Below are 144179 nucleotides of genomic sequence, written 5' to 3'. Positions count from 1 at the left end.
AAATGCTTCTGTGAGTAGCATTTTTAACTCACGCATATTTTATGGTATCTCATTACATCACAATGCCTTATGAGTCCACCTGCTCATGAGCCATAATTATTCTCCATTTAGCTTTTAGCTACTATACAGTGAGTTGGGTAAAAATGTGTGTACATGTCTTTATTTGCTTATGTGTTTTTTTGAGATTTGTTTAGCTAAGGCTAGCATCAAACTTCTAATCTTCATGGCTCACAAGGACTGGGATTCTGGGCCCCACACCTGGGTCTGAATACAAGTCTTTTACCAGACATAGGGCTTTACTCCCTGCAGCGGGTGAAAGCCTAGATCATGTGTCTAGATCAAATTGGTAGATATACACTTATCTTTGGAAGCATGTATTTCGTTACAAAGTGACTGGATCTTTTTCCACTCTAATCAGATATGAATGCCCTCCCCCTCCCACCAGAGCTCAGGTGAACCTTTATAGAGTTAGCCACATAATAGATATGCAGATGTATTATATAAATTTCTTTAATGAATAATGTTATGAGTCATTTTTCATGTGGATATACTTTATCCAACAATCCTATGGCTGCATATCAGCTATAGCTTTAGTGTACAGTGTACAGAATTGATGATTGTTTTATTATTTTGCATTCTGGGAGTTTTTTATATGTTCTAAATCAGAATTCATAAGCTAGACCCTTTTAGAATATTTTCATTGAGTTCAGATTTATATTTCAATTCCCTTAAAGCCAACTCTTAATGAACACGAGTTCTTTAGTTAATTGTCGATTTTGTAATTATTTTTCACAGAAGCACAGCTTATCAATTTATTCTTGTTAATTAAGATCATGACATTTTCTTACTATGCAGCTCTGATAGGCCAAGAACCCCGTATATAGACTATGATAGCCTCAAACTAACAGAGATCCATGTGCCATTGCCTCTTAAGTGCTAGGATTTAAAACTTCCAGCTAGTTTGCCCAGATAAGAATCATGAGTTTTGTGAGGCATGTGAAAAATGTGCACAGTACAATATACTCATTGTTGAATTTGCTTATGAGTTAGATGCAGTACAGCACACTCCTGGATGTAGCATTCATACACCGTGGTCCTTTTGGTTTCATCAGTCTCAGCATCAATTCTGCATACACCTGCTACTTACATAATTCACTACTGCATTTCGGATTTACCTTTCTAATTGGCTTCAAGGTTTCAAGTCTAGATTAAATAAATCATTCAAGTGCCCAAACCAACAATCATACAGATTACTGGGTGTGAGTAACAGTGATCAGGAGACAGCAGATACAGATGAGTGAAGTAGGGAAGATTGACTAGCTCTATAGAAGACAAATCACAATGCAGTTGTGCTAGCTTGTTTTGAGAATGCTGAGGCCCGCACTTACTCAGGTGTTCTCCATTCGCCACGTTAAACACCAATCAGAAAGTTGCCTTCTACTTTTCAAATTTGTATTCCCTTTTAACTTTCTCTTCGTATATTGCTATTCTGTACAAAGGCCTCTCTCAAAATGATATAGTTTATAAAATAATATTTTGATAATTGAGATAAGGGATAAAGTGCTTTATCCAATCTGTTTATCCTTTCACTTACCATGTGTTCACATGTAAAGCATGCGTAGAGGTGCAGATCATGTGTATGAACATAACGTGAAGGACAGAAGTCAACCTGAGGTGTTATCGCTCGTGAGATACTCAAATTATTTTGGGAAGACAAGTTTCTCACTGGGACCTGAGGCATGATGGATTGGCTACCATCGGCTGACCACCAAGCGACAGGAACATGCCTGTGCTATTTCACCGTCGGGAAGATTGGGAGTGTGTACAACCACACTCTGCATTTATCTGTGTGTGCCTGGAAATGGGCCTTTTACTAAATGAGATGCCTTCCCATCCTGATCTCATGTGTCTTTAAAAGCAGCTTCTCTGATAAGTGTCTATAAGGCACAGTGTTAACAACCATATTTATTACTGGGTGACTGGCATTTTACATCTTAGAAATTATTTCTTCTACTTGACATTTCTCTCCTTCTTTCCTGCAGTACATGCAAAAAAAAGATTGAAACAAAGTCTTAAGTATTTTGCAAGAGAAGGAGAATAGTGTGACAGTTGGAAAGATAAAAATTAACAAGTAGAAGGCAGGAAATGATCACCCAAAAACTTGAGGTGGAAACTAGGAGATAATTTCACCAATTTAAAATATTGTAGCTAAGTACCAAATTTAACTAAGTCAAATAAAATAATGAATTTCGAATAGCTCCTCTAGTTTGGCGTCAATAATGAAGTATTTGTAGGAAATTGCCACTAAAGTCCTGTTAAACACGCTTTCTATAATTGCTTGATACCCATTGCAACATTTCTGGTGGCTACTGTCCCCTGGCATCACTGGAGAACCAGGCCAGGACTCAGAATTCTATAGCCACCCCTGGGAACATGCTTTGAGTCTGGCAGGAACATTAGCTGATCATGCTACTTCAGCCTGACAGCTTCAGATTTTTAACAGAGGGAAAAGGGAGACCTAATGGACGAGAATAAGCTTAAAAGCACGGGGCTTATCAACTGCTGTAAACAGCTGAATCCAGAGAGCTAATAGAGGTACTTCTGAAAAATGTAAAAAGCCAATAGCTACTTTTTCAGATAACTAATAATTTCAATCTGCACTTCCTCATTTGTCTCTTCTGTAGCCCCTGGCCTCTCTACCTTTTCCTTTTACTCTTTTGTTTCTTCTGAAAAATATATTCTCATCGCCATTAACAGGAAAATATTCTCCTTACATAAAGCATTCCTCCTTGTCAAAAGAAGTAACACATTATCTAATTATGTAAAAAATATAACTCAAAAAGATGAATGAAGAAAATAAATTATTAATGTAACTTTAATATTTCTTATTGTTCTCTTATTCTCTAGCCTAAACACACATGACATTGTCATTGGTATATTACTGAACGATGAGTAGAACTATTTATCTTTCTATTAAACCTCGGGCATATAACAGTTTACATGTACATTTCAAAGACCTTGAAAATATGATTATCTGTTTGGGCTAACAAATATTTCTAAGTATTCTACTATTGTATAGAAGGTTCTAACAAAGCATTTTGTAAAACAAATTTGCTTTTGCAGTCACAATAGTTAAGTAGCACAGCAAAGTCTTGTTTACGTTTATCAGAGGATGGAAAATATATTTAGTTATATTATCTTCCTTCTAAAAAGATGAGGATGGGGAGGAAAAAAAACTGTGAGACTACTGTGAGGAAAATATCTTCAATACAGAACCCGATGGTGCAGAGTTGTTTGAAATGCATGATGGTCGTCTCTCACACTGAGAAGCTACATTCTCTCAACATGGTTTATCTGATCTTCGTGGGAGTTAAGGCATCAGGATTAATTTTCTCCTTCGAAAGATGCACAACATCATTTACTAGGGTAATGAGACATTTAACACACTGTCATGCTCCAGTGATCTAGCTGTCCACTAGGGAACTCTGTGTGACAGTTCACACTGCTGCATAGGGTAACTGAGCCCAGAATAGTGGGCAGGACTCACAAGCTGGTGTGGCAATTTGATGAGTACGGAAAGATTTTGGTGAATGGTAATCTCTGTGTATGTTTATATAAATATAATATAATAAATGTGTAAAATAAAGAAATGTATTATACATATATGTGTATTATAAATATAATATATATGTATATATGGAGAAAGTAGGTAAATACAAAATCTCAGTGTTTTGCTCACTATATGTGTAGCCCTGGTTTCAGTGTCTCATATATAGAAATAAAAAAGAATATTTTCATTTAGAGATAGTAATGTGCACATAAACATATTTTAGGCTAAACAGTATAAAGTCTGAATTCATGTGTATGATTCTAAAGCCCATTCCAATTTTTCTATGGCACAGAAAAATTCACTCATCCCTAAAGTTTTCATTTCACTAACCGAAGAATGAACTTCAACAATTAAATTTTCTTTTCTCAAAATACCCTGTAATCACACTGGGCTGTAAATTGGTCTATGGAGCACATTCTGTTAGAATATACGCAATGATTTTTTTTTGGAAATTAATGTTAAATAACTGTAATTTAAAAATCAGCTTTACTTCAAGACAATTAAGAAAAATTTTCTAGTATGAATGCCAAAGAAATATACAAGTTTAATGCTTTTGTGTATGTTAGACTTGTCTACTGTAAGCACCATTAATTCAGAGCAATCTCTATGATTCTTACACATCTTTTGCTCTGTGTAGTGGATCTAGTTTAGACTTACATTAAATTTAGCTAGAATTTCCTGGTTGTGGGTGAGCCCTAAAATTTGCTTCCCTTTCAAAAACTTGTGCTAATTAATGTTTAGCACAATATCGTAACCAGTCTATGTTTGGGTAGTTATTTTTCCTGGATTATAAAATTATAAAAATCTAAAGTCTTTATCCATACACTCTGAGGTTATATCAGCATATTATCACATTAATAACTGGTTCACAAAAAAACAGTAGACATCCCAGCAAATACCACCTGTCAATGTGGCACAGAGCGGGGATTGTTTTACCACCTTCAGAAATAGGATTCAGAATATGTTTACAATGTTACAGTTACGGGGCTTCAGACTTTCTGCAAAGCTACATCCACATAAACAGTGATGGACGACTCACACACACAACAACTCTTCAACTTCTGGGTAAAATGCCTTTTCCCTACATGCAGGCGACGTGGCTTGCCTGATGGGTTACATTAGGCAAGAACTGTCCAACTGGGACAACATTTCATTGAAGGTTTTATGTGGCTAGTAGTAATGTTGGAACAGTTCAGAACTGAGTGGGGTTGAGTTGCTGGAGGCCCCTTCTGGCATTAATGATGATGTGCATCAACAGACAACAAAAAGACTTCTTTGCGGCCATTAGGGGTCTATCTCTGCCAGAACAGAACCGTCCCCAGAGGCAGATCACTCCCAGGCAACTCTCAGTGTAACACTCGCATGCTTGAAAGGATGTTGAAAGACCTTGTGCCAAGGATATTGAGTGTGTGGTATTTTCAGGCACCGGATTAAGGAAAACCTGATATTGGACTCTAAATCAATAAATCACCGAATTCTCCCTTTGGCATGGTTATAATTCATGACTGTAATATGATTGAATGTTGAAAGAAACTGATGCAGCGTTTTTCTCCAAACCAAATGCTTTTCCTTCTGGGAACTATGGAACCGTAGCTGGGCTGGACACCCATTGAACAGTGAAGTACACTTAGAATTTGACTAAGAACAGCATTGGGAGATAAGCCCTCAAATTAAATTCTCAGCCCTTGCAGTTCAGGGGATTATAAATATAGTTAATGAAATAAAATCAGGGGCTAGTCTAAAATAGATGATCAATATTCATGCCATTCCTGAGAATGACCAGAGATTTTTCTGGAAATTGGGCACCCTCATGTGTGTGTGTGTGTGTGTGTGTGTGTGTGTGTGTGTGTGTGTGTGTGTGTAATTGTTACCATGCCAACTGTCAACTGCTATGTCAATGTGGGAAATAGCATTCAGCAAAAAGGTGCGATTAAAATGAGGTCAGTGAGGTCAAAGTTTGCCAGTTATCACTCTGGCAGCAGTCATTGGTCTAACAAGAAGCAACAAGCCAACTTGAAAATGTACTGTAGCTACATTGACATTCTGACCTCGGAGTTAAAGACAGGTAAAGGGGATCAAAATGGCAATTAACCAGATAGTTCTCAGATAACAGAATGATAAAAGCATAAGTCGCTACCAGAATTTTAAATTGAGGTGAAGTGATATGGCAAAAGATGCAAGATGTTAATTTATCTTAAATAGGACAGAATCTTTACCCCACCTTTGTCTTATACCTATTATCTGGTACCTCGAACATTTCATCTCTGTTAATACTACCGATCGAACCTTTCCCACCTTTACAATTTCTAGTTATTTTGGGGGAAAATGCTACTTTTTGTTTGTTTGTTTGCTTGTTTTAAATGAGGAAATTTATGTACCAAGTGTATATCCATATGGAGATGATATTTTCCATGTATCTATATATTTAGTGTACTTTTATATGGGGGCATGAGTTGTTCAAATGTGCAGAGGACACAGGAAATCTGTAGAAGTCATGCAAATTGGAGTCACTTCTTTCCTTCTACTTCATGGGTCCTAGAGATAAAATTCAAGTCTCAGGCTCATTGGCAGCCACCAATCTCACTGAGCCATAGAACATTGTTTTTATGTGCCCATCTGTCTTTTCTTATTGGGAAATATGTGCATTTGTGTTTGTATGTGGGTGTGTTTGAAAATATCCTGTGCCAGATGCAATATGCAGTGTGCTTATGTGTGTGTGTGTGTGTGTGTGTGTGTGTGTGTGTGTATGCTTGTGTGGTCAGTATGATGCAAGTTTTGAATAAATGATTTTCTATGACATTTCTGTCTCTCCTTTGTGAAGTTTCTTCAGTTTGGAGTGGCTCTAACTAAAGTTTCCTTCAAAGAAAACAATAGAAGAGAAGGATTTATATTCTTGGTATAAAATGATGCCTTCTACTTCACTGGGATCAGCTTACCATAGAAATCTCTGACTCCTCTGAAAGCCATGTTGCAAACAGTAACATGTATTTTTATGTGGATATCACTGAGACACCAAGTCACATAGTCTATTTAAGTATTATGTAAAATGATAAGAATAAATTCACATGCTGATTATCTAAAACTCAGTGAGCTATAGGTGAAAATTACATGTTGAATCTATAAAAATAACTTGCTGGGATCAACTTCTAATTCTATTATATGCTGTGTCTAAATCTATTCTATTTTTTATTGTCTAACCTTGACTAACTTTTGCTCTGCCTGTAGTTCATAGAAACCCCTGTGGAATTTGTATACAATACATGCTCAGAGCAATGCTCTTGGCCGATCATGCCTCAAGGGCTGTGTGTCACCATCAGTCTAGAGAGACTCTCTTCACAGCCAAATAGATCATTACATTGTCATCCAAATAGATTACAGAACAGCGTACTGGAAAGGTTTAGCCATCAAGTTTTAAGATCCTTGTTTGTTTCTTGGCTTTGAAACCAGATGTCCAAAGCAACTATTCCACTAAAATAGGCATATGTCAAACATTGTCACATGAAGTAGGACTTAATAAAACTTCATCTAAGCACTTTCTCATTGGCTAGCAAATGGTGATATAGGGGTTATTCGATGGTTAAAATTCTGAGTTGTAAATGGGTAGCTGTGTAAATATTCTCTGTGAACCATAGCCAAGACTTACATGGTTTCTTTTGATTCCTTTTATTTTCCTCTCCCAAGAATATTTGCCTGAAATTGAAATAATAGTGATAATTACCAAGTTCTAAGTAATAAAATCTGTTTATAATTTTCAGAAGTATTTTTCTTTCTTCATAATTTATTTTTTCACATTATATCCCAATAGCAGCCACCCTCCCTCTGCTCCTCCTAGTCCCCCCATTACTACCTCCCCTTCTCAGAGAAGGGAGATTCCCACCCCTACCTTGGATAACACCCAACCTGAGACATCTAGTCACAGCCAGGCTAAGTACGTCCTCTCCCACTGAGCCACAAACAGGCATTCCAGGTAGGGAAAGAGGATTCTAAGGCAAGCAATAGAGTCAGAGACAGTCCCCACCCCAATTCTCAAGGGTCCCAAATGAAGACCAAGCTACATGTCTGCTACAAAAATGGGTAGACATCACCCTACCCACAAAACCTTCAATGCAAAATTTCTCCAGCATGCAAGGTTCTCAGGGATGAAGATAGAGCAGAGATGAGGGAACTGCCAACCAGTGACTGACCCCACTTGAGGAGCCTTCCTGTGAGAGAGAGCCAACTCTTGACACTAATAATGATACTCTGCTATGCCTGCAGACGGGAGCCTAGCATAACTGTCTGCTGAGTAGCTTCATCCAGCAACAGATGGAAATAGATGTGGAGAACCACAGCCAAACATCATCCAAAGCTAGGGAAGTCTTGTGGGGAAGACAGGATTGAGCAGGACTGGGGATCAAGGACACTACAGGAAGACCTACAAAGTCAACTGATCTGGGCCTAGTGGAGGCTCACAGAGACTAAACCAGTAACCAAAGAGCTTGCAGGGATCTAAGCCCCAACACACATACAAACTCTTTTCAGGCAAAAAAGCCCTAATATGAGAAAAGTAAATTATGGCAGAATCATAATATTGAAATGATATCTATCTTAATATAGGTAAATATTAATACACTTTAAAAATTAGACTTTGTTTTTTGTCCTCAAACCGTATGTACTTATATATTGGAAATATGAATACACACAGGATTTCCAAATGTCTATATGTATTTTATTTAAATAAACAAACAAATATGTGTATAAGTATTTCTAATTTTATATAACTCAGAATTACAGATGCACATAGATCCTAGTCACTGTTGATAATTTATTAAAATTTAGATTAACTCATATGTTACAATACTATATGTTTTATATAAACTCTGAAGTTTAGATTTACATAAGATATAATGAATTATTTTAGTAAAAACAGTTATTAACAGAAATATTTTCTAAAATTAGCAGGGTAATGTATTTTGGTAGCATCAAGAAAATACATTTTAATTAATCCTATTATGTAATGTAATAACTTTTGAGGTTTAAGAATATTTCAGTCATTATCGATGCATATTTTTATTAAAGAATAAAATATAATCTATTTTTTAAGTTAAACCTTAGGGTATCACTTTTTAGTTATTTTTGAGAAATGAGTTATCACTATCTTTATTCTAATTATTTTAGTAATTATATTTGACCTAATCTTTCTGCTTTTATAAACAATTCAGCACATGCAAGTTTAATTTCTACAAAGTTTTGTATTTAGATTGACCATAGTTTGACAATAAAAAAGCAAGTCCTGTCTGTTCAGTGTTATTAATTACAAAGACACCCAAGGAACAATGACAATCCAGAGGACAGTAAGCACCCCACATGGAGCTATTAGCTGTCAATCAACATTCTCAGAAAAAAAGAGGAGACACTAAAGCATTGTCCTACCATTTGCTGGAGTGCAATTTCATTTACAGAGCATTTTGTGTTTGAGACATGTTTTCATTATAACATTCACCATTTAAGACTTTTACAAGGAAAACCCATCACTCTCAAATATATTCCATTGTTATTATTTTATCTAGTTTTCAGAGAGAGAGCAGGCTGTTTTGACTCAGAATCACATAAATAAACATTTTCAAAATGGACTAACCATTCAAAAATGATGTAAAAAAATCTAGCAAATCCATGAATTATATTCCTTACCCTAGATATGTGATGACCCATTCCCACTATGGTGAGTATTTCCAGTACAGACCAAATTTCATTGGAATGAAGGTATATTTCATCTCTGCCTATATATTATATCCACAGACAAATACACATCTTGCTTCTAAAGAACATAGTGTGCTTCACAGATGCAATAAGCGAGGATAAAAGAAAAATATCAAAGCCATGTTATGTAGGAAATGAACCACAGTCATTCTTGTTGTTACATTTTCGACTAGCTATCAAACCTTTTCAGGACGACAATTTACTCAGTTATTAAATAGGGATAGTAAAATTACTAATCTGATAAGGTTTGAGATCAGCTAAATATCCCCCCCCAAAATGCTTAGGGGCCAGCCCAGCCCATAGAAAGATCTGAATAAATATTAGCGACTGTGACAGACTGCTGTATGCTATGTATTACGAGTTAAGAGGCACTATGCTTAATAGATTTGTTATGCTACTTTCCATTGTGCTTAGAAGGCTGAGCTGTCCTGTGTAAAGATTTATAGAAATGTAAACCAGGTGTCTCACACTTATTCAGCCTTCGGGGGTGGGTCATGCTTCCCTTTAATGCCTAAATACCAATAGCTCTTGTCTCTTTGTATGTTATGGCAGAAAATCTAGCCTTTTATGGGGTTTCTCTCCTCTACTATTTCTAAGAATCCCTGAAAAAAATGTTTATATACACCACAACTTTGTATATAACAGCCTCTGCCTGCTGTTCAGACAGACAACTAGCATCTAAGCCTATAGCTCCTTTCTACATTCAGCCTTTGCTTCCTTTGTCATGGTTTTCTGGAGAGGATGAATGTGCTGCAAACTTCCTAGCATAGTATCCTTACTAGGCTGTTTGTATCCCAAATATGTCTTTGTCTCCTGTAAACAGAGATGGAATTAGGCTATTTCTAGGCATGCCCTTATTAGATGTTGGCAAAACACTGATCAGAAACCTTGGCTAAACATGTCTGTAAAGATTTGAATACAATGAATGGCTTCATAAGTACCTAAAAACACAGGCTTGCAGGAAGAAATAGTCTACAAAGTCCTTTCTTGGCCACCTGAGTCAAAGCCATAAGTCTGTTGGGACAGGCTGATGTGATTCCAGGTTATGGGTTATGTCTGTGTAGTCAAGCTGACTTGTCTCCTCATGGTGTGAACAAGGGCCTGCAAGGTTCCTTTCCTGATATGTAGTAGAAGCACAAAAGCTCAAGACCCTTCTATTTAAATCCCAACAGCAAGTCAGTAAACAAGACAGGATCCAATGCCCAAGGAATGCTCAGTGGGCTGGCCTCACAGCAAGGAGGATGCACAACCCTATTCAGGCAGACATGAAGGGCTTCAAGAGAGGTCAACTTTCCTGTTACTTGGGACTTCTACATATTGGGGGAGCAGGGTTTATGCAGAGTACCCATTAATGTGATATATTTCTCAACAGATGTTATAATGGCAGAGGACAGTAAATGACTTTCTACAAGCAACAGTCCTAAAGTAGGGACTGCTAAGAGTGAAGATCATATTTTATATCAAAAAACCAAGAATGTCTGTTCATTCCTGAAATTCTCAAACTACTCTTGCTCTCATTCATATGTGTGTTTGATATATGGTATTATTATATGTTAAATGTTAACAATAATAAATGATAGTGATATATCTCAAAACTATCCACTCCCCTGTCTGAAAGCAAAGGAACTATAGTGTTCTACTGGTGAATTGTTAAGCAGCCTCTGAGAAAAAATAATCTTATTACTGATGGTCAATATCAGTCCTTTTATGCCTACAGACATCAGCTAAGGGATAACCTCACCATCCCTTACTCTACTGTTACAAAATGTTTTAAGACAAAGAGGTCTGGGTTCTAAGTAAGCTACAGAGGACTTGACCTTCTGGGTAGGTGGAGTAACTTTGCTCATGTGAACATTGCAGGTCATAGTTAGTAAGTGCTCTGAATTCTGAGTCACATCCTCAGTGTAATGCAATGCAATATATACAAATCGATATACTATGCAGAAGAAATGAAAATTGTAAAAGATTAAAAATTCAAAGTTGTGGTACATTGAAGGAGTTTCAGTTACATTTTGCTAAATACGAGTAGAAGATTTTCTGTTGGTTGATATATAAACATGTGAATGCATTCATGAACACATGGACACATATATGCATGTATATACACATCTATGCAGATATATTAATATATTCAGGGAAAATAATATAAATTATGGCTTCTATTTAAAAATCATTTAAATGGAAAAATGCACTATTAAAGTTCATTATTATATATTACATTATTTTGATTAAGAATATTTTAAATAACATTTCAATTTTATCACCCATACATATGTTTGTTTTCTCACAAGATACAAAGAAAAGCAAACACAAAAATCCTGAAATCATTCACTGTGAGTAAATTCAGAATAATTTTCCCCTGATTTTTATTTATCTCCTGGAAAAATAAGAAAATCAATACTGCTGGCCCCAAACAGAGACCTTGTAGTGTATTTGCTCAGAAGATCTCCATGTGGTGTGTGGTTTGGGCTTGCTAGAATTTTGTTCTCTAAATCCTGGCTATGCTGAGGAAGTTGAAAGCTGCCCAGGAGGAGTAAAGCTGGTCAGAAGGTCTCTCTGTGCAATAGTAAGAGGAGGAAATGAGGAAATAAATAACATGTGCTTTTATTTTGCAAAGATAGTCCAGACTGCAACAAGAGAAAAATAAAGTAGAAGGAAAATGAAGTCTTAAAGTAAGACTAAAAAAGGAGAGAATCTGAGATAAACCCAAAAGTCAGGAAGTCAGAGAAAAAAATCATTTTTGTTCTATTTTCTTCACAGACATATGTTCTTCAAAACTAAAATTCAGTTATATAATATACCAGATTTTATCTTTGGCTATAAGAGTGGGATCTTGCCATGCCTGCTAAGAGACATTGATGCAAGAGAACAGAGGCTATGCAGTTAGATAGTTCCTACTCAATGTTGAGAGAATCCAAGGCTTGGAGGGATGGAGGCTCCAGTAGCTGCTCATTGATGGCAGTGGCCTTTATGGAAATCACCAGGTAATTGTTCTTTGTCAAGTTAAAGATCTAATTGCTCAGATAGAAAAAGATGTGTGCTGGAGAGTTGGGTCCATGTTTCAGAGCACTTAGTGCTCTTGCAGAGGAGTGGCATTTGTATCTCAGCACCCCCATGTCACCTCATAAACCCCTGTAAACATCAGACTCACTCATCTAGACTCTGACAGCTCCCATAGCACATGTACACACATAAACTCATACAGGTACTCAAAGAGATACACATTAAATCTTTAAAAAAAATAGAAAAAGTGCACAAAACATGAACTATAGATTATAGAAGCTAAAAGTCTGATATTTTTTCATAAATATCCCAGAGAAACACCTGAGGAGTATTTACAAAAGATGTTATCCTCAACCCAGAGTCTAGGAGACTGAACAGACTTTTCCGGTGAGTGCAGAATTCATCCTCTTCTAGAGGCAGCACTTATGATGCCTGTCTTCACACACATGTGTATATGACAATGATGCCTGCCTTTACACATGTGTGTGTGTGTGACTATGGCATTGTGATTGCTGAGAACAACCTGAGCTCTTGTCTTACACAGTCTCCAGGAAACTATGGTTTACATTTTGAATGGTCTCATGCCCTTGTTCATATACCCATGCATTGTATTCACGATCATCTTTATTCCTTTCTCTACACAACTGCCTGTATTTGTCTAATCCTTTTGCTTCTATCTTTTACCCATCTTTCACCTTCTCTCTCTCCCTCAAGTATAAATTATAGTCTCCTGAATAGATTTGAAGCTTAAAGTTTTCCAGAATAGTTTTCCATCCACATATACATAATTTCATAATTTCACATTGAATTTCATTCTAATGTATATATATATATATATATATAATGATTATATTGACTCTTGACATCATTTATCATACACTCGCTTTCCCAGGTGAGTGCCCATCTCAGTTTTCCTCATTACAATAAGTTACCTTTTCAATTTTTCTGTAGAAAAGTTTACTTTGACTCCTACTTACAGACTCACACATAGTTTCTCCAATTGCTTTTGTGGCTATAATAAGGTTGTGCCATAAGAGGAGCATGAAAAGGAAATCTACTCTCCTAGTAAGAACTGGGAAGCAGAGAGAGAGAGAGAGAGAGAGAGAGAGAGAGAGAGAGAGAGAGAGAGTCACATACACAGAGAGAGAGCGAGAGAGAGGGGGGGAGACAGAGAGAGAGTCACATACACACAGGGAGAGAGAGCAAGAGAGAGAGCAAGAGAGAGAAAGAGTCACATACACACACACATACACACACACAGAGAGAGAGAGAGAGAGAGAGAGAGAGACAGAGACAGAGACAGAGACAGAGACAGAGAGAATCATAGTCCTAATATTTTCAAAGGAACCCTGATGATCAAACTTCTAAAGAAGATCTACCTCAAAATGTTCCTTCCCCTCAAAACTAGAGCCACAATGTTTCCTTGCCTTTAACATACAAGATCCCTGGCTGTGTGAAACAAAGATTCCTTCAGTGCCACTACAGTGATATTCCAAGACATAAGTATGACTAGAATGTTTATTAAAAATCAATAGTATAATTTTTGTACTATATAAAATACCATCAGTGTAGGTTATTATCATGATTTGTCTTGTATATATAGGAGTAACAATGTAGCACAACTTTCTGCATAGTGATTCTCAAATCTCTTCAATGAAACCTCCACAGAAAATATTCTCTACAGAGGTCAGCAGTTCCGAGGACATGCTGCAGTGTGCCAACAGACACTCTCCACAGTGTGTACGCACACTTCCACAGTTCATACAATTTCTTTTTAGCATTGTGTTTCAAATCTTTTCTCACTTAAATGTCAGAATTAAAATTCATATATAATCATATGTAATTGGAGAAAGTGTGCCGATTCACTACAAAAATTGAAATTTGTCCTTAGTGAGTTTGTGTATTTGTGAGTATGCATGTGTATGTGCGTGTGTCTATGTTTGAGACTCTATATTTGTGTGAGTTTGAGGTTCTTCTTTCTGTCTTTTTCTCTCAGTCTCTGTCTGTATCTCTGTCTCTCTCTCTCATTGTGTATGTATGTGTGTCTGTCTGTCTGTCTGTCTCTCTCTCTCTCTCTCTCTGTGTGTGTGTGTGTGTGTGTGTGTGTGTGTGTGTGTGTGATTCTCTGTGCCATCACCTCTTATCTCTGCATTCCAATTATTTTACTGGAAAAACAATGGGAGAAAAACAAATCCATAGAATATATTGAGATTTGTTTGCATGAATAGACATCTTTCTTTGTGAATAGTCCTAACATATAATATGAAACATTTAATATAGTTTTTCAAAATGAGGACTTATCCCACTTAAAGAACATCAAAGATAGATTAAATTGCATTTGATCTGTGAAAAATAGCAATTCTTGCTTTAATATCTTGACTATTGCAAGCTAAAACTTGTTATCTAAGGATCTCACCTGGGTTTTAAAAGGGTCTATAATAGAGTTTCCTATCTCTTGTGTAATCCTGTATGCACTGCATTTTGTTACACTTATTATACAAATTGAAATGAATAATAATTGGCAGTTTTACATCCCATGAATATTTTTTAGCCTTCTCCAATAGTAGTTAATATGCTAACCAACTTTACTGAAAGGCATACAGATGTGGAAGAGATCTATCTGGGGACTTTAATTATCACCTTGTCAAATTCAAATTATTATCTTGTGACTTCATTTCCATAAAGTATCCCCTTTGCTGTTTCATGATTTAGCATGTGTCTATTTTTTTCTTACCTTATTTGTATCTATTTGGAGTCTTCAAGCCTTTCAAAGGAGGCATATCACTGTCAGATCTTATATTTACCATAAAGGATGTGATCAAATTCATGTTTATAAACACCTTATTTTGATAGATCAGAGTTGAGTACAGTGTATCAAATACTCTTAACCTCTAAAATGATTCACAATTGGGATTGAAATCTAATTCAACATGAACCCAGCAGACACGGTAAGAGGGAGAAAGCAACAATGAAATCAGCAGCTTTAATCTGAATGTTCAGTGGTCCCACTGCCTTGGATATAGATTTGGGTTTCCTTGACTCAATATGTTGAAAATTAGTACTATTAGTGATGATATGAAAGACACTATAAGACATTTATGAGATGGGGTCCAGTGAGAAGACAGCCTTTGGGAAAATGTCTTATGAAGGGGTTAATGTTAGATCTTGTACCACTGTTAAGTCTGGTGTCTGTCCACACTCCAGCATCCTCTGTTGCCTTGGGATAATTCTCTTACAGAATATGCAATGACCATGAAGTCTCCATCACTTCCACCTGAACCTCTAGGGCTTTAAACTTCATAAACTCATCTAATCTTTAGATTACTAGCTCCTTGTTTATTGTTACATTAACAGAAGGTAAATTTACAGAGTAGCGTATTTCATGATCTGAAAAGCTGGACACCTCCCAACCCCAAGATATTTGATAACTTATTCTAACAACTTCTTATGGAAAATGGAGCCAGTAGGAGATTATATAACCAGGAAGTTTCGTTAGGACATTTCACCAAAGATTGGCACTGTCAGAGGAGGAAAGATGCTAATCCCACTGAGAAAGCATGATGTCCATAATTGTTAATAAAAGTATAAAACTCGGTAAAGAGACACTGAGTTAATTACCTCTCAAAATAAAAAGTCCATCTTCGAAATCACAACACAGCTTTTGCAAACATTAGATGAATAACTAATACTTTGTTTTGATTTCTGCATGATTTCGAAGGCTTCCACTTAGGAGATTTGCTGTTATTCAAAAGTACCCTCAACAATCATTAAAATGTGTTAACATGCATATTCAAGTGTATCTACCAGCACTAGAGCTAATAACTTTTATTATCACCTGTCACATGCCACACCCCCAAAATATACAAATTAGGGATTAAAACATTAGCTAATGAGGTGGTGGCACTGACTTAGTGTCTGAGCTAATGGTACAGTTCTATGTCCCCGTGTAGAAACATAACCCCATCAAGAGGCTGTCACAGTCACTGATCTCCTTAGATAAAGAAACATAGCGAGGACAGAGTTACATATAATTTATTAAGAGTAAGAATTTGTAAGGTAAAATCTCCTTATTTAGGAAAATAAAATATCCTTTCTCAGAAACCCTTACATTAAGTAGAAGACAAGGAAAAGTAAGCTAAGAAAAACCATAGTTGCCAAAGGCACCACTGCAGACCTAATGCTGCTACCTGAAGATCTATCTAGAATGGCCTTAGCTCATAGTACTCCCATTCTCATGGAGCACCAAGTCAGAAAGTCAGAGTGTTGGATGAATGGCAGCATCAGGAATGTCTTTATACCCAAGATAACAAAACGAAAGTTACATGACTTATTTCTGTTAAACTCTAATGTTGGTGCTTTATGTTTTCTAATGGAAAACATGTATATCTCTACATTTAGACTTCATGGTTGCTGAATTAAATTTCTGTCTCCTATATTGCTGAACAGTTTAGGTGACTTTCTCACCCATTTTTGCCCAACTTATTATGTAGTTTTCCTCACTAAATGCTTGTATTCATGAAGCTACGTGAATAGCTACATGAAGATACACGAAGCTACAAATAGCATCAGAGAAGCCAACAGTTGCAAAGGACACCCTGTGACTGATAACCAGCCTACTGTTTTCCTGTAAAGCATACTGCATCTTATTTTAAATCTTATTATAAAATCACTTGATTTTCTTTTTAAAGCAAATCAGCTCTGTCAAACCTCTGCAAGCAGACTTTTTCTTTCTACAAAGAAACTTCAAGGTGAATCTTGGAGGTACAGACCATAATACAAAGTGTAAACTTCTACCTATGTGGAGAATGAGTCAAAGAATGAAAGAGGAAAAAAAGAAAGAAACTCTTGTTATTGTATCTTGTTGATCTATTCCCGCATTTTATTGTATATTTCTTAAACCTTTCGATGTATCAAGCTTTTTCTAATTTCTTCAATGATCAGTGGTAAAGCCACTGCATCTTGTTTTAACCTATCAGATACAATGTAAACGCCAAGAGTTAAAGGACAAACAAAAAAAGCTTAAAATTAGTCACTCAGAAACAAAAAGATTTCAAAGATTCCCTGCCAAATATCTTCAACAGATGATTCAAAAATTCTCTCTGCAAACACAAAAGGTTCTTAAATGTTTTTTGTGCATATATGAAAAACATTAAGCTCGCTTTCAGTGTGTTAAGTATAGAATGGAAACGATTGGTAGCCTACTGGAAAACAATAATATTAGAAGCTATGACCTTTTGCAATGCACTTCTGATGCTATGAAATGAGGCTCAAACTTGTAAGTTGTGGCAATTTCCTGCAGGAAGCAGGGCCAAAGGGGGTGAGGTTGAAAGTGTGATTTTCTTAATTTAATTTAGCCTCTGTAGGCATTGGAAATATTTATCTTTAATGGCATCAGAAACTAATAATTACAACAAATGTGTGCACATGCAGCTGAGATAAATAAAAACAGCTGTGGATGCAACTGAATGTGCAAAAATAATAGAGCTGTCACCTGTGTCTATTTTAAATTAAAGCTTTGCTGAATGTGGTCCTTTGTATATCCGAGCCAAGTGCTACTTTGAGGGCACATGCTGCAGAGACAGCACTGGAGTGTTTAGCCCACATTCTGTGCTGTGATAGCTCCAGTTTGCCTGTGTCCTCTGCTCTTCTGTGGACCTATTGATTTCTGCCAAGTGACAAGCAACCAAGCATACAAAACTTGTAGCAGACACACCATGGAGTCATTCCTGCTAATTCTTCCCCCAGGGGTTCTGTCGGTAAGGAAACCATTGAATTTGACTTGCTTAGGTGGATTTTCAACAGTGATGGCTTTAAAGGAGAGTTTACATCCTAGGCTGGAGGAAAAGAAACCAAAATTCAATTGAATGAAAGTAAGTGGAACAAATCAAACTTCTCAAGTTTTCCAGGCAAAAATGTTGCCCTGGGTTTGTTTGGTTTAAAGCAGTTTAGGGCCAGTGAAGGACAGAAAAAGGTACAAAGTGCCCATATATCAGATGCACGAACTAAGAATGACTATATGTTAAGTGAATGATGAGAAATGTCTAGAAAATGTATATGGTGATGGTTTTCTATTAAGTACTCGATGGTGATAACAGACAATTAATGCAACTAGTTACATTTTGAGATGTACATATAATCCAAAGGATAAAATCATGAGAAAGTGTTTTTGATGTCTTCAATATCTATGAGTCTGGGGAAGCACTAAGACGACATAAAATCTAAAAAAAAAAAAAAAAAAAAAAAAAAAAAAAACAAGACGCTGGTGAAAACGTAAAGGTTGAGATAAAAAAATAATAGCTGGAAAATATATTTCATATGCCTGTGTAAGGCTCTAAGATAAATAAATTTTCCAAAATTTATTTAAGGGGTTGTGATTGTTTTAGTTGTCTTAGTTCCCAGTTCTCTTTACCATACCTAAAAAGCCAAAAGCATGCTCGAGGAAAGCTCTAAGGTACGCAGGAAAAGGCTTGTTTGTCTCAAAACAGGAGCAGCAGGTCATCCACGTGTAAGAAGGAACTGCTGGCTAAAATATGACAAAACTTGATAGATTAGCTTCTTACCTATGAAATAATATAAATGTTTTTATCAAGAGGCACGTTTACTGAATGAACATTGTGTGGCGTGCGTTCTCTCTTTTTCAATACACAAAGCAAATGAGTTACATAGAAATCATCTACCTTCTTCAACAAAACCCAGCTATGAAGTAGGAACGCTTAGCTTTAAAAGCCCCGGCCAGTGACATCTTTGTTAGGGAATATGAGCAGGAGAAATGCAGTGCTGAGCTTGCAGCCTAAGCAGCAGGGACAGTTTCTCATGGGAACCTGAAGAAGCGGACATTCTGGAACAACCTAAACTCCAAAGTTATAGTCTCTAAGGATGTAGCTTAGAATGTTCTTAGTGATTCTAATGCACTCACTAGAATAGAAACCACCCTGGAAATCATGGCTGCCAATCACCATCGACGATCGCTGGTTGTATCAAATGTGTTTTCTGAACAAATTTGAATAGCTTCCCTCAAAATGAAGTATAAAGGAGATTGAACCTGTCTGCTACTGGATGTTATTCTTAATCTATTGAGCTGATCAGCACTGTAGTTTTGCAGGGTGGAAAAAAGGTTTACTAAACCTTCAGAGAATTCTAATAGCTAATAAATTTTAAAGTTATAAATACTTACAAATTCAGTGTTTTTCTAAGTTTCCATTATATTTGTTTTATCAGCTAAATGCCCTCTGTATTCATTGCTCCCAGATCCCTGAGCTCTCCCCTCCTCATACTCCTTCCCCTCCCCTGATTTATTTGCTTGCTTGCTTGTGCTTGATTTCCCCACTCTTGTATAGTTCAGATCATTTTCCTAGGGAATGGTGCCACCAACATTGGGCTGGATTTTCCCACATCAATTAGCTTGATTTAGACAATGAACAAAAGACATGTTCAGGAGTCAACCCAGAGTAGGCAATCTCTTATCAAGGCTGTCTTCATCAATGATTATGTCAACGTGGCAATTAAAGCTAGCCATCGCAATCATAAAATCAAAAGAAAACAATGGATCAGTATAGGTATGCCAAGTTCTTTACAAGTAATCCCTTAAATTCTCCCAACTACTCAGCTGCTGTATAACATTTCCCTAAATTATTAGGCAAAGGCAAAGTACTCAGTAAGATTTATCAATCTGATCAAGGCTTAACAGTAGTGAACTGGGATGAGATTAGCACCCACATATTCTAAGCTTCACATTGTTTGTGGCTGTACATTTACAGGGTGGGCCTAACACCAGAGCGTGTTCAAAGCCAACCTCTGATTGGCAGGAGGCTAACTTGGCTTGTGAAGTAGTTTTCCCTGCTGGCATGACTAAGTGGAATGCATTTGAAGTAAAGTCTATGTTCTAATGATGGCCAAGTTACTCTTCTAATTAACCTCTCTAATTTGGTTCACGTGAGAAACTGGACTTACAGCAATTAGTCATTAGATATGTCTTAAAATATACAAATGGTTATTCAAAGGTGGTACTGAATGGAAACACAATGGGTAGAGTTGGGTTTTAGGTAACCTATAATGATTTATAAGAAAGATGTGAATAGCAAAATGATCTTTGAGAATAATTTTCTTAAGATGGGGTTATATGAGGAAAAGTACAATCTAAATTTTTTTTTAAAAATCAAAAGCATGCATTGGGCTTTTTATTTTGTTTTATACATTTTGGAAACCCATACCATTATAAACTAGTCAGTGGTATTTATCCTGTTTCCAGAGATAATTTTTAGAATGTAACTAACATTAATTTCTTGTCTTCTGGGAAGTCAGATTAGAAAGGCATAGACTTTAAACATAATCCACAGCATAAACATTTGGAAGTGTATATAGGATGGAGGCTCCCTGATTCTTGGGATAGCTTCCCTAGTAATGTCTATATTGTGTGGGAGTATAGTCAAGGTAATCCAGTGCTGCCTCACACAACATTCCCAAAAAACACACAAGACAAGTGATGGGCATATTAGTTCATGAGTCTCATATCTAGTTTCCCTCAAATTCAGGTGAAATGTCTATGGATAAAATAATAGCATCAGCATACTTTGGTTTACCTCTCAGATATGTTTTCCTACTAGATTCTCTTAAGAATTTGTTATATAATATGCCCCAAGAGCAAAACTATAAAAACATACTGCCTGACCTTTGATATGCATAAGGCTCTGTCAGAAAAGGGAGTAGAAGCCATGTTGTCACTTACACAGCCCTGTGTTTGCTTGTTGTTGTTTGTTGAGTTTGCTTTATCATAGGCATGCAGGTGATGTTCATACCATTGTGTAGAATCCTTACCTGTGAGTCTAATATCAGGAATTAGACAGAAAAGAAAAACCAGCATGTGACGACCTTTCTTTTCCATGTTCTGTTTTGTTCACTCTAGAACTCTAGCCTATTGGGTACAACAGCACCCGTTCAGATGGCTCTTCCCCACTCAGTCAATCCTCACTGAATAGGCCCTCACTTATACCCCCAAGTGTGCTTCCTTGATGCAGTTGGTATTTTCATCCAATTAAGTTGATGAACAACGTTAACCACTATACTCTATCATCCACATAGGAACTTTTCTGTTCTGGTCTTGATACCATCTAGCTCTACTATAAAGAGAAGTGCGAGAAACCATGGTTTTGTTATTTTTAAATACACCATGGCTAAGAAGGTGTCTAGTTTGTGGTATTTGTTTATTCAATGTTCATTGGCACAGGTTGAAAACCAGTGTCCTTAAGGTGGAGGCTCAATCATCCTTTTTTTTTTTTTCTTTAATGATTCTAAGGCTGAGAATGTCTACCGGAAATCAATGACATCAGGTTTCAGCATAACGAAATCATAAAGAAAGGGAGAAATTTGCAGTCCTTTAGGGATCTTATACATGGCATAACTGGAAACCTTGAGAATAGAAGTCTGTAGAGTACATCCTTATATTTGCCACAGAGCCTTTCTGACAAAAAGAGGATTTATGTAGTTGTGATATATTCCATGAAGTTCCAGAGTTCCAAGTGCAATAGCAGTTCTCAGGGATGACTAGTAATCTTAAAACATCACAGAAGACCTTAGAATCAGAGGTTTCTGACAGTGTTTTATTTTTCACTGTGAGCGATATATCCAAAAACAAATTACGTAATTTGCTCAGTTCTCACTTGTTTCACATATATAATGAAAGCAAAACTGTCTCCCTTGCCTAATTCATAGGAATGGTGTAAAGAAAAAGTGACTATATAAAGCTTTAAAATTAGTGTGCACAAAATAAATAATTGCCACTGGTTTTTTTTGTAGTATTCATATTTCAACAGAATGTAATCAGTGTGCTAGGTAAATTGATTTCTTTTTGTTACTAAATATATTGCTAGGATTTTTCTGCATCTATACTACCATTACCAAATGCAAATCAAGATTCTATCCTAATTGTACAACCATATACTTAAACCTCAAATTTGTATTATCATGATGAAAACTCCCTGTTGACAGGCTAAGCAAAGCTGATAATACCTGAGTGTTCAGGTGTATCAAACCTAGTATAAAAACATTTTTTTCTGTTTAAAATGGGGATGAATAGACTTGCATTATACATTTTGTGAGGGAAAAAATTCAGTGAATTTCTAAATGAATTTGAAGGGGACTGAAAAGACTTTATCTTACAATACTTGCCTGAACCAGATGAATTCCTACTTCCACCACAAGTGTAAAGCTTTTATATCTTCAAGTAACTTCTTATGTTAATAAACCCATCAAAGTTGAGATACCTTGGCCAAAAGGCAAACATGTTTTCACTGTTTTCCTTAAATCCCTCTTTTCTTCAGCACATCTTAATTAAATGTTTCTATAACTATAGTCCAAATCATAGACACCTATAGACACCAAACCTTCAATACACCATGTTAAAGAGATTTTTAGCTGTATGGCTTTTATCAATGGAAGCAGAGATGCCCCCCCCCCCAAGTTTTTAAAAGGATATTTTCCCCAAATCAGTCTCTATTTTTTACAAGCTTGATTCCACTTCACTCAGTAAATGTCCTTAGGGCTCATTCTTACTCTTGTTGGGCTCGAAGATGTGAATAAAATATGGGTTGGCTGTTCCACCAGTCGACAGGTTCGGTCATATAAGACAGAGGTTCTGGAGATCTCTTGTGTCACATAGCACACCAACATAACCTACTTCTAAAAGTGCAGGAGGCACTCTCATGCTGTGTTCCTCTCCCAATGATCATAAGAAATAAAATTCATCCCCTGAACGTCCTCAGTTTATTTCAGTAAAATCATACTCAAAGACCATGGAAAAGTAAACATAAGCAATGATTCTCAGATGCTTCTGGAGAAGCCATGAACACCATGGAAAAACTGTGAACAATGCCCCATGTCCTCATCATGAGATTCAGCATGGAAACAAGACACCATGAAAATAAGCTGGGAAGATGGCTAGCCACTTCCTTCCCTGAGAAGTCATCTCCTTTGCATGGGGATTAAAGGACTTTCCCTACATTCAGCTGTGACATTTCCGGCTTTCACTGGAAGCCATGAGCACATTTGTTCTGTCGATTAAGTAAATCCAAGATTTCCCCCTCACCATTCCACTGACAGAAAGAATATAAATATAGTAATCCCCTGTATCAGAGCATACTGCCTACCCACAAAGATGCCCACTTACGCTCGCCACGGATGTGCCTGGGGCTGTCATCTAACTGCTCTTTCTAAGGCAGTACAGGAAGGGAAACAGTGGGCACATCGGTGTGGGTGTCAGCATTAGAAGTACAACCTTTACCTTTCTCCTCTTTGGCTGTTACCTGATCATTCTTTCTTTCCTCCCTTTTTCCCTCCTCCTCCACCTCTCCTCCTCCTCCTCCTCCTCCTTCATCACTTTCTCCTTCTCCTTCTTCTTTCTTTTACTTTTACCTTTTCTTCATTCTCCTTATTCTTGAGAATTCCATACAATGTATTTTAACCATATTCATTCCCACCCATGTACTCCTCGCAAATCTATGTTTGTCTGCACATACTCGATTTTGTGTCTTTTTATAAATATTTTTTTGGACTGTATTTGTTAGGGCTTTTACTGCTGTAAGCAATTTGGTGGGGGTTGGGGGGATTATTTGGCTTTTATCTCCTGAATCAGAGTCTACTGACCCATTGATGTCAGTCAAATCAGGAATTCTAACTGCGAGGGAACCTGAAGGCAAGAGACCATGCAGAGGCCATGGAGGAGTCGTGTTTACTGCCTTGCTCCTTATGGATTTCTCAGTCTGCTTTCTTCTACCACTGAGGACCATAAGCCCAGGGGTGGCAGCACCCACTATAGGATGGGCTTTTCATTAATCACTAAGAAAATGTCTTATAGGCTTGCCTACAGTCAAATTTTATGGAGGCAATTTTTATTGCATATTTTCTTCATTTAGATTTCAAATGTTATCATCTTTCCCAGTTGGTTTCCCCTATAGAAACACCCCATCCCATCCCCCCACATCCTGCATCCATTAGGGTGCTCACCGACCCACCAGCCCATTCCCTCCCACCTCCCTGCCATGGCATTCTCCTACACTGGGGCATCAAGCCCTCACAGGACCAAGGGACTCTCCTCCCATTGATAACTGACAAGACCTTCCTCCGCTACATATGCAGCTGGAGCCATGGATCTTTCAATGTGTACTCTTTGGTTGGTTGTTATTCCCTGAGAGCTATAGGGTGTCTGCTTGGTTGATATTGTTTATCTTCCTATGGGGTTTCAAACCCCATCAGTTACCTCAGTCCTTTCTCTAACTCTTCCATTGGGGACCCGGTTATAAGTTCAAAGGTTGGCTGCAAGTATCCATCTCTGTATTTATCACGCTCTGGCAAAGTCTTTCAGGAGACAGCTATATCAACCTCCTGTCAGCATGCACTTATTGGCATCAGAAATATTGTCAGGATTTGGAGGCTGAATGTATATGGGCTGGATCCTCAGGTGGAGCAGGGTCTAAATGACCTTATCTTCAGATTCTGCTCTAAACTTTGTCTCATATTTCCTCCTCTGAATATTTTTGTTTCCCTTTCCAAGAATGACTGAAGCATCCTTACTTTGTTGGTCCTTCTTGAGCTTCAGGTGGACAGTGGATTGTACCTTGGGTAATCAGAGCTTTTGGGCTAATACCCACTTATTAGTGAGTGCATACCATATGTATTTCTTGTGACTGGGTTACCTCATTCAGGATGACATTTTCCAGTTCCATCCATTTGTTTATGAATTTCATGAATCATTGTTTTGATAGCTTAGTAGTACTCCTTTGTGAAAATGTACCACATTTTCTGTATCCATTCCTTTGTTGAAGGATATCTGGGTTCTTTCCAGCTTCTGACTATTTATTATAAATTAGGCTGCTATGAGCAGAGTGGAGTGTGTGGAGAATATTTTGGGTATATGCCCAGGAGTAACATAGCTGGGTCCTCAGGTAGTACTATGTCTGATTTTGTGAGGAACCTCCAGACTGATTTGCAAAGTGGTTATATCAGCTTGCATTCCCACTAACAGTTGGGGAGTGTTCCCCTTTATCTACAGCCTTGCCAGCATCTGTTGTCACCTGAGTTTTTGATCTTAGTGATTCTGACTGATGTGAGGTAGAATCTCAGGGTTATTTTGATTTGCCTTTCCCTGATGACTAAGGATGTTCAACATTTCTTTAGGTACTTCTCAGCCATTTGATACTCCTCAGCTGAAAATTCTTTGTTTAGCTCTGCACCCTGTTTTTAATAGGGTTATTTGAGTCTCTGTAGTCTAACTTTTGAGTTTCTGTATATTTTGGATATTAGCCCCCTATCAGATATACGATTAGTAAAGATCAATCTGTTGGTTGCCATTTGTCCTAATGACAGTGTCTTTTGCCTTACAGAAGCTTTGTAGTTTTATGAGATCCCATTTGTCGATTCTTGATCTTAGAGCTTAAGCCATTGGTGTTTTGTTCAGGAAAGTTTAGCCAGTGCCCATGTGATGGAGACTCTTCCCTAATTTTTCTTCTGTTAGTTTGAGTGTATCTAGTTTGATGTGGAGGTCCTTGATCCACTTGGACTTAAGTTTTTTACAAGGCAATAACAATGGATTGATTTGAATTCTTCTTCATGCTGACCACCAGTTGAACCAGCACCATTTGTTGAAAATGCTATCTTTTTTTCCATTGGATGGTTTTAGCTCCTTTGTCAAAGATCAAGTGACCATAGGTGTGTGAGTTCATTTCCAGGTCTTCAATTCTATTCCATTGATCTACCTGCCTGTCTCTGTACCAATACCATACAGTTTTATGACTATTGCTCTGCAAAGCTGCTTTAGGTCAGCGATGGTGATTCCCCCAGAAGTTCTTTCATTATTGAGGATAGTTTTCACTATCTTGGGTTTTTTGTTATTCCAAATGAATTTGCAAATTGCTCTTTCTAACTCTATGAAGAACTCAGTTGGAATTTTGATGGGGATTACTTGAATCTTCAGATTGCTTTTGTCAAAATGGCCACTTTTACTATATTAATCCTGCCAATACAAAAACATGGAAGGTCTTTCCATCTTCTGAGACCTTCTTCAATTTCTTTCTTCAGAGACTTGAAGTTCTTGTCATACAGATCTTTCACTTGCTTGGTTAGAGTCACACCGAGGTATTTTATATTATTTGGAACTATTGCAAAGGGTGTCATTTCTGTAATTTCTTTCTCAGCCTGTTTATTAGTTGAGTAGAGAAAGTCTACTGATTTGTTTGAGTTAATTTTATACATAGCCACTTTGCTGAAGTTGTTTATCAGGCTTAGTAGTTCTTTGTTAGAACTTTTGGGGTCACTTAAGTATACTATCATATCATCTACAAATAGTGATAATTTAAATTCTTCCTTTCCATTTTGTATCCCTTTAACCTCCTTTTGTTGTCTAATTGTTCTGGCTAGGACTTTGAGTAATATTGAATAAGTAGGGAGAGAGTGGGCAGCCTTGTGTAGTCCCTGATTTTAGTGGGATTACTTCAAGTTTCTCTCCAGTTAGTTTAATGTTTCTTGATCTTTTCAGGACTTTTATCATGAAGGGGTGTTGAATTTCATCAAATGCTTTCTCAGCATCTAATGAAATGATCATGTGTTTTTTTCCTTCGAGTTTGTTTATATAGTGGATTACATTGATGGATTTCCATATATTGAACCATCCCTGCATCCCTGGAGTGAAGCCTACTTAATCATGATGGATGTTTTAATGTGTTCTTGGATTTAGTTTGCAAGAATTATATTGAGTATTTTTGCATCAATATTCATAAGGAAAATTGGCCTGAATTCCTCTTTCTTTATTGGGTGTTTCTGTGGCTTCGGTATAAGCATAATTGTGGCTTCATAGAAGGACCTGGGTAGTGTTCTTTCTCTTTCTATTTTGTGCAATAGTTTGGACAGTATTGGTATGGTGTTTTCTATAAGGGTCTGATAGAATTCTGCACTAAATCCATCTGGTACTGTGCTTTAATCAGTTGGGAGACTTTTAATGACTGCTTCTATTTCTTTAGGGGTGACGGGACAGTTTAGATGGTTTATCTGATCTTATTTAACTTTGGTACCTGGTATCTGTCTAAAAATTCTTCATTTCCTCCTAATTTTCCAGTTTAGTTGAGTATAGGCTTTTGTAGTAGGTTCTGATGATTTTTTTGAATTTCCTCAGTTTCTGTTGTTATGGCTCCCTTTTCATTTCTGGCTTTGTTAATTTGTAACTCTTTCTGTGCCCTCTGGTTAATCTGGCTAAGGGTTTATCCATCTTTTTATTTTTCTCAAAGAACCATCTCCTGGTTTTGTTCATTCTTTGTATAGGTCTTTTTATTTCTACTTGGTTGAATTCAGCCCTGAGTTTTTATTCCTGCTGACTACTCCTCTTTCAGGTATGCTGTTATGTTGTGCCTTTGATTTCATTAAATTCTAAGAAGCCTTTAATTTATTTCTTTAGTTCTTCCTTGACCAAGTTATCATTGAGTAGAGGGTTGTTCAGATTCCATGTGTATGGGGACTTTCTGTTGTTTTTGTTGTTATTGAAGACTAGCCTTATATTGTGGTGACCTGATGGGATTCAAGGGATTATTTCATTCTTCCTGCATCTGTTGATGCCTGTTTTGTGACCAATAATATGGTCAATTTTGAAGAAAGTACCATGAGGTGCTGAGAAGAAAGTATTTGTTTCTTTTGTTTTAGTATTAAATACTCTATAAATATCTTTTAAATCCATTTGGAACATACTTCTGTTATTTTCACTATGTATCTGTTTAATTTGTGTTTCCATGATCTGTCCACTGATGCGAGTAGGGTATTGAAGTGTCCCACTATTATTGTGTGAGGTGCTATGTCTGTGCTTTGAACTGCTAAAGTATTTTGTTTTTCTTTTTGTTTTGTTTTTGCATTTTGAGCATGAATGTTCAGAATTGAAAGTTTATCTTGGTAGGTTTTACCTTTGACATCGTGAGATGTGATTTTAAATCCAAGTCTTGCTTTTCAGGTGTTCTGTGGTATCCAGCACTTGCTAAAGTGGGAGAATTTGCGTTCTGATGATGGCAATTAGTCTTGGTTTCTGTTGCTTATGTTTTGAGCTTGCCCCTCAACATCTGGTTATTTCTAGTTTTGCCTGCCCTTGATGTCTCTGACTGCAGCTTCTCCCTCCTGTGATCCTGTTTGTGTCAGAACTCCTCAGAGTCAAGTTGTCTCTGTGATCCTATTATTCCGGGATCCTGTGATACTGAGATCCTGTTTGTGTCTGATCTCCTGGGAGTCGAGATTCCTCTGTGATCCTGTTATCCTGTGATCCTAGATTTCAGAGCACCTCTGATCCTGAGTAGTTAGTGCATCTGGGCGTCTGGCTTCCTCTGGATGTTGTGGTACTTGGTATGGAGCCAGCACCCAAGGTCTGCTCAGGGCACTGTTACAGACCAGAGGAATCCCATACCCCTTGCTGGATGGGGGTTCCTCTGTCCCTAGACCCCGAGGGTCCCAGTTACTCCTAGTATTGCCCTCCTCACCTCTTAGATGCAATTTCTAAATTGATGCTCATACCCCTCAGATATCTCTACTTGACATAAATCTATCCAAAATATGAACCAATTTATGCTACCCAAATATTTTTAGATGTGTTCAGACATTTTTTGTATGTTTGGTCTCCCACTGGAGTATGGTTGATTTGACCATGGCTCCACTCAAAGAAAACTTTGCTTCCATTTCTTAGCAACTAAAACTTGCAAATAATTAATTGTATAAGAAACAGATTAAGTGCCTAACTCCTCCTCTTTGTGCTGATATTTGCTATAATTTCTCTAACTTGTATTTGTTGGCTTCCTTGAAATTTCTCAACTTCCTTATATTCTTTCAATAAAATTACCTTCTAGTAAAATTACCCATGATCATTGTACTGTTTGGAATTAAGAATTTGTTTAAACAGAACTATGCTTGTTCCTCAACAACTTGCATTGGAAGTGACTTTTCTTGCATCCTTGAGTAGAGATATAGGTGCAAAATTCTAATGAAAGCATTTCCTCACACAGTGTGGGAGGAAGGAACTTTCTGCATGTTCACCAAAGACTGGTTCCTGCTCATATGCTGTGTCTTACTGCGTAGTTGGCATGTACTAATTGTTTATTAAATGTTAGCTAGGATTATTTTCAAATTGTATGCAATTTTGCCGATGTACACCTGCAATAATACCTTCTAGTTAATGGCATAAACCCAGAAACTAATTACACCCCAGATTTTTGTTTGTTTCCCAAGCTAATCGCCCACAGTTTCCAATCTTGCATGTTTGGTAAAGACTTGAATTTACATCTCTAATGTCAGTTTATATGATTTTCCTTCAACTGTAATCCAATGCCTAAAGACCTAAAATGTTCAGCTGTGCTATCTAGTTAAATGAATGAAATCTCACAGTAAAAATCAAGCATTTACTTTATTCCCAGCACAAAAAATAAATATTTTCAATTATAAGGAAGGATATTTACTACAGGGAATAAGATAAAGCACTCTAACCAAGGCAAATTATAGAAAGAAAAGTTCATTTGTTGTGGTTCTATATGGATAAGAAACCATCGTGGTGGGGAAGTAGCAGGCAAGAAGACTGTAGCATGATGTAGAAGACTGTTATCTTAAGCTGAATCATGAACCCCAAAAACAAACTAGAAATCCTTTGAATTTTTTCTTAAACTCTCAAAGCAGGCCCCAGTGATAAACTTACTCTCTCAAGCTACAGCTTCTGAACAAATCCAAAGTATTGCTTCCAACCAGAAATCAGGTATTCAACGATCCAGGACTATAAGAACACTTATCATTTAAACCTCTAGAGAGGGCTATGATAATAACCTAAAATAAGGAAGAATGTTGATTTATTCTGTATTAGGATGGGTGACATAATAAGCCATTAAACACTTTCAAATATACAGTACAAGAAATATTTTAAATAATCATGATAATTTCACTCACATTGTTTATATTTTAGAGGCAAAACATTATCTTTGCTTCAATATTTCAAGTTTTTCTGTAGATTTTTTAAAAAATATAAACCACCTTAATAACATGCAGGAAATTTCTTCCTAGCATTTCAGATTTTTCTTACCCAGAACTAAATTACAAGCAAGTGAAATTTCAATGTGCAAACTTACTTTATTACAATTTTCCTAATATCTTGGACTTCCTGTAAAAGCTAACCAGGAAGGTGGTAACCTTCAAAGAGATTGACAAAGAAAGACTCTAGTTTCTTTGAAGTTCCCCAGTTAGAAGTTTCCCTGGTGGTCAAAGAGATAAGTGCTCTCTCTGAAGCAATGTTGCAGGAGTAGAGAGCTGGGGCAAAGGCTACCCAGATCCCAGCGCTGCTACAGCACATGAAAGAGAAAAATGTTGGCCCAGTGAGCTGAATTGTGTCACTGCCTGTGTTCTCCACGCCTATTCAACCCCATACAGCTGATAGAAAATAAAAACAGTGTTATTTGTTAATGATTCACATTAGATTTATCCACTGGTGCTACCGTCTGAAGTGTTTTTGCCTTCCTAACTTTACAGCTCATTTATTTAGCTTAATGTCCTCATTCAGTGGTAAAGGGAGAGATGTATATTTATTCACCGAGGAGACTAAAGTCAAAGCTTAAATTAAAATGCAATTTTTGATAGCTATCCCATTGTTAAAAATACTTCAGTGTTCATTTGTGTGTACTTATAATTATGTATAGCACTACCCTCTCTATAGACATTCTGTAGTCTCAATTAAGTATTATAACTACTTAATGAATGGCAACAGGGATTTTTGAAGATGGTAATTATAGTCATAACCTGGAATAGAAACTCTCAGTTCACTCTCAGCCTGCTTAATAAGTTAGAAAACTAAATGGTTGTGGCCACTTTGCCTCTCAAAGAACTTTTCACAACAGAAGAACCATTTTTTTTTAATCACTAGATTTGTTTTGGTGGGAACATGTGTGATTTTCGTCTTTTCTCTCTTGCCTTGTTGCTGTAAAGTGTTGAGGTTTTACAATTGTCACCTGTTCATGTTTTGTTATTATTGTGTGAAAAAATAAAAGCACCCCTACTCAATGATCTTTTAAGGTTTAAGAATCAATGGAACAATTATTAACCAGATTACGTTCTTCATAGAAATACTTAAATAATTAAATTAAGCCTAAATTCAGGATTAAAGCTCTTTGAAATTAGGAGGAAATCAATGAGATTTTATCTTTTGTTTTTCTCATTATGAAAATAAGGCTTAAGCATAACACACTGTTACTTCGTGAAAGAAAAAAAAAAAAAGCTCTTTAGGATTTCAATAGCAGCCTCATCAAAATGAAGTTGCTTAGAAAGTATCCTACCATGCCAGGTTGGAAGCAAACTAAAAATATATATTAGCCATTTCAGAACCCATGGCTAATGCTCTTAAAATTCAAACAGAGACAATTGATTCATAAAGTGTCTGTATATGTAAAGGTAATTCAATGTGAATAGTAGTAGTCTTGACGGAAAATTCCTCCAATATCAAATCACTTGTGTAATTGACAAGACCCTTAAACTATTCATGTCTCTTCCTCATAGCCAGGCTTCTCACATTGGAATACAATTTCTGAACTCCTTGTGAACCTCTGCCATCTTGAAAACTGAGAAAAAGTGAAATGTTTTTTCAAACATTTAGTCAAATGCATCTATGCCAAGAGAATTGAGTCATCAAACTTAATTTCCTATGCCTGCTGCATGAGAAGCTGATGGGAGTGTTTGTATTTCTTTTCATTTACCACTCCAACCACATTAAGACAGTCTCTTATCCTATATTACCTGGAACTCCCTTTATGTCTGGATATGATCTTCCATGGCCTTGACATCATGATCTTTATATCTAAGCCGTAAGATTGTTACAAAGTATATTTTCCTTCATTTTCAAGTTCTTTAGAAGGACACCCATTGCATGACTTTTACACTTCTGATGGTCTCAGACTATACCTCTCTTCACTCTGTCTACTGCCTCTAACCTTTTATTTTCCCTCTTCTTTTATGTGTTATGAACTTGTTGGATTTTATTAAGATTTTCCCACCAAATGAGTTAGTATTCATTTGCTAGGGTCACTTAACAGCATAGTAGCAGTTCTGATGGTTATGCTATGAGTCAAGTAGTTATTTAAAGGAAAGAGTAAAGCAAATGAAATAAAAATATATGACACTAGATAAGATAGCAGTTAAGTCGATCGGCAAGATGTGGTGACCATATCCTTTCTTTGGGTATCAGGGAGCTCCTAAATGTACAAACAGTGCAAACAAGCCCAATGTTCTGGAGAAATGTAGTCAGAGGACTGGTATTTCCAAGAAGATACTGAGTAGCCCTCTTGCCCGGTGATTAATTTGAATGTTCTCAGAGGTAATGTTTTAGAGCTGGCATCAAGAAAGTTAGGGTGATTTGGGACAAATCCTCAGGCAACATGGACCTCTCTTTCCAACCCTGATGCCACAGTTCTTAGATTACATCAGTTAAGGCAAAAGTCCAGGACTCTCATTGTTACATATGAGAATAGTGGGATAAAGTTCTCTTATAAACTGTAGACATAGAAAATATCATAGAATAAAGAATAAATGCTTAACAATGAAGTCTATGCCTTTAACCTGTCAGTAGTTTAAAAGAAATCTGGGATGCTTGACCCTAAGCCAAAGACAGCTATTTCCTTCAAGCTTTAGGTGGATGTGTATGCATTCCAGATTAAATGGTTTATGAAACAAGGAGAATAAACTTCATGCCAAACTTCATTGGCAGTCAAATTTCAAAAGAACAAACTTGTCTGGAGTGGGTGGGACACATCTAAAATTTTAGTAAGAGACTTGTCGCAGTGACGGTAACTAACCATTCATAAGAGAAGCAAAAGATTGCTTTCAGTATCCAAAGAGAAAATATGACAATAATTTAAAAAAATATTTAGTATGCCCCTTATAAGAACTTAAAAGTAAAGTCAAGGGCAAAGAAAAGCAGCATAGCAAATGTAGAAAGGGGAATAGAATATCCCACAAATGAAATAAACATGGAAGATGAATGAAAGAGTTCTGCAAAAGGAGACAAGACAATAGGGGCCCTGTCCTGTTTCCAGGCAAGAAAATTACCTGGTCTAATAGGATTTGCCATACCTCAGTGAGATGCCCTGGCCTTTCATTTTCCCACTTCCTGTCTCTCCCCACCTCCTCCGTACAGAATGTGCTCTGTCAGTGAAAGTGGTTAGAAGTCAACGATTTTTACTGAGATCTCGTTGTTTTCAATGGGTTATTACATAGGCAAGTTAGAATGCTTTTAATTTAATAAATTAATATTTAAAACTCTACTCCAAACTGTCAACTGGTTCTTTCATAGCATCAGCACATCCAGACACCACTTTGACTCCTAAACTAATTCGACGGTCTTCTATTTGTGTAACCTGTAAAGTGAGTAAGTATGCAGTACGAAATGCATCCCTCCATAACCTCCTCTGAGAAGAGCCACCTTATGGTTAATTTTACACCCAGTGTGCCTCTTCACTACCACGTAACAAAAAGAGCCGTGGAGACACAAAATTACATATAAAATTTACTTATCATTATGATGTATGCATTATGGTTCCACATACCAGAAAAAAATCCAAATAACAACTTCTGCTTTAAAGTCCCTTCACAAGTTTCCTCCCTACAGTGAGCAAGAAGCCTGTGGTAGGATGGTTTTTTATGACTTCCACCCCTCTGTGACCCACATCTATGGAAAGAATGGAGGAGGTATCATAGGGAATAGTATTTATATTATCTTACTTCTGTATTTTGAATTATCACCCACAAGATGACCTCATGAGTCACATGTCACATGTCAATTCCATACATGTGACCGTGTTCGAAAATGGGGATTTTCTATATATGATCAAATGAAGTTGAGGTCTCTTTAATTTTGGCAGGGTTCATTTGATTGTACCCTCTTACGAATAGGTCGACCTTGAACACAGAAGGAAGTCCAGGGGTGGACAGAAGCTGGAGCTGACTGAGGAGTCTACAAGCCAATCTGCTAGTAAGCCAGAAATGAGGAAGCAGTTCTCAACAAACTCTTTAGAAAGAACCCATCCCATGAAGCCTTGATGTCTCACTTCAGACTCTGTAATGGTCAGAGAGTGATTTCCTATTGTGTAAGCCACACCATTGGTGCAAATTTATGATGATTGTGGAAGTGTGAATTAGGATGACCCCAATAGTGTAAATATGCTGGAATTCTTAGTCCTCTGTTAATGGAACTTTTTAAGAATTGGAGGGTATGGCCTTGCTGGCATACATGTGGTCTTGTTGCAGGAGGTTTATCATTGAGGTTGTGGTTTTGAGCCTTCAAAAGCTCATGCCATGCCTCCAGTTTATGTCTGCCTCCCCCCAATCCCTGTGTGATAATAGCCAAGGCAAGTTATAAAGGAAAGCATTTAATTGTGCTTAGGGTTTCAGAGAATTAGCATCCATGATAATGAAGGGAAGGAATGGAGACAGAAACAGCTAAGAGCTTGTATCTAAACATAAAAGCAGGTGGGGGTGGGAGAGAGGAAGAAACAGGGGACCCACAATCTTTAGGAATCTCAAAGCCTACTCCCCAGTGACAGGCATTCTCCAATAAGGCCACATTTCTTTTAATCAATCATTCCATTCATCTACATCTCAAATGATATCCCACTTCCCAATTACCCTTCCACTGAACCCCCATCCTACATCTGCCCTCACCCTCCCCTTTGCCTGTATGAGTGTTCCCCCACCCACTGACACTCACCTGAACCATGAACCAGCATCCCCTTCAGCTGGGACAACAAACCTTACTGGGACCAGGGCCTTCCCACCCTTTGCTGTCAGGCAAGGCCATTCTCTGCTACATATGTACCTGGAGCCTTGGATTCCCCCAAGAAGCACCTCTTGACCATGACAACAGTGTTGGTTTTGGTGTCTGCAGACATGATGGATCCCCAGGTGGGGCAGTCGTTGGTTGGTCCTTCCTTCAGTATATGTTCCATCTTTGCCCCTGTTCTTCCTTTGGACAGGAACATTTCTGGGTTAAAAACTTTGAGATTGTTGGGTAGTCCCATCTCTCAAACAGGACCCATGCCTATTAAAGGTGGTCTCAACAGGTTCTGCCTCCCCCTTCTCTGCAAATTTCTGCTAAAGTTCAAAAGTGTCCTGCGAGCCTCATGTTTCCCTGGTGTCTGGAACCCTCCAGTGGCTATCCCTAGTTCCCCATCCCCTCTGCTACATATTTTTGTTCGATTTCCCTGTATTTCTTTCATATCTCCTGCAGTTCCTGATACTGCCACCCTTATTTCCTCTTCCTTTTTTCTCTCTCCCAGGTTCCCATCTCCTGCCACCTCCTACAATCCTCTTGTTCCCCCCCCAATGCAGGACTGAAGCATCCACACTCTTGTCTTCCATCTATGCTCCATATGGTCTGTGTGTTGTATCATGGGCATTTCGAGCTTCTGGGCTAATAATATCCACTTATCAGTGAGTGCATACCATGTGTGTTCTTCCGTGTCTGGATTACCTCACTCAGGATAATATTTTCTAGTTCCATCCATTTGCCTATGAATTTCATTAAGTCATTGTTTTTAATCACTGCATACTACACTATTGTGTATATGTACCACATTTTCTGTATCCATTTTCTTCTGTTGAGGGACATGTGGGTTGTTCCCTGTTTCTGGCTATTATAAATAAAGCTGCTATGAGCATTGTGGAGCATGTGTCCTTGTTATACGTTAGAGCATCTTTTGGGTATATGCCCAGGATTGGTATAGCTGGGTCCTCAGGTAGACTATTTCCAATTTTCTCAGGCACTGCCAGACTCATTTCCAGAATGGTTTTACCTGCTTGCAATCCCGCCAGCAATAGAGGAGGAGAAGTGTTCTCTTTCTCCACATCCTCCCCAACATCTGCTGTCACCTGTACTTTTGATCTTAGTCATTCTGACTAAGGTATGAGGTGGAATCTCAGGGTCCTTTTTATCCCCTGATGACTAAGGAGATTGACCATTTCTTTAAGTGCTTAATCCTTTCCCAGTAATTCCACCAACTTGTCACCAAGTACTCAAGTTCAAGACTTTATAAGAGCCATTCTAATTCAAATCACTAAAGTGACCTTCAGGAAAGTAAGGAGGAATGAGAATGAGTAAATGAGAATAAATTTAGATGTTTCACAGAAATTCAGTAGAAAGGAAAAGCATTAGGGCTATTTCCATTTACCTAGTAAAAATTGAAAGTAAAACAGTTCCAAATAATTTTCACAGTAAATTTAAAAACAATGAGAACAAGAGATTTAGTATAGAATTCCCCTAGATTTTTATCTGCCTGTTTCTGCATCTATGACCTTATGTTTTATGCTGTCTGTTTCTACAGTTTTATCAAGGACATGGGTGTCATTATACCAGATTCTGAATTGATGAATGGTATCCACTTTCACTTATTGTTTAACATTCTGTGTGGGATCTCCTAGGTGTCTTCTTTCTCTCTGATCCTAAAGCACAGGATCACATATACCTTTTGATCTGCTCTCAGCTTCCCCCTCTATATCTAGCATCTCCATCATAAATTTGCCTTTGTCCAGTCTCAGTTCACATTTGTAGAACATAGTCGCCCTCTGTAATTCCTCGGCAACTGTAAAAAGAGACTGTTAAAATCCTTTCCTATCTATTTTTAATAATTTGGATGACTTTGTTAGTTTTCGACACTGTTATTTTGTAAAAGAATTCTCCGTTCTTTTTTTGCGCGTACTCTAGATAATTTGTTCAGTCCTGTTTCCTGAGGCTCTCAGCTTCCACTTCAGTTTACCTGCAGCTGAGCCAATTGTATTCATTCTTTTACATCTGAAATTGTTAGGTATTCATGTTTTCTTTTTTCATTATCACATCATGAACATTTTCTCATTAAACATATGTGTAATATAATATATAACATTATATATTTATGTAGTTGTATGTGTCTATATTTCACTCTGAGTTAGTTCATGATTCCTTAAATGATTTTTATCTCTGATGGTTTTCTTTCTTTCTTTCTTTCTTTCTTTTTTTTTTTGTAACTTCTTCCGTATTGCTTATGTTTCTCTTTTTAATTCTTCACAGTGTCAATTTTCATTGCAAAATTCTCTAGAGGGATTCTTTTATTTCTTTAACGCTTGTAAAAATTCCCCTAAGAGGATCCAGAGTATTTTTTCACATTAAATTATCTTTAAACGTTGCTTTGGTCTTTGGTCTGCTATAGATTTATGCATTTTTCTCATGCATTGTGTTTGAATGTATTAGACACCAGGCAGTCTCATAGTTCTGAATGCTTGGTTATCTGTGGGTGGCATTTTTTTCATAGGTTGTGGAAGCTTATAGGAGCAGAGATTCCAGCCTTCGGCACTGCCAACTATGAGGCTTACACTTTAGGACATTGCAGTGAAGTTATGAAAGAATAAAAATAAAGTCATGATTTTAAAAGAGGTTCGTGAGTTTTGTTTTCTATCACATTCATAGCTGTTACCTGCGGCACTCGGCCTATGAGCTGCAGGTTAGATGCGCCTGCAAATGAGGAGTCATTACCTAACTAGAAGGGGGATCTTTGTTCAACGATTTTTTTTTTATTAACTTGAATATTTCTTATATACATTTGAAAGTGTTATTCCCTTTCCCCGGTTTCGGGCAACATCCCCTCCCCCTCCCTTCCTTATGGGTGTTCCCTCCCCACCCTCCCCCATTGCGCCCTCCCCCCCAACAGTCTAGTTCACTGGGGTTCAGTCTTAGGGACCCAGGGCTTCCCCCTTCACTGGTGCTCTTACTAGGATATTCATTGCTACCTATGAGGTCAGAGTCCAGGGTCAGTCCATGTATAGTCTTTAGGTAGTGGCTTAGTCCCTGGAAGCTCTGGTTGCTTGGCATTGTTGTACATATGGGGTCTCGAGCCCTTCAAGCTCTTCCAGTTCTTTCTCTGATTCCTTCAACGGGGGTCCTATTCTCAGTTAGGTGGTTTGCTGCTGGCATTCGCCTCTGTATTTGCTGTATTCTGGCTGTGTCTCCAGGAGCGATCTACATCCGGCTCCTGTCGGTCTGCACTTCTTTGCTTCATCCATCTTGTCTAATTGGGTGGTGTTCAACGATTTTTAAAGGTTCTGTCCATCCCTAGTTCAAGGCTTTACCTGTCCTTATGGGTAGGTCTAAACAGATGTGAGGAAGAAGCTTCACCCTCCTGCTGCTACTTCTAGGAGCCATCAATTCCTCTGCATACCAGGCTTACCCCATTCTGATCGACTATGCTTCCTGAACTGTGACCTGGAATAAATCCTATAAATATGCTATGGCATTTATTCTGTTACAATACACGGGAAGAAACTAATGTGGCACATAAAGACTAATGTGGCTTTTTAATAGTTTCTTCTTAAAAGGCTGATGGAAGACCTCATGTTTACTTTCCATCAGGGTCATGTTTACCAATAATTTGGCTTGCATTTCCTGAAAAGATAGGCTAGTTTTGATTCCAGCCCATAATTATACTGAGATGTAGCTTTTGGATGGTTCCTACACTCCGCAAATGCTTCTTAACAGTGCCCATTTCATAGGACCTGAAATGATGTGCCTGAATTCCATAAACCAAATTGAAATTCAACATTTTTAAATAATATTCTCTTAGTAAACTAGATTTGAAAATCTACTCCATTCTCTGGGTTTCTTTCTATACTTGTTTTCACTGAAAATACTTGGTTTTATGATTTATTTTTATTCATATTGATTTATATGCATGTGTGCCTACATGTCTAATGTGTTACAGGGAAGCAGGAGAGAGCATCAGATCCCTCAGAGCTAGAGTCACTGGTGGTTGTTTTTTTTCTTTATGTGTATGCTGGAAACCAAACTCAGCGCCTCTAGAAGAGCAATGAGTTCTGTGAATCAAAGAGCCATCTCTCCAGTTTATACTGTCCTTTCTTGTCAATGCATTGATACTGTACAAAGCATATTTTACAAGACTTTTGAACTCTCTCACCCCTACTATCACCTCTCATTTTACACCATGAAAAGGTAGACTTTTTGACTAGACCATAAATATTGTCAAAGAGAGAAATTACATGGATCTACGAGACTTTGAATTTATGCATATTTACAAACTCTTGCCCATTGAGAAATGCATAAACATGTAGACCATCTATTTAATGTTCCTGGCCTGCTTTAATTTTTCTATTAAAATATGTCACTAATGAAACTCAAGACGGATGATCAAAATGTGAATGCTTCCTCCTTCTTTAAAGGGAACAAGAATACCCTTGAGGGGAATAGGCGGCAAAGATTAAAACAGACACAGAAGGAACACCCATTCAGAGCCTGCCCACATGTGGCCCATGCCATATACAGCCATCCAATTAGACAAGATGGATGAAGCAAAGAAGTGCAGGGACAGGGCGGATGTAGATCTCTCCGGGGGAGACACAGCCAGAATACAGCAAACACAGAGGTGAATGCCAGCAGCAAACCACTGAACTGAGAACAGGACCTCCGTTGAAGGAATCAGAGAAAGAACTGGAAGAGCTTGAAGGGGTTGAGACCCCATATGAACAACAGTGTAACCAACCAGAGCTTCCAGGGACTAAGCCACTACCCAAAGACTATACATGGACTGACCCTGGACTCTGACCTCATAGGTAGCAATGAATATCCTAGTAAGGGCACCAGTGGAAGGGGAAGCCCTGGGTCCTGCTAAGACTGAACCCCCAGTGAACTAGATTGTTGGGGGGAGGGCGGCAAGGGGGGGAGGATGGGGAGGGGATCACCCATAAAGAAGAGGAGGGGGGAGTTGGATGTTTGCCCGGAAACCGGGAAGGGGAATAACACTCGAAATGTATGTAAGAAATACTCAAGTTAATAAAAAATAATAATAATAATAAAATATGTCACTTATTTCAATTCTGTAATCTATTTTTCCAAACTGTAATCATATAACACATATTCAGGAAGAATTTATATATTTACAAATATATAAATTCTGTGGAATGAGAAGGAGAAATTCATAGGAAGTGAGCACATGATAGAAAGTGTAGTCAACACAGCCCTGGGGAGTAGACTTCACAGCCGTGGGGAACACACTCCGAAGCTCATCCTCATGCTACTTCACTCCTAGAGTGACCACGGCTTGCCCACATTTATTATGTGTCTAGTGGGAACTAAGTATTGTTTTCTGGGATGATTATGGTTTGTTCATATTATTCTAAAGTTAAAATGATTAACATCATATTTAATGTACTAATAACCAGTTTGTGCAATAAACTAAGTTGACACTTAGTGATATACTGTGGGCTACTGCTCTGTTTTCTACTTGGCTGCTTTCTAGAGATCCGCAGCTTATTTTATAACTGATTTCTACTATGCTCAGTGTTTTCCACAATGTCTCTCAGAATATTCCACTTTCATTGCTTGATTTCACTTATCAATTCATCTCATCCTGTGTATCATGGCATAATATTCCACCATTCTTGGTAAATTTTCTGAGCTTTTTTTTTTCTGTTGTATTATTCTCTGATAGCAGTCAAAGCTTTGTTTCTTTCTTTCCTTCCCTCTGTCTTTTCTTACCTCTTCTTTCCTGTCTTTTTTACTAGTCCATAATTGCTTAAACCTAGAGATTTTATCCTATTATCGCTGATATTGACACATTCCAAAAGCAGCAGAGAATATCTAGTGTAATCGGGCTAAGGTGTTGAGAATTCCTTTCAGAAATCAAATCCAAACTCATAACTAAACACTGACATGACTAGAACGCCACAGGCACAGGATATCAGTCACTGGGATAAACTCAGTTCCTGAGAGACCCAGGCACATGAAACAGGAAGTGGAGCTTTCCTACTGGTTCTGAAGCTGATGAATGTTATGTGTAGAATTTTCCTGAAGAATTTTAGGTTCCTCCTTTCAGACTAGATTGAGACTAATTTTATCATGCTCTGAAACAAGTTGAATGTGTATTACCATTTTGACAGACTTTGTGTTTTCTTTCTTTGAGGGAGACCTTCTGTTTTCACTACTTGGTAACCTGCAAAAGTTGCAGAGAGAGTGGAGAGGAACAAATCATAAGTGAAGTAGCATAGTCATTTCTTTCTCTGCCCTCTTTCTTTGTATGCCAAGAGACCCTGGGTTAGGTTCTTTCTCAAAACATCTCAGGAAGCTAATGGGGGAATATGCAGACCGTGCGGTGTCTGCTGTAAACTGTCAGCTGCTGTAAGTGTGGTGCATTGATGATATGGGTATAACTGTGTGGATGAAGCAAATGGGAATTGTAGGTGGCAGTATCAAAATTGCTATACCTGCAAATTTGCTGCTAAATTTGTGCATTCTATAGGTTGGTGTTTCTATGCAAGGTGGCTCCTAAGCCACATTTTCTAAAACTCAGCAAAATGAATCAAAGGCTTTCCTGCGGAGGAAAGCATTTCTACACTCTATATTATTCTAAGGGGGGAAAATTGTGATTTGCAAATGCAGTTGACTAGGTGTGCATTTCTAAATGAGACTGATTAGATAAGGTTCTGAGTAGAAAATTGTGTTTGATGTATGTGGAATTGTCCTTTGTCCTCTTCTTTATTTTTCCCCTAAGAATCTTTGATTCAATAGCACTTTTAGTGAACCTCTGTACACTAATGGGATCTATATCCCTTTGCAATGCAAGAGCATTTTTGAACTATATGGGCAATGGTTTGCTTTGTAGTTAAATTAATTCTTTTGGGGAAGCTGGTTTTAAAAGGTATTCTAGTTTCATTCTGTTGCTGTGATAAAAAACGCTTACTAAAATCTCCTTAGGGAGGTAAGGGTATTTCAGCTTAGGAGCTGCAATCTATTCTTAAGGAAAGTCAAGGCAAGAAGAAGCTCAAGCAGGCACATAAAGAGGGATGGTCTTTTCTGACTCATGGAAAGAATTGTGCATAGATAGGTTTCTTATACAGAGTTCACAGCAATCTGCCTAGGGATGACACTGCCCACAGTGGGCTTCTCACTCTGCATTTCAATCAATGATAAAGCCAATTGCCCCACATGCTGATAGGCCAATCAGATCTAGCATGTGTGTGTGTGTGTGTGTGTGTGTGTGTTTGTTTGTTTTGTAAAATTACAAAAGAACTGTAGTTTGTTTGTGTAACTAGTAGGCAAGTTTCCCAGGCTATGTAGAATCTAATTTTCCATATATTTCAAATTGCTCTAAACAGAAAGACAAGGAGAGAACACATGCACACATATATTTGTGTATATAGTGAGCCTGCATACTACACACATGTGAGATACACACACACACACACACACACACACACACACACACACACACACACAATTACCACTACCCCACCACAAGGAAAATCATTCTTGGTAGGCCTTCCTCTGAGTTTGGAAATGACAATATTGAATGACAGCAGCAGCAAAAATAATATAGAATGAATACCTGGAACTGAACCCTGGTGGGTGTAATATCAGAGATAGACTCTTCTGGAGCACACTGTGTAGTCCCAATCTCACCAGTGGGGTACTGTGTTAAGCGCTGGTGAGAAGAAGCAATGAGAACTAACTATAGAATCTACCATTTGAGAACCACTTCAACCTGATAGCTGCTAATAGCAATTCTGCCATTCTCCCCCAGCATCAAATTTATCTGTGGACCCCAGAGTCAAATATATTTTGACATGCCAGAGGTCAGTTTTTTTCTTACATGGCAGACAAGCTACTCTTGAAGCTCATATGATGGCTAATATTCTATATAAGACTGCTAATCAGGGCATCTCCCTGTGTCTTTTCCCATACTGTAATGTAATGTTCATTAACAGAATCTTGGTGATCACTAGAAAGTACTCTAGTAAAGCTGGAGAGACACTGCAATGATTCAAATGGGGTCCAGTCCTGGCTGTCCACAAACATCATTTACCCAGTATGCTATGAGACAAGATCTTACTTAGACAACCCCAGTTGAGAGGATTTAGATATCAAACTTCAGGGGGAAGAGCAGAAAGAGAACTTATATCAATGTCCAACTTAGTAAAGATAAAATATTTTATCAATTTGTGATTAAATAGATCACATGTTAGCTACAGCAAAACAATTGCTCTAAAACTAATCTTCCTTCTATAAACAATTATTATAATAAAATAATATATAGCAATAGTAACCCATAACAATAATAAACAATGATATAATAATAATAGCTATTATTATTATAAATACAGTGCATCTATAATCTACCTGATTATAGACATGCTCTTATGTAGATGGAATGGGATATTTAGCTCTTTGATTATTGGTACAAAATAATTCAAAGGTGAAAGATAACTCCAGTGCACAAATGAAAGAACAGGAAAAGGATAAGTTCTTTAGTAAGAAATAGAAGAATGCAAGAATGCTCTAGACCCTTGTGAATAACTCCAAATCAGTGACTACACAGATGATTCTAGATCCTACTGACTAACTCCAAATCAGTGACAATACAGATGACTCTAGATCCTACTGAATACCTCCAAATCAGTGACCACACTGATGGCTTTGGTTAATCCCAGTGGGCCACAAAATAAGACAAAAGTTGTATATCTTTAAATAAGAATTACAGGTGAACAAATTGATAGTAATGAAAGATAGGTTTGAAATAATGGGAGGAGAAAGTAATTATAATGGATTATCTATTAAATAGTCAAAGAATTCTTAATTAATAAGAAATGAAAAACTCTTTCTATAGGCATGATTTCCTAGGGCAGAAAAACTAAGCATAAATTGAAATGATCATTAAGATCCTCTATTTTCAAAGATTCCAAAGCAGAGTGAGAATGATAAACTGGAAAAAGGTTACAATATGCATGACTATTCATACAATAAATAAAAACCACTGGAATGGAAGAGGACAAAAGTAGCTATTCAATAAATTCTGAAAACATATATACAATAACATTATTTGGACTCAACAGGTCACACACACACACACACACACACACACACACACACACACTCACACATACTTGCAATAACAGGGAAAAAGAGGCCATGAATTTAAAATAGAACATGGAAAAATATATGGGAGGGATTGAACACAGAAAAGAAAAGGGAAAATGATTAAGTTGTAATTTCAAAAACAACAAAAAAATTCATGAGCATACACATTGCAAACAAAACAAAACAACAACAACAACAACAAAACACAGAAGATGAGAAGTAAGATAAAAGACTTGTTTTCATTATGCATTGAGAACTTTAAAAGTAGGGCCAGCATATCAGAATGGTTGACATTAAGGCTTTCTGTTTTCTGTTTTTTTTTTTTTTTTCCAAACAAGCGATAGGAGTACAAATTATGAGCTGTGGAAATTAGTCTTTTCTGAGTATTTCCTGCTTCAAGGTACTTCTGGTTTTTCCATGTGTGCAAGTCTCTTGACCTCCTTCTGGACTATTTCCCAGGGTGATATTACTGACTAGCATCCCTGAGGTGGGAGGAAATACTTTCATTAAAAACGTGCTTACCATGTACACTAAAATAGGATCCTGAGAACCAGGTACTATTTATAATGTTCAACATCCCCTAGGCCTCTGCTTTCCTTTTGGACTCTAGCAACATCATAAAACAGCACAAGCATAGAGGTCATGCAGCTTCCTCTACTGAAATGATAAAATCATTTCCCCTGAACTAGGAATCCCAGGCCTTCTTCCTGCAGCCATAAAACATTAATAGACAAATTTATTAGCTTCTAAGTAGGTTAAAATTCCAAACACTGACAACTGCTTTGAGACATTTTAACCTTTTCCAACGTAGTTGAATTTATACACGTCTCATGAAGAAATCCCGTTGCTACACATCTATATAAGAGTAATGAAAACATAAATCCACAAAGCTGTATGAGAATTTGATAAGGCTTTACATATTATAGCCAACATTTGGCTTATTTAAACAATGAATTACTGCTTATCAGTTTAAGAAGTCAAAGCATTGATACCATGTAGACAAATCTCACAAATATGCTGGAAGAGAGACACCAGACACAAACACAGAGCCTTCTCTTCCTCCTCTTTGAAGATGAGATTGGACTCACAATAACACATTTTTTTTTTAATTTGTGGGGAAGGAATTTATGTGATTTGCCCTAAGGATGTTACATTTCAAGTGTATCTCGAAACTTCAAGTGGATGCAATAAATATTCAGTTACTTAAATATTAATTTGTGAAGGAGCAATATTTAAGCAGAGTGATTGGGAATGGGCCTAAGAGGAAACAAATGATCGGTGATGTCAACACATGCCATAAACTTTCTTTATTTCTTAAACTTTTATTCTTCTCTCATACATTACACCCACCTACCTTCCCTCTCCTTAGATCTGTCTTCTATTTCCCTTCAAAAAATAAAACAATAAGAAGCAGGCCTCCCACTACCTAACACGGCTTATACAAGATACAGTAACACTGGGCACAAACCCTCAAAGCGAGACTGGACAACGCAGCCCAGTAAGAGGGAAAGGGTCCCAAGCACAGGCAATTTTAAATATGGAGGCTACCTGCAACAGGTCCTACAGTTAGGTAGAAACATAAACTGTGAATGCTAACTGTGCAAACATGTATATCAATAATTGCATGAAAGAGTGTGTAGGTGCATTGTTTTGGTGACAACATAACACAAAGAAGGATTGAGCCTTAAGATCATTAATATACACATCAGCCACACTAAAGAGAATCATCAACTTTACACATTCACATATATGTAAAACAACAATCAAAGACTAAAAGGCCATCAATGTGAGAAGTAGAGTAGAGGTGATACAGGACAATTTGAAGGGCAAGGACATGGGAGGGAGTGGATGGAGAAAAGGGAAGGGAGAGAAATGATATAATTATATTTTAATTAAAAGTTTTAACAAAAAAGAAAAGAAATGCAAAATCAAAAAGGTTTAAGGGTCACTAAGGCTAAAGAAGTGAAAATGGGAAAGAGAACACTTTGTAAAGTTCATTATAAACAGTCGGTAGGCAACAGAGACATAGATCACATGGTTAAGTGCAATTTAGAGTGGTTTTAATGTTTATTATTTTCTTAACTATGTATTTGCTGAAACTGATGGGAATCCTGAAGTAAAAAACAAAAATCAAGCTTATCTTTCTTCTACACCTAAGTAGAGGTAGGAACATTTTTCCTCCCTTAGTAATCCTTCTTCAATCTCTCCCTTCCTTTCTCAAGCCCTTCCTTCCTCTCCCTCCTCCTCCTCTATCCTTTCTTCCCCCTGCCTCCATTCCTTTTAATTTTCTGTGGAAAGAAACTAACCCTATCTAGTAATAAGTATTGGATGCAAGCTGAAATACCAGTTGGACACTGCATTCGAGTCTGCAAATATGATTACCTGTTTGTGTCAACTTTTCCTGTTTTTTTTTTTCCTGCACTGTTGAATATCCCCCAAATCTCAATGGATCCAGACAATAATGTATTTTTCACTCCTGCGGCCTTGCAGCTGGGAGTTGGCTGGGGTTTCTCCTTATGCCTTTTCTCTCTGGCATCCAGATCGGACGTGCATTTTCTATTTGAAACATGTGGTTTTCTGGCAAAATGGAAAATTGTGGTAGCCAAACCCTGCAGGGGCCCTTCAAGCTCTTATTCAGACATGCAGAAGTCTTCTGGTTTGGAAGGTGAAAATTCTGTAAGAAATCCACTAATATTAGAGGCTTATACCCAGAGGAAAACAATGCAATGCTCAAAGTACAAATTGAGTATCTTCTTTAGAAAAGAAAATACTGGCAACATGTACAGATGTGGGATGGAGGAAGATAGCAGCAAAGGTTTGACTCTAAGGAGCCATCCTCTGTACAAGTGATATTAAGCAGCAGCAGTTGTTAAGCAGGCACAGCTGTAGGAGACACTGCTCCATTAATGCATAGAGAAGAGGGCTGATGAAGAGGTGGGTGTTGAGATGAGAAATCTTCCATCTCCTCTACAGATAAAAAAGATATGCAAATATTTCACAAGAGGAATCAGTGGAAAAAGTGAATGTGGGTAGACACTTGTGCCATGGTGGCCAGGGACAGGGAATTTTGGATTCTATGTGGGATTGCACAACATACCCACTGTGAAGACCAGGCAGGACTTTAACTGGAAACACCCTGTAAACGATGGTAAAAAGCTTAAATTGGTCCATGGAAGGTAGGAAGGTGATGAGTAATTTGAAAAATGGACATCATGATGGTAGCTTCACTGGAGAAAAGGGAAATCTCCAGAATAGAAAAAAGTAGGTGGGAAATATTAAAACATGCCAATTATAGTAATGTCTTAGAACAATGGCAGACATAGCCTTAAATAATAGGGTAGTCACAATAAAGTAGAATACTTGAATGAGGGGACTGCATCAACAGGAATTAGCAAGTGTCTATGGCTTACAATTGTGAGTGCCTATGAAGCAGATGATGTCTGTGTAATTTCGTTTTTTTTTTTTTTTTTTTTTTTTTTTTTTTATAACTAGAGGACAAAAGATTAAGCAAACTAGAGAAAGAGGGTTGAAGCAAGACTTTGAGGCTCTCCGAAGGGTACAGTTTTGATTCTGAAATATGAACCAATTGCTGGATATCAAGTAAGTATGAGGCTAAAAGTAGAGACAGATTTAAGTCTTGAGGACTCAGAGAATGGCCTAGGCTGCCTGACAATATGACAAGGCACTGAAAGGCTTGACACTGGGAAGTGACTTTTACTTTAGAAAGATTATTTCAGATAGTCGTGCTAATAAGACACAAGACAAATGGATGAGAGATGGTTTCTCAGTAGACAAAGTGAGAAGTGGCCTGATTAGACCCCTGCAGTGTGACCCTGAGAATGACAATGGTGGGAAATTATTTAACAGCCTCAAGGAAAATCTGGGGATTTCTACAAGGGAGTCTTCATTGTTTAGGGGACAGGAGTTAACAGAGAAGAAAGCTTGTCTTCTCAGTGCAGTGGTTACATAGAGTCACAATCAGAATAAGATAGGCTAGAAGGCTGTGGCTAGCCCAGCCATCAGTTCTAGTGGGAGAACCTACTGCCACTACTGTGCTGAATGGACATGGGATTAAACTGACTCCTAATGACTTATCATTGTACAGAACTGCTTGCAATAAATGATGCAGTCAATCCTCAGCTATGCAAACACTCCTGACCTCCCGACACGAACAAGGAATAATTAATTATATTTATGCACTAAGGATTGATTTAAAATCTGACAACAAAGTTAAGATTACCTTAATACTTCCAAAGGAGAAATTTAATGTATTTTACTCCTTAGAGTCTCTATATGAAAAAGAAACTAAAGTTGTTCTGCCTGGATTCTTGATAGTGACATTATTTGCATGTGTGGTGTTTTTTTCTTTTCTCTAGTTGGGCAACTATGCTTAATTTTAGACACAAGGTGTATAAACAACCTAAGGACATAAAGTTAGTTAAAATCAATTTATTTTGACAAATATTAGACGCTACACAAATTATCCAATCTTCAAAAATTTGTTCTACAACAACTTACAAAGATGGCAATTGTCCCAACAAAGCATCACTTGATGAGTAGAGAGGCAGAAGAAAGAAATAATTCACAGAGGTATTTCAAAGTTCCTGGTTGAATGACCAAGAATAAGATTCTTGGATTGCCAAAAAGATGAATACAATATACTTTGTAAGAGACATAAACAATTTATAAGTAGATCTCTGTTTAATAATGTCAGCTACTAGCAGCTATATTTGACTTAAATTTAAAATTCTAGACTGAATCTTCAAACTCCTAAGAAGTAGGTGATACAAAATCATGCATATCAGTCATTGACAATTATAATATTTTTAAACTGTTTTATGAGCATATAAATTATGTTATGCAAAACTGAGGTTAAGTTATATGAAGTAGCCAAAGTGTAGATGTGATATAATAAGTGTTTAACAATGTTATAAGGTATTCACACAAGCTGATAAACTCTGCTTGCCTACTTCTTTGAGTAGGCAAATGAAATGGCAAGTCTTCTTACTTTGAGAATAATTTATAAAATATTCCTATCTGCTATTAAAAGAGTAGGTCGTAACTTAAAACTAATGAAGTTTTATTTTGATTCATGCAATCTTTTTAAACAAAGAAGAGACTTCAGAAAAATCAGAAAGTGCATGATATTCCAATTCCTTGTAAAACAACCCCATCTATGTTTGCCTTTATAGAATTCCGTTTTATTAAGTGATACTGTTCATCTGGGGATTAATGTCATCAGGCCTGTGGTACTCAGTAAGATTAAAACTAAAATCATTTGAATGAGCTTTGTTTTTCTTGTTTGTTCTCTTCCTTTGTGCCTTTCCTTGGAAGGAAAACTCATGTACCTACTACACAAGATTAAGACAACTTTTACGACCTCATGCCAAATCTAAGTCTCTTTTGAACTCCAGGTGGCTAGTACTAGACCATCATTTGTTTCCCTTGAATCAATTCTCAAGTATATGTCTGGTTTATCAGTGACTGCAAAGGTCACTTCCATATTCATAGTTTAGGGACACTGCAATCATGATTTCTGTGGAGAAGAAATTTTAAATATCTTTAAAATTCTTACCTATAATAACATTTGTTTTAGAACACAAACAATCATTGTTCTCATAAACTAGAAATATAAGAGCCAAATTTTAACATGTCTGCTTTCTGACTCACCCTTCAGAAGATCTTCTCTTTGGTGACCCTGTTTCCATTACAGTCTAATGCATTCCATTGTGATGTAATTGCTTCATATCTTGAAACGTTATAAAAGGATTTCTACCTTGGCTGAATTTGGCTTATTTTCCAAAGGCCTTCCTTTACCTATTTTCTTCTAGGATAAATTTTTATTTTTGAGTTGCAAAAGAAATGACCTCTTACATTTTTCTATTTTCTGCTTCCAGAATCTATAAGTAGAGCACATTTGTGCATACATTCTATATCCTTCCCTCTTATTGGAGTCATCCCTGTCTATGGATCTTCATATAATCATTTGCATAGGAAGGGTTATATTTTTCTCTTTGCTCTATATTGTGTCAATATTAAGGCCATAATAATGTATATCATAATTATCTGAGATCTGCCAAACATTAGTTCTTTGATTCCAGCAAAACTGTAATGATTTAATATGTTTTACATGCTTTAATTATAAATTTACTGTCCTAGAACATTTAAGATGTTGAGCTTAGAATCCACAACTAGATTGTCCTTACTTGAATCAATGAAATATCTGAGAAACACTAATACAAATGCCTATCAATTTAGTAACTACGTATCCACCCTGACCTTTACTCGGTGAGTGATAATCATTAGTCAGTGAATGGAAGAGATAATTTGGAAGAAAAACAGTTGCTATGCGGCCAAGAGATTTATCAAAGGCACTGTTTACAGAAAAGAAAAGAAGAGTAGCCTGCTAGAGTGTAAGTTCTTTAGACACATAGGAAAAAGTGTAATTACTGCCCAGCTAGGTGGATGAAGCAGTAGAAGAAGATTAAATGGATTGACATCAGACAGAAGAGGGCTAGAAAATTAAAGGAAGAATGTATAAGCTGTTTTAATGATAGGCAAAATGGTAGTGTGTATGAACAGACATTTTAGTCCTGCCTGAGTGTCACTATCTCTGTGAAGTAACAGGTAAGAGATGTACTCCAGGCAAATTTTAAAATTAAGGAAAGCTTTACAAGTACTAGCCAAAAATAGAAAAGTATGTTCTTTCCAGGACTTAGGAATCTAGAATGGAGTAGTTGGCAAAATTCAGAATTAGAACCAGTTTGTACTATATAGAGAACAAGACATCACAAAGTTGATATTGACAGAATAGGTTCAAGGTTCTGTAAAAGTGAAAGACCAAAGATGATGGCAAGTGTTGTGTTGATAAGAGAGAAATGGCTGGTATTTGTAGCCAAGACTGAGGAGAAAAGTCAGGGTTGACCAAAGAACTGATATCTCATGTGAGCTAAAGAGTTACAGAAATAGAGGACATGACAGATACAGAAGTATGTATGTGGTGTTACAGGGAAGTGAAGGTTATAGCTTCTGTTTAGATGATAATCATTAAAGATTCTAGATATAAAATATGTCAAATGCAATGGAATTTCAGTCTTGATACCCTTGCCAGTCAGCTGAACAAACTTGGAAATAAATTCTGACTTGTTTTGTACCTCAAATTGTCATCTGAGAAGAGGACAAAACTCGAGTACCACTCTAGACATCTCACATGAAATACTGTATGATTTAAGTGTTAATAACTCATTCTTGAAAAGGAGACAGTCATTACTTAAGAATGTCTCTTTTTAAGTGTTTCCAAATATGGATTGTCTCTCTAGAATGTCTGCCTGCCCAAGAATCCTTCTAGCAAGGACAATGGTGCTAATAGCTGTGTCTGTCATTGCATTCTGTAATTTTTGCTCTTTTCAAAGTCACCCCAGTCAAGCTTACTGTTTATTCTCTGGTTCTTAGACTGTTTTCATACCATGAATCCCACGTTATACACTAATACATATGTCTTCTCTCAGCTTACTTCTTACACACACTTTCTTCCCTGGATGACCCTTCACACTGTTTTTCCTGCAGCATTTTCTTATCACCTTAGTGCAGACATTTCACCATAGATTTCCATAGAGATGAACATCAACAGATTACATGGTCTTTTAAGCCACACCATTCCAATGTTCAAATGTCTCACAGGACAAACATCAGATAGTCCTTCTAGTAGAAGAAAAAGTACTAGTTCACATCAAGGAAGAATTTTCTAAATCATGTAACATTCTCCTCCTTTACCTTATTGCCCTCTGCAAAAATTTCTAAAGTTAATTCTTTCCCACAGTCTTTCAGAGTCATTAAAGACCACATGTACATACTTCCAATTATCAAAATGCATTTATTCCTCATTATTTTGGACATTATTATTAGCTTGAACCACAAAACATCATCCTCACGACCCCACGGGAGGTCATGCTATTCCCAGGGAATATCATATGCCTTCTTAAGAATATACCCTTGTGTACAGAATGTTCTACATCTATAAAACATACATAGCAATTTCATGGCTTCTCCACTCATGATGAAATATGTCTCCAATTTTTAGTTTGCAAAAATGAAGCTATTCAAGATGTAATGTTTATGGACTCTTGCCACTGTTCATCCAACATGTGAGATTAAGGGGTTGTATTTATAATCATGTTAGAACTGACATCCAGTCTTCTTTGTAGTCTATCTTCTAATATATACATGGATGTTCATCCTCCATCCTTCAAAAGCTACTGCTGTTATGAAACACTTTATGGGAACAACATTCTACCAGTTACTGAAACCCATTATTACCTGGTTTATATTAGATTTTCAAAAGGAAATCAATGGCGATGGAGTGTATGGAAACAAAAGTAAGGCCTGTCATTAAGACACAGCTAGAACATTAGCTAATTATGCCAATGGATTTTATCAAGATAAATGTGCTTGTTGAGTCACATCTGATATACCAGATTCTCTGACACAGACAAAACAAACACACAACAAAAATGCATAATAAAAACATCTAGGGTTAAGCAGTGTAGGCTTACACCTTTCATGTTCATTATTTCTCACTTTGTGTATCTCAGATTTTTCTTTCTTTGTGCTTTCGGGTTTTTTGTTTTGTTTTTTTAAAAAAACAACATTGGCTAATTTTTCCCAAGATAGTCAAATCAGCTCTTTCTTACTTAAAACTTTTTGCTCTAGCAGAAAGTTTATTCAATTACAGGGTCTAAAAGGTTATAATGAACCAACTAATATATTGCTTTTTCCTACCCACGATAATTTTCTTTGAAAATATGCATGTGACCTAAATTATCCAATCAGAAATTTCTTAAGAAAAAAAAAGATATGCCTCCTTTCATCATAAAAGAAACAAAATGTTCTTTGATTTCCTGGTGGAAGCAGAATACCCTAGGACAATAAACTCTGAAGCAAAGCTTCAATTAAAGAAAGAAGTGTGTAGCTGTACATAAGCTATATGAAACCACGTAGGTACACACAGGATGCCATTTGAATGACGTATGGTGTCAGCATAAATGTCTGCTTTGTCTGTCTGTATGGCTTATTTTGCCATCACAAATGCAACGGTCATTTTAGTGGTTTTACCTGTTAGAACATAGCATGCAAACATCATATATACTTCCAATACCAGATATTCAAAATTTATTCACTCATACCCCAAGGGTTTTTGAAGATCAGATTCTAGCTCAAGCCTGCACATCACAGAAGAACAGTACAACCTATGTCAAGTTCTCCTGACTAGCCCATCTTGAGATACAGGCTTTTAGTTTATAACACAGGCTTCTTCATTCTCTTTTATTCTGGAATGAAGAAAAACCCTTTATAATTTAAAGGATTATGCATAACTTAGGACAATCAATTTTTTCTCATCTCAATGGAACATATTTTCATATTGATATCGAAGAGAAACAGCAGTAAAAAAATAACTCTTACTGATGAAGTAATATCACTTTGTCACATAGTTACATTTTTCTCTGGCACTTTCACTCATACATACTTTCTAAGGAGTTAGCAGATATTGCCTGGGCCAAATTCTCCTGTTGTTATTAGTGCTTTTTCATTTATTTACTTTCTGTGATGGTGTGCTGTTAGGTTCTGATAGTGCATTGTGAACAAGCAAATATATTTACTGTTTGCTTTATTTCATGAGCCATTGTTGCTACATAAATTTCTCCTATAAAACATTTGCAAGTTTGCTTTATATAAATTTCCATTCCTGCCATGAGCTACATTCCTTTCTCATATTTACCATTGCTTCCTATAAATATTATTGTAGAATGTCTCCTAGTTCTTCTTACTTAATAAGACTGTCACTAGGAAGTTTTGTTTCAGGCAATTGAAGGATGCTAGTGAGGACAGTCCTCATTTAAATGAGAGGCTGAACTCAACTGCCTTGAAAACCCATTTCTTCATCTAAAATTCATCTTCACAATGTTATAAACTATGCTGGATAAATGAGTGACCCAATTTGTTAGTGACTTGAACTTCAAATTTAATCTCATAACTACTGTAATTGTTATGGCTGAGTCATTTTTGTAGACCAGTTTTTGGAGCACCTGAAATGTATAAATGCAGGTTCAGCTTCCCTGACAAGTAGTTAGATACCATAATCTAGCATTTAAAGATAGCTCAGGAGTTGGAAATTAAATAAAAAAAAATTCAATTAACCAATGTTATGAAATATATTCCAATGGATATGAAAATGACAACATTGAATACAGATTATAATTGTATGTTCCATGTAATTTAAATCCACCAATTATCATTGTGGAAAATGCTAACTCATGTCAAGTTGGCAGTTCAGTTCAATGGTGGAATACATATTCAATAAGTTCAAATTTCTGGGTTCGGTTTTCTGCAACACACACACACACACACACACGAGGTTATTTTTGCAAAAATGTCTCATAATTTTGCTCAGAAATAAATATTTGTCTAAATATTTTATAACTCTTTGTATTCATGGTATTAATGATTGGTATTTTTTTCTGACAGATTCAAATGCGTTGTCCATGCCAAGAGTGAGCAATCTGTTTGTCAGCCAATCAGAGAACAAGAATAATGCAAGAAAATGAAACGTGAAATAAATATAGCAGCTACAAACAACTGAAACACATATTTTTAACTCAAACTATGTATAGTTTCCTAAGTAAACTAACAAAAATTTAATGAAAATTATTGACTACTTATTGTATCTAAGAAAAAAATTATCCTCTAAAGTATTAATTTAAAGCTGTCAATAGAGCCTAATGAAGGCAGGTAAGTGTATCAATCAGATCCAAACAAGAGTAAAGAATAACAGTAAAAGCCACTTTCATATCAATCACAATTAATTCTGAACATTTGCCTTTGTGATACTAGTTCTTTGTCACAAGCTACAGTAAGAGCAGCCAGACCAAAATCACCTTTTATTCTAAATATCTGTCATTTTCTGCTAGCCGGTGTTCTCTGCCCTTGCAAACAAGTCCATCTTGTTTATAATAATGGCTACTTCCCTGAAAACCAATTTTCTTTTCAATTATAACATACTTTCCACAAAAATTCATGTGTGTTAGGAAAAAAATAGCTTTTTGAGTAGATACATATTATACTCTCTTCCAAGTATTCCTCAGTATTAAATAATTTCATGTAAATGTCTACTAGTTTCACATACTTTGTGGGAGACTGAGCTATGGCTTCTATTCTGCCGTAGGTTAGGCTGTACACCAGTTTTGTTTCATTTTGTTTTCCAGCAGGCTACCCATATGGTTGGTGTTCTACTTCCTGTCTTCTCTCTATGTACCAAGTGTAATCATACAGAAGGACTGGTTATCAACGACCTAACTACATCCAAAGCGAATGCCACAGGTTTGCTTGTCCCTAACATTTCAGGCTGTGTCTGGGGTGAATCCGATTTTTTTTCGTGTGTGTTGCTCTGCGAGAAACAGATCACAACAAATGATCACTGTTCTAAACTATGAGCGTTTTAGATGGATTGTGGTACTGCAATCCTGTGATGATGTTTGATAGAACAATTTAGAGTCTCCTCACATTCTTTCTCCCTGTCTTAAGTTGCCTCCCTTCCCTGTGCTGTTCTCATCTAAGTTGGGCATACCCTCAGTTTTGACTCAGTCTGTAAGAGCTTGCTCTGATTCATGACTTTGTCTACCCTTCAATTAGGTCATTTTCAAACATGGCGGCTTTCTTCTACAAACTAACTTTACCTACACTGTTTTGTATTATAGGTGTAATCTACTAAGGGTGTGTCTGTATTCTAGTCAGTGAAATTAAAAGTATATGATATGTCTGCACTCCAGCCAGATCACACAGACCCAGGTCTTTGGATGTGATACCCTGCCAGAGCAGCCATGTTCTTGGAATAAAATTCCTCTACACATTGGGTCACAGTTGATTAGTGCTTCTGTTAATTATAACCAAAGAACATTCCAACAGTTTTAGTTATATTTCTACTGCTATAATAAAATTCCATGCCCAAAACAATTTAGAGAAGACAGGGTTTATTTCAGTTTAAAAGTTCTGATCCCAATCTGTCAGGGAGAAAAGTAGGTCAATAACTCAAGGTAGGACCCTGGAAGAAGGAACTGAAGCAGAAACCACAGAGGAGTGCTACATGCTAGCTTTCTACATACAGCTTGTCCAATATTTTTTTCTTATACTACTCAGGACCACCAGCCAAATGAGTAGCCAAGCAATGTTCACAATGAAGTAGATCCTCTTCCAGCAGTCAAGAAAATTCCCAATAGGCTTTCCCACAGGCCATTCTGGTAGGAGCATTTTCTGAAGTGAGGTTTCCTTTTTCCAAACCACTCTAGATTGTGTAGAGCTGTCATCAAACCAGCCAACCAAATTTACCCATTGACAACTTGACACACAAACATATCACTTTGTAACTAGAACCTTTCTTTCCTGTTTGTCCATAAGATGTCATATTAATATCAATATAACAATACAAAGCATTCTAACTTTTTTTATTAACTTGAATATTTCTTATATACATTTGAAAAGTGCTATTCCTTTCCGGTTTCCGGCAAACATCCCCTCCCCTTCCTTATGGGTGTTCCCCTCCCCACCCCCCCCTATTGCCGCCCTCCCCAACTGTCTACTTCACTGGGGGTTCAGTCTTAGCAGGACCCAGGGCTTCCCCTTCCACTGGTGCTCTTACTAGGATATTCATTGCTACCTATGAGGTCAGAGTCCACATTTTAACAGCTCCACAGTCTATAGAAGTCAAGAATACTTTGAAACATCCAATCAGTTTATTTCCTATTACAACACTGAAGTGATACTCCATCACTGACAGATGTCAGCACAGAAACTCAAGCTGGAAACCTGGAAGCAGGAGGTGTAAAGGAAGTCTTGGGGTAACATTACTGGTGGGCTTGCTCCATAAAGTTTGTTCAAGCCCATCAGTCCAGAGATAATGAGCCCACGATGAGATGAGCCTCTTCACATCAATTATCAATCAAGAAAATGTCCCTAAACATTGCCAGTTGGCCAGTGCGAGCATGTTCTCAGTTGAGGTTACAGCTTCCAAACTGACTTTAGGTTGCGTTAAGCAGATAAAAGTCAGCAACACTAACTGCTGTAGACATCAAGCCCAGAAGCAATGTTATTTCCCGTATGTTTGTACCTTCAGTGAGCTGCGGCCATACTGAAACTCTTGTATCTCATACTTTCAAATGTTTAATACACCATTATGTTTCCTCTTCCACAGCTGAGTATAAATTCTCAAGGGCTATTAGGAAAAGATCAGCTCACCTGGAACTCTGATTTACTCAAATTCCATTCAAGCCTGTGAATTTCGTCAGGGCTAGATTTTCTTTCAAAGAAGTCTGTAAGCTTTTTTTCCCCCAAACCTAATAAATGCGTATTATATATTTATATATTATGTATTAAATATATTAAGTATTAAAAATAAATATTAAATACATATGTTAAGTAATATATAAAATACATAATAAATAATATACTATTTTTATTATTTATAGATTATCTATATATATCATCTATTTATGTATATAAATATATATCATTTATATATATGATATACATGTCACATATATATGATATACATATCACATACATATGATATATATATATATCATATATATATATATGGGGATTATGGTATACATGTGTTGACACTGGTAGAAACTGACCTTTGTAGACATCTCGGTCAGGTGTCTTATTTTTTTAATTACAAGTTTATTCTTAAAAAAGGTAGTTAGGCAAACAATCTCATTTCTTTATATTTTTCCTTTACTCCTCTTCCATTTCCGTCCTTTCCCCTTCAATCAGACCTCAGTGCCTTGTATGCCAAACCGAGACACCTCTCTACACTCAGCCACACTCCAAAACACTCAGTTCTTAATTATAAATTATTTATTTTATATGTTACTGGATAATTTTTATTTACATTTCAAATGTTATTCCCTTTTCTGGGTCCCCTCTCTTCCATCCCCCTGCTTCTATGAGGATACTCTCCCTCCCACACCCACTTCCACCTCAACACCTTGGTATTCCCCTACTCTGGGGAAAGGAGCCTTCAATGGATCAAGGACTTATCCTCCTATTGATGCCAGTCAATGCCATCCTCTGCTACATATGTGGCTGGAGCTATGGGTCCTTCCATCTGGACTCCTTGGTTGGTGGTTTAGTCCCTGGGAGCTCTGGGGGTTTGGGGTGGTCTGGTTGGTTAACGTTGTTTTACCTATGGGGTTGCAAATCCCTTCAGCTCTTTCAGTTCTTTCTCTAATTCCTCCATCGGGGTCCCCATGCTTAGTCTGATGGTTAGCTGCAAGCATCCTCATCTGTATCAGTAAGGCTCTGGTACAGCCTCTCAGGAGACATCCATATTAAGCTCCTGTCAGCAAGCACTTCTTGACACCAGCAATAGTGACTCAGTTTGGTGACTGCATATGGGATGAATCCAAGGTAGGGCAGTCTCTGGACGGCCTTTCCTTCAGTCTCTGCTCTACTCTTTGTCCCTGTGTTTCCTCCCATGGTTATTTTGTTCATCCTTCTAAGAAGGACTGAAAAATCCACATTTTGGTCTTCCTTCTTCTTGAGGATCATATAATCTGTGAATTGTATCTCGTGCTAATATCCACCAACCAGTGAGTGCATACCATGTGTGTTCTTTTGTGACTGCACTACCTCACTCAGGATGATATTTTCTAGTTCCATGTTTAATTTGCTTTCTGGATTCAGCAATAGGAAGGAAGTCTGACTCATTATATAACCTAATTTTGGCTTAACTTTTGATCAGGAAAACTTGAAGAACTAAGATTTCTTTAACCCCAGTAACAAAAATTTAGCATTATGGACATCCAAAAAGATATAGGATATAAAAAATAATAATAATAAATTATTATTATTATTATTATTATTATTATTATTATTATTATTCTCTACCTAATTTGAGGAAACACTTCCAAAGTCCTTTAACCTATAATCAAGACAAGACAGTTTACAATTAAAGATTAAGTTTAGGGAGGTGGTTTTATCTTATATGGTTGAATGATGACATGGAGATCCTTTCCACGTAGAGATTTTATGTCTAGAACCTAGAAAATCTTGAATATAGACATTCTGGTCAGCATGACACTCTATGGGTGACTGCTTTTTTGGCTATTTTTCTTTTAAAAGAAGAAGAAGAAGAGCTGTGGGGAGAGAATAAATCCGTAACTGGTTAATGTTATCGTGCAATGTAAAACAAAGAAATTTTAATATTATTCTTCTATATAGGCTACAGATGTCAGGATCATGTTGAGAGGGGCTCTGAGGATAGATTCTCTACAACTATGGTTATATATAAAAAAAAAACCTTACATCTGGAGAAAAGCTTAGCAAATTTCTTAAGATGAGTCTGGCAGTGTCACCATTTGCTAGCTGCTAAAGGTAGCTTTTCAATTTTATATTCAGTTGTGGGAAAGGAGAAAATGATAAAGGGTCAGCAGGGACCCAACACCTAACAAGAGTTCCAGGACCCCCCGCACCAGAAGCACATTCATATTTAATACATTACATTAAGGGCTCCCAAAGTAATATTTTCCATCCCCCACAATGGTTCTATTTCCCATATGTAGACAAATTAATGAAGGTAGATTCTGGAACTGTACATAAATATTCAACTAGTGTCTGTATTTATGCCCCAGCTTGCCAATAACTAATGGTCAGCTGAGCTGAAATAACCATATAACTTAGACATGTAAAGGATAGCGGATCCTGTTTATTATACCACCTGTGAGCCTCCTAGGGGAATGGCAGCCTAGTGAAATATTTTGGTGTGCTGACACAATTTTGTACTTGTTTATGAGGCTGTGCCAGCCTATCACTAATTTCCTGTTATAATTCTTTGCTTCAAAGGCCAAGTCCACACATGGGAAAACTATTTTCTGCAAACAATCTTCTCTAAGCTCTACCCGTCTCTGTCTCTTCAATTGCCTCTCTGGATATTGTCTTCACCTTTCCACTTGCTTTTAACCATCATAAGGGATTAAAATTAGCATTCAGGGAAAGCAAATCCATGAGCTGTGTGAGTTTTTAAATTGCTATGTCGATTACCTGCCTCAGACTCTTCTCAGATACATGGAAGAAAAACACTCCTTTCTGATTCATGAGCTACAAGGACAATGGAAAGAGCTTTTCCTCCAGTGCATCTCACAAAAAGGTCAAATGATATAACTTTGAGCTCAGGACTGCTGCATGTTTCTATGCTAAAGTATTGATGTACTGTAGACAGCCTGGAGATAGCCATACCCTATCTGTAGAGAACATTGATAGCACCCTCTCCTAGGATGGTGGTTATTGCACTTTCTAAAGTGTTATTAAAATGTGTAAATCCCAACAGAGAAGCTCAAAATTGCAAAAAATAAAATATATAGTAGAAAATGAAGTCATTCCTGCCATCATATTTATCGAAGCACAGTAGCAATTTGCACTGTTAGGATTTTCAGCTTTAATTTTTTTTTCTTTGCAGCATACAGTTTTAGCACTGATTGGTAGTATGTGCTGATTTAGCAAAAATACTTATGGCTTGGGATTTTGAATTGTGGAAACATTTACTTCAAGTTAAGATTTGATACTTGTTCCGAACAATGTGCAGGTTCGACTGTGGATGCTTATGTTTTAAACGGCTGGATGGAATATGCTGCATTAATAAAACCCACTGATAAAGCAGAGTGAAATGTGTAATGATGAGAGAGGTGCTGTCTCCCGTAACAATATCAGACAGCAATGTAGAAAACTGATAACTGGTACTTGCTTGAATTGGAGCAGAAGAGCACATTCAGTAACATCTGGAAGTTTTCACTCAAAATAATTTCCAGAGCTTCTTACCTGCCTAAGAATGGAGGGGTGTTATTCTATTATACAATCACAAGTCTCTCTGGACACTGATGATTTTTCCACTCCTCCCGTCAAATGAATTCTAGCATCTTAGAGAATTATATGGAACCTAGATTGTGGTCCATGGCTTCAAAAGAACTCGAAGAAGAAAATGAACGTGCAAATAAAAATTACAATTAGAGTCTAAAGGATGTGTTTCTGAACTCATAATTTTTTTTTTTGTGTTTGAATATTCCAGAGGTTACTGATATGTATATAAGTTGGGCCATATGGGATCCCGATGTGCTTATCCCAAATAATTTCTATTGCTCCTGCTTTTCAACCAAACTTGCGTGTGTGTGTGTGTGTGTGTGTGTGTGTGTGTGTGTGTGTGTGTGTGTTACCACACTAAACTGTCAGTACGGACTAACTGGATTGACTTTTTATTATGTAACATGTAAGTTTACATGTGTGTTGGCATCCCTAAAGTACAAGTTCCAAGGCACGCCTAACAGAACCGAACTTTTTGTTTTATTATCTAATAAAATAATACAAGAGGCTTGTTAAATGCAAATGAGAAAGAGGGAAAAGGTGTTGCTAGAATGTAATTAGCGAGATACAAAGATACCAATTAACACCTATAGCAAAGAAAAAACAACTTTTTCCCCCATGGGGCAGCATCAAAAGTAAAACCACAGCTGGTTACACACTGAGAGTGGAGTGAAGATGGGTTTTAGCTCTCATTACTGAAGCCTGGATATGAAGTAGGAAGGGAGAAGGGAAAGTAGAAAGGAGTGTCTGTATGCTGGCCACTAAAGGAGAAGGGATTGTCAGTCTAAATGCATTCTGCTCTCCCGCTTGGGATACTATACAGCTGAGGCATACGTCTCATGCTATTGGTGTTTTCTGTTTTCAATCTTCCTCATGTTCATTTCCTCCAAACGACACTGTACCATTCACAATGTCACTTCTTGTCAGTTTCATCAAACGGCATCTTCTTAAATCAAGCAGTGTGACCAAATAGATTTCACGTATCTCACAAACCTTTGTAACATTTTCACTATAAAGAGCCATGAACCCAAGGACTGTTTCATTTAACTTTTCAGAAGCAATGGTCAAGCCAGCCACATGAGTATGAATTGATCATACACATTTCATTTTAAAGGAAACTACAGAGTACCTGAAATTTTCTTCATCAAGTGTTCGTTCGACAACTGGGGATGGAGAGGTGGCTCTGTGGGTAACAGGCCTTGTTCTATAAGCATGAGGCCTGAGTTTAGATCACAATGTCCATATAAAAGCCTTCTGTGACTGTAACTCCAGCTCAAGGGACTGGAGACAGGTAGATAACAGGAGCATGCTAGAAATCCAGCCTTGGTAAAACTATGAGAGGCAATCTCATAAGAATAAAGCTGAGAGTGATGGTTCAGTACACTAGGTAACTTCCTCTGCCTTCATACATACACAAAGACCCTGCCAGATGCAAGACGTGGCAGTGCACACACACACACACACACACACACACACACACACAGAGAGAGAGAGAGAGACAGACAGACAGACAGACAGACACACACAGAGACAGAATAATTTCTAGAAAAGTTGTTAAGACCTAGCCCTAACATTTACACCTCCAAGTCTATAATGAAGGCAGAGATAATGAGCTTCACATGTGAAATCTTGGTGCTCTAGTTGCTCTCAAAACAAAGCCATTGAGTGTTAGCCTAGAATAATATTACACCATTCTTCTCAGGGATAGTAGTTCTAACATTCAATTTGGATGTAAGTATAAGCTTATAGAGAAATCACAAGAATGGTACATGTAACCCCCTCAAGACCTTCCCCAGTGTGTTGACAGATGCAGCATTGCCACATTTCTTCGTGTGAATGTGCACCCAAAATATATCCTCTGAGAGCAAGTGGTTCCTCTGACTCCTTTCTCCCTCAGCCCTTCAGTACACATACCTTAAAAACTAGGGCATTTTCTTTCTTCACCACAGTATAATTGCCATTTTGGGAAATGTACCATTAATAGACAACTACATATCCAATGTATTACAAGTATCACAGTTTTGTACATTGATCCAGTGATGCCTTTTATAGCATGGATTCCATCTCCTATTGTATTTTGTTGTGATATCCCATCAGCTTCTTTTAAAACTGTATCTTTTTAAATGGATCATTCTATTTTGTCTTTTATAGCAGTAACCTTGCTGAAGAAAATTTAACAATAAAATGTTCCTCGCGTGGCTTGTGTGATGCTGCCTAATGGTCTGGTTCAAGCTGTGAACCTGGAGATGTGTTACCTTCTCAGATATCATAACAAATCCTCAATAATATTCACCTGTCCATCAGTGAATATGTTATCTTTATATTAAGCTTGTCTAATTTTGTCACTGTTGTTTATGGCATCAATTAATAGTAGTTGTAATTTAGCTAACTTTGGGCTAACTTTAAAAATAAACTAAAGGCTAAATGTTAGCATGGGTCAGGTTGTGTCTTTTGCATGTGGCAGATCTTTCTATTTTTAGTTTCCATATGCTGTGTAGCAATTTCCTCTGAAATGAAACATTCCATCTGGCAGGGCAGTTCACCAAGTGCAAGATCCCATAAAGGGCAGTCAAATAGTCCATCCTGCTGAGAAACTCTTCAAAAATCAGTAGAGAGCTCTTTAAAACTCAGGAACTCCAAACCTTCAGGATATCCCTGAAACTGAGCAGATTCACTCAGTTCCTCTCTCTGCAGGCTGATATTAGCACTATTAAGAGAAACACTCGGATCTAGCAAGTCAAATTGCCTTCAAGAGACTCAGACTAGCCAAGCTACCTGAAAGAAATGGAGAACAGATGAGCTACCTGGACAAAGACCAGGCTTTGCTTGGAGGAAGCAGAACCAACTGAACTACATAGAAAGGACGCTCTCCAACTTGTGGAACTGCCTGCGTGTTGCACAGTGCACTGTAGGTTTCTAGCTCTCATGAGATGTTCTCCATGCTCATGTGGACTTCTTGTCAAAGAGCCGTCCTTGAGTTGTTTCTGTTCTCATTAGTAACCTCTCAGCCACATTCCTGAAATAAGTCCAATAAAGGCCATTGGCTCACCAAGCTGCAAGCCAGGAATAATGCTATTTTGATTGCTCCTTTCTTCTCTATTTGTAGTTGAGTAGATATTTGATCATGTGTGTTTCCAGGAATAGGATTATGCAGTACCATCGGGGGAAAACCAAACCAACCAACAAACAAAAAGATGAACAACCAAACTTGCATTCAAGTAAATAAACTTATAAAATGTATGGCCATGAGAAAGATGTCATCAAAGTCTACAGTTTTAAGAATGTGGATAATCTTTTGTCTTCATTCACTCCACGTAAACTGTAAGAAATTAAGTTGTGTATAAAGTTTGTCTTGTTTTGTTTTGTCTTGTTTTTATAAAATAGTGTCTCCTTTCCTCCCTTGTGTACATGTGGGAGTGGTTTCTATCTTTCAATATCCAGTGACCATATATCTGCATTATCAATAAAGGCTTTATTTAACATTAATTTAGAAACTTTAAGACTGTCTACTTGAGAAGGTGTAGCACTTTCATCTATGCTGGAATACAACATGAAAGTAAATTTGGGACCAAAACAGAAGCATCGATGACTTGCCTTTCTTCAGCCAAGCTATTACTAAATTTCTAAAGCTTTGATCAAAATCAAGTGACACGATTGCCCTCTGTGTCACACCACATTTTACATGACTTACTTCATACACTCACTGCAATCTATCACCACTGTTGTAATCAGAAACAAATGACTTCTAAACCAGCCAAAAATGACAATCTCTAGCTTCTATTGGATTTGAGACAATGATTCTTAAGTTCTTTGTCTCTTCTCTTGTGTTAATGTTGATGTTGTTTTAATAAGCTGTTTCTCTGAAAACTATTTATACAAAAAGTTAAAGATTAGGCGTACTTATTCCTTGCAAATCTAAAACTCCTGTGTCTTATTTTTAATGAAGAATGAAATTTAGTGAAAAACAAAACTATTATATTTGGTGAGAAATTATTGTCTCCAAGTTGTTGGCAGGCACAACTCCTCTGTTATGTAGAGCATAGGAATGCTACGACCATCTCATACTAGTTGGCCCCACTTGGGGTTGTTATGTGGAAAAACAAAAGAGTGTTAATCACACTGCAACAAGATTAAGCCATCTCTCTTTGCTTATTTTAAAGTTTTATACATAAATATGTGTGTGTGTATATGTGTATGAGTATGTTCACCAGTGTGCAGAATCTGACAGATGCAGATCTGTCACCCCTTGGTGATAAAAATAATAGGAAGTTGTAAGCTATCAAAATGCGTACTGAAAGTCATATTCTAGTCCTCTGGAAAAATCGCATGTGCTTTTAACTGCAGGACCATCTCTCCAGATACCCACATTTATTCTTAAAATCATCACAAATCTAAATTGCAATGAAATTAGGTACCCAGAGTCTGTAAGGTAAAAGATTGCCTCCTCACTTCCAAAACATTGAAGAAGCAGCAGCTTCCATTGCCTTTCCCACAAAACAAGCAGGCAAGTGCTGTGTCACTGATCAACAGGCAGAGGATCTTCTGACCATTTCTCTTCCTTTATCTCAAGACAATGGTGACTTCAGGCTGGTGGTTCCGTGGGATAATGTATGGGCTGATGTGCCTACATGCCAACATGACCTGAGTCTAGTCCCTGAGACATATATATCTCAGGGAGATAACACACTCTCAATTGTTCTCTGATCTCAGACATATACAGCATTTTTTTTAAATGATTTTTTTAAAAAATGGCTACTTGTACATTCAGTTTGGTTCTGAAATGCCACTCTAATGCATTGCCAGACTCAATAATGCATCTTTACTGGAGTGCAGAAGTGAAATCATTAGGGGAAAGGACTTAGTTTGAGGAAATGTCTTTGTGAGGGTCCCTTGTATAGGTATTTTGGAATTCAATCTGAAATGGGTCTTGAGATATACTCTAGTATTGCAGTAATCAGGAGCACATATAATTGAAAGACTATCAGGGATTTTTCTATCCCAATATATAAATGCACTGACAAAATGAACCACATATATTTATCTCTGATGAAGACTGATATGTAGCTTAAGCAACAGTCATTGAAATTATTTTAAATAAGAAAACATTACCATTTAAGACCTCAGAATTGCCAAAGCTATTACATACAGACTTATACCATTGAGAAAATTCATTGTAATAGAATGCTTACAAGCCTGGATTCTTTGTGATGTGGTCCAACACTCAATTCTGAAATAGCTTGGGATCCAAACGCTGACTCGATAATTTCAGTACAATTATCTGGCCATACATTTAGCTGACTTCTGTCCTTAGACTATTTTGTCCTCTAGCTGGAGTAAATATTGTTATGCCATGTGCAATTAGGGGATATAAAAGGCAGAGAGCCAGGACTTCATTAAGCTCAGTACAATTGATTCTGTCCCTGCTTCATAGTACATGACTGCATGTCCAGCAGAATTATGTCTGGGTCTACAGGGAAAGAGACCTTTAATTCTCCTGTGTCCCTACAAACAGAAGGCTAACAATATTAGTAAAATTTACTTACTCATTGTGAATGACGAAAATGAGGTTATACCGGTTTACATCTGGAGCAAACTGACAAATTGCACCTGTCTTGTATCAACCAATAATTCTTGATCTATACCTCTGTAAGTTGTCTGTGGTCCTTTCTCAGATGGTACCCTTGACTTTTAGTTCTGCAGCTTGTGACTTCACCATGCCTTGTGTTTTTATTTGTACATGCTTGATGGGTCTGCACAGTCAGCCATCTTGAATTCATATTCACACTGGGCATATGCAAGAATGTTCAGTTTCTGATAATCATTCTCTCCGCACATAACTCACCAGTGACTATACATTTACTATGCTCCAAATTTCTAAGCTTACTACACTGAACCTTGGAATTTCTTGCATAATGAGCAGCAGTTTTTTCAGACTTAAATATGAAATTAATATCACTAGGTTCTAGAGGAAGCCACTACACCCCAATCTTTGAAAGGGATGTTAAATTGGACATTCAAAGGAAAAAACCTTATTTGACTGGTAAAAGAATGAAGAGGGGAATTGTGAGTATATCTTCTAAAGAAGTATATGTTTAGTTCTAGGAAAAAACTTTTGAATAAGGTTAAAAATTAGATGTATGAAAGAAGATTATAGACAAAAGTTTACAAGGGTGAGAATTGAAACCCTGCTAGGGAGCTTGAACTTTATTCTTATTTATAGATGACACAAAAGAGACCAATTTATCTCCATGTGTAGTGTGCCTTTTGAGATATTTGTCATAGCCTGTATCTACTAAATTTCTGTTATTCATTTCTATTTTACATCTTGGATCTAGGGACCCTGAAGGTATGTAGCATTATGGTCAATAAATTTACATTCAGACGATAAGCAAAGGGAACCCTTGACAGAAGATACTGTGACATTTTGAGAAATGTGTCCAACTTGTGTACCTATCTGAACAGAATACAGAAAAAATAAATTTGATGTTGAATTGAAGCTACTGGGGCATTAAACTGAAACTTGACAAATGATATCATGTAAAGATTTTCAGGCTTTAAGATGTAGAAAACCTGGGTGTTAACAAGGCTTCAATTCAGACCACAAAACTGGATGAAAGAGAACATGAAATGGAAAGTTCTTGAGAAATAAGACTTATACTATCAGGTTAGAAGCTGTAACAGATGTCAGAATTGAACTAGGATAGGTTTTGTTGGATCTGTTTCTTGACACACTGACGACACTAGGGCTTCAGTAGAACAGTAAGTGAAAATGTATATGGCCTATGTATGGAAGAACAGAGGAGCAAAGAGAATGATCCAATGTAGAGGTGGAGGGGTATGAGATACTCTACCAATATAACATGTATTAAATTATCAAAGGCAAATACCTCACATTGGAGTGAGAAATGACAGAAAAAACACAGTGGGATATTGAAGTTTCGTGACAATCTATAGGAACTCTGACACTAGGGCAAGAATTGTGACAATGGAGAAGGTGGACAGCAGTTGAGTGTGTATTGTCAGTGTGGGCCAGATGTGCCTTTGGTTACACAGGAAGGAAGAACATCAGGGTGACTTGAGTTGCATAAACTGAGCAAGAGTGGTGTGTGCACGCATCTCATATTTGCTTGTGTATCATTTACAGGCAAATACACCTTATATAGAGCCTCTCTGTCTTTTCCCATGAATATAAAAATAAGGAAAACATGGAAACTGCAGTGGCTGTTGGTCAGTGGCCCAGGTCTTGTGGGAAAGCACTTTGATCTTCATTAATCTACTCTGCATGACTCTCAGGTCCAAAACAGTAAAGAGTATGATTAGAAACTTAACATCCCTACCACACACAAAAGAGCAGTTTATCCCAGAAACTCAGAAGCCAATTTTCAGAATCATTCAGTAAACATCTTTTTGTAGGGTTCCCAGACAAAAAGGATAATCAGTACAGAAAGGCAGAAGGTAAGAATAGTACACTTGCCCTTAGATGTTGACATCACCAAGCCTAATGAAGACTCATTTTCTGCTGGTAACCTTCCTGTCATGTATAGGGTTTCCAGGGAAGACAGTGAATGGAAACAGTGTTGGTGATTGGAGTCTTGCTGATAGCAGATGGGGCTATATGACAGCAATAGGCCATTTAAGGCTTTAATACTACTGACCGAACAAAACTTAATTATCTGGAGCTAGCAAGAACACCCAGCAAGAAACTCTGAACTCTTAACTCTTAAGTGTACACACATACAGACATGCACATTTGTAAGTAAATTTCTGCTGACAGCAGCAGGGGATTAGGTAAAGGATTAATTGTTAGAGTTCCTTTCTCTTTTGTCCAGGAGACTCTTACTGGTTGGGCAAGTGTCTTGGACTTTTAAATTTGCATGAAGCAGAAAGAAAAAGAAAGAAAAAATTTTAAATCTTTTATACAGGCAATATGAACAGACACACATACACTCATACATATACATTCTGGTCATACCAGACATTCTGTCTCATCTATTTACAAATGGTATATATGTATACCATATATATATATATATATATATATATATATATATATATATAATTTGTATTTTGTGGATTAGGGTGACCCTTAAATTTCATACACATACATTTGGATGGATGGATGGATGGATGGATGGATGGATGGATGGGGAAGCAAGCCAGCGCTTTGATTATTTTTCTCTGACCTTTTATAGACACAAACTCTTAGGAAATTACCTCATAGATAAAATGTTACACAAAAGGATGTTGATACTAAGTTCAAAGCAGTGTTTCATTCTATAAGCTCATTATAAGTTTAAAACAACAGTTTCACCTGGCCTCATTTTGTTACAGTGCCCACCTGTGGGCTTCATCCTTGGATTGGAGTGTGTTTTTTTTTTCCTTGATTGCAAATTTCCTCAAGTCTATTTCTCTTTTTATTGTAATTGTGAAAGCTCATTATATTCCTCATTATGCGGCCATTACTTGCCATTTTATGAGGAATGGGCACATTCTATACTTGATTTTAACTTTATTATATCTTTTTGGAAAAAACAGTAAAAACATGATCAATATAGATGCAGAGGCTTGCATCCAACCATCGGACTGAGCACAGGATCCCAATGGAGGAGTTAGAGGAAGGACTGAAAGAACTGAAGAAGTTTGCAACCCCATAGGAAGAATAACAATATCAAACAACCAGACCCCCCCCCCAGAGCTCCCAAGGACTAAACCACAAAGCAAAGAGTACACATGGAGGGCTCCAGGTGCATATGTAGCAGAGGATGGCCTTATTTGGCATCAATGGGATGGGAAGCCTTTGGTCCTGTGAAGGCTCGATGGCCCAGTTTGGGGGAATGCTAGGATGGTGAGGCAAGAGAGGGTCGGTGGATGGGGGAGCATCATAGAAGCAAGGGGAGAGGGATGAGGTAGAGGAGTTGTGGAGGGAAAACTGGAAAGGGGGATAACATTTAAAGTGTAGATGAATAAAATAACCAATAAAAATGTAAAAGGAACCAATTTTCGTATTTGAATCAAATCAGAATTTTATAAAATCATTAATTCACCTAAACAATATTAATTTATGAAAGTTCATCTTTATGTTGTTCTACAGGAAGTCTGCTCAATAGGGTGTTCTAATGCCCAGAAGTCATTATACTGTGTAATAATGATAGGAAAAGGCATATCAGTTGCAAGACGCAATCCTGAATGAAATTTCTGAAGGCCCTGCAATTCAGGTTTTACCCATGCAGCCGTGCAAAAACAGTGGGCCATCTCCAGGAAAGTTTCCTGCATGCCTTTAGTCTATCTTAGATGTCTCCTGATGTTTTTTTTCCTGTGAAAATTGAGTACAACAAATGTATCAACCTTAGAAGAGACTGTGACATCTGGGATAAAGTCTATCTCATCACTCTGAACCAGTGCTGTCTGTTTGTAACTACTATAATAGTATATAATAGGAGTATAATACTAAGACAAACTGTCTTCAGCTCTGCCATCTTGCTGCACTAATATTTAAATGTTTTATTTATTCTTCATTTATGTATTCATTGCATTCCATATTCAGTGCACTGTATTGGAGTGAGTGAGCCATACAAGTAGCCATATAAGTAGAAGGTCAAAGGACAACTTTCCACAATTAATTTTTTTGTCTCTATCATGTGAGGCCCAAGGATCAAACTCAGCTTGTGTGTCTTGACAGCAAGTACCTTTGTTCATTGAACCATGCCACGCCCCATGCTTATAGTTAAGTAAAATAATTCAAAGTATTTCAACAGTCTAAGACTTCCCTGGTTATAGTAGCTTTACAAGCTTCATAACAAGCTCTATGTGATGCTTTGAATATACTGTAATGTAGAAGATATTTGTGATACATCCTGAACTACACAAATGAGTTATTAGGATGCCAAGAAGTTGATAGGTTAAAACTAATTAAACTTTGTCTAAGTCACTTATAGAGTCCTCACAATCAATAGAATTAACTGGCTAATAATCAGAGAAAAGCTCTGAATTTCCCTTACATCAGGAAAAAGAACATCCAAATTCTGTGATCATATAACACTCATTCCTCTTTGGCAATATTCATTTGAATAATGTAAAGCTGTTGTTATAAAATTGAAATCACATGAAAATAAGCTTAATGACAAAAGTTTGTTTATGTCTTGATGAATAAATTTTAGTTGAAAATTCTTAGATTAAAATAACTTCTTCCTGCCCCAGAGGTGTTGCAGGTGTAGCTATTGTGACACGTGTGTCCGGAGGTGGCAGAGAGGAGAAAAGCTATGTCTATGTTCGGTCTTCTGACCTGTAAATATCTGGTTAGTATCCTAACATTCCCTGAAAAAACGTGAACCTGGTGCAAATGGGTCCAGGCAGGGAGCTATCCTGAGACAACATCTGACAGTCTAGGACCTGGTAGACCCAGTTGGGCTCTGAGGACAAGGAGCAAGCCTGAGACAAGATGAATCCTACTTGGCCAAGGTGAGTCCTTTCCTGGGGCCATAATGCATAAGTGGGGCATAGCACTCCTGGGATGACTCCCAATATTCAATGACGTCCATTTGCCAGGGTTGGGGGATACCCAAGGCAGCCTCCACCCTCTCAGAGGAAAAACAGAGGGGATACAGAAGAAGGGACTGAGGGAGAGAAGGGGGTGAATGAAGAAAGAAAAGAAAGGGAGGAAGGAAGAAAGAAAGAAAGAAAGAAAGAAAGAAAGAAAGAAAGAAAGAAAGAAGGAAAGAAAGAAGGAAAGAAAGAAAGAAAAATGTGTACACAATGAAGAGATGCAAAACTGGATACTCGTAGATACTAGGGAACAAGCAGACTGGTAATGACTCCTAGAACAATGGCCAGTGCTGCCTCTAGGGACCACTTCTGGGTCTGTGGTCCTGCAGCAGCAGATGATCTATTATCACCAAAAGCCTTGTCTGGGCTGCGGCCCTGAGATATTGATGTCTCAGAGCTGTAAAGAACTAGCTTCACACCTCACCTGGGATTCATGGGAGAGCAGGCCTTGGGAAGATAAGAGCAGGAAAGGTGGCCCTAGGAACATGTTTAAGCATGGGAGAGCTGTCCCTAACATTTGTTTCCCAATAAAGATGGCCTCCTCCCTCCTTCTCCTCAGCTACCTGCGGCAAGAAGAAGAACTGTTACTAGGATCACCAGAGTTAAAGAGCTGCCCCTGTCCCTGACCTGATACAGTACTTGGGAAAGTAGACAGACCCAGTACTTTACCCGGGCAGCACAGTAGAGCTGGCTCAATATTTGAAGGTGCTGGTGAGCTGAGGATGTGAGCATGGGAGAGCTGGCCCTGCAACTTGTCTGCCTTATTGCAGCATGGGTAAGTCAGAGATGCCCTCCTCCATGTTCATCTCTTGACACCTATAGCAAGCAGGAGGGCTATCTCTTGGGTCATTAAAGTAGGAGAGCTCTCCCTGCCCCACTCAGGAGTTAGTTCTGGTCCTGGTTTTGTGGGTTGCAAGTGAGCTGGCACTGAGAGCATGAGCACAGAAGAGTGGACACTTCTTGTTTGCTGGGCAATGCTGAGGATGACGAAGAAATGCCTTCCTTCCATCCCTTTCTGCTGCCACCTATGCAAGACAGGTGGCTTGGCATAGGTCATGAGAGTGGGAGAACTAGCCATGTTTCTCACTAGATACAACAGTTTGTAGCAGGAAGGCTTGGCATAGGTCATGAGAGTGGGAGAACTAGCCATGTTTCTCACTAGATACAACAGTTTGTAGCAGAGGCCTGCACCTAACCTGTGAGGCAGGATAGAGCTAGTCCTGGTTGCAGAGCCAGCCCCAAGGATGTGAAAGCAGGAGAGCTGTCAGGCTAGCCATGTCAGATACTCTCAAGCATAGATCCAGGGCTTTCAATTAGTCCATGCTAACATTGACCCCATGGACGAACTATGGGAGCACATAAAGGGGCTTGTTCTACAGATCCAAAATTACAGGATCTCTATGACATAGGGCAGCAACAGGATATGTAAGAAATATGTAGACATGAAAAACACCTAACTTCTAACTATGGAACAGATAAGATTACTGGCATAAGTGTTGATATACACATAAGGAATATTGGTGGCATGGGCGCTGGAGTGATGTCTCAGTGGTGATGAAAACTGATTGCTTTTCCAGAGGGCCTGGGTTTAGTTTCTAGCACTCACTGGTTACAATGCCTGTAACTCCAGTATCCATCTATCTATGGCTTTCTTCAGCACTGCATATTTGTGGTGCATATAAATTCACAAAACAGATCCTAACATATGTAAAGTAAATCTCATAAAGCAAAATGGATAGTGGTGATGGCTGTGGTCCTTTTCCATGAGGTCATGGAGAACTCCACCATCTTGTCTCCCTGGTATGGTATCCTACAGAAGAATAACAGGCACAATGTCCTCTGCGGGGATATATTTCTGGAGAAGATCAATAATTTCACAGGAGAAGAGTTGAACAGAGTACATTTATATAAATAGATCAAATCATCATCTTTCCACTTAAAGATCTAATTTATCCTACAACTTGTCTCTACCCCATTTTTTTCTCATTATCTTTAACAATCTCTCTCCAGGTATTCAACTACACAAGCAAACTTTTCTAATGATGCCAGTGAAGCCACATTGATAGTGAACTTATTAACAAAGGAACATCCGGTTGCTATATTTCACCTCCATGTCTCAACCGTTTATGTGGCTGTATCAAAAAATAGTACAGACTCTGGCTTGAGGCAATAGAAATTTCTTTCCTACATATCTTAAGTCTAGAAAGTCTAAAATCAAAGTGTCCTAGTTGGGGATGTTTGGGAGGGTTCAACTCCTGTATTTCAGAGGACTGCTTTCCTGCCATATCCTTATACCAATGATAGAGGGTCTCTTTTCCTCTTACTTTCATTTTCATGACCTAATCTAAATTTTACTACTTCCCAGTGGTCTCACCTGCAAATAGTATAGAGACTAGGCAAATTGTCAGAAAAGTAAGAAGAATGCAGACCTTATGACACTAAGACAAATGAGGTAATGCATAATTAGCTAAATTATCATGATCAAATAAATTCCCATAAAGTAGGGCATGATAGATCAAATATATAATCCCATCACTCAGGAGGCAGAAGCAAACAGATATCTATGAGTTCCAGGCCAACTTGATCTGTATAAAAAGTTGCTATTAAGCATGGACTACCTAGTAAGAACTGTTTTTAAATATGACCAAGATAAATAAGTAAATTCATCCTTACAAATTACTCCAAGGGAAATATGGCCAACAACCTAATGGTTCCAGAATACATCCCAGGGATAGATTCCAGTCAGTACTCAGGGACTTAGAATGACAGGCACAAGGAAGCAAGAATATAGTACTGAAGGCCACCCATAGAGTTAGATACCAAGATGGCATAGTTTTACTTCAGTTTAGTATGACTTTTATAGTGTGATGTTTCATTCATCCCATAGCTTGAGATTCCTAGCTGAATGGTCTTCTACACTACATCTAGAGACATTCTACCTCAATTACCTCTTACCCTCTGTGTATGTGTGTGTGTGTGTGTGTGTGTGTGTGTGTGTGTGTGTGTGTGTATATATATATATATATATATATATATATATATATATATATACTCTCCATTTTTATGGAGAATTTTCAATCTTTCATGATGATAAAAGAATTTACTTTTCCAGATCTTGAGATAACACAGACAGGATTGTAAGGTTGAAAAATAATTTTAAGTTTGCTTCTAAGAATTATATTGATTTAAACACCTCCAAATTAAATAAGTGATGACAAAGTTTAAGGTATATTGCTTACCCTGAATCCAGGGTCTCTTAGGTTTCATACATTAGGACACATATTCTGAAGGAAACATAATGACATGGTAACCAAGGATGTGGCCTTGGAATAAAACCTGAGGAAGGTTATCATTATTATCAATTTCAGTTCATCTGTTTAATTTCTATTGCTTAAATTACCACATTGTGTCAATAATCAGGAAGTGTGACAATGTAGAGGTTGGTGATAGCTCAGCAGATACAGGCATTTTCTATGCAAGCCTGGCAGCCTGATTTGATCCTTAAAACCCATGGGAAGGAGAAAAGAAAGAGCAAAGATGTCCTCTTAATTCTACACATGAACTGTGGTGCGTGCGCGCGCGCACACACACACACACACACACACACACACTCACACCATATACATTCATTCACAAATGTATTAAATAATTTTAAACTGAAATGATAAAGTATTAAAATAAATGACTACACTGTTATCAGAATAATCTTGGAAACATATGGAAAGTCACTTCTGTATTTGAGCATACTGGTAAAAATTGAATTGCTATTTTATTGTTCTACTATTTCCCTTTAAACTGATAAAAGGAAATAAAAATGTGTGTCTGTTAAATTTCCCTCTCCATCTCTCTATGCAGCATGCTTCAACAAACACAGTTACTGTTTAATGATGTGTGTTTAACTGGTGTGTATGGGCTACGAAAACGAAAAGTATTTCTCAGCTGATGCCTTGACTCTGTGCTATAAATACTAAAACACTAAAACATGCCTCAAAGTGTGTAGCTATGGCTTAAGCATATACGCTCCATCCAGGGTCTTTTAAGTCTCATTTCACCATTCCTGTCTCCATTTGGTCATCACAAATGGTGTGATTGCTCACTCACAGGTGCAGCGATGCAGGAAGGTCCTAATTAAAATCAATACTGAATATAATGGGCACACAGCATCCAGTGTTACATACACTTAAATTCCTGGCTTGAGCTCCATTAATTGTCTCCGTTGATAATCGTAATCACAGTAACTACCCTCAGTCTCTTTTTTCCTTTGGCTAAAAATGATCAAGAGCAGCTCGTGTTTTCCTTTGGAATTGCTCATCACAAGATTGAATCTGTGTTTAAAGATTCAAATTCACAGAGTTATTTTTTCACTCTGATTTGTTTCTTAAATCATATGTTTGCTAGATCCTCATTTGTGATTTCTAGCTTGTAGCACTAATGGCATTGACTTGGAATTCTGCAGGAAATCATCTCCAAATAGCTTGTGATTTACTATTCCGCATTTATGTGAGGGCTTCATCACCTTCCTTTTCTGTTCCACATATCTCTAAATGTTAAAACAAGTTGAGAAAGAATACCTATTTCTGTTCAATAAAACAATGATGTTCATTATTAAGAGACTGATATATTTAGTGAATGCTTTTTATACTGAATTTAAGAGTGGTATCAAAATATACTCTACATGTCATCCCTTTCAATAATTTGCTACAAGGACAACATTCTCTGAGTATCACAGAGTCCTCAAAACAAATCTGTGGTGCAAGTCATATGAATTCCTGAATTTTTATGAAGAAGCTGAGTACCAGAGAAAGAAACTAATGCACTCAATGTCTTATAATTAGCTTTCAGACCATGGTACATATTGTACAACTTGTAGTACAAGCTTTTAAAAATATATACTAGTGGTTTTAAAACTATGACATACATAAAAACTATCCCAGCAGCTTACTCAAATATAGCTTTCATGCAACTATGCTCAGACATGAACATATTTAATGTGGAGCTTGGCCTTTGATTTCCCAACAATCTTAGAGATGATGGGATCCTACCATTCCAAATCCCATACACTGCAATCCACTGAATGGCCCACACTGAATCTCTCAGGAGGATAAGCAAAGACAGTATGTCATGAGCCTGCATGGCATTTGCTACTCACACTTTGGTAAAGTTAAACATCATTTTGTTGTGGAAATGATATCAGCCTGCCAGGCCACATATTGTATCTAATACTAATTCTTGCTCCTGAATTCTGTACAGAAACATGTTTCAGAAATGCTTTAGAGTATGTTTAATTCTTGTTCTGAAATTTATGCCAGTATTTTATGGAGCAAAGCATTCTGTTTTCCACAATTACAAGATCACCATGACCTTTGCCTTCACGAATATGTAGATGGTTTCAATAGGATAATATTAATATTGCAATGTTCTGAGTAAGCATTTTGTTTAGTTGAACCAAAAAGACTATCATAGTACTATAAGATTAACTCACCTGTACATTATAACTACCTTACCTTGTATAACCCTAATCTAGGGTATTCACACACCAACTCAAAAAACACCAACACATGACTGAAAGCCTGTCTTCCACAAAGCAATACAAAGTATCACATAAGGCACAGAGACTCAACTCAGTAGTTGATCTGCTGGCAGTCATTTTCTTTCCTTTCTCAGACCATTTTCACTAGAAAATGGATGAAACACTGTTTAAATGAATTGCTTGCACATATATGCAGATTAGGGGCAACACAGGAAGAAGAAGAAGACAAGTGAGACATCATGGCTTCTATATTGACAAATGTCCTGTTTCATTGAATAAAAAGTTCAATTAATCTTATAATAAAAGTATATAAAGTATAATAAAAACATTTCCTGACAACTTCTTTCACTAACAGCTACTGTGAAGTGATTAGAGGCCATTATATTCTCCTGAAATAGTCACTTTAGCAAGAACTCATTAAGCATTTTAAACCGTGGGACATGATTATAGAGAATAAAAAACTTTAATTGTTAAGAGTAATTATTATTCCTGAACTGATGGAATTAATTTTTCAATATGTTCATATGTAAAGCACTCTAAGAGCCTGCCCATTTTAACCGAGGTTCCCCTTCCTTGACCTTTATGATTACCCATCTCTTTACATTTAACTCTTATAGTATTTTTGATAGAACTTGCTGGGACTTAGGCCTTTCTTGTGATGTCAGACTTTGAACCACATTACTGTAGAAAAGAGTCATGGAATTATTTGTATAGGTACTATTAAAATATGATCTATTCTTTAGACTCTGGGCATAGTAATAACACCATGGTCCCTGTTAACAATCAGAAAAATTCTGTTCATGTTAAAACAGTCTCAAATACATAACTCCCCTTTGATCCCATGGTGATGACTTCTGTTTAATGACTGATAAGCTGGAGAATAAAGTTTCACTTGAAGTTCCTCTAAAATGAAACTGATATTATGCACATTGAACCTTGTCTTCAAGGGAACTGGGGAGATGCCTCACAGTTAAGCATAAGCTCTGATTTTTCAGAAGACTGGAATTCCCTTTTACAACCCAGATCAGATAGCTCACAACCTGTGCTTAAATTCCAGCTCCAAGAGATCAGACCCCATCTTCTGGATCCCATGAGTTCACATACACATGTGAATACACACACACCACACACACCACACCCACACACACACACACACAGACAAAGGCATACATACACTTGCTCGCACACACACACACACACACACACACACACACACACACACGCATGCATGCATACATTCTACATAATAGAGCTATAAATAAATATTTAACAACAGGGCTATTGTTAGGAGAATTGACTTCTATAAGAGAATTGCCATAGCTTTACAGCAAGGCAAAAGAGAATCTTCTGGGATATTACTGCCTCATATTTATTGGTAAGGTAGTAGCAGGGTTACTGTCAATTAAGGTTTATTTAACTGTTGAATTACAATTTCTATGTATACACCTTAACTTTTAATATACTTTCACTATTGTTGATCATGGTCTTAAACAGAGTTGTTTGTTTGTTTGTTTTTTTCTCAATGTTCCAACATTCCTGTCTGTGGAGTAGATAGGAGCAGAAGTAAATAAGAATATTTACTTCCTAAAATCTTTTACTTTTGGTCTGATGTTCAAAACAAGGTTTGAAAGACATTTTTTCTTGAACAAAATATTTGTATTTCATGGTCTGTATAAATACACATTTTAAGAGATTGCAAACTTATTCACATTTTATGGTGGTTCTTGGTTTCCATTTCTTTACACAAGCTCCAAATCATTCCTGGATAAAAATCAGTAAACTAAATTCAGAGGCATGATCCAGGATGAGATAAAACCCACCATCTTCTAGATTTATTTATGTTTTTACTATGCTCCAACTACATCTTTCAGCTTCTAAAGACTTTAGAATAATTTGTTTTCTCTAAACCAATTTGTATCATGTCAAAGTGAAATTGCAATTTTACAGCCACCTGGGGAAAGAAGTGATCCCCTTCCATAAATATAAAAGTAATCTGCATAAAATATGTACAAAGATAACCATGAAGACTTTAAAAGTATTCTATGTGAAGGTGAGATGTCTAAGAACAAACAGTGATTTAATATGGGAAACCATTATAATAAGTAACTTCTTTGGGTATGTTCTAATTATTCAGTACATTAGTACCAACAATGAGAACAAGTTTGTACAAATATTCATTTAGGGATGTGGCCAGAATATGAGGAGGGTGGGAAACTACATTTTCCCTCAGAGACCCATGTCTCAGAATGAAACGCCTAGAGATTCAGTGAGTGTAAATACTGTGGTATTTGGAGGGGCTAATATATTAAATTCACAAATCCTGAGCTATCTTGCTTTATACTAGTCATCAAAGAGGATCTATATATTAATAAACACATAAACACTAAATATATATTTTTTATCTTCATTAGCTTCACATGAAGGCGACAGATGTTAAACAGATAAAGGAGAAATAAACAACTTCGCTTTGACAAACTGGCAACAGATTATGGGAAACATCTCAGAAAACAGCAAATAAAAATGAGAAAAGCAAATTACTGTTCCAAAATAAGTTTCTCAAATACAAAAAGTGGAGGGGGTTAAATATTCAGATTACCAATGAAACCTTGAATCATAAATATTTGATGTTGGCAAATACCACAGTCTTTAAAATATTCTGGATGTTTTCTTTCTCTGATTCCATCTTCCCACATTACCAGGTACAGCAAGATGAGATTCAATTTAGGTGTAATTATGCAATCACCTTGAGCAATTCTAGCCTCATTTAGGAACCATATCTTTCTGTAAGAGCCTCCAAAGTGAGTTTTAAATACTTCTACTGGCCCCTCAGACATGTTTGTGCCTTTCTAAATCTGTCACATGTATTCATAGTTTACACACATACAAATGTGCTTTATCACACATTATAATCTTGTCTTTATACACCACATTTTTTACTAAATCAACCTTGTTCTTTAACCAGTCCCTTCTCCTATCTTTTTTTCTATTTGAGGAAGCTTCTCTATGTGTCTTTATCTTGGCATAGAAGGAAAACCCCATGAGAGGGTGTTTAAGCACATGGGAATGTGATCACTTGCCCCAAGCTCTAAGCCCAGAAGGCAGCACATCAACCTAAGAAAGTGCTCTATTTCTTTAAAATTTAAAAATAATGTATAATAAAATCCCAACTCCTTAAAGGTAGTTGTATCAATTTTGATGATTATCTTTTATCAATACAAATGAGTCATTCAGTTTTTCAAGTTTTGGGTCTTGTGGTACATTCAATATATACACATATACATATATGTGTGTGTGTCCATGTGTGTCTGTGGTTCTGTGTACATAATATACATGAACATATACATATATATATATATACACACACACATTAATTAAATAGATGATAGAGATAGATAGATACATATAGTAGAGTTTACTTTCATACTTTTACTTCAACATGATTTAAGACAAAAACTATGTGAACCTCCCCTTGCGATAAAATGTTTTAATTATAAAAGTAAATGCAGAATCCTTAGAGTCACAATTAAAAATCTTTAGTAAGGTGAGAATGCCAAAGGTTTTCAAAATAAATTCAAGGAAGCCTACTAAGCATGTAGTTGTGTAGTTTGGGAGAGGAATGTATTGTTCACGGTTTGGAATCACATGGGACTCATGGTAGGAGGCATCAAGAAGAAGAAGAAGTAGAAAGTAGAGTTTAATGGCCTCATGCATCAATGTACATGAACCACACTCCGGGGAGCAGTAATCCAGCACCGAAGGTTATAAATGAAGGACAGCAGAAAGATACTAGAAAAGGAAAAATGGAGAGTTTGTTGTCCTCATTGCTTCACCATCTAGACCAAGTGTCTAGACTGTTGGACATTGCTATCTGCAAGGTATTGTGCCATCCTGGAACATAGGTAGGCCATGAGCTTCAGGATGGAGACAAGTCATTTAGATTTCTCTAAAATTGAGGAGTGCTGTGTGTAGCTTCACTATAACTACAAGCTAATGAATCTCTGAGTTAGACGACATTTGAGCCATATCAAGGAGTTTACGTAATATTTGCTCTTTCACTAGGTACCTAATATTCTGATTGGCTCATTACAGAAATATTATCACAGACTGAATTATATCAAATCATTTTTATAGTCAGAGACAGTTTATGCTTCTAATTATCCATTTTCTTACATTTTCTGATTTCTTAATCTTTCCAGATAACAGTTTAGTAAACAGCTTCCATGTTCACTTCCACCATTCATGTGTCTAGTCAATAGTTATTGAGCATCTGTAGTGTGCTAAGGTCTCCTCTGAGATCTGGGAATAAATAATTGAAGGAAGGAAGGATATATATGCTTTCAAATTTCGGAAGTCTAAAAGAGTTGGGTCCAACCTGAAGCTCACAGGCTACATGTGTTCCAAGATGCTATAACACATTGCAGATGACAAAGCCAAAGTACAGTATCCAACAATATAGCAACCCTGGTCTAGACAGTGAAGGCATAATGGCAATTAACTCTTCACTTTTCAAATATGTATTTGAAGATAACCACAATATATATTTGAATGTGTGTGTGTGTGTGTGTGTGTGTGTGTGTGTGTGTGTATGTGTTACATGCGCACATCCTCCCATGGAGTTATTCTATTGGGAAATGGAAAGTAAAATTATGAATATATAATATATATTGTATATAATATATCAGATTTTAGTATGTAATTGAGCCTGTTGCTCTTGTTCAATGGGCACATTACTTTTTGTGTAAGCAAGAGGATCTGAGGCTAAATCCCCAGCATTCACATGAAAGCTGGGTGTGGTCGTGTGTGTCTCTTTGTGTGATTGGGAAAGTATAGCAGCGCACATGTAATGTGGTGTACGTATGAATGCGTACATATGCATACATGGAGACCAGAAGTTGACATCAAGTGTCTGATTCTATTGTCCTCTCCCTTGTATTTCTGAGATAAGATCTTTCTTACTTAAACTTTAGTTTGAATTTCAGGTAGTGGGGCTAGCCAGCAAGACCAAAGTGTCCTCTTGCCTTCGTGCCACCAGTACTTAGACTACAGACACATGCCACCATAGCCTGCATTTGCATGCATGCTAGAGATTCAATCTCAGATCTTCTTTCTTGCGTGGAAACTATTTTTCCCATTAGTCAATTGGCTCTATCCCTGAAGGTATAGTGTAAGACACAGGGAAAAGGCAAGTTTTACACAAAACATGATATTTGAATGATAACTGAGGGATCTGAGTGGGTCGACAGAATTCTTGGGCAGGCACAGTTTAGAGGAAAGGTTTTCTAAGTGCCAAGATTACTGGGGAAATAAAGTTACAGAAATATAGCAATATTAACCTCCATGAAGAAGGCGCTCCAACAATAGAACAGAACCAACCAAGTCCAGCTTCCCAGAAGCTGCAGTTAAAAGATTTGGAACAACTCTTGAAGCTCACTGCTATGTCACACATAATGTGAATCCGAGCTGTTCACAAGGCCAATGTGCTAAAGTTGTAGTTCTCATCATGGTGTAATTGCAAAGTCACAGAACCTAGAGTGGTAGAATCTGAAAGGAGGAAGTAAATATCACAAGACTTGGGAACATATGCTCCCTCTTTACTTCATGGCTTCCCTTGTATGAGCAGCACTGGTCAACAAACATGTTTGGAATATTGCATTGTGTGACCACAAACCAAAGACAATAAGCCTACACGAGCCTGGAATGAAACATAAGAACTGTGAGCCAAAATATATCTGTTCCAGAAAGAAAGAAAGAAAGAAAGAAAGAAAGAAAGAAAGAAAGAAAGAAAGAAAGAAAGAAAGGAAGGAAGGAAGGAAGGAAGGAAGGAAGGAAGGAAAAGGAAGGAAGGAAGGAAGGAAGGAAGGAAGGCAATGCTCGCACCACATACAGCCTGCATTTTGTTTCTCAGACTGCATTTAGCCTTCCTGCTCACTGTAATTACTAACACCACTGCCAGAAGGAATATTGCCTAGACTATGGAGTTAATCAACTACCCTGCCTCTTCCATATCCAGTATAAAAAAAAAAAAAAAAAAACAAAGAACAAAAAAGTTTGACTGTACAGCAGTGTAAGATCCTGGGGGACTCACTTTGATTTTGGGTTCTTGGAGATGGGCTCTTTCTAGGTAGCGCTGGTTGTTCTGGAACTCACTATGCAGACCAGTCTGGCTTAGCACTTTCCCTGTACTTCTGTCTCTGGAATATGGGATTAAAAGTCTCTGGCTCCCAACTCCTCCCCTTTTCTTCTCTATCTTGTTTCAAGTACTCTCTGGGCTTTCTACATTCTCCTGGGACACAACAAGCAATTGTATCCTTTGAAGATTTAGTAGCTGACATTCCCTCTGCCTGGATAAGCTCAGAGAATCGACTATCTCAAAAGCACTTAAATATTGACCTATAGGTAATTCTTAACTTTGTAGCCCTAACTAAAACATAGGGTCTCAGGAAAGTATTGCAGTCCACAAGAAGGTTACAAAGCTTAAAGATGCTTTTGGGAGAGTTGGTGGGGGGGATCTCTTTAGTCTTTAACGGACTAAAGATATTTATTTTTATTCCTGCTGCTTCTCTCCTCTCCTCTCCTCTCCTTCTCTCTCCTCCCTTCCCCCTTTCCTTCCCTCCCTCTCTCTCTCTCTGTCTCTCTCTTTGTCTCTCTGTTTGTCTGTCTCTGTCTCTGTCTGTCTGTCTCTGTGTCTGTCTCTGTGTCTCTGTCTCTGTCTCTCCTCTCTGTCTCTCTCTGTCTCTCTCTCTGTCTCTCTCTGTCTCTCTCTCTGTCTCTCTCTCTGTCTCTCTCTCTCTCTCTGTCTCTCTCTCTCTCTCTCTCTCTCTCTCTCTCTCTCTCTCTCTCTCTCTCTCTGCCAGTGAAGCTCATCAAATTTGTCCATGTTGACTAGCTTTAGTAATTGTCTGTCTTCAACTCTACAGCTCTGGAGGTACAGGAAGGTAGCTCTGCATTTATATTACTGTGTCAATGCCAGGACTGTGAAGGAAGCCCTACCTGCTTACACAGCAGGCACTGTACTGAGTAATTGTCCCAGCTCTAGTACTTTTAATACATATATGAATTTTTAAGTAACAAACATCAATTTTAACTGATTAATGATTAATGAGGAAGTAAAATGAAAGGAACGTGGCAGTAGAGGAATGGAAAATGACAGACAAGCTTTACTTTATTTTTAGTGTTCTTTCCTAGTGATACTCTGCCTTCTGACCAGACTTATCCCCATTAGATTATGAATAGGTTCTTACTCATGAATAGGCTTACTGTACTCCACAGTCTTATCATATATCTCAAAAGTTCTTTAGACAATAGGCTTGGTTTTCTCCAATCTTTTGATATAGTATTATGTTTGAATACTTCATTAAAAGGTATACACTTTAAAAATATATTTCCTTAAATGATTCAGCAGTAAAAATGGCTTTTAAACATTACAAAACTCATCCATTTTACAATGTAATGACTTTAAAGCAGTCTGAGTCTGACTTGAGTATCTTTAATTAACTGAATTTTTAAAGGTTTGCCGTATTGCTTTTCAGGCCTCCAATTATGGAAACAAATAGTTTACATTATAGCAGCAAGACAACATTCTAAAATCTTTCAGTCTTTCTTTAAGGATCCATACATTAAAGACGAAATTTGGGAGCCATTGGCATGACTACCATGGTTTAGTGAAGGAAGTTGCATATAGTCTTCCTGCAAATGGCTACAATAAATACTAAATAATTTCCCTTGCATTTGATGCTTTCAGGAAATATTTAAAATTTCTAGCACCCTGGTGTTAGACTTCTGCTAAGGTAACAGGAATAAATGTTACTTTCTTAAATGCATCTAATTTTTTCCCAAGAATCTGTGATTATCTTCTTGTGTAGCAAAAAAAAATAATGGTACAATTAATTCAGCTTCAAAAATCAGTTCAATGAATCAATCATTTTTCTTATTTTCAGACTCCCGTATACTCATAGAAGGTACAAGACTTTTGTCACATGTCTAATTCGAGCTTAATTCTGTTGTGGACATAGATCATGGTCAGTATAAAAGTATCTTTATTCATGAGTTTTTTAAACACAGTTTTATACATGTGATTGAAACATAGAACACATTCTTTTCCAAGCAATTAATTCTTTTTTTTTTCACTTAGTGTAGGCACAGTCTATTAGGCAATTAACTGTGGTAAGCCCAATTATCAAAAACATAATTCATCTGATTTAGAAACTTAGCTGACAAGGCAAGTGAACTTTGGCTAACCTTGTGGGGCAGAATTAGAGAGTAATAGGGAAACAAGGACATGATCTTTCTAGAGGATTGTAAATGGCAACAGGGTTAAGATATAGGGATAAGCTACACAGGATTAAGGTTTGAAGTTGTTTAGCACTGCTAAGATTATGCTTTAAGAAATAAATGGAAGCTTATCTTCAACAAGAGCAGAATCTGGGTTTCCTTTATGGAAAGAGTTCGATGTATAAATTATTAACAAAAATTATTGACAAATTTTTATCCAAGCTTGTGCTCAGTAGTTATTTTGCTACTGTGAAATCAAGAACAATCTGGAGCTCCTAAAATGTTCAATAATACTTTACTCAATATTTCTCATTAGTTATTATACTTTATCTTACCAATAGAAGAAAGGGCTAAATGTTACACCCTAAATGTATCATTCAATTGATGGCTTAATTGTTATCCAGTTGGTCCTAAAGAACCTCCTAACATTGTAGAAGTTTTCTAACGCTATTGATAATTCTCTATAAACTCATGATTTCGTCTTGTTGTTGCAGACCACTTATTTTTTATTAGTAAACACAGAAATCAAGCTAGTTCTCAATAGAAGTTTTATAGTGTCTAACATCCATGGTTCTATGTGGTACTTTGCATGCTACCTGAGACAAAAGATAATTATCAATATTACTCACAATGCAAATTTGTTTGACAGATATGCTGGCACAACAGTAGCAAACATGTTCTGGGAGTAGACAACCACTTACTGATTGAATTTGAGGACACTACATATGATAGACTCATACAGGACACTGCTAAAGTGGCCAAAACTTGAAACAAGGTAGGTCATGGACCTTAAAAGAAAGCCTACTGTTATTCAGTTGAAGAAACAGAAATAAAATGACTGCCAATGTCAGATGGCTATACTCATAAATCAGCATTGCTGAGCCCTTCCCAGAGAAGTTTAATCTTGCCAAGGATAAAAATTAACACATACTCACAACTGTACAGAGTTGTTCAGGGTGAGAGACATTGAAGTACTCAGTACTAAATGTGATGTCTTGTAGCAAACCCCAGCCCACGGCTCGGAAATCTCTGCAAAGAGGAGGCAGAGAAATTTTAATAGGAATTCTAGTACACAACTCCAAGGAGTTAGTGTCTTCCAGACACAAGACTGATGCACATATGAACTAATAGAGACAGTGGAAGCACACACAAGACCTGCACAGATTCAAGCCAGAAAAAAGATCCCAGCACTGAGAAGAAGTAGTGACGCAAAGTTCTGCTCCTAATCAAGAACCAATTTGTAGTGGATACATATTGGTAAAGAAAAATCAGTTTTCTCCAGTGGAGTGTCACTGGGTATATCATATACAATTTAGGGCAGATGCTATGCCCAGGAGGAATTTACTAACATGAAATGGAATCTGTAGGTTTTGTATGCTTGGATTTGCCTTGCTTTGCTTTTTCTTTCTTTCTTTTTTTAAATTTCATTTTATTGTTGCTGTTGTGTGTTTGCTTGTTTTGTTTCATTTTTCCATTTTATTGATGTTTGAAATTTTTGTTAGGGAAAGATTAAAAAGCACACACACACACACACACACAAACAGAGAGAGAGAGAGAGAGAGAGAGAGAGAGAGAGAGAGAGAGAGAGAGAGAGAGAGAGAGAGAGAGAGAGAGGTGAGAACTACTATTGAGTCTAGGTATGACAATGGGGTACTGAGCTAAACCAGTAATTCTCAGCTGTGGATCATCGAATGACTGAGAAGACCCTAAAGAAATGCTCAACATCCTTAGTCATCAGGGAATTGTAAATCAAAACAACACTGAGTTTCTACCTCATACCAGTCAGAATGGCTAAGATCAAAAACTCAAGTGACAACAGATGCTGTCGAGGATGTGCAAAACAGGAACACTCCTCCATTGTTGGTGGGATTGCAAGCTGGTACAACCACTCTGGGAATCAGTCAGGAGGTTACTCGGAAAATCAGACACAGTACTACCTGATGACCCAGCTATACCCCTCCTGAGTGTATACCCAAAAGGTACTCCAAAATACAACAAGGATATATGATCCACTACGTCCATAGCAGCGTTACTTATTTATAATAGCCAGAAGCTGGAAAGAACCTAGAGGAATGGATACAGAATATGTGGTACATTTGTACACTGGAGTACTACTCAGCTATTAAAAACAAAGACTTCATGAAATTCTTAGGCAAATGGATGTAACTAGAAAATATCATCCTGAGTGAGGTAACCCAGTCACAAAAGAACACACCTGGTATGCACTCAGTGATAACTGGCTATTAGCTCAAAAACTCAGAATACACAAGATACAATTCACAGACCATAGGAAGCTCAAGAAGAAGGAAGACCAAAATGTAGATTATTCAGTTCTTAGAACTGGGAACAAAATACTCACTGGAGGAAATACAGGGACAAAGAGTGGAGCAGAGACTAAAGGAAAGGCCATTCAGAGACTGTCCCATCTGGGGATCCATCCCATATGTAGCCACCAAACCCAGTCACTATTGCTGGTGCTCTGCCAGAGCCTTACTGATACAGATAAGGATGCTTGCAGCTAACCATTGTACTGAGCACAGGGACTGCAATGAAGGTGTTAGGGAAAGGACTGCAGGAGCTAAAGGGGTTTGCAACTCAATATGAAGAACAACAATGTCAACCAACCAGACCAGCCAAGTCTCCCAAGGACTAAACTACCAAGCAAAGAGTACAAATAGAAGGACTCATAGCTTCAGCTGCATATGAAGCAGAGTATGGCATTGTCTGGAGTAAAAGTCCTTGGTCCTGGGAAGGCTCATTTCCCCAGTGTAGGGGAATGCCAGGGTGGTAAGGTGGGAGTGGGTGGGTGGGAAGGGAAGCATCCACATAGAATCAGGGAGAAGGAGTACGTTGGAGCAGAAAACTGGGAAAGGGGATGATATTTGAAATGTAAACATGGAAAATATTCAATAATGTTAACATTAAACAAAAGAATGAATTTTTATGATATAGTTAGGAATCATGCTAGTTAATAAAGTAGTGAGTATAGGTTTTCCTTCAAGCTCCCTGACTTCACTCTCTTTAGGTAGTTGTCTGGGCTTCCAATATTTTTCTTGCTGTATTAATTTTATTTTTAAAAATATCTCTCAAAATTCTTTTATAAGATTCACAGAAAATTATACATTCCAAAACAAAAGTGACAGAATAAAATATAGCAGGTATCCAGACAGAATTGTATAGTTAAGAAGTAATTTTCTCCGTTAGTGACATATAAATTTTACAGTAGCACTCAATGTCTCAAATAAGTTATACCTAATACCAAATGTACAGAAATAAGGAAGAAAATTGCATTTCCATATCAATTGTTAATTTTCAGGCCATTTATATGACCTAAAAATTTGCAATTGTGATTATATTTTTTAAATGTATATCCAAAGTAGGATGTAAATGGAGGTAGGAACTGGTAGAAAATATAGTAGGGGCGACTGAGAAATGATATGTTAGAATGATTTCCCCACTGCCCTGTTGCCATTGTAAACTGTACTTTTTGGCTTCTATATGCATGATACTGATGTTAACACATGAACTATAACACTAAATTTGGGGAAAACAAGTAGAGATTTTTGCACTAAAAGTAAATTATTTTAAAACATTATTTTTTGGTATTAGATTCAGGTTTCATTTTTCTATAATATTCCTTTCTCCCTTTCTGTGGTATTATCTCTACCTAATTTCTTAAGCAAGATTGTTCATTTCTAGGTGAGTCTTCCTTGTAAATTTGTCCAACATTTAAACTGATTCCAGACTGACTTTTCCTGCTTCTTGTCACCATTTTTTCTAGAGAAATGTTGACACATATTTAAAATGAGTATATGTTGTAATATATCACATTATGAGAATTTGCAATTCAATAAAAATTCAGTGGCCGATTAAAAGGAGAGCTTAAGAACAAATTATCAAAATGAGGAAACAAGTGTTTAATGTGTGAAGAGAAACCTAAGGTGACTCTCAGGTATTCACATATCTATGAACTATATGGTATATCTATATTGTTTTCCGTGTCCCTCTTTCTATTTCTTAACCATCGTGCATAAAATCTACATTAAAATATCTTTCAATAAACCAAAATTCTGCTCAAAATGGAAGTTAAATACATTAGATAAATGCAATGTGAACAGAGAAATGTTCCATGAAAATTGAGTTTAACCAAATGGTTCACAAATTTGTTCCTCAACCATTACTTTGGATTTAAATATATTAAGGGCATATAGAAGAACAAAATAAGTATACAATATAGGCATTCTTTATCAATATAAAATTTCATAGTAAGTTAAAACCTTGTTTTAATTCAATAATTTTATTTTGAAAGGTAAAATGATATAATAAATATGGGACCAACGTCCTTATACATTATATTATATAAATTATATATACATTATATAAATCGAATAATATAAAAGTAATGTCTGAAGAGCATAGCTGTCAAAACAGTAATGTTAGATATGTGTCATTTTCCCATTTAATATAAATCAAGTAGCATAAAATAGTAGCTGGAGAGCATAGTTTCAAAAGTATTAAATAATTTCATTTTCTAAAAAGTGATTATGGTAAAACATTTTTTTTCCACACCCTAACACTTTAGTATATAATGGTTATTTGGTATCAATTGAAGGATGTTTTAATACCCTCAATAGTTACTTGGTCTTCATATGACAGGACATTTCTATTTTTGCATGTGCCCTGTGACATTTTAACTTTTTACAATTAAATCTAGAATTAATCAAGAAAAGAGTAAATAAAACAGCTTCTGGCCTATGTCAAAGGAACTCAATTGTGAGAAAAACACACCTGTATCTATCCTCACTTTACTTAGAAAATTTACACAGGAACAATAAGCCTTAGTTAGGCTTTAAATGTCTCCCAAAAGAGTGCATATCAGGATTGACCTAAAGGTTATAACATCATTGGGGGATGTCTGATCTTTTTAAAAGTGGGACCAACTGGGAACCAGGCTAATATATAAATGACTATGAAGGGGATATTGGGAATCCAGGCACAATGAAATGGGAAAATTTTCTGTATCATAGTGTCACATTATGATGACTGTGCCAACACAGCCCCATGCAAAAGACCAAGTAATCATGAAATGAAACTGAGTCAAAATAAATCTCTCCTCCTTAAAAGCTGATTTATTTCAGGCATTTTGTCACAGTGTTGGAACAACTGACTAGTAAAGGAATAACTGACTAGCATAGGAATAACTGAATAGTATAGACCAAAACCAGTTATGACTTACCTTTTCATTGTTTTTAAAACAGTGTTCTGCCATGTTGCTGAGGCTACCCTTGACTTCAACTGACCTTTCTCAGACACTCAAGTCATGAGACAAGTGTCTCCCTCCAGGCCTGGATAGGTAAAACATGGTAAACACAATATTTTAAATGTGAAACAAATATTATGTGCATTATTATTTTTGTTAAGCATTCTTTCTAGTGTTCAGACTTCTATTTAATGGAATGTTTCTGTATAGCCTTCTCCCATGGGCATATTTGTGAGGAAGAGTCTCATATGTGTCAACTAAAGTGAAAATACCTAACCTAAATGGAAATCCTCCATGTGCTCTGAGCCCAAATTAAATAAAACCAAAAGAATAAGCTGAACATGAACATCCATCACTCTGCTTTCTACGAGCAGTTGCAATCAGCAACTTGAAATTCCTGCTGAGATGTCTTCCCCATCCTGTCGGTTGATACACTCTATCTGTGAGCTGAAATTAAACCTTTCCGTTAGGTTGCTTTCATTAACATTTTGTCACAACAAGAAAAAATGGCAAACAACAGTGGCCTGTTTTGTATTCCAACCTAAAGATCTCAGCAACTTTCAGAGAGTGACAAACCTATGATCTTTGAGTACTTTCAAAGATCATCCAATTGGGCCAGTATCACCAAGAAAAATGTCTCAATGATTCAGTCTATAGTTAAATGATTTGGAAAATTAATGTCTTTTGAATTTGTAATTTTGCCTCTCCACAAAACATAGCCTATCCCCGTTACCACATTCCAGAACAGAACCTATATACATTAGAAGCTCCACCTGCATTTACTTAAAGGCCATCCAGGACAACACTACTAAAATCTCACTGGAGTCATTTTATAGCCTTCTAACAACCAACAACATTGTGCCTGGAATTCAAAGTGTCTCCCAACAACGAAATAAGTTAAACAATAGGAAGCATCCATTATTTTACGCAGCATTCCAAAGCCCCTTCCACCTTTCTAAGAGAACTATGGGTTCGTCCTTGAAGTCCTCTGATATAGATCCTGAACATGCTGACACATGGAGCTGTGTTGTGTTCTGAATACATCAGCAAACAATTTTAGGAATCTAAGCACAGCCTGTGCAATTGATTTCTCCCATCTTTTTTTCAGGCTCTGAAGAAAGATTTGAAAGACACGAAACAACCATGAGATAATGAAGATCTCTGTGAAAGCAAAAGCCATAAATAAAAAAATCACCAGTGTGTCAATCATTATGTCAGAGAAAACATCTTCCGGGGAAATAAGTCAGACTGATTTGCACATTAACACTCAGAGGGCACATACTCATGCTCAGCCAATAACATCCTTCCTGCTTCTGTGGTCTGCATTCACAAACCAAGAAAACATTAATTAGCAAAGGAAGTGACTAAAATCTGGGATTAAATGTAGTTTTGTAAAGCCTGGAATTGCACCTGTAGTTACTAGTCTCTGTGACATATGAACAAGTTTGGAATCACCTTTATGATAATGTGGTGATGCAGGTCAACATCTTGTGGGAAGTAGTTAGAAGTGTTCCAATCAGAGAAGGCATTTGTGGGACTACTCTTGACGGTTGAAAATAACAACAGTAAATATAAAGTGTTTCCATTTTTAAGACATCGTTTTGATATACAAAGTATTCTCTCAATAAATTTGCTGTTTTTTAAAACAGATTCTTTTCTTATACCATATATCCTGATTATAATTTCTCTTCTTTCGATTCCCCCAGTTCTTTTCAATCTTTCCTTCCCTTCTGACCAGATTACTTTCCAGTCCTTATTAGAAAATATCAGGCTTCTGAGAGATAATAATGAAAAATGACAAAAAATATAGTAAGATGAAGGAAAACTTTTTATGTCAAAGTTGGGCATGGCAACCCAACAAGAACAAAATAGTTCCAGGAGCAAGAAGAGTCAGTGAGGAACTCATTTTCATATCCAGGAATTCCAGAATAATATTAAGCAAATAACTATTACATACATACATACATACATACATACATACATACATACATACATATACATGCATAAATACACACACATATATATACATACATATACATATATACATACACACACACACACACACACACACGCACGCACACACACACACATATATACCACTTGCCCATGAAGGCTGTGTGTTGCTCTTTCAGCCTCTATGGTTCTTTCTTAGTTGATTCCAAAGATTATCATCTCCTAGTATCCCCCATCCTTACTATTAGAATATCTGTGCCTCCTCTTCCATAGTATTTCTGGAGTTCTGAAGGAAGGGGCTTGATAAGACCTCTAATTTATACTTTCTCCACAAAATGTCTAGTTGTCAGTCTCTGCACCTGTCCCCATCTGGTGCTGGAGGAGGTATTTCTGGTGATGACTGAATAATGCACTAATCTATGAGTATAGCAGAATATCACTAGGAATCATTTTATTGACTTCTTTTTACCAGTTGTTCTTGGTTTTATACAAGGACTCTGGGATATCTTGCCTCTGGTTCTTGGTTAACCAAGCAGTGTTAGGTATGAATTACTTCTCATGGACTGGGCCTTAAGTCAAATCAGACATAGGTTTGCTACTCCTACAGGGTCTATATAATCATTGCCCCAGCATATTGTTTCAGGCAGGACAAATTATCAGTCAATGGTTTTGTGGATGGGTTGCTATTCACATTTCTCTTTTGGTAATTTACAAAATCTCCCCAAACCTTAAAAACTAGAATGTGGTGAGGGAGGTCCCATGTAGGCACCAGATTGACTTTTCTATGCTTAAGAATTGTGTAAATTTTTCCTTGGCAATAAGCCTTACTCTCAGTTTGCTGAGAACAATTCTTTGTCTTAACATTATCTTAGATTGCTTGGGGATTTCCATGGGAACCCCTTGGCCTAAAAGTCAACTGAATGCAATCCAATTTTGCCTGGATATAAGAGATGGCCATTTGAGATTCTGTATTCCTCATTACTTGGAGTCCTCATTAGGTTCAACTTCATATATTCCAAGAAGCTTCCACTGCACTAGATGATCAAACATCATTCCCAGAATGCCCCACAGTTCCAGCTGTTCTCCCTGACACTCTCCCTTCATCCCATCCCTCTCCAACATTTCACCCCTCCAAGTCCTATCCTCGTTAGCCTATCTCCACCCATTAAATCCATTCTAATTCTCCCTCCAAAGGAGGTCTTTCCATCCCTTCTCAAACCTTCCTCTTTACCTTAACTCTTTATGTCTACAGATAGTGACTGGCTTAGCATTTACATATCATTTATTTACATAGCATTTATCCACATATAAATTAATATATCCCATATTTAGCTTCCTGGATATGTATGATTTACATTACTCAGGGTGATATTTTTCTTGATCTATATGCCTGCAAATTTTATAATGTATTGCTTTTCTGTTGTTTTTTTATTGTTTTGTTTTTTTAACAGCTGAGAGATACTCTATTTAGTAAATGTATCACATTTTCTTTATTTTTCTGTAAGGAACGCCTAGGTTATTTTCAGTTTTTTGGAGAAAAGCTTCAAAAACCTTGGTTGAGAATGTGGTAGAATGGACTGTCTTTTGCAATTATACCCAAGAGTGGTATTGCTGGGTCTTGATGCATATTTTTCTGAGGAACCACAATATGTTGGTTTTTATATGCTTGGCCCAGGGAGTGGCACTATTAAGAAGTATGGACTTGTTAGAGTAGGTGTGTCATGGTGGGGGGGTGCTTAAGTATCCTCAACCTAGCTGTCTGAAAGTAAGTCCTCCACCAACAGCCTTCAGATGAAGATTTAGAACTCTCAGCTCTGCCTGCATCATGCCTGCCTGGATGCTGCCCTGCTCCCACCTTGATGATAATGTACTGAACCTCTGAACCCTTAAACCAGCCCAAGTAAATGTTGTCCTTGATAAGACTTGCCTTGGTCATGATGTCTGTTCATAACAGTAAAACCCTAACTAAGACATGCCATATTGATTCCCATAGTGGATATAAAAATTTGCACTCCCACTGGCAAAGAAGGGTTCTCCTTGTTTCACATGCTCACCAGCGTGTCACTTGTGCTACTGATTTTAGCCATTCTGACACATGTAAGTTGGAATCCCAGAACAATATTGAATTGCATGTCCAAGATGGCTAAGGATGTTAACTATTTCCTTAAGGGTTTCTAAGACATTTGTGACTTCTCTATTGAGAATTCTGTTTATGCCTATACCCCATTTTTAAGATTAGATCATTTTATTGATATTTAGTCTCCTGTGTTCTTTGTTTTCTGTATGGTGTCCTTTGCCTTACAGGAGCTTGTCAGTTTCATGAAATTACATTTATTAATTATTGCTCTTAGTCCCTGTGCTATTTGTGTTCTGTTCAGAAAATTGTCTTCTGTATCAATGTGCTCAAAGATTTCCAATACTTTCCCTTCTATCAGGTCCAGGGTACCGGTTGTATGTTGAGCTCTTTGATCCACTTGGATATACATATGGATCTATTTGTATTCCTCTACATGTAGGCATTCAGTTTAACCAGCGCCATTGGTTGAAGACACCATCTTTTCTTCCCAGTGGATATTTCTGCTTTCTTTAACAAACAAGGTGTCCATATGTGTTGCTGTAAAATTAAATAAAATTGTGTCTTTTACCCGGCACTCAGTCTGGCAGCACAGTGCCCCAAGATATCTGATAGATATCTTCATCTCAGTCAGCAAAGCCTCTTACCCTCTTTGCTCTATCCCATATTGCACTGCCGATGGCCTCTCTCTAAGCCTAGCAACAATCTCTCTACCCATCTAATTCCTGCAGGTTGCTACCATGTCAGAAATACACATCCCAATTCCGTGGTGGCCTAGGGTCTCCAGCTACCACATACTCTCTTGAACTTAAATCACCACATGAAAGAACACACAACACAATAACCTCTGATCCAATTGATAAAATATAATTGACATACAGATCCCTGTACACAAACATCCCTTAAGAATACTCATAACAACCTGTAAATGTGCAGAACGGAATCTTAACATCCGCCTTCATGTTCTCTTGGCTGTCTCTCCTCTGCTTCTCCCCCTTGCTTGAGTCTTCTCCCTTCTCTCTAAAAATTTTCTCCCTCCCACCCTTCCTTCTTGTCCAATTACAGGCCTTGTTCTATCTTGTACCTGCCTTCACCTGCGTCATGACATCATTGTACACATATGTACCATATGTATTTGGATTTATATCTGGGTCTTTCAGTTTAATTATTTGATCAACATTTCTATTTTTATGGAATGGCATGCTGTTTCGTTTGGTAGCTGTAGGTGTTGTTATTTTGTACTATAGTTGTGTAATACAACTGGAATTCACAGATAGTGATACCTCCAACAATTCTTTTATTGCCCAAGACTTCATCTCAAAGAAGCAGAGATTGTTGATATGTGAAGATAAAGTTTAATTCAGTACGCTTTTGTGATAAAATTATCTGATAGAGATACAAGGGACATACATAAACATAAGAAATGCAATTTACAGCAAATTGAAGACCAGCAAAAAATTAAATCAAGAGAAACTCAAAACATTTCACTAATATTAAGAACAAGACAAAGTTATCCACCTTCTCCATTTCTTTTTCATATGGCACTTGAAATTTTAGCCAGAATAAAAGACAACAGAATGAGATCAAGGAGATACAAATTATAAAGGAAGAAGTTAAAGCATCATTATTTCTGAATGATATGATAGTATACATAAGTGATTAAAAAAAATTCACCCAGGAATTCCTACAGCTGACAAACTTTCAGCGAAATGGCAGGATACAAGATTAACTCAAAAATAAGTGAAAAAAATAACAAAACAACAACAACAACAGCAAAATAAATGACAAACAGATAAAGAAACCAAGGAAATAATACTTTTCATAATAGCCTCAAATAATATAAAATATCTTGAGGTAACTTTAATAAAGCAGTTGTGAGGAAGGAAATTGAAGAAGATATAAGAAGATGGAAAGAACTCCCACATTCATTGTTTAATAGGATTAACATAGTAAAAATGGCCATCTTACTTACCAAAAGTAATCCGCAGATTCAATGCTGTCCCTATTAAAAAAAAATGTAATTATTTAAAGACCTTGATAGGATAGTTCTGAATTTCATATACTATTATTTTATTACTTCTCTGTTTTTGATATTATAATGCATTTTCCATTTCACTTTTCTTCCTTCAAACTCATATAACCTTCCTTTCTCTCTTTCAAATTCCCTAGGCTATTTTTATTAATTGTCAGACACTCACACACACACACACACACACACACACACACACACAACACACACACACACATATGCATTGTATTCTTAATATATGCATAGTGATATTTGAAAGAGTCATATAATTTACTTAAATGGGATGCACATGAAAATAATGTAATTATGAATATTACTTGCCTGATAGCACCTAAAATTAACTAAGTAGGAAACAGGCCTCCTGCATGCTAGTCTGGTTTTATCTCATTTTCATGATTCTCCAGGTATTCCTATGTGAAGGTCTCTAGATTAGATAAAGTCAACAAGAGCAGTATAGTTTGCTGTGGGATGTGCCAGCAAATGGGATGGTTATCTTGAGCTGAAGAAAAGAAAAAGAGCTCATGGGGCCATGGAAACTATGTACTGTCTTCTTCCTGACTGAATGCAGTTTGACCACTTTCTTCAAGCACCTGTAGTTGGGACTCAGCTGCAGTGATGGAAAGTACCTTCCAACCTGGCAGAATAAAGCTCTTTCCTTAAATTGTGTTTGCAATGTAGCAACCAACAAGAAAGCAATACATACAGCAAGATATCTCTAAATGTAAGTATTTATGGTTTTCTAAATATTCTAAATGTAACTACTTTATTTAATTGAAGAATAAATTGATACACAAAATTCCACCCATTAGTTTATTCATTTAATACTATTTTCTAAATTCCAGGGCTAAGTGGAGTAGAATATGGACAATTAAACATATCTTGAAAGATTATAAACATATATTTTAATCATAATTTTAAAATATAGTTTTCTTGCTATCAAATTAAAGCAACTTACGTGTATATCTTGAAAATGATGAATCATGAATTTTTTTTTAAAAATCCAAGCTAATATGAAATGATCATGCTTTGTATATCAGAGTTCATTAACTTCTTTGATAATAGTAGAACAAATTTCTGGGGACATTCACATTTTTGTTCAAAATACAAGAAATCAAAGGCCATATAAAAATCATAAACAGAATATTAAACAGATACATAGGCATTTTAATATTTTGCATTCAATAAATTTTAAAGTTCACAAGTGTGTGTATGTGTGTATTTGTGTATGTGTATGTGTGTGCATGCTAGTATTCAAATCATATTTTGCTGAGCTAGGATATTTCACATTTTATCCTGTAAAAACTTGAAGATATGATAGAATAAAATATTGCAACTGGAATGACTTAGTCAGCCAGGTACTATCAACCACTATTTCTTCATTAAGGTAACTACGTGATTATTTTATTTGTGGAAAAATATCTGCTTTCACACAATCTATAAAACAACATCTTCTAACTCAGAATCAAACTTTTCTTTTTGCATTTTTTTTCTTCAGAGGAAAATTAATTCATGTGTTACCCAAGATGTTATTCACCCCATAGTGCACATGCTTGCTTTTGCATTTGCTTTATTTGGCACTTCTCTTGTAGAATTTCAGATCTTTTCTTTTAGATAATTCTCTAATCAAGAATTCTCACAAAAGTTCAAAATGGCATTCACACCAATGTCTAGACTGGAGACAGCTTTATTATTATTAATTCACTGTAAAACTTTTGTTAAAGAAGGATCACTATATTAAATCATAATTCTCTTATGAATTCAGGGAGTATGTAAACACATGCATATTGTACTTGCTCTTTGTGGTAGTAAATAGATGTTTTACTTTTTGAGATGATAATTATAGCATTCTCACTTCCTTTTCTTCCCTCCATGTCAAAGCCTTAATTTACTAGTAGGATCACCTAACTAAAATGTGAATCAGTCACTCTACATTCTCTCAATTATGAACCAATTATCGACATATCATGAATTCACAAATACTAGAATAAGACAGGCACAGGACACATAATCCTATTCCAAACAGGGGAAATGGAAAAACATTAATGAAGAGTAAGCCCATAGATCATCTGTGGCCTATTGTAGAAATCATTAACCATCAAAGTCAATGATGAATATTCTTTGTCTTCCTGTTCTACCTACTAGCTTCCTTCATGGGTGGGTACTTCTATAGTTTTGTCAAATAAGCATTAGATCCTCAAGCCTCCAGGCAACTAAATCACCCATGGATTCCCATGCATTGGGTTATCATCAGATAGTTTTTCAAGCTTTTAGCCCAAGTGGCAATGACATTTTACCCATAGTTCCAATGGGCTCTGAACTGGAAGGTTTGTGTGGCAGTCTTTCTCTTATAATGGGACTCCATCTCCTGGATCTTGTACTCCAAGCTTATAATGTTTTCATTCATTCATAAGGTACACCTAGGTTTTTCTTGAGACAGGTAGGTTATTTACTTCTCAGATAGTCATTTGGTCACATCTGTAATATGCTTTCCATTGTTGAAATGACTTCTTTAAGTGTCTGTTCCAAGACTTGGTTAAGAATATAATTTGTAAGAACAATAAATGTGTAAGATTTATTTCTCTTGTGGATAATAATTCCATTAAAAATCACCTCTCTTTTAAAATATTTTACCTTAGATAGATACAAGGAACAAAGTTGTTACAAAACTGTAAAGAAACTGCCTCAGTAATATATCCAGCGTAACTACTCAAAGCTGTACCTTCCACAAACATTTGGGTAGATATAGCAACCTCCTCCACTTATAACCTTAGTGTAGAAAGTTGTGAATTCCCCTCTCCAATCATGAGTTCTTATGCAAAAAATAGTTTGAGTTCTTCCTTTCCTATTATTGTTTCCTTGACCTCCTTAAGTTTTCTTATTATTGTAGATAAGACTTCAAGTGCCATATTGAATAGTTCCAGATTAACTGGACAACATTTTCTTGTTCTTGACTTTAGTGGAAATACTTTAAGTTTTACCCCATCAAGGATGATGCTGTTTTCGAGCTTACTGTAAACAATCTGTATTATTTAGAGCTATGTTCCTTGCATCCTTAGATGCTCCATTACTTACATTATGAAGGGATATTTGTATATGAGTTAAACTTAATATAAATTTAAATAGTGAATTAATCAGGTGACTATCTTTCTTTACCTTATACTCTTCCCCCAATAACCACAAAGAAAAATAAGATTTCTTCAAAACTGTCATTCACAGCTGAGAAGTTTTTGATCAACCTTTACATCATATGCTAATTTGGCTACCTCCTAGCCCCATTCTGTGACAATTGCATATTGTTTTTTATCTGACTGCATATATAATTTGCATATATAATATATAATTTGCTGGTACACTAGTGGCCCAAAAGTTGTGGGAGTAACCAAAGTCTATATTATTGCATTTTAAGACCCATCCCATTAAGTGGAACCCATACTTAACCTGCTCAGGTGCCCAAGAAATTGAGACTAGATAATCAAAAACTTTGGAAAAAAACAAATACAACTTTCTTCTTAACAAACTTACTAATAAAATTATTTTTAAGGACATTCTGCTGTACTGATAGATCAATGCCTTGTTAAGCCATAATCAGAGAAGCTTCCCCTGCAATGTAGGAGAACAAATATAGAGATTGAATCTGGACAAATTCCAGATAACGAGGAACCCTGTAATTCTCAGTTTTAAACTGTGTGAAAGAAGAGACAAAAAGTTGTATAATACAATGGGAATGGAAGACACCAAGAAGATAAGTTTTCTACACTCAATAGGATTGCTGTTTATATGAACTCACAGAGACTGTAGCATCATTCACACAGACTAAACAGGACTAAGTCAGACTGGGTAGCAGTGGTATGCAGGAAAGTGGACATACATTCCCACTTCTAACAATTAAGCTATCAATAGTTAATAACCACTTGCAAAGAAAATATTAATTTTCTCTAATGGAATCTCGCTGTGTATAAATGTCAAGCCACACATCTAGTAATTGATTGCAACATAAGGTGAAATCAGTGGAAATTTTGTTGAGTTTTTGTATGATAATGCTTTGGCACTGCATTTTTTCACATAGGTTTCTTGCTGATGTGCTATGATTTCTGATTTTGTGTAATTATGGGGTTTCTGTGTGCATCATGTGGGTCTCTGAGTCTATAGGTTTCTTTTGTTGACTCCTTTCTTTTCTGCTTGCTCATTTGTTTGCTTGTTTTGTCTTATTCCATTTTCCTTATTTTTATTTCTAATGAGAGAGAGAGAGAGAGAGAGAGAGAGAGAGAGAGAGAGAGAGAGGATGTATGTGTGTGTGGTGGGGAGGTAGAAGGGTGTGAGAAGAGTTGGGAAAGGGGAACCTAGACTTAGAATATATCGAATAAAAAAAATGCTACTTTGAATTTTTTAAAAGGAAGAAAATAACCTGTGTTCTAAATTTTGTCTAAGACTCAAAATATAGTTCACTAAACATCCATGTGTATGTAAGTGTGAGACGGAGAGAGGTGTCTGTACAACTCTCTTACTTCTAAGTTCTCCCCAGAACTTCATAAAGTACAGTACCGAGGCTTTCCTTAGTATAATGTGATGACACATATCTTGTACCTCAAGACTCTTCAGTTTCTAAAAACCCAGATATAAAATTCCTCCTATATTTTAGATATTTGCTACAATGGCTTACACTTTGTCATATCTATCTATCTATCTATCTATCTATCTATCTATCTATCTATCTATCTATCTCTATATCTATATCTATAGTCATAAAATATTTATTTGAGAGATTAATGTATAAAATTAATGTATTTCTCACAATTGTGAATTATGGGAAAATAATAAGGTTAAGCTGTTGGTATATAGATTTTAAAAAGCGCCTGTGTTCTCCTTGGTTAACAGCAATTTTACTTAAACTGTCATAACATAGTAAAATAGATTGCATGTCTTTCTAAGATCTACTAGAAAAAGGACATTAATTCAATCATATAAGAGTCATCTTCTAATATTATCGATTTGGAGATCAGGATTTCAAGATATGGACACTGGGCTTATATAGCTCTTCTTTCAACAGCAGGGCATAATTAAAATTGGATCACAGTTAAAAATTCTTCAAAACATGGCTCTGCAATTATAATATATGCAATACAGCATAATGAGTAAAGTAAGAAAATATCACCTTCATTGTTTCCAGAGACCAAAGTTGCCATTTGAATGGTGTTAGTGAACACAGCACGGGTTCAAAAGTGATCTAGATAATATTCTGAAACCTCACCAGAATGTGGACAAGGGTGTATGAGAGCCACATTTTAGAACAATGAGCAAGCCGTTGCCAGGTAGAGGCATGGATGTGTGATGGCAAACATCATTCTAAGGATGAAAAATGGCATTATTGATCAGTGTCCACAACTGAGGCAGTTAACATAGCAGAATAAGCAGATCCACTCTTAGTTATGTATATATGTATATGTCTGTGTGTAGATGTGTGAGTGGAGGTATCCATAAATGCCAGAGAAGGAGGTCAAATTTCCCTGGAGCTGGAATTTCAGACAATTGTTAGTCATGTGATATGAGTGTTAGAAACCCACTGGAAAAAACTCAGGTCTTTTGCGAGGGCAATACATGCTCTTAACTGCAGACACATACCTCCAGGCCAGAAGAACAAGGGGCTTTAATTGAAAAGTATCTGTTTAGTCTTTGGCTTGCTGAAGTTGAAATGCCAGTATGACCAGGTACAGATGTTAGCAAATCTTTTTACAGAAGCATTTGCATGGAAGAAAAATATGTCCACAGGACATAGACACATGGTAGTTGTCACTATTCAAACTGTGGTTAAGTTACAGAGCAGATAGATTTTAGAAGGACAGAAAATAAAGATCATGATAAATATTCAAGAAAAATTAACATTATTGCTATGTTCTCAGAATGAACAAATAACTGTGTTTTAAGCTTGGAAGAACCCCAAGAACAACAGATAGTTTGAGAGAGTAGAAAAGAAGACACAGTGTTTAAATAAATGGCCAAATCCAAAAGCCTATACCAGGAAAACAAACATGAAAAATCACCAAACCATGTAATAATGGATGAGCATCAATAACGTTTTCTAGTACCTCATTAGTGGAGTTATTTGTGACACATGTGGCTTGTCTGAGGACTAAAGCAAAGTGAATAATAAAGAAATAATACCATATGGCCAAAGAACCAGAGGGTAATAACATATTGAGGTGTTTAATTATAACTGATACTACCACAGAAAACACATCTGAAGGAAAGAAACCAGAGTGTGACAGAAAGCTGAAATTTGGAGCCACCTTTCATCTCTCAAAACTGGTATATTCCTGAGGGTGTTTCCTTAAATAGCAGTAATTTTATGTACCAGCCTAAAGTTGCAGTTAGTGCTGAATCCTGCCTGAGTGTCATAACAACCTGCTTTGATGAGAACCTGAACTTAAGATAGATCTATATCTATATATCTATATCAATGTCTATGTCTATATCTACATCTGCATCTAGATAGATGATAGACAGACAGATAGATAGATAGATAGATAGATAGATAGATAGATAGACAGACAGACAGACAGACAGACAGACAGAGATAGATAGATAGATAGATAGATGGATGGATGGATGGATGGATGGATGGATGGATGGATAGATAGATAGATAGATAGATAGATAGATAGATAGATAGATAGATAGATAGATAGACAGATAGGTAGACAGATAGAAAGATAGACCGATAGACAGATAGACCGATAGACCGATAGATAGATAGATAGATAGATAGATAGATAGATAGATAGACAGACAGACAGATAGATGAATGATAGATATTTGTGTGTGTGTGTGTGTGTGTGTGTGTGTGTGTATCGCATACATATGTACACACAAACATTACAGCAGTTAGTTTTAGAGTTTAGGCTACTTGGAACTAAACCCATGTTAAATTTCCCAAGTAAGAAGAAATGTTCATTTCTCTGATGCTTGATGGTCTTATAATCCAGGAAAAGTACAAAAGTTAAAGCTGGATCTCTTAACTATTCTACAGAATCCAACTAGTGGTATTTTGATGAGAAACCACATCTAGGATTTTCAGCTGTTATCCAAAAAGTGAAGGCCTAGCAGTGAATGACGCCCTGCTCTGAATACTGATTTCTACAAACACTTTGAAATACACCTTAGTAATAAGCTTTTTTCCCCCTTGGCTTCTGGCTTTTATAAGACCAGGTTTTACTCTGTAGCCTTGGCTGTCCTGGAACTCATTATGTACAATAGGCTGGCCTCCAATTCATAGAAATCCACCTGCCTCTGTCTTCCCAGTCCTGGGATTACAGGCATGCACTACCAGGCCTGGAGGCACATTAGTATTGTGTGGTATCTTTTACATGTTTTGAATTCTCTTTATTCATGAATACAAAAAAGGCTAATTGAACTTATACATGGTGTTACTCGTTTCCTCCTTTTCTATTGCAAGGCAATTTCATCAGCTAGAGTCTTAAAATCAATGCATCACATAATCTAAAGGAGAAAAATAGCTAAGTCGACTATAGCAAATTTTCTATTGAGGTTCAGTTCATTGAAATGATGGTTCCAATCTTAAGTGACATGAGTGTGTATCAGGATACTAGCTCATAGCTATGGCTCAGCTGTTTGAGATACATATAGCTTTTGCTTAGAGCAGAAGAGGCCTATCCATACGCCTGCAATTAGAACTATTCTGCAATAACTTTCATTCCTTTATAAAATTTTATCAATTTGTTTCTACAATTACTAATTTTATATATTCATTTTCTTTTTTTCTTCGACTCACTAATCTATTCCATATTATAATATTAGATACTGGTGCTTAATAATAATGGATGTGTGTTTCACTTACTATTCTTCTAGTTGGTCTGGATTTTCCACTTTTTTTAATTTACACTGTAATTAAAAAAACAAATTTGCTGAGAGTTGTCACTGATAAGCTGGGTCTCTTTCTCTCCTTGATAATGTATAGAACACTTTCACCACACTTAAAAACTGTGGGAAAGGCATAAGTCACTATTGTGATAAAGAATAATAAAGGATGGGAAATGACTCAATGACATAATTCAATGACTTGGTGTTTACCTACCCTGCGTAAGTCTCTGTGTATACAATCTCCAGCATCACATGAAATAAGGAATAAAATATTTTCTTAAAATTTAGCAATAAATATAAAATTGTACCAAAAAGTCCTTTCATGTGAACTCCAAGTTAGACCCTGAATTACAAAATAGGAATATGTATTTATAGTTTAAATATATTATTTCACTTTTTTCATTCTATACCACACACAGCAAATAACATAATTCCAAAATAGCCTTGTCATTATATAAAATATTAAAAGTGGGCTATTTTGTTGCATACTGTCAAAATCTCTTTCTCCTTAGTTATACAACTGAACAGGTTATATATTAGTATGTATATTCATGTATGTACTCAGTAGCATTTAACAAAGAAAGAGGACATAAATTCAAAGGGGTGTGGGGAGGGGTATGTGGGAGGCTTTTGAGGGAGGAAAATGAAAGGAGAAATGTTGTGAATATGTTATAATGTCAAAAACAAAAATTAAAAACCTTAGTATTTCATGAATTCATAAAATATGTATTTTCTGACCTATTGGAAAGGCCACCTTGCTGTTTCTCCCAGCTTACCCTCATTCCAAGTGAACTGAATCCAGATACACAGAAGAGTAGAGCTGGGAGTCAACCATACTTCAGCCATGGAAATAGAGTCTGTGCTAGTCTTCCTCCCACACACTGAGCAGAATCCTTTGTGAGTGCTCACTAACTCTCCCTGTGGATTTATCGTCACTTTCTCCACAGCTACACACATTCATGAATATGAACACAGTGTTCCATGAAGTCATGGATGGTATTGACCTCCTGTTCTTCTTTGTGAATCTCCCCTGTCTTGATAAAGGCACCAGATGAAATTTTCAGTCACTTTCCAGAGATGTGATGCCTAAAGATCATAAACATAAATGTACAGAATACTGAAATAATTCTCACGCCAAAATTATTCATTTAAGACTTACTCGCATATCTAAGTATGCAAATAGAATAAGTTAACAGGAATGTGTATGAAAAATAGTACCCAGAAAGGCACCATGACCTTTTGGAGATGTGTGCAAACTGGGTTCAGATTCTCAACTTTAAATTACTTAAAAGTACAGAGAGAGCTATGGTTTCTTATGATTAGAAGCACTCTACTCGTGAGCTATTCTAAGATGGGCCCCTTTCCAAATATGTTTATCCTAGAACAGCCAGTGTTAGTCACATCCAGGGCATCTTTAGATAACTTCTAAAATTGTACTTCTAACCACACAGCAAATGGATCTCTAGGGAAAGAGATCCTCTGTTTCTTTAGTTTCTTCAAATTTCTATGGTATAAATACTCAACCGTGGTAGTCTTCAATGTGTCAAGATGTGATGTCACTCCATTCCAAATAGGGACAAACAAATCAAATAGATAACTGGCTCATGCTTGCCTTTATGTACTTGTTTCCAAGCACAAATCCACATCATCAAAGATATTTCTCTCTGCCTTTCACCAAAGTATATCCAAGACTGCTTCTCTTAGCTAATTTGTGTTGCCATAAATCATTTCTATGTGGTGATGCCTGGGGAATTTGAAGGTATTTCTCTATTTGTATTGGGTACAGAAATTCTCAGCTTTTGCCTACTCCTTGGTGGCTTTAAAAAGTTTGCAAAGGGTTGGGGCTCCCTATTTAACTCCCCACTCCAAGGAATAGGTGAAGTTGATATCTAAACCACTAGAAGAACAGGAACTTTTCCATATCATCCTGCTGATTAGAAGACAGCAATGTACTACATTCTATAACTTCCCAAACTATTCTCACTAGGAGACATACATCTGCCTGGACATGTCTTAGGATGCTCTTTAAGGGTTAGCCAGTGGTAGGGATTATACTTCGCTGAAACTGATACATTCCATAGGCAAGTAGATGTGACACATGTGCTCCAAGCTGAACTCTTAGATGATAGACAAATTCTTGGCAATTAGTTATTGGCCCTTTCAGATTCAACATAATTGTAAATCTCGCCAATATCAAAATAAATACAGAGGGAAACACCAAGCTCTGCCCTTTCCAATGTTCTGACCCAAAAGCATTAGAAAAAGGAAGTGTTACATAAACTCACAAGTTTAGTGTGGTGTACTCATTCATCTTAAGGCATAATTATAATTATTGAAAGTAAACATTTCTCTTCATGAATAAGGATATATTATCAATGATGATAATTTATTAATAGACTATGAATAATGCATCTTTACTTGTCAAGCAGACACATAGAAGCAAAGCATACAATCGAGTACAGAAAGTTCCACTGCCTCTAAGAACAGGATTCTGACTTAGACACTTGTGCATTTTTCTTAAGGAAGCTTTACATGCTGTTTTTGCAAGGCTAAACATCTTTAAGATTTCTCACCCTGCTTTCCATTCAGTACAACTCTTCTTACCCACATGCTTTCCAGGATTAAGGGAGAGGATGGTGATGGTGAAAAACCTGTCTATTCCGCGTTGGAGGTAGAGGCATGTTTTTGAAATATATATATTAGAAAACCAAAACAAGACAAAGAGAGAAGTGTTTTAGTTCAAAGTTTTGTGGGCACAGTTTGTCATAGGTTGTTTTGATTCAAAGTTTCTTGAACTTTATTTTTTCTAGATTCAATATAGTTTTCAAACTGGTTCTGGTCAGCTTCTATTAATTTCAGCTTAATTTCAAGAGGTTCCTTTTACTAATGGTGGAAGTGATGTTGCGTGGTAAGAGACTGAGAGGAGTGGAGACAGAATTGTTAACTCTGCTGCTTAAGAATAGGGCAAGACCACCAGCTTGACTGTTCAAGATCATCCAACAAAAGTGGCATAAATTTAACCTGGAATCGGGCCAGGACCCACTGTTACCACTTTAACCGAAGCCCATCAGTCAGTGTGGAAGTGTGAGGAGTAGCACTTTCTCTAACACTGTGCCTGCTGGATGCCCCTGATAAGTGGCAGAAGCTTCATTACCATAAGATGACAATGCCAAATTAATTCTAATTATCCTGATCATTGAACATTTAAATGAAAATGAAGACATTAAAGGTAACTAATTACTAAGAGGGCCATTTCTGAGGATGAATTATGAAAGATTTTAAACAAAGACATTGTAAAGCAATGAGCTTCAACTGCCCAGATCTTGCCAGCTTGTATGTTTGTACTGATCACATTGAATTTATACACCAGGAAATTGGGAGTGATTTGGTTGCTAAGAGAATGTAGCTAGGGCCCTGCGGAGAAATGCATCCCTATCTGTCTTTCCCAAAACATAAGCCTCACTTATTTATAAATAACAACTTTATTACTTTTCACACCTAAATATAGAATAGCAACAAAGAGAATGAAAAACTGAAAGAATAAAGTAAAAATGCACCTTTTAATTAATTGTGGGCTACATAAATGAACTTTCAGAGAACAAGGAGATAAAGCATTAAAATTTTGTAGCATTCATCATTTATAGTGATAAAATGGAAAGAATAGTATTGAAATTATCAGATGACTATATACTTAGCAAGAAAGTAGGGAAATATATTTGGCTCAAATTTAGAAAAAAAATTGTTATCATTTCATCCCTTTAAGTCAACAAGACACATGTTTAAATACTTTGACTAGTTGAAAACTTCACTCTGTAATTTTTAGAAATGTAACATGAACAAAGAATAAAACGTGACTGATACTATTTAAAACCTCAGTAAATGGAACTCTGCTTCCAGCCTAGCCCTCAAATATATCTTTGAAGTCATACAAGAATATTCTCACATTTTGGGGAAAATGGCTGAAGATTAACTAATAAGCCTTCCTCTTAACAGTTCAAGTATAACAAAAAAATGAGAACTTTCAAACAATTGGTTTTCTTCAGCTCAGAGATAGGAAGAACAAAAAGTCAAAACTATTAAGAGTTATGATGTTTATTTCAAACTAAATAAGGTTTAGGAACTAATTGGCATAAATCAGTAAGTTCTACAAATGGAAAAGAAATAATCCACTCTTCATCACGGTCAATATCAAATCCTTACTTTCACAATGTACTTGGAAATCATTTTTAAGTGTGCCTTGTACCACTCCCTATTGGGTTTATTGCCTTAGTTGCTAGAAAGTTGTAGCACCAAGACCCATTTAATGACATTATAAAAAGTTGAGGGACTTGGAAATATTGTGCATGAGCACTAAGTCTGATTGGCTATCTAAAAATCTCTGTAATATCAGCAATAGAATATGGTTGCATCAGCCAGATAAAGAAAAAGGCTCTTTCAATCCTATCTACCACTATGTTTCAATAGTCTTTAATTCACCTAATGAATACAAAATGTTCATCAAATAGGTGCTCATAAATCGGCCAAAACTGACAGACCTAGTACTGTTTTCCTGTGTCTACTACCCTTACATATATTCATCTGACACTTAGACACAACGGACCAATTTCCGTTTACTACTTTTTATCCATCTGTCAGAGAAAAAAATAATTACATTGAAAATATGCACATATTCAAGGATGGCTACCTCAAAGAATACCTCAGACGACACAAATGAGAGGATCCTTAAAAATCAAGCAGTGTGTAATGTTTTCCAGAAGAAAAGCCAACGGATGGCCGCTTGGGGTTTTTCCACCCTCCTAATGATACCGTAACTCTGTGCAAATTGGGTATTTAGCAATCTGAACTAGATGGAACGTTTTAATTGGCTCTACCTCTAACCAGAGATGAAGCCTGGGAACACGTGTTCCTGCACACAAAGAACAGGGTGAGCCTATCCCTAGATGACGTTGAACCTCTCTAATCAGGCTGTGGCATAGATACATGGGCTCCCTCTCATTCCTCTCACTGGTATCAACTGACAAACAAGGAAAGGGCAAAGATTCACTGCCATGTTGTTTTTGAAAGTCCTGGCTCTATAGAAGTTGGCTTCGTGAATATCCTTTCACTTTACCACATTGCAAGATCTGTGGAGCCCAGCCAGTCTCAGGGACAAACTCAGTAGGAAATCAGTTCAAAATGTAGGAGCAGAAAAACAGTGTGTGAGACGTTCAAGACACAGTTTCAAATGCCTTCTCATTAAGGCTGGTGGACTGTGGTCCAAACAGAACTGACAAAAGAGTTAAAAAAAATCACTGAGAAAGGACAGGTGACTCAATCAAACCTACTTAAAACAGAGTCGGGTGTGGTGGCACACAGCTTAAATCCCAGTGCTCAGAAAGGAGAGGCTACTAATCTTTGTGAATCTCAGTCCAGTCAGGGTCACATAGATAAACTTTGACTCAAAAGCAGATGAAAAATATCCTCCAAACTTCGTTAAGTAATTAGTATGGATCAGCTTACAAAATTATAGTGCCGACAATTGAAGAAGTAAGAATGAAGTTTTAGAGGTATCTTCCCCTACAGAGACTGTAGTTTTAAACGTGTTAGCATTATCTAAATCAAATATATCAGACTTAAGGAGATATCTCAAATGAAGTCCAGTCAGTTACTAGTAGAACAGGGTTGGACCTGTCTTATGACAGGAACAATTTCTGCTGTTTTCATAAACGGGGTTACAGACCCTGGAGTCAGGGAGTATTATGTCTAACTTCTTACTTTTTCCTTTCATCGGGTGTGGGGTCTTAACAGATTAATTAAAGTCATTGGAAGAGATATCCATATGCATGTGTGTGCATGTTCCTATGTGGAAGTGTGGAGTGGCTTTGTGTGTGTGATTGCTCAGACCCCTCCTATGGAGCTCAGATGATAATAACACTGATGTCGGCCCCTGCCTTGACTTTAAGGAAGCTTTTTGTCCATCTCCAAGGAAGACAGAATAGATGGCCTATTGGTTCACAGCTCTTTGCCTATCTCTGCTTTCTGCCTTGTGTAGCAACTCTGGTTTAGAGGTATGCTTGTTACTATGTCCAAATTTACAGGTATCCTAAAAATGCTAACTCAGTTCTTCCTGCCTATATTGCAAGTATATTATTTGCTGGGACGTTTACACAGCCAGTCAACTTTTACATGTGGATTTCAAATTCTTTTCAGTTCTAAAAAGCAGTAGTTACCATCATCTTTCAGGTGGCTATAAGAAATGGTCACTCTTCAAAACACGGCTATTTGATTAATGTTTATGATGTGGCAACTGTCTGGGATTAACAAAAACAGAAATACAAGTATATTTAACTAACTATAATTTTTAACCATGGTTGATACCTTTCTAGCTCCAACAGGCCCTGTCCCATGGTGAGAGAAGTCCTGTAAACTGCTTCCTCTTTTGCCTGCGTCTTCCTCAACCTCACACCAGGCATCAGTCTGTGAAGGGACTGACTCAATTGCCACAGACTCAGGAGAGACAACATAGTAAGAAGAGCTTGAAGGGGCTCGAGACCCCATATGAACAACAATGCCAACCAACCAGAACTTCCAGGGACTAAGCCACTACCCAAAGACTATACATGGACTGACCCTGGGCTCCACCCTCATAGGTAGCAATGAATATCCTAGTAAGAGCATCAGTAGAAAGGGAAGCCCTTGGTCCTGCTAAGACTGAACCCCCAGGGAACGTGATTGTTGGGGGGAGGGCGGTAACGGTGGGAGGATGGGGAGGAGAACACCCATAGAGAAGGGGAGGGGGAGGGGTTAGGGGGATGTTGGCCCGGAAACCGGGAAACCGGGAAACCGGGAAAGGGAATAACATTCGAAATGTAAATAAGAAATACTCAAGTTAATAAAAAAATAAAATAAAATAATCAACACTATTGCTGTCTCTGACCACAGGTGCATGAACCATCCTATAATTAAAGTACACAAGGCAGTATAAATTTGTTCTGGGGTATCAGATAACTCTACCTGGAAATGATCCCTCTCCATAAATAGGGCATAGAAAATAAACACCTTGCTCATTGGGAGACTCTTTAATCCTTATCAGTAGGTGGCAAAGGAGGAAAGCCAATGGCTGTGGCCATTTTTTATTGTTGTTGTTTTTGTTTTTTCCTAAATCGTCTTTAAAGATCTATGCTCACAGCAGCTGGTGAGATAGCTTAGCAGTTAAAAACATTTGCTATTTTCACAAAGGACCACAGTTCAGTTTCCAGTTCCCACATCATGCATCTTACAATAGTGTGTGACTCTAACTCCATGTGCTTCAATAAACTTTCTGAGCTCCCATGGATGCCTGTATACACACACACACAAACACAGACACACAACTGCACACACACACACACACACACACACAATAAATCTCTGAAATAAAAAAGATATCACACCGAACTGTCATCACTCAGAACAGTATTTCACTTTTATTCGACTTAAAGGAGCTTCAGTTGGGGTTTCTCTACTTGTAAATGAAAGCATCCTAAAAGATTCCTGGTCTGACAAACTCTAATTGCTATTGATCAGTTCTTCTGTGGAAAAAGTCAGAAAATCAGCTCTTCTGGCTTATCTAATTCATCATATGATTGTGAGTGCTAAGTGGGTCAGACACATTAAAATACATTCGTTACTGCCCATCTGTTGCTTTCTCCTGATTATTTGGTTATTTTTCTTTTTTGGTTACTTTTCTTTTAAGTGGAGTAATAGTAGATTGCAAGGTAAGTGAAATAATGAAGTGGATTTGAGATGTAACTGTTGCTGGATCCTCTATTCTAAACACTTCTGGGTCTTAGGTTATTACTCCTTTTCTCCTTTGGAAACTAAGTTAGCTATTTACAAAAATGTGTTTTTCCTTGTTGCATTGAAGCAATAAATAAAAAAAATAATAAGAAAGAAAAGAGAACAATATAACAGTAGTGGAGGGAACTTACAATAATTTAGTAAGTAAACACCTGCTTCTCTTCAATCAAGGACTTGAAGGTTTCATAATTGGTACCATGTAAATGTGTCCAGAAATAAAATATATTCAATGAGCAAAGTGACTAACCACAGAATTCTTGTTGAATTCTAATTCAGAATGGTTTGGCACACAGATTTTAATCCACTGAATTACATCTATGGGGAGCATGACTCAGACATGGTAGAGCTTCTTGGGGTATGTTTCCAGGCAATTGTGCCTCCATACTAGTTGGCAATCAATATGTCTCATCATAGCAAAAAAAAATTATGTTGTACAGTGATCAACATAGTGCAGTCTAGAGATCAAGGATTTACCTAATCTGCTTGTTCTCTTGGTGCCTGGAACTCAAGAGACAGAATACTGATGTCTGAAGCTGATACACTACCTCTCAATTAAGGTATTCGATTCTGTTTCATGGTTTGGGATTGATTCTATATTCTCAACAGTGTACATAATATGCTGAACTGCCAGAAACAAGTTTAGTCTAATCATAAACATAGTAATGTTAATGGAGCAAAACTCTGGTTTACATGTATAATTAACTTATTTTCCTTTTCTTCATATAAAAATGATAGTGAGTTCCATTCATTTACCTGAGAATTTCATGATGTCATTGTTTTTAATAGCTGAGTAGTACTCCATTTTGTAGATGTACCACATTTTCTGTATCCATTCCTCTGTTAAAGGACATCTGGGTTCTTTCCAGCTTCTGACTATTATAAATAAGTTTGCTATGAACATAGTGGAGCATGTGTCCTTGTTGTATTTTAAGCATCCTTTGGCTATATGCACAAGAGTGGTAGAGCTGGGTTCTCAGATAGATGGAACTAGAAGATATCATCCTGAGTGATACACATGATATGTATTCACTAACAGTGGATATTAGCCCAAAAGCTCTGAATAAACAAGATACAGTTTAGAGAACACATGAAACTGAAGAATAAGGAAGACCAAAGTGTGGATGTTTCAGTCCTTCTTTGAATGGTGGCTGAGAGGGAGGCAAAACAGTCACAGGAGGAAATATGGAGACAAAGAGTGGAGCAGAGTCTGAAGGAAAGGCCATGCAGAGACTGCTCCACCTGGGATCCATCCCACATGCAGCCACCAAACCCAGTCACTATTGTTGATGCCAAGAAGTGCTTGCTGACAGGAGCCAGATATGGATGTCCCCTGATAGTCTCTGCCAGACCCTTACTGATACAGATGAGGATGCTTCCAGATAACCATCAGACTAAGCACAGGAACCCCAATGGAGGAGTGTGAGAAGGAACTGAAGGAGCTGAAGGGCTTTGCAACCCCACAGGAAGAACAACAATATCATCCAACCAGACCCCCCCACTCCGAGCTCCCACCAACCAAAGAGTACATATGTTGGGACCCATGGCTCCAGCCACATATGTAGCAGAGGACAGCCTTGTTTGGCATTAAAGGGAGGAAAGGCCCTTGGTCCTGTGAAGGCTCAATGCCCCAGTATAGGGGAATGCTAGGATGGGAAGGCTGTAGGAGTAGGTGTGTGTGGGGGGGGGAAAGCACCCTCATAGAAGCAGGAGGAGAAGGAGGGGATAGAGATTTCTGGAGGAGAAACTGGGAAAGGGGATAACAGTTGAAATAAAAATAAAGAAAATATCCAATCAAAAAAAAAGAAGAAGAAGAAGAAGAAGAAGCTGAAGCAAGAGGATTATAGACTGAGACCGGCCTGGCCTGGCCTCTCTCTCTCTCTCTCTCTCTCTCTCTCTCTCTCTCTCTCTCTCATCTCTATCTCTATCTCTATCTCTCAAAATAAATGAGTATAAACAAAGCAAAAAGGTGACTAACAAGATATTGAACAAATGAAGAAAAATGGTAGTGAGATGTAAGTGCAAAAGATATTCTTATGAACAAAGAAGAAGACAAGAAGCACCCAAAGATATCCTCAAGAAGAAAAGGGGGAAAATAACAGACTGCATTTCTCGGAGCAGCAATGAACTATACTGCAAGACAAACTTTTAAATTGTGGTTAGGTCCTTAAGCAAAGTTGTGATGTTGGGGTAAGGCAACCTCAGATCAAAAGTTGTTATTTGAGGATTAAGTGACGTGGGCCTGAGGTTTAAAAAATGAGAATAACTTTACCAACTCCAATGGGTGTTCCAACAGATTTGGCGATGATAGGAGGGGGAGAAAAGTAAGACATGCATTACAAACCTAAGGAAAAACATTCCAAAATATCACTACTTCATGCTGAAAGGTACCAGAAATATTCCCCACACTTGAATGTCATGTCTCATGAGAACCAATTTCATCCCAAGGGTCAATACAGAGAGTCCCCTTTTTATTCAGCAGCTCTAGATCTTTAATAGTTTTAGAAATATCATTGAGCAGCCCCTCATCATGGAGTAAGTACTGATAATGCTAATGACAGGATATTTTCTTGTGCACATAATAGCATGGGATGACTTTAAACTACTACCCAGCAAGGCATACTTGCCTATTTGGAGTCTGTAGGTGTAACGAAACCATTTATTATATTTTCAGAGATGCAGAAATCCATTGCTTAAACAAACATTTTGAAGGAAACAAGTATTCAGTTACAGCCATGGTATTTGTTAAACTCTAAGGAGGAGAGAGAGAGAGAGTGAGAGAGAGAGAGAGAAGAGAGAGACTATGGTGTCAGGCTATCTTTGCACATATGATGAAGAAGAAAAGGGCATTCAATAATATCAGTAGTATTTACAAAAAGTGAAAATTGAATGTTTTTGCTATTTTGGAAATGGCTTAGATACATACAGTATGTGAAAAAAGATATTCTTCTATGTCCATTTTAGAAGTAAAATTAAATTTTCTTAAATGATTTTAAGTTTTTGCCTCTTGGAGAACACACACACACACATATACATAAAAACAAAACCCACATCATTTTGGATAATATAGAAAATGTAATATCTACCTAAATGTTTATATATCTACACACATAAATAGTCAATCAGATTTACTGTACTCAGTTATTGCAATCCATAGTTCTCTTTGTTGCAAATATGTATCCCCAGCCCCATTCAAAGCCTTGAGAATGAACACAGGCCACACAGCCGATGTCCAAAACTACACCAACCTTGCTAGCGATGCCTGTATTAGCTAGACTCATTTCAGTGTAACAGAGTAACCGAAGTAAACCAAATTAACAAACAGAGATAAAAGACAAAAAAGTAATAAAATGGGTTTAGGGTTTTCAGGTTTCTGTCCCTTAGCTTTGTAGTTTGGGGCTGGTGGGAGAAGGAAGCATCATGGCAAAGGGAGTGGCTATAGCTAAACTGGAAGGAAATGGAGAGAGAAGAGGAAGAACTGGACCAGAAAAAGGTACCCTTGAAAGACAAACGAAAAGTGACCTTCCTCCAACCAAATCTGTTCTGCTATGAACTCATTAGTCAAAGAACACATTCACAAGGTTACCGGTTCATAGTCAGGTCACCACTCCATGGTACCATTAGTTTGGACTAAGCCTCTAATATGTAAGTGGAAGGTGTTTGATGTACTATAGCCTACCTCACCACCAGTTAGCTGATCACTTGTAATACCAACCCAATTACAGAACATAATAAAAGACATGAAACTACCCAAACATTATTTTTGAAATACTGACATTTTGGCCAATACCTTGGTTTGGAAACCATTGATTCCATTTGTGTAGAATGATTAATTTAATAGACCATTATATTCTTCTAGTTAAAGCATGCTAGAATTTGTTTATAGTGCTTGTGCATAGATTGGCTCTTTACTAGGTACAGGATTCACTATGTTTTAATAAACTTTTATTTTGAATTCATATATTCATACAATCTAAATTCAAAAAAAACTCAGCTTTTAAATAAGTAAGTAGGTCTATAGTCTTTCTGGGAAGGAATAAAGGTCTGCTTTACACAGACCCAAAGATGCCATAGGATGGCTGAAATGCAATTCTTTTTCCTTCCTGAATGTCTGTCATGATTTAAACTCACTAAGAAGGGTATTCCCCCATGAAAGAACAAATAAATGCCTTGTGCTCACTCTTCCTTCACATTTGAATAAAATTCTTAAACCATTATTTTGAGTAAATTTGTCATGTACCCTTACACAGATGGATTTTCAGCTTCTGTTTTGCAAAATTATTCACTGGATGTTAGTATAGGTCAGACAGATATTTTGAAGAAGCCAAAGGTTCCAGCCCCTGGGAGGCATAAGACATAACTTGTCCATATCTGTTTCATAGTGATAGAGGAAGAATTTGCTGTAACTCATACATACTATGAAACTCTCTATACAAGTGTCTATCTCTTCCTGTGCTTCTGAGTATAAACACTGGTGAAAACCTCACTTAGCTGTCATTTAATCTTGGGAACATTTTGTCCCACAAAGGGAAAGCTACATTCTTCCAAAAGGGGACTTTGGGTTTCCCCTTCATCTGTGGCTCTTATAGTACAAACCAAAAAATTCCACATCAATTTAACACACAAGGCAGCTAAGGAGAGAGCTAAGGCAGAGACACCCAGTGTGTGGCACAAATGATCACAAGTGACTCAGCAGGTGTTTATATGCTTGCCCTTGCCACCTGCCCATTCCTTGTTTTCCCAAAGAAGCTGTTTAATTGGGGAAAAGATCAAAGGAACAAATAATAATGACCATGAAATATTCACTTCCTATCAGTTAGATCTGTTGTTTCTTCAATGGCCCTTACCAAATTTCAGTTGACATATTTAAAAACTTACTTTAAGAAATAACATAGAAAAATTAACCAGAACCAAAAACAGTTAATTATCAAAATATGTATCTATAATACATAGCCCTCTTAATTTAAGAAAAACCACTAAAGGCTTTGTTAGAGTTTGGGAGCCTTTACTTGGAGATTTGGGGGAAATGTGGCAATAAAGACTGAAATGGCTTAAGAATACAAATTCTCCTGTCAGTAACTTGCACATACCAAGAGATTGTGCCCAGTGATGGAGGTTCCATTAGTGTCACCCACTGGCAAAAAAGCACATAGGCCTTAAAGACATTGCCTAACACTTGTAGCATTTTGGATAAAAATTGTTATCACCAAGGGGCATAATACATTCCATTGATGCTATGCTAGTCTACTTCCTGGCCTAATGCTTTCATTGCAAGAGTGGTAAGTTACATTCTGACCTTTCCTGCATTATACTCTTGATATTAAATAGTATGTTTAAAATTCTTTTGCATGCATAATTAGTCACACAAATTGTGAGCTTCCAAACTGAGAACTGTGCTGCCTTTCCCCAGTATTTATCTTTTGAAATGTTCAAAATAACATATTGACAAAGGTGTATGCTTTGGAGAGTCTTTAACGAAACATCTGTGATATGATTGTTGCTATAGCAACTGGTTTATTAAACATTAAAATTAATAACTCCAACAACCATTTAGGCTGGCATGAAAGGAAAACTTTATAAATGTAATTGAGGTATAATAAGAAATTAGCACTCTCAAAGCAGGGGGACCTCCTCCCTGGTGCCTTCTGGGATCCTAGTCATCTGCCGACAAAAGTTAAGATGGGTGCTTGAGAGAATAAATCCTGATTGACTTTTGAGTCCTTTTTCAAATCTTCAATAGGTGTTTGTTTCTTTCAAGACCTTTCTAGATCTATCCATACTATATCAAATAAAGATTCCATTGTAATTTTTGTGGCTAAAAACTTCTACCTCTCATTCTAAAAATATTAATATATTAACATTTAAATTATTCTTAAACAGTTAAAACATGATTTTTTTTTTGCTGTTTTAGTCTAATCTTATTAGATACTTGCTACCATGGAGTTGTTTTACTTTATTTGGTTTAGAAATAAATTAATTATTTTTACCTTAGAAATGTCATCTTCTTTTAACTTTAAAATAAATTGGAATACATTTGTAGGCATTTTAAGAGATTGGGTCCCTTACAAGTAGTTTTAAGAGCTGATGGATTATTGAAGCTTTTCTTTTCTCCTAAGTGTTGTCTATGTTAGCAATGCCATTAGCTTTTTATCTTCAATACTGTCTGTCTACAGAACCTCTCTGTCTGTCTGAAAGGTACATTTCTCTTGGAAGAATTCAGTCTTCTCATTGGAAAGTCTAATATCCTCTGGAAATCTCTTAAATTCTCATAATATTTCTGACTTAACATGTGCCAAAATGGAAACATACATTGGCCCAATACTCTGTAAGTTTCCTGAGTTAATAGAGAAAATCCTTGCTTAGATTATGTGCAATATTATAGAAGCACTCTAGTGCTGCTACTAGGAAAGATCCTTACTTATTTTCGTCTATGCATCTATGTTTTTCAAGCACAAATTGAATGTTACCAGATGAACACAAAGTTAAATAATCATTAGTGTTACTGAGAAAATAAAAACAAAACTCCATATCAGTTCCCAGAAAAAAAAATCATTAAGGAATATCAAAATTTTGTCTCATGCCAACACACCATCAATTCAGGAGCAAAAATATTGAAAGACTCATCCTGATTCAAACTTATTCTACCACAATTTCAATTTCAAGTCAAATGAAGACCTTCTCCATCTTTCCATATGTGGTGAAAACAAAGAAAGGTGCTTTATATTGTATTTTCTGAAGTATCTCAGCTATAAACAAAATTGTGTCCTTTTCCCCAGGAATCAAGTACAGGAGCCCCACCATTAGTAAGTACCTGTTTTGGAAACAGACCCCTTGAAGAAGTATTTAAAGTTAATTGAGGCCATATGTCAGGACCCAAGTATGTTAAAACTGCTGATCTCAAGAGATGAGGAAGAGGATGGAAAAGCACAGGAAAGGCAGAGAGACACGAACAAAAGCTCACAGTTTGCTCTAGGATAGTTCTCATGATGAACATCTTTGAGACCATTTTGATCTTGGAATTATAGATTCCAGAGCTGTGGGAAAAGTTTTTGCCTCTCATGTGGCATTCTGGTACAATATCTGGGCTGAGTGGAATTGTAGCTAGTGATGAATTTTATGCCTTTCCTACCCCGATTGATATCATAATTTACTTACATGTGTGTGCCCAATTTCTAATTGTCCAAGAAAGTTAAAAAAAAGTTTGTTGATTCTATGTTATATTAACTACTTTAACTCACTTCTCATATTCCAAAGAGGAAAGTGTTATTTTTGTCTGTGTTTTATAGAAGACAACAACAACAACAAAAATCACAAAATTGTTACAGGATTCCATGAGACTAGATGAGTACTAAAATAAAATTATTGTAATTAAATTGAGGGACAACATAATTAAATTATGTTAAATAAAGGTGAGGAGATAAGAAGTGGACATGTCTGGTTGTATCATGTGGTGTTTTTATGATGCAGACTCATGTAGTGTTTGGTGAAGAAGATCTGTGAAAGGACTTGGTATTTGGAGAGAGCATAATAGAACACAACAGACAGTGACAGAGCACTTGCATTGCTAGCCATGCAACGCTTCCTTGGTCTTATGACTTCACTTGTCTTCACTTCGTTGAGAGAGGCATGGCAGAGAACTTCTCCTGGCATTCTGGTTGACTCTGATCTGATTCATTCTGGTTCGGTGGAGGCCTGGCTACATTTGTTGGATTGTGTCACCCCTGAGGATTCATGTTTGGTAACACTTTTGAACTGAACTGTTGGTATCCTGACACTACTAGACTGCTGGTATCATGACAATGAAAATTGGAACTGCCCCATACCCCCCCATGCCAAAAAAACAAAAACAAAAACAAAAACAAAAACAAAAAAGATAAACAAACAAAAAAACAAAAAACACTTCTAAACATGTTCAAATTCCCTTGTCCTAATTACCATCTTTTCTCCACTACCTGTGGACAGTAAACTAGAAGGAAGGTCAAACCATTTGAGAACCCACACAAAGTAAGTTTTGAAATTATCTAAGCCTTCAGAGATACTTTCTTTTTGTATTGGATATTGTATGTATTTACATTTAAATGTTATTCCCTTTCTCCCTTCTCCCATCCCCCTCCCCCTGCTTCTATGAAGATGCTCCCACTCCCACCTCAACACCCTGGCATTCCCCAACACTGGGGAAAGGAGCCTTCACAGGACCAAGGGCTTCTCCTCCTATTGATGCCAGACAATGCTATCCTCTGTTACATATGTTGCTGGAGCCATGGGTCCCTCCATGTGTACTCTCTAGTTGATAGTTTAGTCCCTGGGAGTTCTGGGGTTGGGGGGGGTTGTCTGGTTGATTGATATTATTGTTCTTCCTATGGGGTTGCAAAGCCCTTCAGCTCCTTCAGTCCTTTCTCTAACTCCTCCACTGGGATCCCTGTGCTTAGTCTGATGGTTAGCTGCAAACATCCTCATCTGTATCAGTAAGGCTCTGGCAGAGCCTCTCAGGAGACATCCATATCAGGCTCCTGTTACCAAGCACTCCTTGACATCAGCAATAGTGACTGAGTTTGGTGGCTGCATATGGGATGGATTCCCAGGTGGGGCAGTCTCTGAATGGCCTTTCCTTCAGTCTCTGCTTCGCTCTTTGTTCCTGTATATTCTCCCACAAGTATTTTATCCCCCCTTGTAAGAAGGACTGAAGCATTTCTGATCATTGTGAAGAATACTTTCATTTCAAACTGAGAATATGTTTTCCTGATGTTGTGTGCAGTAGCAATCTTTATCTAAACCTATGGGCAAGTTAATTTCTCTACTACCATGTTCCTCACATGTATTTCTCCATTCATCTGCATGCCTTGCTCTGACATCACCAAGCCATGCCATATCAGAGGAATACTGGCCTATTCTGGAATATGGTAACACCCAAGGTATGAAGCTGCAAAGACAGAACACTGCTGGTGTTAGAGTCTCCAGTTGCTCCTTGCTTGGTTGTACATTTGTCCTTGGGTTCATGTTTTAGTCTAGGGAACTTGTTGTCTAGAGAGGAACTACTCAGTACAGCTTAGAAGAAACAAATAGAGATCAGTGGATCCTGAGCACCACACTTGGACACACTGCACATACCACAGTCTCCTATCCCAGGGTATTATTAGGCATCAGAATCCAGTTGCCTGCTGTTGTAGAGATCTGCTAAGAGAGTTTCCTCAAATCTCATTACTGATGAATTATTTTTAATAAAAAGAACAACTCCTGTGAGTGTCAAAACAAAGCAGCATCTTCCATATGTGTCAAAATAAAAGAAATACAATGAAACTGATAAATTCTTATTATCACATTAGACACTCTCAAACATAATCTCCCTTATGAGCCCATCAGGAAAGCTCTAACAGACCTTAGTTTCCATGATAATATTTCACTCCTAACCCCAAGAGAATTCCCCTGAATGCTTTAATGATTTATTTGAAACAGTTGTGGTTATCTTAGCAGAAATTCTGCATTGGGCAACCCCATGATGCACTGTTTATATTTTTAATAAAACTCTCCTCCATATGACAACAGGCAAGCTTAACTGGGCCCTTCTTTATTTGTAGGACAATTGACACCGAGGTGAATGTGAGGATTATGTCTTTTCATCTTCTCATGATGCAAAGACTCAGTCAAGAGGCCCCACACAGCCTTGTTAGTTGCTGCAGATCAAAAGTTCTAAGAAAACAAATACTAGGTATTTGATGTTCATGTAGACTTGCAATCACATGCTGTTTCATGGTATGCTTTAAAATTCTGCTAGTCATTAAAACGACAACAAACAGCAGACAACAACAACAACAAAATGAAACCAGTGGTTCATTTACAAACCTGCCTAGAATGTCAGATGGATGCATGGAGAACCTCTCACAGCCCTCAAGAAGAATAAATGGCTAAGATATCATTCTTTTAATTTATGGCCAAGGGTCTCTTTCTACAAGATAAACAAAGCTTATTTTAAAATGAAAATAGGTGAATAGTAAAAACAGCTGCTATTAAAGAAAGCTAATCACACACACGTCTCCAGTAAAGTTACTAGATTTGCTTTCCTCGTCCGTTTATTTTGTACACAAGTAGAAGAGTCAAATCTACTTTAGAGACGGAACCACCCATAGAGCGATTTTCTCACTCACTCCACAGACATACCTATGTCTATGTTATGGCAAAATAGCAGCTCTTCCTTCATGCCTCTGGACCAACCCAGTCGGTGTCACTCCAGAGGTAGACCATGCCAAACCACCTGGTGGTGGCACTACGTGTGAGCAGCCATCTTTAGGCACAGGTGGGATTTTGCTTCACCACACAAGAGTCTTTCAACACACTAACTAAGCAATCAAAATTTTGTCACACCTAGGGAATGGTTTATGACACATTAGTCCAGTGGGGGTGGGGCAGGAATAAAGAACCAAAACTAGAAAGGAAATAAATAGCAAATCCAACGTTCATTAGAGACTGGACTCCACTTTTACTCATAGACAGACGGATGTTAGAAATTCATCAAAATCAATGGTATTAATCTTTCTTGGCACCCAGAGTATGCTAATTGGCATAAACAAAATTATTTTGAAGCAGGTTAATGGACTCTTTATGCTTTCTAAACAATTTCAGTTGTTTATTTATCTTACTCGTCAAACACCTACTCAATACCTGGATCTATTCCATTCTCATTGTCATAAAGAAGAGTCTGTTTGTTTAGGGAAGACACACCTTAAACAAATACGCCCTTGTTACTGTTATTCCAGGTGCTAATCTATTGAAGAAAAGAAAGAAGGGTAAGAAAACACAGCTCGTGAGTGACTTCATGCTGCGTGGTAGCCAGTGTAGAAAAAGCTGCTTCATAAAATGGAGGCTTTGTTTTTGTTTTGCTTTGTTTTTAAATATGACTTTGACTTGAACTTTTTATTTTTTGAGAATTCCATCTGTAAATAGGTTGTATTTATATCACGTTCCAATTTCCTCCTCCAACTTTTCTGATGTCCCCACAAACATCTCCTGTCAAATCCATGACCTCTTCTCCTATAATTACTTTTATATAAATATGTTTGTGTATACACACACACACACACACACACACACACACACACACACACACAACCTATTGAGTCCAATCACTGTTACTCATATGTACATTCAAGGACTGATCATTTAAGACTGAGAAAGCTATCAATGGGCTCCTCACTGGAGAAAATTGAATTTCTTTCCTTAGAAGCCATTGATTGCCTCTCAGTCTTCCTCCAATGCTGGGGTCTTATCACGTTTTCCCTCATAGGTTGGCATGTAGATTGGGTGACCACTGTGCAGGTTCCATGCAGGTACCTATACTACTGAGATTTAACGGATGCAGTTCTCTACCATCTTAGAAGGTGCTATAGCATAGCCGTAGTCTTGGTCTTCTAACTCATACAGTATTTCAGTACCCTTTGCATGATCTTCCGCTTTTCCTTAGGTGTAGCATTGTATTATAAATGCTTCAATTAGGGCTGGCCATGCATGGTAAGTTATTCTCTATATTTTGACCAATTTGTACCTCTGCAGGAGCCTCCCTCTGCCACAAACAAAGAAAATGGTGATGCATGTTTAATCTGAAGGAACAAATCAAATTAGTAGAGATGTTTATAACTATAAAAATATCCCAATTCTACGTCATATAGGTCACTTGAAGTGAAAACAAAACTAAAAAGTTTTTATTAATACTGAGACAGCATATTTGTAAAATGTTGTTTTCTTATTTACATATATATTCCCCCTTTTCATGAAGATACCTAACCATAAAAGAAGGAGCATAATGTAGATATCCCATTGAAGGCTGAGAACTCTACACTCTCTTATTTCTGTACCTTAAATACTTCTTGGCATCTGTGCTAGTTTTCATCTACTACAAGAGTAAGCTTCTCAGACGAGTACTGAGAGAAATATTAATCTGTGTATTTAGTGATATAGCATTAGAAATTGGTTTAGTGTTGTTTACATAGCACAATAGTTTTAACTTGTCCCTTAGGCCTTATGAGATGTCTAGCCACAGGTTCTTGGCATAATAATGTTCCCTAGTATGAGTGTCATCCTGTGAAAAGGGCACTAAATCCCACTCAGAATGGAGATGGTGCTTTTCATAATACTCATATCAGTATTTCCAGGTAGGTTATTACTCTTGTTTGCAAGGGCCACAAAGCAGTAAGATTGGTGGGATGATTCCTTTTTTCCTACATAGTATCCATAGTATCTTCTAGTACCATGGAAGCTAGCCAATGGAAATGAAGCTTTTCAGATAAATAACAGTTTAATTTCTCTATGTTCTATGATTCGAATATAACATCTTCATTAATAGAGTCTAAATATGACATTCTGGAGAATATAACCAATGGCAATGTTTTTTAATAAGTGGATATCTATTGAACCCCACTGACAAATGTCTTTAAAATAATTAATTCATTTAGGGGTTAACCATATATCCACAGCTATTTGAACAGCATGCATAAGTTCAAGGCAGAAAAATATCCCATCATGAAGAGGGGAGGTGAGCACAAAAATCTGACCCTTAACTGGGGAGTGGTGGGGAGTGGCAATCAGTAGCTGTTAGGGACAGTCATTTTCTAATGTGTTGTCCTTGGTTAGTCAATGAAGCTCTAGGGTATTTTTCCCACACCTAAGAATGTTTGAGAAACACAAATTTGACTAGATGGGCTTTAATAAAAACAAACACACACACACACACACACACACACACAAATAAAATATGAAATTGAGTGGGAAGGGAGATGGTGTAGATTTAAGATGAGTTGAGAGGGGTTGAATATAATCAAGATACATTGTATAAAACTATCATATAATTAATAAGCTATCACTTTAAAAATAAATTGAAGTATAAAAGAAGTATTTTTAAAAACTGAAGTGATGACAATTTGAGAATAGGATCCAAATTCAGAATAATGAATAATTTAAAATGGGGCCAAAAATGAATTAATTTCAATGTGAACAAATTAGTAAGGCATATAAACAACAATTAAACAAGTCATTTCATGAAGTTTATTTAATCTCCATAACAACTTTGTGAGGTTGACATTTACTATTTTAATCTCAGTTTTAAAAGCATCAAAATTAGCTTTGGAGGAATAATAAAATATTAGCCATGTTACAGAAATCATAGATTCATGATTGGCCTGAGTAATTTGTGTATTTGATCCTATGCACTGGAAGAATCTTTCTGATTTTTCAACCATAAAGAATTCTTCCTCATTTGCATAGTTCAACCTTGTTGAGATCCTCAGTATAACCATAAGGAGACACTAACCTAAGTCTTCCATTCTGCAGAGACTAAGTGTGTATATACATATCTTTGTCTATCAACGATTATAGAATCATTGCCAGTGGCTGAACAATTATTGAAATCATTCTGAATTATATGTGTCAGTCTTCCCTCACCTGTACATTTTGGACTTATCTCTACAAATGCTGGTATACCTGAACAGTCATGTAAATCATTTTTTCCAAATCCTGACCAGCAAAGAGAGACAAGTTTTGAGGTTATGGTTTAAAGCCATTAATTTATAAACAGAAGATAACAGAACAGTGGAAGACAATCCTTTCATTAATAGAGATGTATACTCAAACCCTTCTGCTTCGCAGGAGGGTGACTTTACTAACCTGATACAAATACACTAAATTAAGAAAATGTATAACAATGTCATGAGGGAGTAACAAGTTTTATGATAAGTAAACCTAAGAGGAGTTAATCATATGTCAAGACAACATCCTGGAATAAATATAAGAAACTCAATTGTTTAAATAGTAGTCAAGTCTGTTAATGCTAGAATTGAAAAAAAAAGAATTACTAAGAGTGGAGAATTTCAGAGAAGGGAAGTTGACAGTGTTTACAAAGTACTAACCTTAGGAGACTGATATTTGCAATTGTGAAGTGACACTAAGCACCACATTAAAACATAAATAGAGCACATGTCTCTGTGAAATCTTTAGAAGGGATCCACCTCATAGGCAACCCTACAGTAAATAGGATGGTTTCAAAAAAAAAAAATGACACCAGACAGTTAGTGGAGGCCTCCTATTAAACTAGAAGGTTGGGGAAAAAAAAGAGTTGATTCTTGGAGCTTTACGTAGTATGGCCTAATAATGAGTTTTATTCTCCTCTGGTTTTGTATGGATTATTATTATAGATAAAGCATTTTCAAAGAACTAACTCTCAGACACAGGCACAGGGAGTTTAAAGGGAGAGTTCAGAGGAGGAGAAATATAAGTAGGGTTAAACTGTACAAGAATTGAAATGTTTCAGTATATCTTGGTAGAAAATTAAACAGAAAGAAAAAAAGAAAATGTAAGCACAAACAAAGACAAAGTCTCAGAAGTATTGTTAATAAAACATGGTTACTTTCTCAGGATAATGACCAGAATGTAGAGGTTTCTGGCAAGTATGAAATTCTGGCCTCAAGCTCTGGGACAAAGCCCCAAGCTTCTTCACATTAATAAATTCCAAATACTAAAAGAGATTTTTCAGAAGTTTAACTGTGTAGCTAATTCAAAGTACTACCCATCTCTCATAATCTCTCCCTCTTTCTGATCACACCCATGGCAAGGCACAACAATGCAAGGCTGGCAATCCAGGCCCTGGGAATTCTCAAGAAAGATAACTAGTCAGAGCTCATGCCATGGAAGACACTAGCTCCCACACTTCTCTAGATCAATATTAGTTTTATGATAGATACAGGGCCACGGAAATTTGTCCATGTAACTCCATGCATTTCTGTGATCTCCCTTTGGGATTTCTTTCCAACCCCCAGTTACCTTGCTGTTATAACTGTTATAGAACTCCAGTAAGCAAACATTTGGAATAAAGATTTAAAAGACTCATTGTTCTTATGTTTAGTGGTAGTGTGAGAACTACCTTGGCCACCTCCCAACTCACCCAGTAGTTTCTGATGTGTCTTTATTTTTATCTCTGTTCATCACATTATCCACTCAGTCAACAAAAGCCCTTTCTCTGTCATCCAAACATGAATTAACACATTGAAGAGTAAATAAAACAGGAAAATTACCAAAGAATGTAGCACTATTTGTGAAGTAAGTAATTTACATTAAATCACATAATCTAATTTGAACACAATAAAAAAAGTGCACAGCACTTTTCTTGCTTATTTAACCCAGTTATTTTAAGGAGAGTCAGAGCTATGAAAAACTTCTAGCCTTTTTTCCCTAAATATTTTAAAATATCTTCTTTTTATTGGAAATATTATTGTTTAATTAGATTCTCAGAGCACTGTTCCACTGGAATTTCACTTAATGAATCCTATTAGAACAATCTTCCAAATTCTGACTAAGAATACTATTTCTAGATATCTATCACACTCTTTTATTGGTGACTCTTTTACTGTCCAATGTTATCCAAAATATCTGTCCTCCATAGCATGAGCAATACCAGGAAAGGGTCAAGAAAGATATTTAGGGCTTGACATGCTGTTTTCCTAAAGTAGTAACTGGACTCAAAGCACAGAAGTTTATTTGAAATTGAAGGATTTTGAGATTTGGAAAACAATGATTGGCCTCCTGTTTCTGGAGAGAGAAGGATTAAGGATGAAGACAGAGTTGGGCCAGACTCTTATGATTTTCCACTTGTAATACATGCACAAAGGAAATCAGACATGACTTTTGAGTTGGAAGGAGGGTGGGGATTCCTAAATTAGTGGAGTAGGGGCAGATTTTCCCTTTGGATTGAGAATATTCTCCTGCCATGAGAAGATTTCAGCAAAAGCTAGGGAGACCTTTGCTTTCAGTGTATTGCAGAGTTAGCCAAAGGGAGACTGATGGTAGAAAGGGACTAAGAGCAGAGACGGACTGTGGAGAGAGTAGGGATTGGAGGAACGAGTTGTAACTAAGTCTGAGTGCAGTTGTGTATAAAGATGTCAAAAGGAAGCCTCATAACTCTATATGTTACCTTACGAAATAAGAGCAAACATATCCTGAAGAAAGAAAATGAATTTAAAAGAAGTTGATTCTCCTATTAAATATGTTTCCATAAAAATTCAATAATGTGCTTCTTTCTAAAACATGTTAGGAAAATAAATAAATAATTTTTGGAAACAAAGGTTAATAGAAACATTTCATTTTTCTCTATTCACAGCTTAAATCAGTAAAGATTATTCAAATTAGCTTTTACTTTTAGTAATGTGATCTAATAACATTAAAATGATCACAGCTTTAGTTATTTAATATGCTACCATGAGTGTAGAATATGTTGTATGGTTATTCTTAAAGTATGCCTATGTTACTTTAGGAGACATCGTCTCACTGTATATCCCTCTCTGATCTGGAACTTTCTGCGTAGACCAGCTTTGGTCTCAAGCTTATAGAAATACCACTATTTTTGCCCTCTGTGTCCTGAGATTAAAGACATGTGCTACAGTATCAGGCTTAAAGTGTCCATTTTGAAGTAACACACAGATGTAAAACATTCTACGTGTTCATATGTCACTAAGCTATAAAGTAATCAGGAAGAATAAGGTCTAAAAATAACAACAGAGTTAACTCACTTTATCAGACAATTTTAATTTTGGCAAACTCACATACAAATAATTTTTAAATATCAATTTAGTATGTAGTATTACTTTGGGTTTTGGAAAAAGTAGCTTACACAAACTGAATGGGGAGAGGTTTAATTTCTGATCTTTTTCAAGAGACCTCAGTCTTTCATGGTGAGGAAGGCATGGCCACAGAGCAGCACTGATGGGGTCCTTAAGTGTTCTTCACCGCTCTGCAGAAGGAAGCAGACGAGCAGATTGGAATCGTCAAAGCTCCTTCTTCCCCAGTGGCCTACGTCCACCAGCCTGGTTTCACCTGTAAAGGTTCCACAACCTCGCCAAGCAGTTAGTCCCCAAGACGGGAACCAGGTATTGAAGAACATGAGTCTATTGCAGGAGGAGACGTAGAGGTGTCCATATGCAACCCAGAGCTGAGAGATGGCTTAGAATTATACATTTCAGTGACTTTCACCAAAGATTCATTAAGTACATATTTGAGAACAGCACTGGTTGTTAACCAATTTGAAACCTGGGTAAATGGAGCCTTGTTTATAAGAAATGGAAAATATTTCTTAGAAGAGAAACAATTTTTTGTTTTTTGTTTTTGTTTTTTTTAAATCCCTTTGATTGCCCTGGCATTTCCTAGAGTCTACAGATGCTTCTGCAAAGTCATCTTGGCTCAGAAACACCATCAAGAAGGAAAAAAGCATATTTTTCCTGACATTATGGGTTTATTTTTCTTAAGGAGAAATTAGATAACTTCCCAAGTATGTAGAAATGCAAAAGAAGTGACGTGCCAGCAGTGAGACTTACTTTTATAGTACGGCCACATTCTTCCTGGCTGTTCTTACAGTGGAAAACTGATTTTTAATTAGACTGAACAAAACCCAAGGTCTTCAACACGTAATGACTACACCACTTCAAATCTGCCACTGGCCTTTTGGAGCACTTATGTCTCGTAGGATGAGGAAGCAGGCCTTGGCCACTCCAACAGCAGTCAGCAGAGACTCAGTCAGACACCAAGTGCTTTCAAAACACACTGCACCTCTAATGCCATAGATAAACATTTTATCTCCCCACTTTTGATGGCATCTAATTTTCAGCCTTTGATCTCGTGTAATTTAAGGTGTGGTAAGATGGATTTTGGCAGAACAAGCGAGGGAAAAGCAAGGTTTAGAACTTTGGTTCCTGGAGATTCACATCCCAGACATGGGCTTGGCAAGCCTGGGGCTCCTGTAGCCAGTTCGACTACAGGAAATAAAAGAGGTGCTATTTAAAGGAAAGAACTTGTGTTAGAATGGAATCGCTGCTGTAAAAGATGTTCAACTCACATCGCCATATGGGGCTCTTGGAACGTTTCCCGTGTATATTAGCTGTATTCTTGGCACTTGGGGTTGCTTTTGGCTCCATGACATGCAATTGCTGCTTTGAAGCTTGAAGGTAATGTCATATAGCCACACCTTTGCAGTGAAAAAAAAAATCATTGACAACTTCAACAATAAGACCTGTGCAAAAAGCTCAACTATTTCATCTGTCTTGGAGTTCCAGGCTATAAATACACATTCCAAGACAGTTGAGCATGACTTGAATTTGAGGAGTTTCCATTTGATTTGCATGAGCTGTAAGGGGAAGATTTCATTTTGGAAAATTTCATAAAACAAACACAGTATTTATCAGATCCCAATGAATTGGAAGATGCTGCACTATTAAAAAGCTTCTAAGCAGCCATGAAAGAATAATTCCTCATGGGTTCATTTCTCCACAGCATAACAAAACCCTGCGAGGGCAATGTGCATAGTACTTTGTATATGCATTCAACCACTCATTCAGAAAATTACTAACCAGGGGACCCAGTACTGTGATCACTTTCTGTTCTTGCAGGGGATCCTTTACTGCAACTCACATTCTCCTATAACTCTAGTTCCAGGGAACCCAGTGTCCTCCTCTTGCCTCCAGGGATATAGCATGTGTATGATATGCATGCATTTATTCAGGCAAAACACTCATACGTAAAATAAAGTAAAATCTTAAAAAATGATTTAAAGTTAAATAAAATACTAACCAGATTCGATAGACTTGACGCTACTTTTAGTCAGGGGCATTGCTTTAGTCCTTTAAGGCTATGGTCTATAAATATATAAACCATATACTTTACAAGTTATGGGATTTTCATTCTTGTCAGAGGCTACAGAATCCAAACTCAGGAGGTGGCAGGGAGCTTGAAGGGGCTCAAGACCCCATATAAACAACAATGCCAACCAACCAGAGCTTCCAAGGACTAAGCCACTACCCAAATACTGTACATGGACTCATCCTGGTCTCCAACCTCATAGGTAGCAATGAATAGCCTAGTAAGAGCACCAGTGGAAGGGGAAGCTCTTGGTCCTGCCAAGACTGAACCCCCAGTAAACGTAGATTGTTGGGGGAGCATGGTAATGGGGGAGGATGTGGAGGGGAACACCCATATAGAAGGGGAGGGGAAGGGATTAGGGGGATGTTGGCCCAGAAACCGGGAAGAGGAATACGTTTGCCTCCAAGATGGCCGAGACTGGGCTACCATCCAGCATTGTGGGGGCTTAAAAAGTTTTTACTGCTTGGGGACGTGAGACTAATTTCCACGCTCCTAGTACCCTCAGTTATTCTCTTATTAAAAATACAGGGTCCAAATGTCAAAAGTAATAAGTTAACACCCTTTATTAGAGAAAGAGTTAGTGCAGTGCAGATTTTAATGCTTCACCAACAATATCATGCCTCAGAAGACCTTAGGGAAAAAATTGAAGAAGGCCCTGAGTTCTAAGATTAGAACTAGTCACAAGCAGAAGTGGGGAATGAAAGAATAAAGATTTTAAATTATCCCCCACTGACCCTGCTGTAAGGCCAAGTGCACCTCACAGCAAAGATTAACATAACATGTTTTGGGGATGTAGCCTGGCTATAGCCACACAAACCATCTGGCCTCGATAAGGCCTGACTCAACAGTCCTGAGAAAAACGAGAATTAGGGTCAGCTTGCCCAGAAACAGGGTGGCCTAGAGTTGAACTGAGTCCAAGTTACAAACCAATGAAATTGCTTTGTGTAACTATTGCCAACTACCTATGTAATTTTCCCTATAAATTACTCCCCCTAATCGGGCTCTGTCTCTTGTGTGAGATACGTGTTGTCCCCAGAACTCTGGTTCCTCAAATACACCTCTTGTTTATTACATCAAAAAAAAAAAAAAGAATATCATATTTGTGTTCAAAGTATTTGGTCATCTTTGCTCATCATCTATCCAACATTTCCTTGCTCCTCCCAGTTCACTCCTACTTTTGGTCTTCTTTATTTAATCAGTAGCCCGTCATTGTATGGGTGGGCCCCACAAATCCTCCCTCATCCATGGCTGACCATTGACTGGCTTGATCTTGGTCAAGTCTTGTGCATATAAACATTACTGTTTTCTATTCACAAATGCAAAAGGCCCATCATGTCCAGAAAGCAGTGCCCTCCCTGACTTCTGGCACTCAAAATCTCTATGTATCTTCTTTATAATGCAGTTGAGGTCTATTTGCATTTCTTTCTGAAATAATTTTGCACTTTGTGAACAGAGAAAAAATGTCATTTCTTCTTCTACTTCATATATTTTTCTCTTGGTCTCATCTTACAGTAGGATTTATTGTCTTACACTATTGACCATAGTGAACTTACCAACATTCTCATCCTGTCAATGATGCACAGCTGATTTAATTTACTAGGTTTAGATTTATTCATGGTATGTTCATAGTAAGACTAATATTGGCAATAGTTTTCCTTTCTTCTATCTTTATAATAATTGACAAAAAGACGGTGAAAAGATAGATCAGAGGTTAAGAGTATTTGCATCTCTTGAAAAGGACTTGGGTTCAATTCACAGTACCCATATGGTAACTCACAACAATCTGCATGTCCAGTGGTCTGATATCCTCTTCTGAGCTCCTTGTGGTGTCCATACATGTAAGCAAGCAAAACACCTCTACAAATTAAATAAATCTCAAAAAATAATCTGCATGAGATTATAGAGTCAAAACCATACAGAGTCCTGTATTCATTATTATGTATGCAAAACAAATTATGTGCATATCATATACATAGATATGTAGTTTATCTGCATATATACATATGCAAGATACGATGTCTGCAAGATGCCTTTACAGAAGGCATGCGAGGATGATTTTACCCAGAAAAGATTTTGACTACTTATGTAAGCTTTTGAATTGGCATGAGACTCTAGTTTTCCAATATGTCTTGAGTAACATATATTTAGGAATTCATCGGTTTAATCTAAAGTTTCAAGTTTATTGGCATATGGTTTATAAAAATCTTTATTTTCTTTCTTGAGTGCACAACATTTAAGTACTGAGTTTTCTACTTCCAAATATTGTGCTTCTCTTTCTCTTTGTTCTAACTCACCCTTCTTGTGCCAATTCTGAGTCTTTTCAAGGAACCAACTCTTGGTTTTTAATTGGTCCTTTCTACTATAAGTTCTAGTTTGTAATTTCATAAAACTTTCTTCTTATATTTATTATTTGTTCTTTCCATAGTCTCCTTATTTACTATTTCCATATTTTGTTGTGGTTAATTACAGTCATTTATTTATATTCATGTATATTTATGTATATGTGTAAATGCACTTGAACAAATATGATTAGTGTGGAGATAAAAAGTTAGTGTGCAGGAGTTGGTTTTTTCCTTCAATCATGTAGATTTCAGGGATTGAAGTTTGGTTCTCAGACTTAGCAAGCAAGCAGCTTTGCCTACTGAGCCACCATGCTAACCTTTGTTTATATTTTGTACTTATTCGACATTGACTTTATAAGGAAATGTTTAAAATATTTATTCAGAATCTCTTACAAAATATTTTTCATCTGATTTACCGTAATTCTTTTCCCAACTCCTCCAAGGCCCACCCCTATCTCTTTAGCATCATTTAGGAGTTTGGGGATGTTCATGAATCCCACATTTATCCATACTAAGATGCTGATTGGCTCAATACTATACGCCTTTTCTTTAGATAGCCACAGCTGCTATGAATTTCTATGTGCAAGGGTACTGTCAAATTCATAAAACATTGTTTTGTTTGGATCCTCCCAGACCAGTGAATCTTAAGGTCATTATTCATTCTTTCCCATTATGGTCTTGAGCCCTGGGATAAGGGTGTGAGATAAGTGTCCCATTTATGGAACACTCTCCTGTAGAGAGTGTACTGTGTACTTTGTTGATAAAAAGCTGATAGCCTATTAGTAAAAGACCAGAAGTAAAAGTAGGTGATAGAAGTTCTGGTAGAGAGATTGGAACTCTGGGAGATAGTCAGAGCACATGTTTGCCCTGACTCTGAGGGGGATGAACAAATGAAACTGAGGAGAGGAAACTCACTTTATGGCACACTTAGATGTGTTTAAACGATATAATTGAGTTAAGAGCTAGCAAGAACAAGTCAACGCTTATAATCTAGACATTATTCATAAATAATTAAGTCTTGGAGTCATTACTTCTACAACAGGGGCGATGATGGGAAAGCCCAAGGCTACATTTCCCCAGTCATTTAATTCTATGTACTTTAACAAGTTATGAGTTTCTGAATTTGCCACCCACTCCACAAAAGAAACTATTTTCTGACATGTTTGAGAGCTGCAATAATTAATGGGCAGATAGACATGAATTTCAAGAGCACTTTGATACTACATCCATGCATCAAAATAATAGTGGTAGGTTTAGTTGTGAGAAATTTGAGTTGCCAAAGATTTGCAGTATCAGCAATGTGTTTCCTTCTGTGGAGAAGTTCTTAAATCACATCAGAAAGTTGCTGGTTACTTCCATATTTATACCATGATGGAATTCATCGCATATATTGCTATATTAATTATATAGTGGTCATATTGGTCAAAGTTGGGGAACACTGTAGAAGATTTCCACCTCCACCCAAATAGCCTGCATAGACTCCCCTTCCTCGCCCCAGTAGCCTCAATAGACTCTCCTCCTTAACCCAAGTCTCTTCAAGTACTGTGAAAACTAATCACCAGAGAGTAAGCTTCCTAGTCAGTATCATCTTGATTAATTTCTGCTCCATAACCAGTATATGTGGTATCTTCAGCAACAGGGCCTTATCATTAAATTCTATTGCAAAACTAAGAGCAATAGTAACATCCTATACTATGTTGGGTGTTTTCCTAGATAACTTTGACCAACAAATGAAGAAGAGGCAACTCAAAATTTTATTTGGCAAAGTATGGCTACTGAAGAGAACATCATTTCCAAATAAAATATTTTATATGAGAGATAGAAGAATGGCAGATAACAGAGTGATAGAAATCGTAGTTGCCTGTAAAATAGTGAGTATTCATAATAAATTTTTATGTGTGCTGACTTTGCTAAAATTCACTGAAAGGTAAATCCCATAATTTCTCAGAATTTCTTTACCCTAAATTTCTTGTAAGGGTAGATTCATGCAGCAAGATCTGGTGGTAGTCTTGGAGCATGCACAGCCCTTCTAGTCATTTCTTTTATCAAACCCAGTAGGTTCTTTTACAAGTAACATGCCAGTTGAATTGGCTCAAATTAGTTGACTTTGGATCAGATGGATCTTAGTTAATAATGAGAGACTAAATTCCCTCTAAACATAAGCATATGAGTGTCTGCTGAGTCTGCAATACTCCATTCTTCTTTCCTGACTTTTTCATTTTGAAGTTGTAATCTTCAGCTCATTCTGTCTGTGATTTCTACCTGCTCACTGAATTGCCTTCTTCTGATGGTCTCCTGGTCTAACATCACTAGCTAAAAGAAAATTCAAAATATTCAGCTCATTTGGGAATTATATTAATACTCTCTACTTAAATTTATATGATCTATACTTGATTTAGATATCTAAAATAAACTAATGTCATTCTGAAAATATGGTAGTATAATAACTATATTTTCTCTTGCTTACAGCATTCCCTTTAATTGGGTACTCAAGTGGAAGATATTTTAACTGTGTGTTTTGTTTGTTATTAGTTCTCACATGAAAATTACTATCGATTTCATAATCATTTTAGTTTAGACTCATCCATGCATTTAACCAAGTATTTGCATATTTATTTCTGACATCTAAGTATTTTCCTGTGTGTTAGCTTTCTTGCCACACACAGCTTATGGCATAGAATTGCTATTGAAACCTGCTCATAAGAATTTTACTGTTTTTCTATTAAAAAGTTTTATTCTAATAACAAATTACCATTTTGGGTAGAGTCATAGACTTATAGTTACAGCATTTTGGTGAAAGAAGAATCACTTCATTCTAATTTAGCTAATATGACTTCTCAAGAGAAAATAGTGATTAGAATATCATTTTCAGTCAAATTATTCTAATACCTTTTCAGTTCTCAGCTTACACATTTTTGCACATTAAAATAATAACAAACTCATTCAATATATCTTAAAAACAATTCATTCTTTTCTCTATCTCAATTACTTCCTATGTTGAATTATGTATAATTTCTTTTGACTTCTTTTGAATCACTAATTTATCATCATTCATTGGCAAGTCCTACTGCCTTTATAGCCTTATATTTTGGTTTTGAATTCCAGTTACTGAAGCCTTAATAGAATTCCTTTCTATCAGTTCCAAATATCTCCTCCTTTAAGTAGCTTCTTATTTCTATGCATGAGCTTACTCTTCCCTAAAACACAGTCCATTGTTTCTAACTACGTTGATTCTACTGTTTAATAAGTTGTTGGATTATGTTCTAGATTCCTGTTCATAGAGGAATCACACAGGGTCACCTACCTGTATCTTGTTATGTTGCAATGCAAGCTGCATCTCATGCTTGAAAACAAGTCTTAGATAAAGTTGCTTTTTGCTATGGAGGGACTGATGAGACCTCTGTTTTACCTGGGTGAGGCTTATTATCATACTGAGATTATCTCCAAGAGAAGGTCAAGAATTGAAGGTAGACTCTTGACTATCACAAGGCAATGTGTATTTCGGCTGCAAATTCCTGCTTTTCTTCTCACTCAACTTACCTGAAGGGGATATTCCTACATTTTCAGCTTAACTTAGATAAAGTATTCTATTATGTACTCAATTCCAAGAGCTTTATGCAATAACTTCTATCCGTCAGTCTGATAAATCACTCAGTATAAAAATTCATATTTTTTCTGAGCTGGAAACTAACCTCCAGACAATTTCTATGTTCAATTTTTCTTCAATTCTGCTCTCATGACTCCTTCCTATCATTCTACCTTAAACTATTTAAAATGGAATATCCTTCATATTTCATAGTGTGAATACTTCTGAATTCTGAATATACAAATAAATAAAAACAGGAATAGAGGGTAAGAAAAGACAGAGGTATTTCATACTGGTAACGCAGGACTCCATAAAAGGTAATATACCACAACCAGTTATATATGCTAAAATCAGAAATATGAGAGAATGCAAAATGTGAAGAATAGTTAATTTCATAGGCCACGGGGTATAAACATACATTCTAATCTTTTGAAAATTTTGAGTAATATATATCCTCCATATTCTAGTTCACATTTCTCATTTATGTAGTAACCTCTGCCTTATTTATGGAAGACAAGTTGAAGAAACACATTGGATGCTAAGAATCGAGGAATGTTAAGCCCTATATGATAATTTGAGACTTACACCTCCAAAGTTTAGTTTTCAAGTTGCAAACAAAAGAAGGTCATTTAGAAATCAGACAAGTCCTGCTCTCTGAGCCTTCTGGACCAAGGCAAGCTGCCTTGAGCAGCCTGGTATCCCAGGGAGACCTCCATTCTCCCACCACCTCTCCTCCATCAGAGTCCTGAACCATAGAGGTAAGCATTCCTCCTGCAGCCTGGCAGAAACCTAGGTGTAGCAATAGAGACAACAATGCATGCACAAACTTTCCAACCCAAAATTTATCCTGTCTACAAGAAATGCAGGCACTGGAGATGGAGCAGAGACTGAGGGAATGGACAACCTATAACCTGCCCAACTTGAGACCCATCCCATGGGCCAGCACCATCTCACATTTTATGATACTCTACTATGTTCTCTGGCAGAAACATGTTGCTCTCTGAGAGGCTCCACCCAGCAGCTAAGTAGGCCAGATATAAATATCCACATCAAAATAGTAAACAGAGTTTGGGAACTCTTATGGAAGAGTAAGAGGAAGGATTGCGTGCTCCAAGGGGATAGGAACTCCAAAGGAAGACCAACAGAGTTAACTAAACTGGACTCTCAGGGACTGAACCACCAAGAAAAGAAAGTACAAAGCCTGGACCTTGACTTCCTAGCCCATATGTAGCAGATGTGCAGCTTGGATTTCGTATGGGTCCAGAAAAACTGGAGCAGTCGCTATACCAAGAGTTGTTGCATATTTGTGGGATATGTTCTTTTAGCTTGGCTGCCTTGTCTGTCCTCAATGGCAGAAGAAGTGTCTAGCCATACAGTCTTGAAGTGCCAGAGTGGGGGGATACCAAAAGAGATCCCACCCACTCAGAAGAGAATGGGAGGATGGATAGGGGAAGGATAATGGGAGGGGGTGACAAGGAGGGGGCAGTGAGTGGGATGTAAAATGAATGAGGGAAAAGAAAATTTTAATTAAATTAAAAGAGAATTGATCTTTCCATATATTTAAAGAATTGTGTTGGGATTTTAATTGGGATTGCGTTGAATCTGGAGATTTCTTTTGGTAGGATTACTATTTTTACTATTAATTCTACCAATCCATTAATATGAGAGATTTCTCCATTTTCTGAAGGCTTCTTCCATTTCTTTCTTGAGAGACATGAAGTTCTTATCATACAGATCTTTCACTTGTTTGTTTAATGTTACCCCAAGATATTTTATATTATTTGGGACTGTTGTGAAGGGTTAAATTTTCACATTCATCTGGAAAAGCAAAAAACCCAGAATAGTGAAAAGAATCCTTAACAATAAATGAACTTCCGGGGGACCTTGGATGAAGTTCTACTCAGCGGGAGGGAGAACTTTTAGAGTCCACCTCCAGTGGAGGGACAGGACATCAAGTGGGGGGAATGGGGCTGCCATCCCACAGTCAAAAGTTCTAACCCAGAATTGTTTGTGTCTGAATGAAATGAAGGAACAAAAATGGAGAAGAGCAGGAGAGAAAGGAGGTCCAGTGACAGATCCAAATTGGGATACAGCTCAAGGGGAGGCCTGGGGGCCTGACACTGTTACTGATGCTGTGGTGTGCTTGCAGACAGGCGCCCAGTAGGGCTGCCCTCTGAGAGGCAAGACAAGCAGCTGAAAGAGTCACATGCATATATTTACACCCAACCAATGGACAGAAGCTGGGGACCCCTGTGGTTGAATTGACAAAAAGCTGAATGAAGCTGAGGAAGAGGTAAGACCCATTAGAAGACCAGCGGGCGTCAACCAGCCAAGAAGCATATACCAGCTAATATGAGGCCCATGATATGTAAACAGAGAGGACTGCCTGACCTAACCTCAGTGAGAGAAGATGCAGCTAACTCTTGAGAGACTTGGGCCCCCAGATAGTGGGGAGGTGTGATGGGGTGGGGGAGGTTTGGGGACATTCTCTTGGAGACTGGGGAGGGGGGAGGAGGTATGGGATGGGGAGTGGTTGGGGAGAAGACCAGGAGTGGGATGAAGTTTGGACTGTAAAAAATGATTAAAGAAAAAGATAAATTATTTAAAAAAATAATAAACATAAATGAGAAAGAAGTCAGACAATTTAAATAGAGCAACTAACACATAATATTTTAAGATGCTTGCCAGAAGTTGCATGGGAGAGGAAGTGGTGAAAACACGTAAATATAATACTCATATACAAAATTCTCAAAACATTTGGTGGATTATTAGATAATGAAAATGGTGACATTTCCAATTATCCTATTTCACAGTTATTCTATTTAGCCTGATATAAAACACCTTGTGCTTGCTTGGTGCCTTCGCTACAGCGTCATGGAGAAAACATGAAAATCTTAGCATTTCTGTTTTGCAGGTAAGTACACTGAGCAGCTGGGAGTGCACAATGGTACCCAGCTGCAAGCATTTTGGTTCCAGATGTACATCTAAAGAGCACCTTAAAATCTAAAGGTGAAAGAAAATCAGGCATTATAGTAAGATAACACGTCATACAAATTTCTCTTTCCCAACCTTCTTGGCATCATATGGCATGCACAAATAGCCAAAAGAAGAAACGTATGCACCTGGCTTGGCATTTTATCCATTTTTGTGAGCTGAATTCCCTTTATTATTAGCACATATATTTATAATAAAGAAAATAAAAATGAAAGCGTCTCTAGATCTGGAAACACACCTTGGATGTGCTCCATGATACATCTTTAGAGGATTATCTGAAGGCACCGATCTATTTCATAATTTTGGCAACCCTCTCTCCATTATGAACATTCAGGAATGTATATTAGAATCACAATATTTTGCTACAAAGTTCATTTATGCGGTGTTCTAGACTCAATTCCTGGCTCCTCGGTGGGAGTCAATGGGGGTTTGCCAGGATGCCTAGCAGGCATTAGCCATGTGTGCTACTTAATATGGCTTTTCAGAACACTCACTCCCCCACTAGTTTTCTTTCCTGTGTTTACACTGGCAACTTTAATGTTGCTTTATGCCATTTTTGCATCTAATTGCCTAGAATTTTATATTAAGCACAAAATAATTTCCCTGAAAATATGCATTCAAAAGTATATGGAGGGTGAGATCATGCAGTAAGAATTTGCAAAGGGTAAAAGCAACTTCAGCACTTAATGTTTAGCTTTGCTGGATTACATTTTTCCACTAAAATAATGGTCCCTTTATTAATAATTGCAATTTCACTTAAAATATGTTTTTCTAAATGGACTTCTGCATATGTTATCCCAGTCTTTTTGAAGAATCGAATGTCTGTTCCTGATTAAAGTTATTTTGGAGACAGTATTAGAATTTTTAATGTAACAATATTAGAAAAGTGGAAAAATTTGAAGGATTTTGAAATGTTCTCTACTAATTTATTTGTTTAAAAAGATCAATAATTCTATATCAAGCGATATCTTTTGGTCCTCAATTATAAACACTTTTCACGGAAAGTCATCTGAATTTGGGGCGAGTTGAGGTGTCAGTAACTAAATGGTCTTCAAGCAGCATAAAAAAAAGTCAAAGCTGACCCAAACTTTGAGAGAGATATCAAGACAGGGGTACATTAGTCTTGTTAGTGTATACCCATGACATTTATGTCAGTAATCCAATGCCGATTATGTCAACATCAAGACATACTGAACCTGAAGTAAGTGCAGAACTCTGAAATTCAATTAGCACAATGCTTACATTTTTATTTTCCCTAAAAATTATTGACAAGTGCTGGGGGTTTTATTCTTTATTTTATTTTATGTAAGTGACAAAGCTCAGAAATTGGCATGGTGGCTATTCTAAATCATGGCGGGCCATGAAACAAATGAGCTTAATTTGCCAACTGCATTGACAAGGGACAATAAAAATGGGAATGTCAAGGTAGATATGCTGCCCATACTCCAGTCAATGACCATACCCCCATGCACACACTAGAAGCCCTAATTGGACCCAGTGAGTACATGCGTGCATAAAATCAGGGATGGGAAGTGGAGGGTGGATTTTATCAAAACATATCACATGCATGTATGAATTTCTCAAATAATAATTATTTGAAAAAGTCAAATATTGAGTGTGTACTCAAAAGTAAAGACAATATCTGATACTTTACATCCTTTTTAATAGGCGAACAGCACATGTGTGCATACACACAAACTTACATGTTATATCATTGATACATGTCTATTAGCTCATTATACACAGAGCCATGCACATTATATCAGTGGTCCATGTCTCCTGGCTCATTACATATTTTCAATGATGAGAAACTCAACTTTGTCTTCTCTCATGTGGTTCACTCTTAACCAGCTTCACTTTTTATGGTCCCCTTTGTGCTATTCCACAGAAATAAAATTATGTCACTCTTTTGAGAATATATCATGCCTATAAATTTTCAACAAGCAATCTGCAGCTCAGTTATTTCAGATCATATGAGGGAAATTTTAAATGGTCCTTATTCAAGCACATAAAGAATGAGAAAATAGAATAAACTACATTATTCCCACTGGATCAATAAAGTCTGCATTCAGAATTTAAATACATATTCTCACTTCAACCAGCCTTACTAGGAAAATGTCAACTATTTTGAAGAATGTTTTGCCAGTGTTTTTCTTAACTTTTGATTATCCATAAAGTATGGAAGACTAAGTGGTATGAAAGGGAATCTAGACTTATTCACTGACAACCTTTTTTAAATATATTGTTGGGGGGAGACAACCCTTGCTTCCAACCTGAAACAGGAGCCCAGAACTCCAGAAAAACTCAATTTAAGCCTCTACTTGATTCTTGTCATCTCTCAACCAGCTGTGTGGCCACTAAATGTCCAAGAATCCATTCTAAAGCTACACTTTTGAAGACTGTAAGAACAGACTTTTGGCAAGGAATAGAGGCAAGAATGGAAAAGCCGTTTTCTTCCATTGCACATGTCTTTATTCATGCCTTCTACACCCCTCTTTTGGTAGGAGAGTTTCCAGTCTGAACTTCTGGAAGACAATATTAAGGGATCAGCTGTGGGAACGTACATCTGGTGGGAGCCTTGAGTGGGAGGGCCTGCCACCCAAAACCCCTCTTTTCACACTTTAAATAGGGAAGCTTCCTCATTGTGTGTGCTGTTTGTTAGGGTTCAAGTGAACCCATGACTGGAAGAAATTATGAGGTCCTCTAAAACTGCAAGCAGCTCCACTTCCCATGTAGACACTCTCTTCTCACAGAGTAAGTATTCTGTCACCACTTAAAACCAAAGAAAACAGGTCACCACTTACATAAGTTTTCTGTTTGTTATGGGCTTAGTTTCTAAAGTGTGTCAAATGAGTGAATATCAGTGGTCAACTTGCATCAAATGTATCAACAAAAGTGCTCTTTTTATTAGAGTCCCATACAGTGCTACACAAAGATCTGCTTTTCTTGCAAACTTGTTTAAAAACCGTCTGTTCTCCATGCAAAACCACAAATGATTAAGAAGGCATATAAAAAAATAGAAGGTAAAAAAAAATCTTTTTATAAACAAAATACTCAGAGGTTTAGAATTTAAATAAAGGAAGTAAGAAAAGCAAGCAAACAAAGACAAAGGTTTATAAATTTCCCCATTGCATATAAAGCAAACAAAGTACAAGGTTTATAAATTTCCCCATTGCATGACTGGTGTAGGCTTCCAATACATTTATGTTAGAACATTTGGCTCCAGGTTAAATTTGGAGTGAATATTTGGAGTGGTAGAACATTGTGCTTTATCTGAACTCATTCTTTTATCTCTAGCTATGACTCTGTATTGTTCAAAGATGAGGTTGTGTAGGACAGACGGGCTGTGGAAACACAGAACAGACCTGGTCTGAGAATTTATTTGCTGCTGCTGCAACCCTTCATTCTTGTAATGTTTCTGCTGGTGCCTTTCAGAATCAAGTGGAAACAAAAACAGCAAAGTGACTCACTCTGTGATACATGAATGTGCTCAAAACAGGAGTCTGTGATGCCAGTCATGGTTACTGATGCCAGGCTCCAAAAGAAAAGAGAAAAAGAAGAAGAAAGAGAGGAAATAGAAAAGGGTCTCTTCCAATGCCAACTTAATCACAGCTGCCAATATCATAATAAAAACATTTGAAAATGAAGATTCTCATGTGTTTTCCAGATAGGAATGAGGCAACAATTGGAAGAAACATGAACCCTAACACTTAAAAGTTATGAATCTGCAGTGACATTGATGACTCAAGAGCAGCCTTTCCAAGTGTCCCTAGTAAATCAAAATTCTGCCACATCGATAAAGGTGTATATACATGGAGGTTTGAATGAGAAATGTCCCTGTGTGTCTGACAATGCATTTGAACACCTGGTCTCCAATTGGAGGTATGTTTGGAGAAGTGATGGAACCTTTATGAGGTGGAGACACGCTGAATTAGGTCCATCAATGGGTGATGGTTGTGAGGTTTATAGCCCTGCTCCACGTACTCCTTTCTCTCTGCTGCTTCCTGTGTGCAGACGAAAGGTAACCACCCATCTTCCTGTTCCTGCAAAACATGTCTTCCCAT

The 144179-nt window shown here is 37.0% G+C and overlaps 1 pseudogene; it reads left to right on the top strand.

Annotated features, from left to right (window-relative positions):
- The first annotated feature begins 71368 nt into the window (after nt 1–71368).
- LOC116915141 lies at nt 71369–71493 on the top strand (annotated as a pseudogene).
- The last annotated feature ends 72686 nt before the right edge of the window (nt 71494–144179 follow it).

This window comes from Rattus rattus, chromosome 13 (assembly GCF_011064425.1).
Source record: "Rattus rattus isolate New Zealand chromosome 13, Rrattus_CSIRO_v1, whole genome shotgun sequence".
NCBI classification, from domain to species: Eukaryota; Metazoa; Chordata; class Mammalia; order Rodentia; family Muridae; genus Rattus; species Rattus rattus.
Note: the sequence above shows the minus strand (reverse complement) of the source record. Positions and strands in the feature narration are given on the sequence as shown.